Genomic DNA, 137,418 nt, shown 5'->3' on the forward strand with positions numbered 1-137,418 from the left:
TAAGGAGGGATGATGCACAGAAGGTGGGAACAGGGCAAAGGTCACCGTTTTAAATAAGACAACAGGGAAGGTCTCACTGAGAAGGTGACATCTGGGCAAAAGCACAGAAAGTTGGGAGTGTGCCCCACTGAGCTCTGGAAGAAGAGGGTTTTGGTTTTTTTAATAAGAGCTTCTTTATGTGGACATTTTTTAAAAGTCTTTATTGAATTTGCTACAGTTTTGCTTCTGTTTTTTTCGTTTTTTGGCCCCAAGGAAATGTGGGATCTTAGCTCCCTGACCAGGGAACAAACCCACTTCCTCTGGGTTGGAAGGGGGAGTCTTAACCCCTGGAGCGCCAGGGAGGTCCCTGGAGGAAGACTTTAGAGGTGGACAGAAGGGTACAAAGGCCCTGGGGCAGAACCAGGCCTGGTGTGTTGGAGGAACAGAAGGGAGGCCATAGTGGCTGGAACAGAGTGAAGCAGAGTGGACAAGACTGCTGATGGATGGATGTCGGGGTGTCAGGGAAAGAGAAAACGCAAGGACAACCCCACATTTTGACCTGGAGCCCTGAAAGCCTGGAGCTTCCATTTAGGGAGACAGGAAGGGCAGCGAGAGGAGCAGGTTGGGAGGAAGGGAAAGTGATGTCAGCAAGGTTGGATTTTGGAGGCTTGTGAGATCCCCACTTGGAGATGTCAAAAGGCAGTCAGGTATACAAACCATTTTCCAACCCTCAGCAGCAGACCCCCAAAACAAGCTCAGACTTACTAGAAATGACAGGCATAGCAGAAACACTTGCTGCATTTGCAGTAGGGATTAAGCTAGTCTAATATCTCACATCTGATATCTTGGAAAGGTAAAGTACTGGACTTCATAAATAATCACTGCTTTTTTTTTGTGGTCAGGAGAAATATCAAAGCATTATTTTATTATTTTTTTTAGTTTAAATATTTGCTTGCAGTTTATTTTGGTTTTTCTAAATAGACATTCACATCTGTAAACAATAGGATTTTGGTTTCAGCCCCAACCCCCAGTTCCTTACAAGTTTTTGTTCTCATACATTGGCTAGAACTGCCATTTGTTGTTGTTCAGTCGCTAAGCCACGTCCAGCCCTGTTGTACTCCATGGACCGTTGCACACTAGACTCCCCATGGGATTTCCCAAGCAAGGATACGGGAGTAGGTTGCCATTTCCTTCTCCATCAAAGCATTATTTTAATATTTGAGAAAGAATGGGTAAAGTCTTACCACGCTGAAAACAGTGAAAGTGAGTGTTAGTCGCTCAGTTGTGGCTGACTCCTTTTGACCCCATGGACTGTAGCCTGCCAGGCTCCCCTGTCCATGGGATTCTCCAGGCAAGAATACTGGGGTGGTTTGCTATGTCCTCCTTCAGGAGATCTTCTTGGCCCAGGGATCAAACTTGGGTCTCCTGCATTGCCGGCAGATTCTTTACTATCTGAGCTACCAGGGAAGCCCTCTTATTACTTTAGGTAATATTTGATAAATATTTGGGACTTCCCTGGTGGTTCAGCGACTGACTCCCCCGCTCCCAATGCAGGGGCCCTGGGTTCCATCCCTGGTCAAGGAACTAGATCCCACATGCTGCAACTAAGACCAGGTGTAGCCAAATAAATAAACATGTTAAACTTTTTTATAAATATTTGATGAGTGAAATGAATGAATGAATGAGTGATGAAGAAAGGAAGGCTCTGAAGAAGAGTGATTTATCAACAGTCCCTGGCACAACTGATATGGATGGTCCTCCCAGGAGGATCATCTTCCTGCCTGGCTCCCGTGCTGGTGCTGCTTGGCTCACATCATAAAATGCAGCGGCTAGCCCTTCCCTTACCTGATCCACACAGAAAATCTGTAATTTGTAGCACCTGCCAATTCCTGTGGTGTAAATACCCCAACCATGGCCAGTTTCAAGCTACCCTTGTGATGTCATTGAATCTGACCAGCCAGAGGAAGCCAGCCCCAGCTCACCACTGTACCTGGGTCTCTTCTCGCCTTGGTGCCAACATCCTCTGTCAGTCTGAGCATATATATCACCTCCTCCGACCTTCTATGTTTTCACAGTGAAACACCAGCCAGTCCCTGCAGATGTTGGATGAAATGATGCAGGTCAAAACACTTCCGGGGAGGGACTTCCCTGGTGGTCCAGTGGCTAAGACTCCGAGCTCTCAATGCAGAGGGCCCTGAGTTTGATCCCTGGTCAGAGAACTAGATCCCACATACTGCAACTAAGACCCTGCACAACCAAATAAATAAATGAATATTAAAATGAAAACAGCAACAGGAGGAAAAAGTGCCATTCTACACAGATGCAAGGCATACATACAGGTAAAAAGCACAAGTTAAGAGATGGTGTGTTCATGCACCAGGAAGCTTTGCAAAGTAACAACACAACGCTATTCAAATTTGTCAACATCTCTGACACTGGCAGAGTGTCACAGAGTGGGATTTAATTCATTCAGAGTCCTTCCTAGTGTGTAAAGCATGTGGGAGAGTGGAAGCATGGTCCCAGGTGGGGTAGCCCTGGAGACGTTGGCCCGGGACAGGGAGCTGAATCAGGGCCAGAAGGGCGCACAAAATAAACCTGCCACTTGCGAAGAGACCTGGCAGGTCGGCGGCGAGGTGTCGGCTGCCAGTGAAGGAGGTTGAAGAGGCAATTGCTCATGGCGTCCACTAGAGGGCGCCATGGATTGATATGCTGACCCATCTCCCCCATCCTCAGGCTTGGCCTGGGTAAGGCGAGGGGTCCACTGGGGATCCAGGGAGCTGGAAGAAGAGGCGAGGGTGTGTACCTCGAGGGCTATTTCTGTGCTTTCAGAGTTGGAAGTTTCGAGGACAGGAGTTGAAAAATTAGAGCAGGAGTCTGGCGACTTTTTCTTAGAGGGCCATGCAGCAAATAGTTTAAACAGTCTGTCACAGTCAGTCAACTCTGCCCTTTTAGCTTCCAAAACAGCCGCAAGCCATACAGTCCGCAAAAGGGCGTGGCTCTGCGCCAATGAAATGTGATTTTTGGAGGCTGAAATTTGAATTTCATGGTAGTTTTCTTGTGCTGTGAAATAATGTTTCTCCTAAATAATTACTCCATATTTTGTTTAATTAATTTGACTGGATTGCTTTACTCTATATTTTAAAATTATTTAAAAATGCAAAAGCTGCTCTTTGCTCTCAGTCTTTTTAAAGACAGGCAGTGGAGGTATAGTTTGTCAGTGAAGTATGTGTGTGTATGTGTGTATGTGTGTGCGCACACGCTCAGTTGCCCAGTCATATCTGACTCTTTGCAAACCCATGGGCTCCTCCATCCATGGGATTTTCCAGGCAAGAATTCTGGAGTGGGTTGCCATTTCCTTCTCCAGGGAATCTTCCCGACCCAGAGACCGAACCCAGGTCTCCTGTGTCTCCTGCATTGCAGGCAGATTCTTTACCTCTGAGCCACCAGGGAAACCCTCAGTGAAGTATGGATGTTAATAAATATTTGTCTGACACTGGGAACCAGGTATTAAGTGCCTAATGCTGAGGCTTACATAGCACATTTAAAAGCTGGAAAAAATCTTGTTTTACCATTTACTCCTCTTTAAGCCAAAAGGTTTATCAGTAAAGATTATGAAAAACAACCAATAATTGTAACAGCCAATAAATAAATATTGAGTGAATTTTTTTCTTTTATTGGACACCAGCTATATAATCACACTGTTAACATACATAAAAAAATATCCAGTCCAGTAAAGGAAAAGTGGTAATGAATGAATACCTTTTAATTTCATTAATGAAATTTTTTAAAGGAAAAACTTCTCTTTACATGTGTTCACATGTTGTGCATGTCTTTATTGGTCTATCACAATAATGAATGATAACATTAGAGTTGTGCTCAATCATGTCTGACTCTGTGACCCCATGGACTGTAGCCTACCAGACTCTTCTGTCCTTGGAATTTTCCAGGCAAGAATACTGGAGTGGGTTGCCAGTTCCCTCTCCAGGGGATCCTCCTGACCCAGCGATCGAACTCTCCTGCATTGGCCACCTGGGAAGTCCAACATTACAGTTTAATAAGATGTAAATCATTAGATAAGAATAATAATTTAAAGGAAGAAAATATTTCTATTTTCTATGACCTGGGTTTGAATTAAAAATTGAGCTTACCAAACAAGAATGTTATCTTTTCCAATTGGTGCACTGTCTATGCTTCCCTGGTGGCCCAGTGGTTAAGAATCTGCCTGCCAATGGAGGAGACTCAAGAGACACGTGTTCAACCCCTGGGTCGAGAAGATCCCCTGGAGAAATGGCAACCCACTCCAGTATTCTTGCCTGAGAAATCCAATGGACAGATAAGCCTGGAGTGCTATACAGTCCATGAGGTCACAAGAATCAGACACAACTTAGCAATTAAACAACATCAGCAAACAACAACTAAACTTTTAAACAGAAATAGAAAGTCCAAGTGGTCAGATTAAAAAAAAAAAAAGTGAAGCAGTTCAAACTCTTTTTCTTGGCATTAAAAGTCACTGGTCTATCATTGTTTGTTTCAAATCTATTGTTTAAACACAAGCTCATGTATCACCACAAGGGTTGGAAATATGAACTGTGTCCAAAGGGAATTCAAAAGAATTAGAATCAATAAGAACTAACTCTCCAAATGAATGTGTGTCACTGAGTCTGTGTGAGTCTGGGGCCAAATGCATTGCCCGAAACTCTCCCAGTTCACTTCCGTGTACAAGACAATGTTTGTTAAAGGATACATAATAAAACGTGATAATTGAAAACTTCCAGTGGCCAAAACCACAGCAATTGTTCAGACCAGGACTGGACAGTCCATGGCTTGCCAAATCCAGTCTATTTTTATAGGAGCTAAGGAGGTTTTTGGTTTTTTTTTAACTGCTTGGGAAAAGAATCAAAAGGAGACTGATATTTCACACCTGCAAAGCACAGAGGATTCAAATTTCAGCGCCGATAAAAAACATTTTTGGCACTGGGCCATGTTCATTGACAGTTTTCTCACTGGGATCACAAGCTGAGAAGCTGTCAACTTTGTAGACCCTCTTACTGGTTTAGATCAATAAGAGATGTCTTAAGGGAGGTTATTCTGACATTGCTCAGAATTGTCTCTACATGGTGATATGAAAAAAGCAAATAGTAAAATCAGGTTGATTATCATTTTTTGAATTCTATACAATGCCCTCCTTTTTTTCCAGATTTTTTTTAAAATTGAAGGATAGTTGATTTACGGGGTTGTGTTAGTTTCTGGTATATGGCAGAGTGATTCAGTTACACATATATTTATTTTCTTTTTCAGATTCTTTCCCATCATGATTTAAGATATTGAATATAGTTTCCTGTGCTACACAGTAGGACCTCTGTTTATTATATATATAGTAGTGTGTATCTGTTAATCCCGGAGTCCTAATTTATCCCTCCCACCCCTAATTTTCCCTTTGGGTAACCAAAAGTCTGTTCTCTATGTCTGTGAGTCTGTTTCTGCTTTGTAAATAAGTTCATTTGTATCATATTATATTTTAGATGCCGCGTATGGTTGAGATCATATGGTATTTTCCTTTCGGTCTGACTTCACTTGTATGATAGTCCCTAGGTCCATTCATGAAGCTGCAGATGACACTGTTTCACTCTTTTCAGCTGCTGAGTAGCATTCCATAGTGTGTGTGTGGCACGTCTCTTTTTTTCATCCATTCATCCGCTGATGGACAGTTGGGCTGTTTCCACGCCTTAACTGTTGTAAGTAGTGCTGCCGTGAACATTGGGGTGCATGTATATTTTCAAATTAGAGTTTCCTCCATATACATGCCCAGGAATGGAATTGCTGGATCATATGGTAGCTCTATTTTTAATTTTTAAAGAACCTCCATGCTGTTCTCCATAGTGGCTACATCAATTTACATTCCCACCAACGGTGTAGGAGGGTTCCCTTTTCCATACCTCCTCTCCAGCATTTATTATTTGTAGACACTTTATTCTGACTGGCGGGAGATGATAACCTCACTGAGGTTTTGCTTTGCATTTCTCTAATAATTAGTGATATTGAGCATCCTTTCATGTGCCTATTGGCCATCTGTATGTCTTCTTTGGAGAAAGATCTATTTAGGTCTTTTGCTCACTTTTTAATTGGGTTGCCTTTTTCTTTTTTTTTCATTATTGACCTATATGAGATGTTTGTATATTTTGGAAATGAATCGGCCTCTTTTTTGATAGCACCTGGGTGGGCTGCTCCTCTTGCCCCAGCCATGGTATGCTACTGCTTACATATGAGAACTCACTACATCTTTACTATTTAGAGAGAGGAAGTAGTGGCACAGAGAAGCCAAGTGACTTGCCCAAGGTCACACAGCTTGCAAGAGGAGGGACTGGAATTGAATCCGGAGAGGGGTAAGCTTGACACCCCCTCTGTGCCAAAAGGCATGACAAGCCAGCATCCTGCCTGGTACTGCCACAGGCGTTGCCACCTGGTGTCAGTCCTGGCTCACCCTGGGGGCAGCTCCAGCTTAGCATCACTGCTTACAAGCTGCACAACCTTGGGTGACAGCATCCTTCCTTGAGCCTCAGTTTATTCATCTGCAGAATGGATGTAACAAAGTCCCTTGCTCATTCGGGGTTTTTGGAAGATCAAGTTTATTTGTGTACTTCACACAGGCCCTGGCAAGATGAGTGACCAATACATTTTAGCTGTGGTTTTGATGAGACTGGGTGCTTAGACCCAGGAGCTGGGTCTAGGAGGAATGGCATTATTTTTCTTGGAGAAGGGAAGTCTGTGTGTGTTTAGGGGGGTGCTGAGGGGGAGTGGTTTGAGAGAATTCCATGCACAGAGTTCTCCACGCATGTTTGTTATTTGTTTTTGAAACCCTACTGGGGTTCTCCATGCATGTTTGGATGCAAACAGCATATAGAAAATAAACCTAATGAAAGGTAAGAAATGACTTCCTTTTCAGTCTTCTTTTAAACTGATTCTACCAAGAAGCACTCAAATCGGGTGCTGCTGAGTCATGAACACCTGTTTGCTGACTTCTTTAACAGTTACCTAATCCAGAAACTTCCACAGGCAAAAGCAGCTGCCCAGAATTTAATAACACTTTCCTTTGCATCTGTTGTAGGCACCTGATACTTATACAAAAAATTACCCCAGTGTTATATTTCCTTTCAAGATATATTCGTTGAGACTTCCCTGATGATCCAGCAGTTAAGATTTCAACTTTCAGTGCAGGGGATTTGGGTTTGATCCCTTGTTGGGGAACTAAAAGATCCCACATGCCTAGAGGCCCAAAAATCAAAGCATAAAACAGAAGCAATATTGTAACAAATTCAATAAAGACTTAAAAAATGCTTCACATAAAAAAATAATAATAATAAAGACTGACCTTAAAAAAAAAAGAAGGAAAATTTAGTGCAATCTTCAGCATTATTACTTGGCTTTTTTTCTTCAATACTTCATTTTAGAAAGATACGTAGGTCTTCCTAGTGGTCCAGTGCTTAAGAATCCACCTGCTAATGCAGGGGACATGGGTTCAGTCCCTGGTCCAGGAAGATTCCACATGCCGCAGGGTAACTAAGCCCTTTTGCCACAACTACTGAGCCTGTGCTCTAGAGTGCGTGCTCTGGAACAAGAGGAACCACTGCAAGGAGAAGCCTGTGCTTCACAACTAGAGAAGGCCCACATGGAGCAACGAGGACCCAGGGCAGCCAAAAATAAACGATAAGTAAATTAAAAAAAAATTTTTTTTTAACTTAAAAAAAAGTAAGACACTTGGTACATGATGGTAAATAGACCAGTATCAGATGCCCCAATTAGAAAGTAATCGTAAAAAAAAAAAAGTTAACAAAAATAAATGTCACTAAATTCTGTGGAGGGTTGTCGATGATCTTTCATTTTTTAAATTTTTATGTATTTAACTCTGGCTGCCCTGGGTCTTCACTGCTGCACGTGGGCTTTCTCTGTTTGCAGTGAGTGGGGGCTACTCTCTAGTTGTGGTGCTTGGACGTCTTGCCGTGGCTTCTCTTATGGAGGAGCACAGGCTCAGTAGTTGGCGGTTCTTTGACTTAGTTGCTGCAAGGCATGCAGAATCTTCCTGGATCAGGGGTCAAACCCACGTCTCCTGCATTGGCAAGCAGATTCTTTACCACTGAGCCACCAGGGCAGACCTGTCAATGATCTTTTAAGAATATTCTAACCTGGAGATGCTACTGGTGATTTGAGAGTTCTATGGTGTTCTGCCTGAGCAGGAAGGAAATTTGGGGGTTAACCACGCTCCCACTGAGAAGGATCAGGGTGCAGTGCCTCCTTCACCCTTTCTCAGCATGACCAGCCTCACTCATGCATGGACAGATTGTCCCCGACCTGGTGGGCTTCTCCCGTGAGTATGTACACAACGTGCGTGGCCCATGACTCGTATTAAACTTCACTCCTGGTCAGCCTTCCCCTGAGATTAAACATTAACCCTGATGTTTAATCTGGCAGGGGCTTCATTTTATATAACCTTTAGATCAATCCTCACATTCTGCAGATGGACTAGCAGAGTCCTGGAGGGGAGAAGTGACTTGAGATGTCACAGCCAAGTCGTGTGCTGAGCTGGGGACCAACTTCAAACTCTTGGTCCAGAAAGCCATTGTGCACAAAATGGGAAAGTTATGAATTGATCACAGATGAGGCGGACACCCCAACTTGGCCTCGAGCAGGTGTCTCTGTCTTGAGGTCTGTGGAGCACGCTGTGGTGGAGTTTACTCCACAAATGTGTTTGGAGCCACCTCAGTGGTGTGAGGGGGACTGTTTTGGAGGCTGGGGGTATATCGGTGGGGCTTCCCAGGTGACTTAGTGGTAAAGAATCTGCCTGCAATGCAGGCGACACGGGAGTTACTGGTTCCATCCTTGGGTCGGGGAGATCCCCTGGAGGAGGGCATGGCAACCCACTCCAGTATTCTTGCCTGGAGAATCTCATGGACAGAGGAGCCTGGTGGGCTTCAGTCCACAGGGTCACAGAGATTCGGACAGAATGGAAGTGACTCAGCGCACATGCTCCGTGATCAAAATACACAGGTCTTTGCTCCCTGGTGTCAACAGACAACACAGATGGATAAAGAGAATTCTCTCCCATCAGTGGTGCTATACTGGGTATGACTGGGGTGCAAGGTGGCTTTGGCAGGGGTAATCAAGGCAGCTTCTTAGAGGAGGTGACCACCAGGCTTGGATTTCATCACAACTTGGAGGAGTGTTAGGGGCTGAATTGTATCCTCAGCCCGAAATTCATATATTGGAGTCCTCACCCCCAGGACTTCAGAATGTGACTGTATTTGGAGATGACTCTATTTGATCACCACTTCACAGAGGTGATCAGAGTAAAACGATGTCACTAGGGTGGGCTCTAATCCATAAGACTGGGGTCTTTGTAAATGGGGGACATGTGGATACAGAGACACAGGGAGAAGCCAGCATCTAAAAGGCAATGAGAGAGGCCTCATAAGAAGCCAGCCCTCCAGCATTCCCAGTGTCCCAGTGGTTAGGACTCCTTTCTTCCGCTGCATGGGTTTGATCCTTGGTTGGGAAACTAAGATTCTGCCTCATGCCAGTCGGCATGACCAAAGGAATAAAAATAAAAATACATAAAATAAACCTTAAAAAAACTGGGGTGTTTGAGTGATGTCCGACTCTTTATGACCCCACCAGGCTCCTCTCTCCATGAGATTCTCCACATAAGAATACTGTAGTGGGTTGCCATTTCTTTCTCCAAGGGATCTTCCTAATTCGGGGATCAAATTCAAGTCTCTTATGCACCACCTGGGAAGCCCATGAGGTGAGAAAAGTCAATTGAAAAAAAAAGGAACCAGCCTTGCAGATACCTTGGTCTTGGACTTCTAGCCTCTGAGACTGGGAAGAAAAGATATTTCTGTTGCTCCAGCCTCCCAGGTCTTGGGACTTTGTCTTGGCAGCTACAGCAAACAAATTCAGAAGGTGAGAGATGGAGGGCCTGGACCAATTCAGGATATAGATGCCCCCACATGCCTCTTCCTCCCCCACCCAAAGCACCATCCCAGAATCCCTCGGGGCTGAGCCAGAGGAGACTGACGCCTGGTCTCCTCCCCACCAAGGGGAAGGAAGCTGAGCTGACCACATCCGCAGCCAAGGGAGGCCTCCTTTTCCTGGTGAGAGGGTCAGCTGTGACCCTTGGACCCATCAGCCATAAAACAATCACGGAGATGGGATGAGATGGTGCTGAGACCTGGTAGGGGGCGGGGGTGGGGACCGGCCCTAGGGGTGTGGATCTTGAGATGGGTGAAGGACTGACCCTGTTTGCTGATCCAGATTCAGGACCCTCACTCAGGGAACACTGCCCCAAAGACCACCTGGTCTTGGGAAGCTGGAGGACCCCCTTCCTATGATTGGCTAAGCCCTAAACCCAGGCACCAAGCTTGGAGAACAGAACCCCTGACCCAAGGGACCTCCCAGCCCTGTCCATAAACACAGCCCACCCAGCCCCACGCAGAAACTTCTGGAACCATCACAGGACTGATCACTGGACTTTTCACCCTGGAGTAAGGCACCACCCTTCCCTCAGGGTCTTTGTGGTGAGGCCCCCTCCCTGACCACCTAATATAAAATTACAAATCGCCTCCCCCTCCACATACTCACCATGTCTCTTTTTTGCTTTATTCCTCTGTATCTGGTTTCTTCAATTTGTTTATTTTTTAATTTTTAAATTCAAGTATAATTTCTTTACAATTTTGTGTTTCTCTTCAATGTATTTATTTACTTGCTTATACACAACTGATTTTACTTAGTATCTGTCTCCCCCACCTAGGAACATCAGCTCCATGGGGGTGGGGCATGGGCAATAACAGTTTATGTTCTCTGCTGGGTCCCCAAGGTCTGACACACAGCAGGCACTCAAGAAGCAGTGGTCACAAGAATGAATGAATGAGGACTTCCCTCGTTGTCCAGTGGCTAAGACTCCAAGCTCCCAATGCAAGTGGCCCAGGTTCTATTCCTTGTCAGGGAACAAGATTCCACGGGCTAAAACTAAAGATCCTGTGTGCTGCAACTAAGACCTCGCACAGGACTTCCCTGATGGTCCTGTGGTTAAGAATCTGTCTTGCAATGCAGGGGTTACAGGTTAGATCCGTGATCCAGGAAGATCCCACATGCCATGAAGCAACTAAACCTATGTGCCACAACTACTGAGCCCTGGTGCCTAGATCCTGTGCTCTGCAACAAGAGAAGCCGCTGCAATGAGTAGCCTGCTCAAAGCAGCAAAGAGTAAGTCCTCACTGCAATGAAGAGTAGCCTCTTGTGCAACTAGAGAAAGCCTGGGCACAGCAATGAAGACTCAGTACAGCCAAAAATAGATAAATAAATTTTTTAAACAGACCTCACATAGCCAAATAAATAAATAATAAAATTAAAAAAATAAAAGAATGAATGAATGCCTGAACATAGGGAGCCTCACCCCCACTCCCTGAAAAAGTCTCCTCCCTGGTGGCATTGGGAGGCCCTGGTTCAAACTTCCTGTCTTCACCCCTCCCCCTCCAGAGCTGCTAGCCCCCTGGACTAGGCAGCCCAGAGAATTAGGTGCTAATGAGTTGGCATTGCCCAAGAGGCTGATCAGAGTCCCCTGGTCCCCAGCCCCTGCCTGCCCCTGCCACACCCATGTCACAAGGGTTTTACTCACTGCCTGGCCTGGCTGTACCCCAAGGGAGGGTCCCAGAGAAGAAGGAGGAGAAAGAAGAAGGGGAGGGGCTGATGATCTTGGACCTCCTTACCTGTCCCTCCAAAACTGATCTAAAGGGAAGTGTAGAAGACTTTCTGGCAAACAGTCCAAGGAATGGGGAGGCTACATGGTGACAAGAGGCAAGTCCCCATCTGGAGTGGGGGACCTGGGCGTTGTCTCAATGCTGGCTGACTCATGGAGTGGTCACAGTGAGTCATAACCCCTTATTAGCGCCTCTGTCCTGTGCAGAACGGGGACTGTCGTCACGACCAGACTTGTGAGGCCAAAGGGCTGAAGCAGTCGGAAAGTAACAGGCGGATGTCTGCCTGAGGAGTGCCTCGGGACTGGAGCCTGGCATGTTTCTCACAGATGCATATAGTAGTAATAATAGCAACAACACTAAAAATGGGCAGAATTGGAGCTCTAACTGGGTGTGGCATCTCTTCTGAGCACTCCATTTTTTTTTTTAGGGTTTCCCAGGTGGCTCAGCGGTAAAGAATCTGCCTGCCAATACAGGAGACACAGGTTCAATTCCTGGGCCAGAAAGATCCACTGAAGGAGGAAATGGCAACCCACTCCAGCATTCTTGCCTGGAGAATGTCACGGACAGAGGAGTCTGGTGGACTACACAGTCCGTGGGGTCACAGAGTCAGACACTACTGCTCACACAGCACAAACAAACCCATGTTGCTTTTTAAAAATCTTTATAGTCTTTCATTCGTTTATTTGGCTGTGCCAGGTCTTAGTTGCAGCATGCAAACTCTCAGCTGTGGCATGTGAGATCTGGGTCCCTGATCAGAGATCACACTCTCACCCTCTGCGTTGGAAGGTGAAGTCTTAGCCACTGGACCACCAGGGAAGTCTCTCCATATGTTTTAATGGATGGAACACCCAAGAATCTGTGTTTTATACATTAGAGAAGAGTTTCTATATCTGTGTTTTATACATTAAAAGAGTAAGATTTTTTTTTCACCCAGATAAACATATGGTACACAAGCGTATATATAGTATACTTGCAGATATACAATTTCATGGTGGATCAGTTATGAAAATGTCTTCAAATGCTCCTTGTGAGCGACCAGAATAAAAAAAATATTGAGAAACACTGATTTCTCAAATATAAATAACCATATGTTTTCAATATCGTACCATACCAGCACGTAAAGATAATCCTCATTCACTGTCACAGCTATGTAATATTCCAGTGTGTTAACGCATCAGACTCTATTAATTAATTACCTACGGATGAATATTTTGGTCGTTTCTAATGTTTTACATATGTGTAAATTTATGTATAAATGTATCATGTATGTGATTGTTCATTATATATTTAGTATGCTTTTTATTGAGGAAGAATTAATTTATAATAATGATACATAGATCTTAGGTGTGTTCAATTTGGTGAGTTCTGACAATTCTGGACAGCCAGGTAACCAAAACTAAAAATAAGATATGGAATATTTTCTCCACCCTAGAAAGTTTCTTCTTGCCTGTGTCCACTCAATTCCCCATTCTACTCCAGGTAACCACTTTTTTCAAGCCGGTTTTAGAAAAGGCAGAGGAACCAGAGATCAAATTGCCAACATCTGCTGGATCATCGAAAAAGCAAGAGAGTTCCAGAAAAACATCTATTTCTGCTTTATTGACTATGCCAAAGCCTTTGACTGTGTGGATCAGAATAAATTGTGGAAACTTCTGAAAGAGATGGAATACCAGACCACCTGACTTGCCTCTTGAGAAACCAGTATGCAAGTCAGGAAGCAACAGTTAGAACTGGGCATGGAACAACAGACTGGTTCCAAATAGGAAAAGGAATATGTCAAGGCTGTATATTGTCACCCTGCATATTTAATTTATATGCAGAGTACATCATGAGAAACGCTGGGCTGGATGAAGCATAGGCTGGAATCAAGATTGCTGGGAGAAATATCAATAACCTCAGATATGCAGGTGACACCACCCTTATGGCAGAAAGTGAAGAAGAACTAAAGAGCCTCTTGATGAAAGTGAAAGAGGAGAGTGAAAAAGATGGCTTAAAGCTCAACATTCAGAAAACAAAGATCATGGCATCTGGTCCCATCACTTCATGGCAAATAGATGGGGAAACAGTGGAAACAGTGGCGGACTTTATTTTTCTGGGTTCCAAAATCACTGCAGATGGTGATTGCAGCCATGAAATTAAAAGACACTTACTCCTTGGAAGGAAAGTTATGACCAACCTGGACAGCATATTAAAAAGCAGAGACATTACTTTGTCAACAAAGGTCCGCCTAGTCAAGGCTATGGTTTTTCCTGTGGTCATGTGTGGATGTGAGTTGGACTGTGAAGAAGGCTGAACACCGAAGAATTGATGCTTTTGAGCTGTGGTGTTGGAGAAAACTCTTGAGAGTCCCTTGGACTGCAAGGAGATCCAACCAGTCCACCCTAAAGGAGATCAGTCCTGGGTGTTCATTGGAAGGACTGATGTTGAAGCTGAAACTCCAATACTTTGGCCACCTGATGCAAAGAGCTGAAAAGACCCTGATGCTGGGAAAGATTGAGGGCAGGAGGAGAAGGGGACAACAGAGGATGAGATGGTTGGATGGCATCATTGACTCAATGGACATGAGTCTGGGTAAACTCCGGGAGTTGGTGATGGACAGGGAGGCCTGGCGTGCTGCAGTTCATGGGGTTGCAGAGAGTCGGACATGACTGAGTGACTGAACTGAACTGAACCACTTTCTATCACCAAGAATTACTGTTTCTTTTTTGGTCGAGTCACAAGCCATGGGGGATCTTAGTTCCCTGACCAGGGATGAACATGTGCCCCCTGCATTGGTAATGCCGCATCCAACTGCTGGACTGCCAGGGAATTCCCACCAAGAATTACTTTTGCCTCTTCTCTGGGTATCATTTAAATGGAATCTTACAGTATACATGCTTTTGCATCTGGCTTCTTTTATCATTATGCATTTGAAATTCATATGTGTTGTTGAATGTATAGTTAATAGTAATTTATTCTTTTTTATTGATAAGTAGCATTGTGTTGTATGGATATACCAGTTTATCTACTCCCCTATTATTGGATATTTGAGTTGTTTACTGTTTGGGACAATTATGAATAAGATTGCTATGAACATTCATGTACAAGTCTTTCTGTGAACATATATTTACATTTCTCTTAGGTAGATACCCAGGAATACAATTGCTAAGTCATATGGTAAATGCATCTTTAACTGTAAGAGATTGCCCAGATTTCCAAAGTTTCCCCAAGAGGTTGGACCATTTTGATTCCCACCAACAACAGGGGAGAATTCTGGTTGCTCCATATTTTCCACCAACATCTGATGTTGTCTTTTTTTATTGTAGTCAGGCTAGTCTAGTGAAGTTGCTCAGTCGTGTCCGACTCTTTGCAACCCCACGGACCATAGCTTACCATCGTCCTCCATCCATGGGATTTTCCAGGCAAGAGTACAGGAATGGGTTGCCATTTCCTTCTCCAGGGGATCTTCCTGACCCAGGGATCAAACCCGGATCTCCCGCATTGCAGGCAGACACTTTACCGTCGAGCCACGAGGGAAGCCCCTAGTCAGGCTAGTGGGTATCTTTAAATGTTATCATGAGTCAGAAATGGTTCCGTATGAATCAAGTAACAATTAGAAGCGAAGCTCACACGTAACAAGGATGTTTGAGAAATGCTACAAATTCATACCTCCTGAGAGTGTTACGGAGTATTGTAAAGGCTCTGACAAGTTCCACAAAGCTGTTTATTAACACAGCGTCCCTCAGTCTTGTTTGACCACAGCATCCTCTTGTGTCTTGTGTTGTGTTTTATACTTAAACTCATTGGTGGAATCTATCGTGGGAATTTTACCTTAGATTCCAACTTAGCATTGCTCTGAAGCATGTGTTTGTGTCCGGTAAGTTAGATCATGCTATCAAGGGCATCAAAAAGTCCTCTTGTCCCTCAAGTGCTTATCCTCATTTTACCTTTTCAGGCATCTCTTCATTGTGCTCAGTCCTGTCCGGATCTCCGTGGTCCCAGGGACTCTAACCCTTCAGGTTTCTCTGTCCATGGAACTTTCCAGGCAAGAATACTGGAGTGAACTGCCATTTCCTATTCCAGGGGATCTTCTGGACCTGGGGATCGAACCCATGTCTCTTGCACGTCCTACATTGCAGGTGGATTCTTTATCAGTGTGCCACCTGGAAGCCCCATCTTTTCACTAGGGCATATGAAAGCCTTCTAAAGCCAATGGCTATAAAATTATAAAAGGGGACATCCCTGGTGGTCTGGTGGTTAAAAAGACTCTGTGCTTCCAATGCAAGGGGCATGAGTTCAATCCCTGGTTCGGGAACTAAGATCTCACATGCCATGTGGCATGGCCAAGAAAATATAGATGAATTAATTGATTAAAATAAAATTACAAAAAAGTAACCAATATCCTGCGGAAAAGACTGTGGGGGTCTAAATACCCATGTAGGTGTTAAGTGAGTAATGCTAGATCATTTATTGAGGCAGATTTGGATGAGAAGATGAGGACAAGTTCTATGTCAAGGGTACTGGGCTCCTGAGAGTCATAAATGGGAGTGAGGGGGAGGTAGAGACAAGTCCAGAAGTCAACCTTCACCTACTTTCTACACCTGCCAAGACAGTCCTGGAAAGGTGCCTCCACAAGCCAAGGCTGAATAAATATTACGACTGGGAACACTAAGCCAAACCAAACCAAACAAACCCCTTGAAAATCCAACGCAGAGTAGTGAAAAAAGGAAAGGAAAGATGCAGAGGCCAAGAGTGAGCTAATGTTACCAGTATCTGGTGTGTGGGGGCAGTCACCGTAACGCAAGGGTCCTCCTGCCCAGCACTGCTAACATCAAGGTCAGGCATTCCCTGTGGGGGGCTGTCCTGGGCACTGTGAGGTGTGGAGCAGTGTGGAGCACTCACTCCAGGAGCACCCCCAGTTGTGACAACCACAGGTGTTATTGTGAGAGAAGAGCAACACTCTGGCACAGCTCATAGTAGGTCTTAAATTTTTGTTGCCTGAATAAATAATTGCTGGCCCATGGAGAAACATATACCAAATGTGTATTTCTTGAGAGCAAGGAGAGTGTTTGAGTTACTGTGTAAACCTAGCATCTAGCATCTTGGCCAGCATACAGAAGGCTTTTCATCCATTCACTAAGCTCCCAAGAGCTTCCACTGTATTTAGTATAAACCAGTGGGTTTTCTTGGTGGCTCAGATGGTAAAGAGTCTGCCTGCAATGCGGGAGACCCAAGTTCAATCCCTGGGTTGCGAAGATCCCCTGGAGAAGGGAATGGCAACCACTTCAGTATTTTTGCCTGGGAAATCCCATGGATAGAGAAGCCTGGTGGGCTAAAGTCCACAGGATCACAAAAAGATGCGACTAACTTAAACTTCTTGCCACAGCCCACAAGACTCTGCATGACCTGCTCTGTTCCCTCCGTGTCCTCCTTTCCTTCCTCTTGCCCTTCACTCACTGTTCTCCAGACACGCAGGCCTCCTTGCTGTTCCTCCAACACACCAGGTCGAGTCCTGCCCCAGGGACTTTGCATGAGCTGTTCCTTGACCTGAAACAGTCTTTCACCAGATCTTCCAGTGGCTGAGCTCTTGCTCGTCATTTAGGACTGTACTTAAATGTCACCTTCCGAAAGAATCCTGGAACTTTCCTGGTGGTCCAGTGGTTAAGAATCCTTCTTCCAATGCAGGGCATGCAGGTTCGATCCTGGATCAGGAAACTAAGATCCCACATGAAATGTGGCCAAAAAAAAAAAAAAAAGAAAAGAAAAATTCATGGCAGGCAGTTCAAAGAAAGCACACTAATTTTTTTAAAGCATTAAAAAAATAAAAATAAAGTCTTTGCCAGCCCTGTGTTGCTGTGTACATGGTTACATTTCACTTCTTGGTAGCATTCACCCATTTGTCAGCTTATGTTTATGCTTTTATGATCTAGCTTGTTCACTGTCCTAGGAGTTGCCAGATGAGTAAGAGTTGATGGAGTGCCTGCTGTGTGCTGGGCATCTTTAAGACACTGGGGACCCAGCTGAGAGCAAAAGAGCCTCTATTCTCCCCCTGAAGGTGCTCACATGAAAGGGCAGAGGAGCAATGAGAGAAGAATATAGGTAAGTAAACAAGAAAATTTCCAGTAGTGAGTTCCATGAAAACAGTGATGTGATCGAGAGGTAAGGAGTGGGGGCCTCCTCCCTGGTTCTGTGTGTTGGGGGTGGATGGAATCCGAGAGGGCCTGCTCAGTCGTCTGGGCTGGGTTCCATAAATAGCAAATATTCAGAAATGTATGAACACAGTGAGAGAGCTGGGTTGAGCAGATATGCCTTCCAGGCAGAGGAAGCAGCCAGTGCAAAGGCCCTGAGGCAGGACTCAGTTTGGCTTGCAATAAATATCTGTTGCGAGTAAGTGAACGCTAGAAGGTTCTAGAAGGAATTGATTGCTCTGGTTTGGCCGGAGAGACCTTGCCTGGGGGAACGGGGCTTTGAGGGTTGCCCGCTGTGATGAAAGAAGGGAACTCCTGGCTGAAGGAAGGGAGCCCCCAAAAGTTTGGGCTATTATTTTGGGTTCTGTTTTGTTCTGGGAGTGGACGGGACTGGCCAAGGGCTCTGGGCTCTCTTGGAGCCGACATCCGGGGACTATGGAAAGAAACAGTCTCCGAAAGTAGGGGAAAGGTCATGCTGGAGCTGCGGCACCCCAGACTTTGGCCTTTGCCCACTGCGACTGGAAAAGCACAAAACATGCGAGATAACGGTCTTCCCGCCCCTCCCCCTAGTCTGCCCCGCTGTCATTGGCCCTTAACTCTGTCCGTCCTGCCTGTTGCCCAGTCAGCACCTTGGGGTGGGCTGGGAGCTTCTCGGGACTATTTCAGCATCTTTTGGGGAGTGGTAACAACCACAGAGAAGACGCAGCTGAGCCCGGGAGAGCGGATGGCCGACTGAGCCTCCGGCCTGAGGCAGACGCAGGAGGTCTGGAGAAGGAGCTAGCGGGGCTCATGGATGGGGATTTAACCGTTGGAAAGGTGAGACCTGCACGGGTCCCCAGGGGAGGGACGATTTATACCAGGAACTCTCCCCAAGCTCCCAGAATTGGCAGGCACCTCCCACCCCGTTGTACAGATGGGAAGACTGAGACCCAGAGGGAGAATACAATGACCAAGATTGTGTCTCTATTCCGGGCTGCTGCTGGACTTTATTCTGGGCCTCCCTGCCTTCCAGAAAAGGGTGGGTGTGGGGAGGGATTCTGACAGAATGGGAATGCAAGAGGGGGCTAGCTTCATCCGCTGTCCATCCCCACGGGGGCAGCTGTCTAGCGCTTTTTAAATAAATTGGCTCCTAGGAGCCTCTGGGTTGGCCCCATAACAGAGACTTGGAGATTGAGGCTCCGCAGGCAGGAGGGGCAGGCTGACCTGGAGGCTGCAGCTGGGACTGAAGCAGAGGGGAAGGTACCTCAGGTAGTGGCAGATGGGTGGTGGGCAGGAGAGGGGCTGCGTGACTCTCACAGGTGTCCCCTCCTCGCCCCAGATGGCTTCCTCCAGCACTCCCATGGGCCCTATCGACAGCCTGGAACTCCTGGATCTCCTGTTTGACCGGCAGGACGGCGTCCTGAGACACATAGAGCTGGGAGAGGACTGGGGCCGTGGGCAGGACCAGGTGATAACCCAATGCGTCATCCCCACCTTCCCCCCGACCCCCGGGTCAGAGCCGGGACTCCGCTCAGCTTTGTGCCTTTACCACGCACGTGTGTGATTCTAGCAAAGCACATTATTGTATAAAACCTTTCAGCGACCCTAAAGGCCAGATGACATCGCCTTCTTCTTAAAGGGGTGGAAAGCAGGGCCCAGAGAGGAGTGGTAACTTGTCCTGGGTCACACAGCAGTTTGAAGTTGGCTCCAGACTTAAACTTGGGGCTTGTTCCTCACTTGACACGGTTTGAAGTTGTTCCCGAGCTACACAATTGTGTTCAGGCTCCAGCAACGCCAGTGGGCAAGGAACATTAGTTCTTTCCATATTACAGAAAGGACGTGTGAGGCCCAAAGAGGGTCAGCGGCTTGCCCAGAGTCACATAGCAATGCAAAGCAAAGCATAGACCTCCTCATTCCCACCGGTGCTCTCTGTCCCAACAGGTCCTTCCAGGTGCGGACTCTGATGACTTCCTCAACTCCATCCTGGGTTCTGGAGATTCAGACTCCCCAACCTGGTCCCCCGCTGCCAGTGACAGTGGCATCTCAGAAGATCTGCCCTCTGACCCCCAGGACACGCCTCCACGCGGTGGGGTGCCTGCCACCCCTGCCGGCTGCCATAGTGTGGAGTCTTGCAAGGGGCCCTGCCCCTCCTACCATCCTGGCCCCACCTGCCCTGCCAGGCACCTTGGGCCAGTGGCCCCAAGGCTTGAGACTTCTGTTGCCATAGACGTGGGTGAGTCCTGTGTCAGCCGACTATCCTTGCCTTATCCCAGGCACTGAATGCACAAATCCACCCTTTGAGATGGGCACTGGTGTGCTGTCATGGACCCATTTTCCGGATGGTTAAGAGATGAGTCAGAGCTGCAGAGCTGGGATGCCATCTGCCTCAAGCATTGTGCTGGCAACCTCATTTTTTATACCTTCCACGCCTGGTTCATAGGAGACTCAATGAAAGTTCGTGAGACTGTGGGATCCCAGGCCTTGGAGTGCTCCCCAAGACCTGGGGAAAGGCCTGATGCAGAAGACTCCACCAAGAGAGCATCCTTTGTCTTTTGAGCCCCACAATGGGGTGGGAGTGCTTATTAGTCCCATTAGAGACTTGACAAAACTGAGGCTCAGAGAGGTTTACTCCCTTACCCAAGGTCACACAGCTCCGCCCAGTTGGGATTAGAAGCAAGGGCCATCTGACTCGGAAGACTGCTCTCCAGAGCAGCTCACCTATGGGGTGCCAGGTAGCTCGTGGGAGGGAACTGTGGGTGAATCAGAACTGGTCCCTGCCCCCAGGAGGAGATAAGGCCAGGCTGGCTGCAGATCCAGCCCCTAATGCAGAGTGATAACAGCCACTCCCTCTTGGGCTGGCCGTGGGTCCCTAACAACGTTCCGATGAACTGGGGTCCCCGTCTTATGGCAGAGGGGAGACTGAGGCACCTGGTCCTGGAGTCCCAAGCCAGGCAACAATGCCTAGCACATTAGGGTCGATGCTGTAGCTTTGCTGGAGGAGGCAGGTAGGACCTGGGAGCTCAAGGCCCCCTGCCTGACCCCCACCCCTATCTCCATCCACATGTGCCCTGTTAGAAATGTGGAGCCCAGGCATCTATGCCGAGGAGCAGACTGACCTGGCTGACTCGCCCTCACGCTACAACCTCACAGTCAAGGACCTCCTCCTCTCCGGCAGCAGCGGGGACCTGGTGAGCAGCCCCCACCTGCCCCCTGGAGCATCAGAGCTGGGAGGGGGACTGGGCTCATGGGGCCCCAATACACCCATTTTGAAAACTGGAAGACAGTCACAGACAGGGATTGGTATTTGGTCCCAGGTGTTTTAGTTCATAGCAACCCTGAAAATTGAGGCTATTATCTTAATTTCACATATGAGGAAATGGGCACAGAGAGCTTTAGTAATTTGCCTTAAATCACACAGCTGCAGCAGGCCCAATTCCTAAGCTGACCTATTGGGTCTATTGTGCCCTTTGTATGCTTACCTTGGGCTATCTTATCTTGCCCTGAGCTTCCGCTATGGGCAAACCAGGCCTGAGAACCCAATTAGTGCCCTGCTCCCTTTCACAGATGAGAAAACCAGTCCCCAGAGAGGTTAAGCCGCAGACCCAAAGTCACACAGCAAGCAAGTGGCCAAGTCAGGATTTGATCTCCTGATGCCTAAAGTTGTCCTGACAATCTCTAAAAAAGACCAGAACACCCCTCTTGACTTGAGAGACCTGCAGTGAGCATCAGCTGTGTGATCAGTCTGTGGGGACCTCATGGTCAAGAGGGGACAGTGACTGCTTAGGGAAGTGTATCCATAAGGGAGAGAGGCTAGAGGGGCATTGCAGGTCCAGGAAGGCTTCCTGGAGGAGACAGAACTTCAGCAAGTCTTGAAGGATAGGAAAGACAAATGACTGCTTTGGAAATGCTAACTGGATTTTGTAAAAATATCAAGTTTAATATCATTGTTCTGTGTGTGAACAACTTTTGGAAGTGGGAGGCCTTATTCCCATATTGCAGATGAATACACTGAGGCTTGAGCCCTGAAGAGAAAATGGTTGGACTGATCAATGGCCTGGAATTCCAGGGATTGGAATTTGATTAGATAGATAGCAGGCTGCTCCAGTCTCTACCTTTATTCCTCAGTCATGGTGCGACATTCCTAGGACTTGGCTGTCTGATCACACGGTTCTTTTGTTTTCAGTGTTTCTATTTCGTGATTTAAATTTAGTTTGAAAATTTTTTGAATAGTCAAATGCATGCACACAGTCCAAGTTCCAAAGGTACAAACAGGTACCTGGGGAGAACCACCCCTCACCCTCTTTTCCCGGAGGCTTACTTATCCTACATCCTGTTTGTTGGATTTTCCGTTTGCTGTTGCAGACAAGAGCTGCAAGGAATGTTCAGAGCCCGGAGCAGTGCGTAGCCTGTAGTAGGTGCTAAACACGTAACTGTCAAATGACTATTTGTGAAACAAACAAAGAAAAAACCACACTTGTATCTGTAAGATGAATTGCTGGAAACGGAATGGCTGTGGGCTGGTTCTTTGGAGCCCTAATGCCGGTGTGGACCTAACAGCGAATGGATCAATTGTTTCTCGATGCCTTTTATTTCCCAGAGGCAGTCGCTGTCTCTGCCCCCAAAGCAGTTCTCCTGGTTTCCCCACAGCAGCAACATCACCTGGCAGCCCCCCACCTGTTGCGACCTGGGACTGGGCACTGCCAGGAGCTGGTGCTGACGGAGGATGAGAAGAAGCTACTAGCCAAAGAAGGCATCACTCTGCCCACTCAGCTGCCCCTTACCAAAGTGAGTCAGTCAGTGGGACCCCTGGCTCTGGGCCTCACCCCATTTCCTGCAGCAGTATGCCCACGAGTCTCACCTTTGTGTGCGTGCGTGTGTGTGTGTGTGTGCACGCTCAGTCATGTCCAACTCTGCGACCCTATGGATGGTAGCCCACCAGGTTCCTTTGTCCATGGCAATCTTCAGGCAAGAATATTGGAGTGGGTTGCCACTCCATACTCCAGGGGATCTTCCCGATCCAGGGGTCAAACTCATGTCTCTTGCATTTCCTGCATTGGCAGGTGGATTCTTTACTTCTGCACCACCTGGGAAGCCTGAGTCTCACCTTTACATCTCCCTAACTGGTGGCTCAGACGGTAAAGAAACCGCCTGCAATGCTGGAGACCTAGGTTCGATCCCTGTGTTGGGAAGATCCCCTGCAGGAGGGCATGGCAACCCACTCCAGTATTCTTGCTTGGAGAATTCCCGTGGACGGGGGAATCTGGTGGGCTACAGTCGGTGGGGTCACAAAGAGTCGGACACGACTAGTGACTAAGCACAGCACACACAACTAGAATGTTAGGATGTGTCTGTCACCAGAACCAGAAAATTCATACTCAAAGCCAACACAGTGGGGGCTTTCTAGCTGGCCGCGGCCTCCACTCAGCCTGTTCAGCTCAGTTCAGTCGCTCAGTCATGTCCGACTCTTTGCGACCCCATGAATCGCAGCACGCCAGGCCTCCCTGTCCATCACCAACTCCCGGAGTTCACTCAGACTCACATTCATCGAGTCAGTGATGCCATCCAGCCTGTTCACTCAGTATCAATACCTGAGTTTGCCTTTTCCAATGGAAAGACTTCTCTTAGTGATAACTGGCCTCGGAAAAGGCGCCAATCCCACACGTGGCCAGACGGTGGCGCGATTGCACCAGTGCACAAAATCTAGTTGTTAATGGAACTGGGATTGGGAGCAGGGAAGACCATCAGGAAATCAGGACCATTCCCATCCCTCCCGCCCGCACAACCACAAGAGACTCTGAAGGAGTTTGAGGACAGAAAATCTGGCCTTCAAGCCATGAAGGGTCTGCCCTCAAGTCCCTGAGTCTGGCTCCCTTGGGAGAATACTGGGGGTGAAATTGTGGGGTCTGGACAAGAGAGTGGACCCTTCAGACTGACTCAGTCTCCCCACGTCACTCTGCAGTATGAGGAGCGAGTGCTGAAAAAGATCCGCCGGAAAATCCGAAACAAACAGTCAGCTCAGGAAAGCCGGAAAAAGAAGAAGGAATACATTGATGGCCTGGAGACTCGGTAAGGCTGGGGGCCCAGGACCCCACACTCAAGGTGGGAGGGTGGGGACTGAGGCCTGAGAGAGGCATGCAGTGTAGCAAAGGTCACAGTCTGCGTGTGTGTGTGTGTGTGCGTGTATGTGTGTGTATGTGCGTGTGTGTTCAGTTGCTCAGTGGTGTTCGACTGCATGGACTGTAACCTGCCAAGCGCCTCTGTCCATGGGATTCTCCAGGCAAGAGTACTGGACTGGGTAGCCATTTCCTTCTCCAGGGGGTCTTCCCAACCCAGGGATCGAACCCATGTCTTCTGAGTCTCCTGTGTTGGCAAGTGGATTCTTTACCACTGTGCCACATGGGAGCGACCGTTTTGTATGTGAATTGCAAGGATGGAAAAATGCCTAGAGGTGGTACAGGGCTCAATTTTGAGGCCCCTAATCCCCTAGAACAGGGGTCCCCAATTCCTGGGCCATGGATCGGTACCAATCTGTGGCCTGTTAGGAACCAGGCCGCACAGCAGGAGGTGAGCAGCAGGCAAGGGAGCAATGGTGTTTACAGCCGCTCCTCACCACTCATATTACCGCCTTAGCCCCTCCTCCTGTGAGATCAGCAGCGGCACTAGATTCTCCTGGAAGCACAGACCCTAACCCTAAAGTCAAGGTGGAATATCCTGAGATTTCCATAAAATAGAAATAAAGTGAAAATTAAATGTAAGGTGCTTGAATCATCCTAAGACTATCCCCTCCACACCCCAGATTCACGGAAGAACTGTCTTCCTTGAAACCAGTCCCAGGTGCCAAAAAGGCTGGGGACCACTGCCCTAGATGATGTTATGCCAAGAAGGGAGGTTACTTCCTGGCTCTTTGCCTGTAGGTGGGACGTTTACTTCCCTTGTCTGAGCCTCTCTGGTCCTCAGAGCTGTCATGGCTTCCTTCCGGGGAGTGGAGGGAAGGAGGAACTTCCTCAACTTAAGAACTGTGCGCTCTCAGTTTAGTTCAGTCGCTCAGTCATGTCCGACTCTTTGTGACCCCACGCACTGCAGCATGCCAGGCTTTCCTGTCCATCACCAACTCCCAGAGCTTGCTCAATCTCATGTCCATTGAATCGGTGATGCCATCCAAGCGTCTCATCCTCTGTCATCCGCTTCTCCTGCCGTCAATGTTTCCCAGCATCAGGGTCTTTTCCAGTGAGTCAGTTCTTCGCATCAGGTGGCCAAAGTATTGGAGTTTCAGCTTCAGGATCATCTTTCCAATGAATCTTCAGGACTGATTTCCTTTAGGATTGACTGGTTTGATCTCCTTGCAGTCCAGGGGATTCTCAAGAGTCTTCTCCAACACCAACAGTTCAAAAGCATCGGTTCTTTGGCGCTCAGCTTTCTTTATAGTCCAACTCTCTCACATACATGACTACTGGGAAAACCATAGCTTTGACTAGATGGAGCCTTTGTTGGCAAAATAATGTCTCTGATTTTTAATATGCTGTCTAAGTTAATCATAGCTTTTCTTCCAAGAAGCAAGCTTCTTTTAATTTCATGGCTGCAGTCACCATCTGTAGTGATTTTGGAGCCCCAGAAAATAAAGTCTCTCACTGTCTCCATTTATTCTAATCCCTCTGCACTCTGCTGCTGCTGCTGCTGCTAAGTCGCTTCAGTCGTGTCCGACTCTGTGCGACCCCAGAGATGGCAGACCACCAGGCTCCCCCATCCCTGGGATTCTCCAGGCAAGAACACTGGAGTGGATTGCCATTTCCTTCTCCAATGCGTGAAAGTGAAAAGTGAAAGTGAAGTCGGTCAGTCGTATCCGACTTTTAGTGACCCCATGGTCTGCAGCCTGCCAGGCTCCTCCATCCATGGGATTTTCCAGGCAAGAGTACTGGAGTGGGGTGCCATCGCCTCCTCCGCCTGTGCACTCTAATCCCATCCGATCACCTCTCTGAACTCATACAGGATACTGAGAGACAGGGTCCTCATTATTCTTTAATGTTGTGGTGTTCAGTCGCTCAGTCGTGTCTGACTCTTTGTGAACCCATGGTCTGTAGCATGCCAGGTTTCCCTGCCCTTCGCCTTCTCCCAGAGCTTGCTCAAACTCATGTCCATTTAGTCAGTGATGCCACCCGACCATCTCATCCCCTGTCATCCGCTTCTCCTCCTGCCCTCAGTCTTTCCCAGCATCAAGGTAGGAAACATAAAAGCTTAGTTCACTCACTTTTTAAAGCAAAAGTGATTTTAGTAAATGTTACAGGTCTATCTGCGTTTTCTGTTTCTTCCCTAGTCAATTTTGGGATGTGTTATTCTTCTGGGAAGTTGTCCATTTCAAATTTATTGACATAAGACAGTTCATAGTTCTCTCCCATTATTTTTTTAAGCTTTGGATCATTTATAGCTGGGACCTTTGTAATAATTCATGTTGTATATTTGCACCTTCGCTTGTTTTTTATCTTGAGCAATCTTGCCAGAACTTTATTTATTGTTTTCAAAGAATGAATTTGACTTTTCCTCCCACTCTTGTGTATTAGTTCCTTATTTCTACTCTTAGCTTTATTGTGTTTTTCTTTTTTTTTTTTTTTAGTGAGTTTACTCTGTTGTTCTTTTGCTGATTTTTAAACGTGTATGTTCAGCTGCAGGCTTCCCCGGTGGCTCAGACTGTAAAAAATCTACCTGCAATTCAGGAGACCTGGGTTTGATCCCTGAGTGGGGAAGATCTCCTGGAGCAGGGCATGGCAACCCACTCCAGGATTCTTGCCTGGAGCATCCCCATGGACAGAGGAGCCTGGCGGGCTACAGTCCATGGGGTCACAAAGAGTCAGACACGATTGAGCGACTAGGCACAGCACACACAGCACATGTTCAGCTGCTTCAACTGTAACAGGGTTATCCGTTTTCTCCTCAGCACGTCTTTAGCTGCATCTCACTCATCTTGATTTGGATGTTGTCATTACTTGGTTCCTAGATCTTCCCTACTTTACACTGTGGATTCTTCTTTATCCCATGAGTCATTTAGGAGGGCCTTTTAGTGGGAGAATTTATTCTCTTCCCTAGATACTAACATATCCTTATGCCACAATTTGAATATTTTATTTTTTTATAAGTTTATTTATTTATGTTGGCTGTGCTGAGTCTTCATTGCTGTGCGTAATCTTTCTCTAGTTGCAGGAAGTGGGGGCTACTCTCTAGTTGTGATGTGCGGGCTTCTCATTGCGGTGGTTTGTCTTTCTTCTTCTTTTTAAAAATATTTATTTGGCTGTGTGAGTTCCTAGCTGTAGCATGTGGGATCCAGTTCCTCAACCAGGGATCAACTTGGGCCCCTTGCATCGGGAGTGTGTGAAGTCCTAGCCACTGGACCACCAGGGAACTCCTGAGGTGGCTTCTCTGGTGGCAGAGCTTGGGCTCTAGGTTCTTGGGCTGAAGCAGTTGCAGCTCGCGGGATCTGTAGGGGTCACAGGCATATTCTGAATGTCACTGTGATGTTGCCTTTGCAGGATGTCAGCCTGCACCGCCCAGAATCAGGAGCTTCAGAGGAAGGTCTTGCATCTTGAAAAGCAGAACCTGTGAGTCTTGGTGTGACCGGGACTGAGGACAGGGGGAAGCTGACCCTGGAGTCTCTTGCAGGAGAGGTGAACAAGGGGGGTCAGGCTGTGTGATAGCAGGGCAGAGCAGAAGGTGAGGATTCCACCCAGAGAGGGGGGCAGGCTGCATAGAAGAGGATGTATAAGAGTTCCGTAGAGGGAAGGTGCTGCTAGTGGAGGAAATGGCATGTGAATGGCCAAAGGCTAGGAGTATGGTGTGCTGGAGAACTGCAGGTGATTCCGTCTTTGGGGTACATGTGCTAATTCAGTTTTTATTAGCATCTACTCAGTGCCAGGCATAGTTCTGGGTACTGATACCTCAATAGTGAGTAAAACTATTACTCACAGATATAGTCCCTCCACTTAAAAGACTCATATTCTAGTGAGAAACATACTCAAGACGAACAAAACTATGTAAAAGATCATTCAAACAGTGGGAAGGGGCTAGAGAGTGAGGGGGGGGGCTATTTTAGGCAGGGAAGCCAGATAAGGTGACATTTGAGATGAGATCCAACAGATAAGAAAGCAGCAATGAGGACTCAGGCTTTTACTCAAAGGGAGGTGGGAACCTGGAGGGCTGGGAGCTGAATCACATTTGAAAAGTGTGGAGTGTGAACCCTAGAGTGGGCACGAGAGGCTTGAGGGGACCAGAGATGGGGGCTGGTGTCCAGGTGAGCAATGATGGCAACCTGGATGGAGGAGGCTGGGTGTCAGAAAAGTGGGTGAGATGTTCAGTAGAGATTTATTGAGGGAGCTTCTGGGATTTTTAATAGCAATAGGGCCTTGAGGGGTGGATAGGATTCAGACCTCAGCCAGGCTGGGAGATACTAGAAATGGACAGGGAGCCAGGTGAAGGCCATACAGGGCTCAGCCAAGGCTTCCCATTTCCATTAAGGTCTCTCTTGGAACAGCTGAAGAAACTCCAGGCCATTGTGGTCCAGTCCACCAGCAAATCGGCACAGACGGGCACCTGCATAGCAGTGAGTGGGGGGGTGTCCTCAACCTTGGCAGAGGGGCCTGTGGGGGAGGAGGGCATGAGTAGGAGCAGAGCCCTGAGCGCCGGGTCAAGCATGATCTAGTCTTCTGGGACTCTTGTTTTCCTGTGTGCTCGGGCTGGGGAGGGATGGGGTGACCCCGCCCACATCTCCACCAGGTCCTGCTCTTCTCCTTCGCCCTCATCATCCTCCCCTCCATCAGCCCTTTCGCCTCCAACAGAGCCGAGAGCCCCGGAGACTTCGCACCTGTGCGAGGTAGGTGGACTCGAGTTTGCTCTTCTTTCAAAAGCCCTCCGGGGCACATTCCCCTTGGCTCCCCAGTCCCCACTGGGGGAAGGGAAGGGCCCTCCTTGCAAGGGCTCCCTGAGGCTGGGGGCTAAGGAAAGAAGGGAAGCGGCCCTCAGGCCATCCCTCATGACCCTCCCCAACCCCTTGCTCAGTTTTCTCCAGAACTCTACACAACGACGCTGCATCCCGGGTGGCTCCCGACACTGCACCAGGCTCCGAGGCCCCCGCCGGCCCCGGGCCCAACACTGGTGCACTTCAGGAAAGGTCTCCAAGCAGCCTTCCGGAGGAATGGGAATCCCAGGACACACGTGCTCTCGACAACTCGACAGAGGATCTGGACAACTCAACTCTGGTCCAGGGCAACTCCGTGAAGGCACTGGACCGGGCCACCCTACTGGACTGTGCCCCGCCTGAGCCAGCAGTCAGCCCGGGCCGTGTGGGGCTGGAGGCAGCAGGGGGCGAGCTGTGAGCACCATGGGTCCCTGCCCCCCTCTCCACCCTGGCCCCTCTGCTCAGGGGTGCTTCAATAGGTGCTGTAGTGGACAGGGACAGACATGGGGATCTGAGGTGAGAGAGAGACCCTGGAGAAGATATTAGGATGGAGATGCACAGATACACAGCTACAGACCCAGGGACCCAGGTACACACCGAAACTGATTCTCAGACACAGACCATAAGGCCACAAAGCCTGAGAAATCTACATGCAGATGCAGGTGCGGAAGGAAACAGGGACACACACACGGACTGATCCCTGACCTGGACAGATCGATACACACCAGGCCTCAATAACTACCCCACCCCCGGCCCTGGGGACTCCTCCCTGTCCCTTTGCACGCACGGAGGAGAAAGCAGCCAAGTCTGCAGGGACCCTGGCCCCAGAGCACGGGGTGAGCCCTAAACTTTGGCGCTGCCATGACCCACAACCTTTTCCTTTTTTTAGACTGCCTTGATCCTTAATAAAGTATCTTGGCAGAACACGGCTAGCGTGGAGGTGGAGTGGGGTGGGGGCTAATTAGAGTCTGAAGCTCCCCAACCCACAGAAGGAAGGACTGGGCCAGCCGAAGATAGAGGAGTGACGCGGGGGAGTCCCTGGACCCCAAGGCTGGAGCGGCTACGAGAGACGCCAAGGTTGTCTTCAGGACCTTGGAGAGCGGCGGCTGATGGAGGGCTGGGCGCGCCAGGCGCGCGAGGTTCTGACGGCTCTGGCCGCTCCCCGCCCCGCCCCAGACCCTTCAAGAGAGTCCGCGGAAGGCCTGGGGCAGCTGCTTTCCTGGGGGGCTAGGCTGCCAACCCGGCTTGTCTTATGGATGAGGAGACTGAACCGTCAGGAATGAAGGGACTCGCCCAAGGTCACAGCTGGGGAGCATGGACCCCAGCTGCACCAACGCTCTTCCTTTAAAGAGTCACACCCGGATCCCTGCCGGCTTTGCGCAGGTGTGGGGATGTGGGGTCTGGTGGGGGAATTTGCAATCGCGATTAGATGTGGCCTCTCTCCTCGAGGGGCTCACAGCCTAGTAGCAGAGGGCACGGATTAAAGAATCACAGAAACAATATTTACAAATGGAGGACTCAAGGAATGTCAACAGCTGGTAAAGCCTTCCTTCACCGCCGGGCCTGGACTGTATGAATGTCCCAGCACACACACACATACCAGGGGCCGTGAGCACCACACAGTTCTACCCCCAGGGATTGGACCCTGGGCAAGGTTGTGGATGGTAAATACAGACTCAAGATGCAAGAAATTCTTTTATTGCATTGAAGGCTTTTCTGGAAGCCTGGAGGAAGTCAGGTGGACCCACTTGCCTCGCTCCAGCCACAAAGGCAGTGTGAACCTCTGTTGTCTGTCCTGCCATGAAGTTTGGCTCCTAAATGGTGGCTGTGTGTCCCCTCCCTCCTAGAGGGGCTGTGAAGGCTGTGTGGGGATAGGCAGGGGCTAGGGAGTGTGAGAGTCCAGGGGGCAGACAGGCTTGATTCCTGTTTAGGTTGGAAATCAGGGAGGGCCTGGTCACGCCTCCCAAGAACACCCTGAGTCAGGGGCTGGAGACGGGGTGGAGCAGGTGTGGGGTTGTCAGCTCCAAGTTCAGAATCTGGGGCAGAGATGCTCCTTGCCAAGCCCCTTCCATAGGCCCCAAGTTAAAGGGAGGTCCAGTGGGCGGCAAGTCTGCCCCTGGGCCTGGAGCCCAGCTCTCAGCACCCTGAGGTCTCCCCCAAAGGACAGAAATGAATAACAAAGTGAGACTGGTAAGAAAAAAGAAAAAGAACCCACGGTTTCTATTAAAAAAAAAAAACCCGCCCTCCCCGGGGCCCCTGGTCAGCTAGGAACCACCTCGGTTTTCACTCTTTTGGGAGGCCTGTGAGGGGCAGGGCTGTCCGGCTGTTCCCTTTTGGGGCTGGTGGGTCCGGAACCATTGTGCTGGGTGCAGGGCTCAGCTGTGGGTTCCTGCTTGGGGCTGGCAGGCACTGGGCTGTCGAGCTGGGGGGAGTCCTCCTCCTTGGGCTCCAGCTTGGGGGCAGGTGGGCGTGGCAGGGGCGGCAGTGCCCTCTCCACCACGTGGGGGCCGTCCCAGGCCGGGATCTCCAGGCCCAGGTGTTTCATGAGCCGCGTCATGACCTCATCAACATAACCGTGGATTCGCAGGTCTGCGTGGCGGTCCTGTGGAGGCGGGGAACAGTCAGGTGGAGGGAGAAGGCTTGAGGGGGGTCCAGGGGTGATATCAGGGATAGGCTTCCACACGTACGTGCTTGGTGGGCTGAAGGTTGACGATAACCAGGCGACCTCCACGGCGCTTGGTGGCGAGGGGAAGGTTCCCGCTGGGCCGGATTTGCAGGGAGGTGCCCAGTGTGATGGACAGGTCTGCACTCCTGGGGCCAGGAGGCAGGATTAGTTTAAGCCCCTTAGCAAGGATCTCTGCAGCCCTCCTCCTGCCCCACGAGGCAAGGGCGTGTGGTGGCCAGCACATACACTCCCTGACCCTTGCTCAAACACCATGGCTTCACTGCTCTGCCAACACAACGGGGCCAGTCCCGGGAGACCTGCTCACACAGCACCCACCTCTGCTGGGGGCCCAGCCATGGCCTGCCTCTGACACTTCCCTTCTGCCGGGCCACCCCTCAACCTTGTCGGCAGAAGTGGAGCTGCTGGTGGGGAACTCCTGGGTTCTGATTCTGGCTCAGTCACTTCTGGGCTGGGCAGCCTGGATGGAGGAGTCCAGTTGCTCCAGCCTCAGTTTCCTCCTCTGTGAAATGGGCCTGAGCAGCACCCACCCTGGGATGTGGTGAGGATGGTATGTGAGGGCTCAGTACAAGAGCTATTATGAGTGAAGCAAGGCCCAGACAGGGTGCTGATCACTCCTTTCGGGGCTGGAGCTGGCTGTGTTTCTGCCCCTCCCCCACCCACCCACCCGGGACCCACTGGGGTCAGACCTGCTGGCCTCGTCGGCCAAGGTGAGGTCCCGGTCAGGCAGGGAATCCTCCCAATCCAGGATAGTGTCTCTCAGCTCCCCCCTGTAGGGAGGGCAGGGGAGTTAGCAGGAGACTCGTGGCCTCCCCTGGGGTCCAGGGCATGGGGAGGGGTCACTCACCTGCAGGCCCGCAGTCCCCTGGACTTGGCCACGGTGCAGAGCCGGCCTGTGGGTTTTAGGCCCATGCTGCCCACCACGGTGTCCCGGACATACTGCCTGTGCCAAGGAGGAAAGGGTCAGCTCACCGCTGGTTTCCAGGCAGCCCACCTGGGCAGCTCATGCAAAAAGCACACAGAGCTGTTTTTCCAGGAAAGTGCAGGAGCGTAAGACCAGAATCTAAACATGAGGTGACAGCTGGCAAACCCAGCAGGGGCTGGGGATGGGGAAGCAGAGGGGGCCTTCCATGAAAAAGCTGGCCTGGGGACTTCCCTGGTAGGTTAGTGGTTAAGACTCTGTAGAAGGAGAATGGTTCTGCCAACACCTTGATGTTGGACTTGTAGCTTCCAGACCCATAAGACTATGAATTTCTGTTGTTTTTAAGTTACTCAGGTTTGTGGTTGTCTTGGCAGCTGCAGGAAATAAACACACCTCCCAGGAGGAAGATACACGCCCAGATCCCACCGTGGAAGGGCCACACCCTTGACTCTAGAAGCGGCAGGCTTAGTCACCAGGACCTTTTGGGGAGCCCAACCTGGGTTATCCATGACTTGTGTCCCGCCCCTCCCGCAGTGGCACTCACGTCTTACACTTGACACATTCTTCTACAAACATGTTTCCGTGGAGCTCTGCCAGCTTGTCTCTGTGGAAGGAGAAGGAAGAGGCTCAGCGGAGGAGCAGGATCCCCAGATCCCCAGCCAGCCAAGATCCAGAGGGCTCAGGGCTGGAATCCTCCCAGGACCAGGAAGAGGGGATCCCGCCCCGCTCTCCAGAAGCGACTGAGAGACCTGACAGCTGAGCGCTAACCCTCCCTGGCTGCCTCGCTGTACTGCCCCAGGGGCCTGGAAAGGGAGGGGCTGCCATCCACGTCCATTTTCTAGATAAGGAAACTGAGGCTTAGGGAGAGGGGTGGCCCGCTCAAGGCAGGGCAGGGGGCTGGACACTGGGGGCACCTGGGGAAGCCGGAGCGCACGTGCAGTCCGTCCACGTTCTGGCTGACCAGGAAGCGCAGGAGGCCCACGCGCTCCAGCTGCACCAGCGCCATGTGGGTCTTTGTGGGCTGGGCATTCTCAAAGGTAGTGTCGAACTTGGGGGCCAGGCCCCGCTCCTCCATCGTCCAGACGCCATGGGGGCCCCTGCGGCAGCAGGTGGAAGAGACAGAGAGAGTTTAGAGATCAAGGAGAGAGAAAACAGACAAAGAGAAACAGAGGAAAAAGTCAAAGAGAGAGAGATTGATATAGACAAAGGAGGTGAGGTAGGAAAGAGGGAGAACGTGGTACATAACAGCAGAAATTATTCAACTCACCCAGCACTTACTGCTGCTGCACTTGGCATGGCCCTGCACTGGGTGATGCCGGGGCCCTAGTGCACCCAGGCCCTGCCCTCAGGGAGTCCATGGCCCTGCACTGGGGGATGCCGGGGCCCAAGTGCACCCAGACCCTGCCCTCAGGGAGTTCTCCATCTCGTTAGGAAGAGACATAGGTGGACACAGAGCCTCTGGCCCTCTGGGGGCCGGGGCAGAGGGAGCAACCCAGGGCTGGGCTGGCCCAGTGGAAGTGGTGAGGGCTCTTTGTGGGACTCTGGGAAGGCTTCCTGGAGGAGGCAGAGCTGTCTCTGAACAGAGAGGAAAGGGCAAGGCTGTTCAGACAGTCTGGGTGCTGCAGGGGCTGAGGCTGGAGAGCTGAACCAAGGCTAGGTCAGGAAAGGCTTTGATTTCCAGCCCGAAGTGCTTGGAACTCTGAAGTGTGGCAATGGGGAGCTATGGCAGGTTATGGAAGGGGGATGAGATTCACACCTTAGAGTTCTAACACTCCTCCAGATGAGGAATCTGCTCTTCTGCTGTGAGAGTCTATGGTGGGGGCCTGAGAAGCCTCAGATAGAGAATACAAGTGCAATAGGCCTGCCCATCTGGGTGGGGTTGCAAACTTCACACCTACAGGGGCCACTTGGAGGCCACAATTTTGAGACCCCTGCTTTTCAGCAATGAGACTCTTGTCTAACACAGACTGCCCGAAGTAGAGGAAAGTTAGACATTATCTGGTCTCACACCCTCACTTGCAGTTGAGGAAACTGAGGTCTGGATGGTTTCTATGGTAATAATAGAAGCCAATATTTAGCCATGCACAATGGGCCTAGACAAAAGACTTATGTTTCCCAGCACCACTTGCAACTAGGTACAGTCACATGACCCAGTTCTGACCAATGAAAGGCAATGTTGGGTGTGATATAAAGGGACCTGCTTTGAAGGAAGGGTCTTACACATTCCCAACACCCTAGGGGACTGATGGGTCACCCTAGACTCAGAGGGAGGGAGGGCAGCAGGATGGGCTTTGATGCCTGTTCATCTGGCGAGCTCACAGGGAAGGCTGTGGCAGCCTGGCAGGCCCTGCCTCAACTTCCCGCCCTGCCCACCGACCTGAAGTCGGGGATGCCTGAGGCAGTGCTGATGCCTGCGCCTGTGTGGAACACCACACTGGAGGACTGCCAGATGAGCTGTGCCAGCTCCCACACCTTCTGCTCCAACTCCTCGGGGGGGTCGAAGACCTGTTGGGTGAGGGAGAGCAGCAGGGAGTGAAACAGAAGGGAGTGGGGCAGGTGCTAAATCTCTTTAGTCATGTCCGACTCTGTGTGACCCCACGGACTGCAGCCTGCCAGGCTCCTCTGTCCATGAATTCTCCAGGCAAGAATACTGCAGTGGGTTGCCATTTCCTACAAGAATGACAGAGCCACAGTGAGGCAGGAGGTACATGCCCCCTGCCTCCCCCGCCACCTTAATGGTTAACCGATTGGAGACTCATTCCCAGTGCTCCAAAGAAACTCTGAGGTGAGAATAGCAAGACAATTAAGGCAGGACACTGGGCCCTGCCCAGATCACGTATTTCTCATTCTCGAAGTCAGGAGACCTCGCCGATCACACGTGGGCAGAAAAGCTCCTTGGAGGTCAAAGGTGAATGATGCCAAAGGATAATCTACCCATGGGCCTTCAGAGTAGAATCCATCTCAGCTAAGAGATGCATGTGCACACATGGGAGGATCCTGAGATATACCAAATATGGACTCTGAACCATGCAAATCAAAATGATTGGGCAAAGGAAATCCAGAAGAAATGCCCCACAGAAGTGATTTAAACTGCCACAAAAGCACAACTCAGGGACGCTCCCTGAGTCTGCCTGCGTGTCTATCCGTATGTATGGTACTCTTTTTCCTCCTAATAAATACTCTACTTGCTTCACTACTTTCTGTCTCTGTGGAAACTCTTTTCTGCAAAGCTGAAGGGCCAGGGGCCTTGTCACTGACCACTAGTCTAGTGGTTAGGATCTGGCGTTTTCACCACCTTGGCCCAGCTTCAATTTCTGGCTGAGAACCCAAGTCCCGCTTCAAGCGGTTTTAGGCCCAGGCCACTCGAGATCAATAAAATGTGACAAAAACTGATTAGAACCAACTAGGTTCAAGATGGCAAAAGGTGAGCCTTCCAGTAGACCTTGAGCCTCATTATATGCTCACTGTAATACACCAGCATGATAAACGACATGACAGTTCAGAAGGCTAAAACGTGGGAGGTGGCCCAATTCCCGGAAATCCCCACCCCTTCCCTAAAATAATTGGAATAATCCTCCCATTCACTAGCCCATGAAATTATCCAGCCCCTAAAAACTAACCACACCGTATTTCAGAACCTCTCACCTGCTGAGCTGGCTCACACCCTGTCTGTGGAGTGTTTCTCCCAAGGCTGTTCTCACCTTTTGAGACAGACTGCATTCTGTCTGCAGATAGTGTTTCTCTCTAAATAAATCCCCTTCTTACCTATCACTTTGGGCTTCTCAGGTGGTGCTAGTGGTAAAGAACCCATCTGCCTATGCAGGAGACCTAAGAGACACGGGCTCAATCCCTGGGTTGGGAAGATGCCCTGAAGAAGAAAATGGCAACCCACTCTAGTATTCTTGCCTGGAGAATCCCATAGACAGAGGAGCCTGGAAGGCTACAGCCCACAGGGTCACAAAGAGTCAGAAACAACTGAAGCGACTTAACATGGACACATGCACATATCTCTGTCTCACTGAATTCTTTCTGCAGTGAGAAATAAAGAAACCGAGCTTCACTAAGTCCTAAGACAAGGGTGTGATCTCAACTGAACCGTGGGTTCAAATCCCACTCCAAGTTGCATGGTTTCAGGAGAAGTTACAACATGTCCCACAGTGAGCAAGGCCACAAGCCACAGACGGCCTTGCCCAGGAGGAGGGGAATGGGTGGGAAAAGGCAGCTTGTTATCACATCCTTTCTCTGCCCACAGCCCTCCAGGGCTCCCACCTCTCTTGATGGAAAAATCCAAGTCCCCACCAAGGCCCATAAAGCCCTGCAGGACCTGCCCCATCCCTGCTCTCCCCTCCTCCCTCTCTCCCCTTCGCTCACTCCACACAGGCCTCCTTGATGTTCCTCCAACACACCAGGCACAGTTCAGCCTCACGGCTTTGCAGAGGCAAAGCCCTCCACCTGGAATGTCCTTTGCCCAGACACCTACATGACTCCCCTTGCACTTCCTCTCCATCTTGGCTCAAAAGCTATCTTATTTGCATACTCATGTTCATAGTAGCATTATTCACAGTCGCTAAATATGGGAGCAACCCCAGTGTCAATTAACAGATGAATGGATACTAACAAATGTGGTCTACACGTACAATCAAACCAGTCAATCCTAAAGGAAATCAACCCTTAATATTCATTGGAAGGACTGATACTGAAGCTGAAGCTCCAATACTTTGGCCACCTGATGCGAAGAGCCAACTCATTAGAAAAGACCCTGATGCTCGGAAAGATTGAAGGTAGGAGGAAAAGGGGATGACAAAGGACGAGATGATTAGATGGCATCACCAACTCAATGGCCACGAATTTGAGCAAACTCGAGAGATAGTGAAGGACAGGGAAGGCTGGCGTGCTGCAGTCCATGGGGTCCCAAAGAGTTGGACATGACTGAGTGACTGAAGAACAGCAACACATACAATGGAATATTATTCAGCTTTAAAAAGGAAGAAAATTTGGACACATTATTCAATACAGATGAAACCTGAGGACATCATGCTCAGTGAAATCAGACAGACACAAAAACACAAATACTGTATGACTTCACTTATGTGAGGTCCCAAGAGGAGTCAGATACAAAGAGAAAGTAGATGGTGGGCCTGAGGCTAGGAAAGGGGATAGAGAGTCACTGTTTAATGGGGACAGAGTTTTAGTTCTGGAAGAGGAGAAAGTTCTGTAAATGGATGGTGGTGATGGTTGCATAACATTAAATGTATTTCATACTGCTGAGTTATCTTAGTGATGGCTATCACCAGCCACCTAGTTTGCAATGCAGCCCCCAGTTCTCATCACCTGCTTTACCTTTCTGGCTAGCGCTGACCACTATCCAACTGACTCCTTACATTTATTTGCTGCTTATCTATCTCCCAGCTGGAACGAGGGGGCTTGGCCTGTTTGGTTCCCCATGTGGTCCCAGGATGAACGTAGGTGCTTAATAAATGTTTGTGGGTTAAAGTGAAAAAACTGGCAGGAGAGAAGAGTGGGGCTTCACACCATCTGAGAGCTCGTGAATGCCTGACTCAGAAGGAACGCACCAACCTTTGTGGGAGGGGGCAAGCTTCTCTCCAGTTTACAGGAGGGAAAGAGACCCAGAACGAAGGGATCCCGCCAAGGTCTCAGTGCATGGGGGGGATTTCTCTCAGCGAGGCTGGAGGGGTCTGATTTCCATCTTCCAGGTTCCTCCTCAGCTAAAAATCCTCATCAGCCTCAGGATAGTGCCAGATCCTCAACTTGGCACTTGAGGCCCACCCTGCCCCAGTTTTGGAAAACTCTCTGGCCAAATCCGCCCTCCAAGTTTGTCTATTGCCATCTCCCGCCTTTGCCCCGGTGCCTTCCTCCTGGAACTACATCCCTTGTTCCCCCATTAGAACTTCAGGACTTCTCGAAGTGGGTCCTATCCTCCGTCCCCTGCCGGACCGACCCGGAGCTGGGCGTGGTCGCATCCCCAGGCGCACTGGGTCGTCACTTCCCGCCCCCTCCTCACTGGGAAGTCCCTCCCATTGTCTAGCCTCAGTGTCTCCAGATATTCCCACAATGCCCCACTGCCAGCCGGTCCCGCCCAGCCCACGGCCTTCACGGCGGCCGTCGGAACCCCCAGCTGCGCTCACCTCGGGTAGACCGCACTTGCCCTTGTCCGCATACGGCGAAAGCCCCGCCGCGTAATTCACCGACATCCTCACTGCACCAACGGGAACAATAAAGTTTCCCTTGTTGCGGCCGCTTCCGCCGGAAATAGGGTGGGACGAGGAAGAAGGAGGAGCCGTATTCTCATCTTTCGTACCTGGCCGCCCCTCGCCAGGCGCATGCGCCATGCACTGTCGCCGCAGTCGCCATATTAACTGCTGGCAATGGCCCGCCGGGTTCCTTTACGCTGGTCATGTGGGGTGGGGGCCTGGGAAAGGGTTGTTCAATGACCCAGGCTGGATACTAGGGGACTGTCCACGTGAGAGTTCTCCAGTCACCTGTAAAATGAAGGGCGGAAGCGATCGGTTCCCTCTTTCCACTTTTGAAAACGAGTAAACTGACGCCCACTTCCCTCCCCGCGTCCCCCAGTCCCAGGACAGAGCCTGAGAGGAAACCCACACTCTTGCTTCCAATCCAAGGTTCTTCCCCCTGCATATTTCAGAAGTTTATAAATATACAAATTCAGGGATCCTGTGCATGTGTGCTGGGTTCAGGAGGCAATTCGGATCCTCACTAGGGAGGCTCACGGACGCTGTTCTAAGTTACCTGAACGTTATCCAGGTGTGTGATAATCACTCAGCAAGACAAGCCCTGACCGCACCAAGAGGCTGGAGAAACTGCTTATGTCCTTGTTGTGGAGGCTTGAAGACTCATTCAGGAAATGTATTGAGCATCTACTGTGTGCTGGCGAGACGCTGGAGACCACCGGCAGCCCCCTGTGACGGGGCAATGGTGACTTAGTCTGACTGGCATATAATGAGGGCCGTGGGCAATGAAGGCGCTCAAAGGAGGCGCCTGACCCAGCCTGGGGGCAACCAGGAAGGCTTCCTGGAGAAGGGGTGTTGTGGCAACTATCTGAACAGTGAGTACCAGTGAGAATCAGCCAGTTGGAGGTGACAGAAGGTACAGAAAGAAGGCTCCTGGCAGAGGAACCGCTAGTACAAAGGCTGAGAGGAGAGAAAGAAGGTGGCTCATTCCAGAAACTGAAATAAGTCCAGCGATGTTAGGGAAGAACCTCCGTGTCTTCCCGCCAGAGCCCCTTGGCCAACAGACAGCCCCGCTGCCACCCTGTCTCCTCCCTCTGCTCATCCTCGGGCCCCCTGGGGCAGCTGCCTGCTCAGAGCTGATCGGGTGTCAGGGCTGAGTGCTGGGAGCTGCGGGTGCGAGCTGGTGGCCCGGCTGGGAGCAGGTAACCAGAGCCGGCAGTGGACACGGTGGCCTAGTGCTGGCAGCACTGAAACTGCAGGAGGTAGGAGGGAAGGAGGTGAGGGAGGCCCAGGATGGAGGCTCCCCTAAGGGCCTCAGGCTCCTTGACCCCCAAGCCCTGGAAGGTGGGAGAAAGGAAAGGCCAGTGTGTGTCCCAGCCGTGCTGAGGCACCATCTCTCTCTCTCTCTCTCTCTCTCACACACACACACGCGCGCGAGTGCGTGCTAATTCATGCATGCACCCCTTACTTCTTTGTCTAGGATTCATACCCTCTCTTGCTGCTGCTGCAGCTCAATGTCCTGCCCGGCCAGCAGGCCCTGTGGATATATCATCACCTCTTCCAGGAAGCAGCTCCCTAGATAAGGGTACTTTCCCCTTCCCCAAGCCGGCAGATTCCCTCCTGCCCAGAAAACCTGTGGACTCCTCCCTTGGGTGTCAGTTACACCCTGCTGTAGGTGTGATTGAGTCTGTTAGACAAGAGTAAAGAAAAATGGTGGTGGGTGAATGTGTACATTGATGAACAGGGTAAATTGAAGGGGTGAATGAATGGATGGGTAGTAGATGGATAGGAGGGTGGATGGATGGGTGGATAGTTGAGGTGGATAGATGAGTAGTTGGGTGGGTGGATAGGCAGCTGGACGGTGGGTGTGTGGTGTATGAAGCATGGTTGAAGGGTTCATGGAGAACCATAAAAAGATGAGTTTGGTGGCTAGGTGGTGGCCAGTGGGTGGTTGGATGGATGAATGCATGGGTGACTGGATGGTGGGTGGATGGATCAACGGATGGTGGGTGGATGAACAAGTTGATGTGTGCATGTTGGATGGGTGGGTGTGTCAATGGTAGATGGATGGATGGATAGGTGAGTGAGTGAGTGGATAGGCAGGTGGGTGGATGGTGGATGGAGCATGGTTGAAGAATGCATGAAGAACCATGAAAAGATGAATTGGGTGGATGGATGGATGGGTAGTGGCCAGTGAGTGGTTGCATAGATGAATGAATGAGTGAGTGGATGGATGGGTGGATGGATCAGTGGATGGTGGGTGGATGTTGGATGGATGGGTGGGTAGATGGTGGATGGATGGATGGATAGGTGAGTAGGTAGGTGGGTGGGTAGGCAGGTGGATGATGGTGGGTGGTGGATAAAAAAGCACGTTTGAAGGGTGCACAGAGAACCATGAGAACATGAGTTGGCTGGGCGGTGGACAGTAGGTGGATGTAGAAATGCTTGGTGGGAGGATGGGTGCATAGGTGAGTTGAATGGGTGGAAGGAAGGTTTGGAGAATTCATGGGCAGGTGGGCAGGTGAAAGGAGAGGTGAAGGAAACACCTTTACAGCAATCCCACTCTGACATAGGAAGGAATTCCTATCCAGACACCCAGCAAAACACCCCCTTGAGATCGCTGCCTGACCTCTGTACCTGCAGATGCACAAAACACAGAACAGGCTAAGCTGGACAGACATGCGTGCACAGACATACCTTGTGTTGAGCTGTGCACACACATGCATGGAGCCATCAATCACTCTAGACCTCCACCCACCTCGGGTGACTTGCCTCTGTGCTCTTATTCACGCAGGAACCAGGCTGGTGTAAAGGGTTTAGTCTCAAGGATGTTCTCTCTGACTTCCCAAAGAACATGCTCTATACTAAGAGGCGTCAACTCTGTGCCTGGCCCCTGAGGACCCACTAAGTATTCAGGAAAACAGAACCAGTCCAGACACTTCTAGCCTCTGGAGCCAAGGATGGAGCAGAAGAAGAGCTGAGGGAACCCAACTTGGGAGTTAGAGTTCTGCCCATTAGTAAGAGGCAAAGCTGATCAGAACACCGCGGGATTTTGGAACTAGGCTGGGAAAGATGAATAGGAGTTCACCAGAGGAGGGGTGGGGACAAGGCAGACATAACTGCACAGATAAAAGCTTGAAGACCAGAAAAAGCTTGTATATACCTGGACAACAGGAAAAACTGGTGGGATGAATTTACTGAGCACCTACTGTTTGCCAGGCTCTAAGTTAGAGACCTCATGGGAAAGCAGAGGGAATTATCTCCTGCATTTTAAGGAAGAGGGATGTGAAACTCGGAGAGGGGAAGTGACCCGATGAAGGACACAGAGCAGTTAGAAGATGGGATAGGTCTGTGACCTGCTCTAAGGGCTGGGATGGCCTGGGGAGGAGGAAGTGGTACTTTTGAGGAGTGAGAGGCAGATGACCCACCTGCCCCCAGAACTGACGTCCCTCACCTCCTGGCTTTTCTCAGGAGGCCTGGGGAGAGGAGAAACGCCAGACGCTAGCTATGAAGACCCTCCGGGCACGATTTAAGAAGACAGAGGTGAGTCTGAGGCCACTGAGATGCCCGCTGTCTCTCAACTTCAGACTCCTGTCTCCCAGGACCTGGCTGAAGATCCACTGGGCCTTTGCACCATTGTCCTGTGTTGCTCATCACATCTTTTGGCAAATTCGTTATGACCAAGCCCCTCCCTGGTTCCCTATCAGCCACAGGTTCAAGTTTACCGTTTTATTCTCTGGCCACCTCTCCCATTTCTCTCTACTGCCCCCTGCTGCCGTCATCTCCACACTGCCTCCTGCTCAAGCTTTCCAGCCACCATCCTTTTGCCCAGGCTGTTCCCTCCATCTGGCCTTTCCCTGTACTGCTCCCCATCAAGTCCTCCCCACTCTTCACAATTTGGCTCCAAGAAGATTTCTTCTGGAAGATCTCTACTCCCAGCTACAGTGACCATTGGCTCTTCTGGGGTCTCACTTTCTCAGGGATCCTGATATCTTGCTGTTGCTGCTGATGCTGTTGAGTATTCAGCAAATACTTGCATCCAACGCTGTTCTAGACACAAAGGCGACAGCAGTAAACAGGGCAAACAGAAACCCCTGCCCTTGTGGAGCTGACAGCCGCGTGTGGGTGATGGATGCTGTTAATAAACAAGACAAATAAATGAAAAGGCATGCTTTGTACCAGGCAGACTAAGAAAGCAAAGAAAGGGAATTTGAAGCATCCAGGAGAGTGGAGATGGTTGCAGTTTTAAAGCAGATTGTCAGGGAACTTCCCTGGTGGTCGAGCGGCTAAGACTCCACGCTCCCAGTGCAGGGGGCCTGGGTTTGACTCCTGGTCAGGAAACTAGATCCCGCATGCTGCAGCTACAAGTTTGCATGCTGCAATGAAAATCGAGGATCCTGAGTCCCACAGCTAAGACCTGGCACAGCCAAAGAAAAAAAGATAATAAATAAATTGCCAAAATAAATAAATAATAAACATTTTAAAAATGAAGCAGGTTGTCAGGAAAGGCCCCAGCAAGAAGCTAATACAAGAGCAAAGATCAGAGGGGAAAGGAGGAGGAAATTGTGTGTGTGTTTGAAGGACTTGCATTGCAGGCAGAGGGACCAGCCAGTGCAAAGGCCCTGAGGCAGGATCCAGTTGGCATCCCTTGCCGCTCTGTCATGGACTATGAACTTCCTCAGTCATCCCTACTCCCTCCTAACCCTCCTCTCCCTAGTCCCTGCCAGGGTGGAGGGCAGTCCAGGGCAGAGTGACAGAAGCTGAGTGCGAATTCACACACAGTCAGGCAGCCAGCCTTCCTGAGCACTGGTCTTTGTGGCTGCCCTCCGTCAGGCTAAACTCTGCAATTACAGCACAAAGAAACTGAGTTCCAGAGAGGTTAACTTGGCTTTCTTGTCACAGAGCAAATCAGCAACAGGGAGATTCAAGCCCACACATGTCTGACTTCAGAGCCCTTAGTCTTTCTACCATGATGGGGCCTCCCCATCAGCCAGGTGTGGCCCCAGGCAATCTGGGAGGCTACCTGGAGGAGGTGGTGCTAGGGCAGAGCCTTGAAAGACAGGGAAGATTCAGACAAGTGAAGACACATGGTGGGTGAGGGGGAGGGGAGGGATATGGATATGGATATGTATGGATATAGATATGGATATGAGGATATGGACCAGTATGGGCAAAGGTTTGGAGGCTGGGCTGAGCCTGTTTGATACAGAGGCATTATGGGATGATGAAGAAGTTCTTTTGGCTGGAGCAGAGAATGTTGAAAACCAGCCAGAGGAACATGCTGGTTGTTCAGTCGCTCAGTTGTGTCCGACTCTTTGAGACCCCGTGGACTGCAGCATGCCAGGCCTCCCTATCCTTCACTTTCTCCCAGAGTTTGCTCAAACTCTTGTCCATTGAGTCGATGATGTCATCCAACCATCTCATCCTCTGTCGTCCCCTTCTCCTCCTGCCCTCAGCCTTTTCCAGCATCAGGGTCTTTTCCAGTGAGTCAGCTCTTCACATCAGGTGCCCAAAGTATTGGAACTTCAGCTTCAGCATCTGTCCTTTCAGTGAATATTCAGAGTTGATTTCCTTTAGGATTGACTGGTTCCATCTTGCTGCCCAAGGGACTCTCAAGAGTCTTCTCCAGCGCCACATTTCAAAACCATCAATTCTTCAGCACACAGCCTTCTTTATAGTCCAACACTCACATCTATACATGACTACTGGGAAAACCATAGCTTTGACTATATGGACCTTTGTCAGCAAAGTGACAAAAAATGGGGCAGAGGAAAAAGCCTGGTTTTATTCATTCATTCATTCATTCATTTACTTGGGCCGTGCTTCGAAATTTGCAGGATCTCAGTTCCCTGGCCAGGGACTGAACCTGTACCCCCTGTAGAGGAAACTCAGAGCAGGGAATTCTGCCCTCCCAACCGATTCTTAAATGTATTTGTATTATTTATCAATTTTAACATTCCTTCATTTTATTTATTTAAAATTTAAATTTCATGTTGTTGAATTTATTTTTATTTATTTCATGCTGTTTTTGTTTTTATTTTCAACCACTATAAGGAACTTTCCAGGTGCTTTGCAGACATCAGCCTATTTAATCCTTGTAACAATCATGTGCTGCTGCTGCTGCGAAGTCACATCAGTCGTGTCCGACTCTGGGGGACCCCATAGATGGCAGCCCACTAGGCTCTGCCCTCCCTGGGATTCTCCAGGCAAGAACATGTGGGATGAGAGCTTTTATTATCTCCACTATTTAAATGAGTAAAGGATGCCCAGAGAGGTTAAGGAACTTGACCAAGGTCACACAGCTAGCAAATGAGAGGCCCACCTTCTCCCTGGGCTCTGTTACTAGGAACAGGATAGGGCCTTGACTGTGAGGAAAGCGCACTGCTTGAGAAGAGAGAGAGGGATTGGGGTAGGAGAAAGTGAGAAAGAAAGAGACAGCGCGAGGAATAAATGGCTTGTTAATCCCTACAAAATCTGGCATGGGGTCAGCTTCATTTGGGGCTTCCCTGGTAGCTCAGATGGTAAAGAATCTGCCTGCAATGGGGGAGACCCAAGTTCAATTCCTGGGTTGGGGGGATCCCCTGGAGAAAGAAATGGCAACCCACTCCAGTGTTCTTATCTGGCAGAACCCCATGGACAGAGGAGCCTGGCAGGCTACAATCCATGGGGTCACAAAGAGTTGGAAACAACTGAGCGACTAACACTTTCACTTTCTTTTCAGCTTCATTTATTGCAGAGTGATCCTACAATTTTCATTCCATTTGGAATCAATTCCTAGTTAGTGTTCACATTTACCCCTAAGAATTCCTGAGAACTTGAAGTCAATGTTAGACCAAACCATATCATTGGTTTTTAATTTTGTTGTAAATTGAGAGAATGCTTTTAATCAGGAAGAGCATCTCAATTTTTTTTATCTACTTCTATTCAGAGAAACCAGGAATCCAGGTATCAATCACATGGGTCTTCTCAACCATAACAGAGATAATACCAGAGAGCCTGTAGCCATAGCATTGTTAATTTCAGAAGCAGAGTTCTGTTGAAATAAAATTCTTCAAAAAGTTTGGGGCGCAAAAAAAAAAGAAAAGAAAAAATGTACCTAATTTGGGACGTGACTGTGTTTTGATAGGTGCCTAGCACAGGGTCAGAAGGCAGGGGCGGGGGCAGAGGGGTGTTAAAAACTCCACCTGGGTGTGAGTGTCTCTGGGGTTGGGTGTTGCGGGGTGTGCCGAGCAGAGACACCAAAGGCTGGGCCAGGAGCGGCTGAGCAGAGGAGCAGGAGCAGAGGAGAAGCTGGGCCTCCATCCTTCCATTCCCCTGCAGCACGCCCCCACCCCCACACCCCCACACCCAGGGCTCCAGTTTCTCTGCTGGCAGCAGGAGTCAGGTTCAGCTTTTGTTCGGCTGCCCCGAGGGAAGAAAGCAAACACCCCTGACGGCAGTGGTCCTCCCCCGCCTCCCTCCGCCTCCATCTCCCCGGACATTCTGTTTCCCTTCCTCAGCACACAACCCAGACACCACACCTGGGCTCCAGACGTTCCCTGCTTCCACTGCTCTCAGGATCCAGCCTGCTTTGAGTCCTCTCCGGGCCTCAGTATTTCCATCCGTAAGATGGGAGTTAACTGGAACTAGAAGCCTCGTTTTTTGGATTCCCTCTGATCTCTTGCCCTTATTTCAGCTTTTAGAAAAATCCCACAAGAAAGAAGCTTGTGGATCTGTAAAAAAAAATTTTTTAGACGATTCATAGACTCCCGGTGCCTCAATGCTTTTTGGAAAGCCTGTCTGTCCCTGTTCCTCACTTTTACTCCCAGAGTCTCTATTTCTTTTTTTTTTTTTTTTCCGATGTGAACAAACTAGTCTTTTGATACTGGATCAAAAAAAGGCACCAGGGAATTGACTGAAATTTGTAGCTTGTAGTTTATTATTAGAATGCCCTGCAAAATACTCTTTTTTTTTGTTTTTTTGATTTTTAATTGAATTTGTTACAAATATTGCTTCTGTTTTGATTTTTTGGCTACGAGGCAGGTGGGGTCTTAGCTCCCTGACCAGGGATGGAACCTGCGCCCCCTGCATTGGAAGGCAAAGTCTTAACTACCAGACCGCCAGGGAAGTCCTGAAAAATACTCTTGAAATGAAGAAATGTACATGTGGATATTTACTAGATATATGACTCTATTTTAAGTGAATCATTATTTAATTCATTCAACAAACATTTAATGAATACCTACTGTAGGCTGGAGACCAAGGTTGGCTTCACAGATGCTCCCACTCAGAAGAGCCCCGTGTTTGGTTTCATTTCTGCCTGTCATGACATTCTTAGTCACTTTTCAGCTGAGGGCCCTGCGTTTTCACTTTGTATCGGGCACTCCTAAATCTGTACATGGGACCTGCTGGGGAGATGCGGCAGTGACTAAGGGACACAAAAATTCCTGCCTGTGCAGAGATGACATTCGGTGGAGAGATCAAGAGGAAGTGATATTTTCAGAAAGGTACATGGGATGACGTCAGGTGATAATAAAAACCATAAAGGAAAATTGGCCCCCACTGAGGGAATCAGAGTGACAGGGGGTGACCAGAGAAGGGCTGTCTGAAGAGGTGTCTTCCAGTGCAAAAGACAGTGAAGGAATCAGCCTTGTAGGCGGTGGAGGAGAGAGGGCATCCTGGGTGGAGGGCACAGGAAGGGCAAAAGCGCGGAGGTGGGCAGAGCTGTCAGAGGACCGGAAAGGACGCCACTGCAGCAGGAATCTGTGGACCAGGGGACAGGCTGGGGGAAGAGCTCAGAGAGTTGACATGGAGGCGTGATTAGAGCAAAAGTGGGCACATTTTTCATGGAAAAGGCTGGATGGTAAATTTCTTTTTCGGCCACACCTTGCAGCTTGTGGGATCTTGGTTCCCAGTGTGTGCATGCTAAGTCACTTCAGTCATGTGTGATGCTTTGCAAGTCCATGAACTATAGCCTACTAGACTCCTCTGTCCATGGGATAACTTGGGAGTCCTAACCATTGGGCCGTCAGGGAATTCCCAGAGGCTGTTTGAAAATTAATGAGCACATGCCAGTGTTGTTGTTCAGTTGCTCAGTGGTGTCCAGCTCTTTGGACTGCAGCACGCCAGGCTTCCCTGTCCTTCACTCTCTCCCATAGTTTGCTCAAACTCACGTCCATTGAGTCAGTGATGCCACCCAACCATCTCATCCTCTGCCATCCCCTTCTTCTGCCTTCAATATCTCCCAGCATCAGGGGCTTTTCCAGTGAGTCAGCTCTTTGCATCAGGTGGCCAAAATATTGGAGCTCCAGCTTCAGCATCACTCCTTCCAATGAATATTCAGGGTTGCTTTCCTTTAGGATGGACTTGTTCTCCTTGCTATCCAAACTTGTTCTATGGACTCTGAAATGTGATTTTCATATAATTTGGAGGGGGGGGTGGCGGCCATACCTTGAGGAGTGTGGGATCTTACTTCCCCGACCAGGGATCAAACCTGCACCCCCTGCATTGGGAGAACAGAGTCTTAACCACTGGACTGCCAGGAAGTCCCCTCATATAATTTTCATGTGTTACAAACTATAACTCTACTTTTGATTTTTTACCCCCTAACCACTTATATGGAGAAGGCAATGGCACCCCACTCCCGTACTCTTGCCTGAAAAATCCCATGGATGGAGGAGCCTGGTGGGCTGCAGTCCATGGGGTCACTAAGAGTCGGACACGACTGAGCGAATTCACTTTCACTTTTCACTTTCATGCATTGGAGAAGGAAATGGCAACCTACTCCAGTGTTCTTGCCTGGAGAATCCCAGGGACGGGGGAGCCTGGTGGGCTGCCATCCATGGGGTCGCACAGAGTTGGACACGACTGAAGCGACTTAGCAGAAGCAGCAGCAGTAACCACTTATAAGTGTAAAAACCATTCTCAGCTCTTGGCCTGGACAAAACCAGGTGGGAGTGGGGTAGGGTGGGAGACCTTAGTTGGTGGCCCCATGCCATGGAACCTCCTGGGCTCTGTGAGCAGTTAGCATCTGATGACAAGTGAGGTCACTGGAGGCTTATGTGCAGGAGAGAGATATGCTCTGATGCAGGTTTAGGCAGCTGGTGGGCCAGGGAGGGGAATAGAAGCAAGCAGGCCCAGGTGGAGGTGACCCCACAGTGGAGCTGTGATGGGACTGACCGTGGGTGAGAAGGGGTCCTTGGATGCAGTTTGGCTTCCGGGTTGGGTGTGGGGTGAGAGAGAGGAGTCAGGTGGGATGGTGGTACCCTTAGCACACTGCGAGGGGAGGGACTTCTGATTGTGTCTGGCATCCAGAAGGACAGACCAAGGGCAATTGGAAATCCGAGGCCTGAGCTGGGAGATCCATTTCAGTCTCCTCTCTGGACAACCTAAGAGTCACCCCCCTACCCAAGTGTAAGAGGAGAGAGGAGGCCTCAACACCCTCCCTCCAACTCCTCAACTGCTTATCAGCAAATTCTCCGTTTACCTGTCCCCACCTCTCCCTCCACCTGCCCAAAGGTGTCTGAGAATAATCACGGACAACAGCAGTGATCCTGCCCCCAGGGACACTGGGTGATGCCTCTGACATGGTTGTCACACAGTGGGCAGTGGGGAGGGGCGCTGCTCCTGGACCAAGGATGCTGTTCACACCCTCACAGAGTCCAGGACGGCCCCACCCCAGGGAATGACCAGACCCCAAATGTCAGCAGTGCCTCCAGTGGAGGAACCTGGCTTTATGCTATCCACGCCGTTATCTATTCCATTTAACAGTGAGAGAATTGAGGCCCAGAGAGGGAGAGTGGCTAGTCTCAGATCACACAGCAGGTATGCAATGGCAAAGCTGTCTTCGAAGCCCCAGTGCCTGTCAGCAGCCATTGCTCTTAAATTCAGGTTCCTGGGACTCCCCTGGTGGTCCAGAGGTTAAGACTCCGCACTCCCAAGGCAGGGGGCATAGGTTCGATCTCTGGCGGAGGAATTAAGACCCCATATGCCTCGTGGTGCAGTCAAAAATAAAAATTAAGGTTAAAGATTCAGGTTCCTGAAAGCCTGTCTCTCCACACATCCCTTCTCTCCCCTGTAATCCCAACCTCCCACCTTTTCCTGGCTGTTTCTCAAATTTTCATTCACAACACAGTGAACTGTTCTGCCTTTTGGAACTGTTTGTGGCTCTCCTGACATCCCACACGCCTTGTTTCCCCCTAACTCCGGCGGCTGCTATACAACATCTCTCCTCCTCCGCCCCACCCTTCAGTATGCCCCCCACCAACGCCCCAGGTCCTGGATTGGGGCAGAGTTACCACACTGGTCCAGGAGCGCAATTTATTTCATGATTTCTCCCTAACATGATCTTGTTCCTGCTCTTCCCCAATGCTGTCCATTCTTCAAGTTTCAACTCAGATGTCCTCTCTTGCAGGATCTCCCTGACTTCCCAGATAGTTTCAAGAGTCCTCTCTGAGCTTCCAGCTCATCTGAGCTTCCCCTTTAACAGCCCTGATCACTTTGGTTCATAAATCCATGGGTGTGTCTGTCTCCCCAGGGACCTCAGTGACAGCAAGGACAACTGTCTTTGCCACCACTGAGTCCCAAGGTGCAGGGTTGTGCCAGGCACCCTCTAGGACTCGTGGACTAAATGAATGCAACTGGCTTATGAGTCATGCCTTCACTGAGCAAACATTCACCAACTGCCTCACCCCACCCTGGGATCCAAGGCCCTTTGCCAGGGAGGCCTCAGTGGGACTCTGCTCTCAAGGGGCTCCCAATCTGAGAATGGAATGAGGGGAACACAGACCTTCCCATCTCCTTGGAGTTAGAGCTAAAGCTGGTGTCCTCACTGTCTTTCAGGGTTTAACTGAGCACCTACTATGTCCTGAGTCCCAGGATGCAGGGTTAGATATGCAGACAGTCCAACCACATCTCTCTGTGATGAATGAATCTGTGTTTGTAGCACACTTGCTTTGTGTCAGGCACTATGTGCTGCAGAGGTCCCCAACCTTTTTGGCACCAGGAGTCAGTTTTGGGGAAGACAATATTTCCATGAGCCCGGGCTGTGGGGGTGGGGATAGTTTCAGGATGATTTAAGTGCATTACATTTATTTTGCAGTTTATTTCTATTTTGTGGCAATCTCAGGATTTTCCACCTTAACTTTTAGGGTTAGGGTTCAAGTTCCTCAGAATCTGATGCCCCTGCAGATCTGACAAGAGGCGGGGTTCAGGCAGTTGAACATCAATGAAGCTTCTCGGTTGCCCACCACTTACCTCCTGCTATGCGGCCTGGTTCGTAACAGGCCACCAACGGATACTGGTCCATGGCTGGGGGGCTGGGGACCCCTGATATACAGCATCTCATTTAGTCCTCCCAGTAACCTTCTGCAGTAGGTACTGTTTAATAGGAAACCCATTTCCTGGATGAGGAAAGTGAAATCCAAAGCAGGTGAGTATCTTGGCCCATCCTGTAGGTGGGAAATGCGAGTGTGTGGAGGGTATCTTGGCCCATCCTGTAGGTGGGAAATGCGAGTGTGTGGAGGGTATCTTGGCCCATCCTGTAGGTGGGAAATGCGAGTGTGTGGACGGTATCTTGGCCCATCCTGTAGGTGGGAAATGCGAGTGTGTGGAGGGTATCTTGGCCCATCCTGTAGGTGGGAAATGCGAGTGTGTGGATGGTATCTTGGCCCATCCTGTAGGTGGGAAATGCGAGTTTGTGGAGGGTGGCACTGGGGTGCGGGTGGGGGATGGTGTCCTGGATTCAAATTCAGGTTTGTCAAGACTGCAGAAAAGACCCACTGGCCGATGAATGAATGAATGAATGTGTGAGCGAATGAGTGGCAGCCCGGATGGCCCAGCAGCAGTGGGGCCAGGCCGAGTCACCCGAGACCCCCGCCGCCCCCATTCCCCGGCCAGCTCAAAGGAGGCGGAGACGGATGCAGTCGGGTCCCTGGAGATGCTGGGAGCATGGCCCCCTTTGCCTCAGCCTCCTGGTGGCGAGAAGGTCAGGTCTGGCCTCGGCGGTGCCCCTCCCCCGGAGCCCATCCCGGCTCCCTGGCGCTCTCCCCAACCCGTAGGGGAGGGGCCGGGAGGGGGGCGGCAGGCGGGGCGCGGGGGAGGGGCGGCGTCTGGTTTGGCTAGACCGCGCGGGCCGGGCGGCCGAGCTCCGGCTTTGCGGGCCCCTACCTCCGGCCCCTCTGGCCCCTCCGATCGGGTCACCTCCCGGAGCCCGGCCGCCCGGCCGCCCGGCGCCCTGGACGCCATGAAGCAGCTGTGTCTGTGCGCCGCCTCCTCCTTCGCGGTAGGGCCGGGGGAGGGGGCGCGGGGGGGGTGCTGGCGCGGGCCCTTCCTCCCCTCCCCGCCCCGCCCCGCCCCCTGACCGCTCGGAGCCTAGACCCTCCACCAGCAGACCCGAGAGGGCGAAGCAGGGAGGACAGCGGAAGCGGGGGAAACAGAGATGGGAGGATGGATGGCACATATGGAGAGACAATTTTGAGGACAGATGGGGACACTTAGGGGAATTTAGAGGGCACTTGGGCGGACAGTTTTGGATGGAATCATCCAGGGGGACAATTTGGGTGATACTTTGACCTTTTATGGGGAAAAGATATTGACATTTGGAGAACAATTTTGGAGGACGTCTGAAAGATTTTGGGGGGAGGACATTTTGGGGACATTTGACGGGGTCATTTGAGGGATGAATTTGGGGAAAGAGATGCATTTAGGACATTTGCGGGACAATCTTGGCATCTCAGGGGCAGAAAAAGGGTAGCTGGCAGAGGACAGTGTGAGGGACATTTAAGGAACCTTTAGTGGTTCCTTTGGGAAGACTTTGGAGGGCAGTTCAGGAAGACGTGGTGAGGTGATATTAGAAAGGCGGGTTTCACCAAGAGATGCCTAGGGACCTAGGTTTGGGGGACAGCCTCTTGGAAAGATGCTGGGAGCTGAGCTGGGGATGGTTTAATGGTACGGTTGCTGGCAGTGGTAAAGGACAGCTGGGGAGGCAGGTGCTAAGGACCCAGGCTGGAGGTATGCTGTCTCAGGCCCCCACCCAGGACCACTTCCCCCGGCAGCTGCGGCTCAGCCCCACTGACCTCGGCTCCTGCCCGCCCTGTGGCCCCTGCCCCATCCCGAAGCCAGCGGCAGCCAGAGGCAGGCGCCAGGCAAGTGCCCAGGACCAGCGGCGAGAGCCCAGAGCCCCGGCAGGGGAGCGGGGAGGGACAGTGGCCACCAGTCCCACGTTCCTCTGGGTGTGCCCCGCAGAGCCAGGACTGGGGAAAAAGTGACGAGCGGCTGCTGCAGGCGGTGGAGAACAACGATCCCACGCGGGTGGCCTCCCTCATCGCCCGCAAGGGGCTGGTGCCCACCAAGCTGGACCCCGAGGGCAAGTCCGCGTGAGTGTCCATGTCCTGGGGGTGTGAGGGCTGAGGGGTGGCCACCCTGCAGTTGACCCCTGACCTCTGGCCTCCAGATTCCACCTGGCAGCCATGAGGGGTGCAGCCAGCTGTCTTGAGGTGATGCTGGCACACGGCGCCAACGCCATGAGCACGGACGGGGCAGGTACTACCCACCGGCCCTGGGGGTGGGAGGAGGAACTCTGACCAGGTGCCCAGCCTGAGGGTCCAGTCACGCCCTGCTTCATGGTCTCAGTGTCCTGCTGAAAAGGGGGGTTCCCTTCAGTGCCCCTGGGGACAGGAGCATGTCAGGCTGCAGTACCCAAGGATGGAGACTGGTTGGCAGTAGACCGACTGAGTCAACTTGTGAACTGGGGAGCTGGGACTCAGGTAGTGGCTGAGTCAGAGGAAGCAGCAGAAACAGAGGAGTGTCTGAGCTTGAGGAGCATCTGAGGGCATGAGTATAACTAGTATAGTTTTTTTGGGGGAGTATCTGAGGTTCATGGAGTAGCTGGGGTTTAGCGGTAGCAGGAGCTCAGGGAGTAATGAGGCATGGGGCATAGCCAGGTGTAAGAGCCAGAATGTATGGAGTACTGGGGATTTACAGAGTAATCAAAGATAGGGACATAGCTGGCACTTTGATATAGCTGAGCTTAATAGAATAGCTAGGGCTTCCCTGGTAGCTCAGCTGGTAATGAATCCACCTGCAATACAGAAGACCCAGATCAATTCCTGGGTCGGGAAGATCTCCTGGAGAAGGGATAGGCTACCCACTCCAGTATTCTTGGGTTTCCCTGGTGGCTCAGACAGTGAATAATCTGCCTGCAATGTGGAAGACCCAGATTTGATCCCTGGGTTGGGAAGATCTCCTGGAGGAGGGAATGGCAACCCATTCCAGTATTCTTGCCTGGAGAATCCCCATGGACAGAGGAGCCTGGCAGGCTACAGTCCCTGGGGTCTAAAAGAGTTGGACCCGACTGAGCAACTAAGCACAGCACATAAAGTAGCTGGGGGCCTGGGGAGCAGCTGGAGACACTGGGGAGTAGCTAGGGACCTAAGGAGTAGCTGGGCTCCTGGGAAGTTGCTGGGGACCAGCCGGGGACCTGGGGAGTAGCTGGGAACAGAGGGAGCAGCTGAGGATCGTAGTGCTTGAGGAATGGAAAGATGTGGAGTGTAGCTAGGATGAGATTGTCTGAGACGCAGACCATCTGGGACTTGGAGAGTCTCTGCTCCTGGGAGTAGCAGGGTTTTGAGAATACCTGGGTTTGGAGACTAGCTAGAGTCATCACAATTATTGGCACAGGTTTGGTGGGGGGGCAGCAGAAGCTCCCTGAGTATCTGAAGCTCTAGTACATTCTAGAATATTCATGTTCCCTTTTAGGTTACAACGCCCTCCACCTGGCCGCTAAGTACGGGCACCCACAATGCTTGAAGCAACTACTGCAGGTCATTTCTTTTCCTGTCTCCAACACTTTCCAACCCCCCGATACTCCCCTGCCCTGACTATTCCTGATGAGTTCCAGCAATTCATGGAAGCCCCAGATACACACCGAATCCTAGGTCTTCCTTGGCTCCTTTTACTTCTGAGTCCTAGCTACTCCCTGGACAGTGAGGCTCTCCAAGTGTCCAGCTATGTCCCATATCCAAGAAATACTCTGAATAGCGGATGTCTCCTGAGCCCCACCTTCTGTCTAAACTCTGGATACTCTCTTAGCCATAGCCACTTTCAGGGCTCCCACCTACTCCCCAAACCCCCAGCCGCCCCTGGGCTCCCAGCTAATCCCTCTTCCTCACCAGTTTTCATGAGTCAAGATGGGGGCCCATGAGGAGTGGGTTCCACAGAGCAGGTGGGTGAGTGGGAGAGGGGAAGGGCCAAGGAGCCTGAAATACAGCAGAGCCCAAGGAAGAGCCATTCCTAGAGAAATTAGGCAACAAATAAGGATGGCTCCACCTCCAATGACCCATCCCTCCCCCCAGGCATCCTGCGCAGTGGATACAGTGGACAGCAGTGGGTGGACCGCCCTGCATCATGCAGGTGGGTACAGCCCAGCCTCACCCTGGCCACCATGGCCCCCGGAGGCTGAGCTTGGGGATTGTTCTACCTGGGGCTCTGGGGACGTGCCTGGGACATATTCCACCTTCTTCCTCATGGAGCCCCTTGCTCTGCACTATCATTTCTCTTTTTTCTTTGGCTGTACTGCGTCTTCATTGCATCATTCTTCATTGTGGTGCACAGGCTTCTCTAGTTGTGATTCACAGGCTCAGCAGTTGCAGTGTTCAGGCTTCGTTGCTCCGCAGCATGAAGGGTCTTAGTTCCCCGACCAGGGATCGAACCCAAGTCCCTTGCATTGGAAGGCAAATTCTTAGCCACTGGAGCACCATTGGACGGACAAGGGAATTGAGTCCTGTAAACAAGGAAGTGGGGAGGATCCAGGCCGCCTGACCTCAAAGCACAGCCTACTGTATGCCAGGCCTGGGTGAGGATGATTGGAGGGTTATTGCTTCAAGGAACTCCTAGGGAACCTCAGGAAGGCTGAAGGTCTTCATGATCATCAAATCCAAACTTTTCCAAGGGAGGGGAAGAGACCTGAACCCCTTGAGGCAGAGCCCAGCCCAGTGTCTGTACACCAGGCCCATGACATTTGGGAATGTCTTCCACTTGATGACTCTCAAGGGAAAACATGAAATACATTTGCTTTGGAGTTTTATTTAGTTGAAACATTCCCTGCAGTTAAAGTACGCTGCCACCTAGTGGTAGCAAAGCCTTTGCTCCCTTTATGGAAGCTTCTTGGTTTTTTTCATTCAATAAATATTTGTCAAGTGTCTGCGGTGTGCCAGGCTGTGTTCTAAACAGTGAGATTACAACAGCAAACAAAATCCCATAAGCCCTTGGGCACACAGCAGATAATAACATAGAGTTTATTTATTTTTTTGTAGCTTTTTTTTTTTTCTTATTTTATCTTTATGGCCATGGTGAGGCATGTGGGAGCTTAGTTCCCTGACCAGGGATTGAACTCGGGCCCCCTGCAGTGCAAACATGGGATTTTAACCACTGAACCACCAGGGAGGTCCAAAAGTTTGATGATTTCCAGTAGCACTCCCTTGCACAAAGCCTTCTCTTCCCTCTCTGAGGCTCTGGACATACACACCCTGTCCTACTTCTTTGACGACCAAGTCCTCCCAAGCTCCTCCCTGCCTCAGGGTCCATGTCCATGCAGTGACCTCTGCCCTTCCCCTTTTACCATCAGAACTCAGGACTCAGATCAAATCCCAATAAGCCTGCTGAACCTCAGCAGAGGTCTGATCTCTCTAGTAAACAGTAACACTCTTTGGGGAATTCCCTGGCAGTCCAGTGGTTGGGGTTCCAAGCTTCCACTACACGGGTTGTGAGTTCGATCCCTGGTCAGGGAATTAAGGTCCCACATGCCACGTGGAGTGGCCAAAAAAAAAAAAATTAACATTCTTTGTATGATGGTTTGGTATATAGTCAATATACAGTTAATACCGGTTGAACAAAAAAGGGATAAATAGTTGAAAATCAGTGAAAAATTCCACCCTAAGAGGGAGCCACAGGCTTCCCTAGTGGCTCAGTGGTAAAGAATCCACTTGCACTGCAGGAGACAGGAAAGGCACAGGTTCAATCCCTGGGTCAGGAAGATCCCCTGGAGGAGGGCATGGCAACCCACTCCAGTATTCTTGCCTGGAGAATCCCATGGACAGAGGAGCCTGGTGGGCTGCAGTCCACAGGGTTGCAAAGAGTCGGATATGACTAAAGCAACTGAGCATGCGCGCATGCAAGAGAGAACCACAGTGGAAAGATGAGGAAAGAGCTTTGGGTTGGGAGTTAGAAGACCCGGGTCCTCATTCTGGCTGTCTCTAACCCCCTGAGTGACCGGGGAGCTGGTTGGGGCTCAGTTTCCTCATCTGTAAAATTTAAGTCATATCTTTGTTACTGATCTTCTTCTGGGGGAGGTGAGAGTTTCTCATGAAATAAAGGATAAGAATGACACCCAGGGACATACCTGGTGGTCCAGTGGTTAAGAATCTGCCTCCCAGTGCAGGGGACACAGGTTCAATCCCTGGTCCAGAAAGATTCCACATGCCGAGTGGCACCTAAGTCCATGCACCACAGCTGCTGCCTGTGTTCAGCAATGAAGACCCAGCACAGCCAAAAAATAATAATAATAATAATCACCCTCAAGCAGAAGGCCCCTAGAAAATATCAAAGCCTCGCCGTACCTACCCACCCTTCTCTCTTTCTCCAGCCGCTGGCGGCTGCATCTCCTGCTCAGAAATACTCTGCTCCTTCAAGGCCCATCTGAATCCCCGAGATCGGGTGAGTCCCTGGAGTCTTTTGTTGTTGTTCAGTTGCTCAGTCGTGTCTGACTCTGCGACCCCATAGACTGCAACCCACCAGGCTTCCCTGTCCTTTGCTATCTCCCGGAGCTTGCTCAAACTCATGTTCATTAAGTGACTGATGCCATCCAACCATCTCATCCTCTGTCACCCCCTATTCCTCCTGCCCTCAATCTTTCCCAGCATCGGGGTGTTTTCCAATGAATTGGCTCTTCGCGTCAGGTGGCCAAAGTACTGGAATCTTTGGGGAAAGTGCATTTGAGGTATCCCAGGCACCCTTTGAAAAGTGTGAAGATCCGGAGTGAACTTAGGGGGCCCATCACAGGCTTCCCAACCTCCCAGAGTCAGTCTCTCATGTCTTGTCCTGTCTCATGCTCTCCCCACCCCCTCCCTCAGCTGGGTACTACACCCCTCATCATTGCAGCTCAGATGTGCCACACGGATCTGTGCCGCCTCCTCCTGCAGCAAGGGGCTGCAGCGAATGACCAGGACCTTCAAGGCAGGTGAGCCTCTCCCCTCCCAGCCAGGTCACTGTGTGCTGTGTGACCTTGGGCAAGTCTCTTAACCTCTCTGGGTGTGAGATCTAGTGTGTCTTCCTCTCTCAACCCAGCCTGGGTGTTGAGGAGGGTGTGGAGGTTTGAACATATCCTCGCCCCCTCAGCAGCCTCCTCTTCTGGTAGGACGGCCCTGATGCTGGCCTGTGAGGGAGCCAGTCCCGAAACAGTGGAGGTGCTGCTGCAGGGCGGGGCCCAGCCGGGCATCACAGATGCGCTGGGCCAGGATGCTGCTCACTACGGCACCCTGGCAGGGGACAAGCTCATCTTGCACCTCCTACAGGAGGCAGCCCAGCGCCCCTCACCACCCAGCGGTATGCAAACCCCACCTCGTAACAGTTTCAAGCACCCCCTTCCCTCCACTAGGTAGTCTCTTGCCTCTCCTTTCTCTCGCTTCCTCCTGTGGATAGTTTCAAGGTATCCCTGTTCATATTACAGGAGGTTTTGTTGCTGCCCTCACACTGCTCGGGGTAGTTTCAAGGCGCCCCAGAGCTTTTAGAGTAGTCTAGGGGTCAACTCTGTGTTCCTGCGGCATCTTATTCTTGGATCTTTGCCTACCCTAAGAATTGGCCCTCCCAGTCGCCCCATTCTGGAGATGCTACTGTTCTCTCTTTTTGAGAGTTGCAAGGTCCCTCCTATGAGCATTCTGTCAAAATGGTTAGTTCCTCCCTTAAAAGTCCTGATTCTGGGGGGGATTGGGAGATCCCTCAAGTTCCCTGGGCTAACAAATGCCCTTCCTAGGGCTAGGAAGGGAGTCCCTAACACAGTGCCTGACCCTGCTTCCCTTTCTCCCCTGCTCTCGCAGAGGATGATTCGGGCGAGGCATCATCTCAGGTATGGATCCCTAAGCATTGAGTGAGTCCCCACCCCCACACCCCCACACCCCCCTGCACACACTGCCTTTCCCCTTGACCCAAGCTCCCTGAGAAGAGAAGGAAGAGATGGACCCTTGACTTGGGGTTAATACTTCGAAGGACCTCTTTGGAAGAGTGCTACCTTTAGGGTGGACTTTCCAGGTGTTGCTAGTGGTAAAGAACCCGTCTGCCTTTGCAGGAGATGTAAGAGGAGTGGGTTCGATCCCTGGGTTGGGAAGATTCCCCTGGAGGGATGGCAACCCACTCCAGTATTCTTGCCTGGAGAAATTCCATGGACAGAGGAGCCTGGCAGGCTGCAGTCCATAGGGTTGCAAAGAATCGGACACAACTGAAGTGACTTAGCACACACCTTTAGGATACGCTGCCACCAAGTGGCAGTAACATCCATAACATAACCACCAGGACTCTCAGAATACTGGGGGCATGGGGCCAAATCAGGGGGCTGGGGCGGGATGGTAGAGGGAATGAGATTGATAAGGGCTGGTGTGGTCAGGGAAGGAGGCAAGTCTGGCCTCTTTCTCTCAATCCTACAGGTTTTCAGCTCCACAGGGAAAGGATTTTAAACAGTAGGGTCTCGCTGGGGAAAGTACCAGGGTGCAAAAAGGGACAGAGGGTAAAGCATAAGATCTGGAACTCTCAGGGGACGTGGTCTTATCCCTTTCTATGCTGGGATAAGTGAGGGCCAGAGAGGCACGGATTCACTCAAGATCACCCAGGAAGCGAGGGCAGAGTTGGGGCTAGTGCCAGACAGTGGGCTGTGTTGGTTTATTTGGGTGGGAGGCTGGCATGTCGCCCATATCCCCCATCTACCCCTATCCCCAGAATTCTGTGTCCAGCCATGACAAGCAAGGGGCCCCCAAGAAGCGGAAGGCACCTCAACCCCCTACCAATATCCCAGTGCCGGTGAGAGATGCCCTGGCCGTGGGGAAGAGTTGTGGGGGGGGGGGGTGTTGCCTCTAGGTAGCACGGGGAGAAAGTTCTGGCTCAGGTATGGGAGGACGCAGTCCTTGGGCCTCATTAAAGGTGGTGGGGTGGGGAGCACAGGATGACCAGGATGCCTACGAGGAGATCGTGCGGCTGCGACAGGAGAGGGGCCGCCTGCTACAGAAGATCCGGGGCCTAGAGCAGCACCAGGAGCGAAGAAAGCAGGAGGTGGGGGGTAGCAGAGACACGGGCCTGGGGCTAAGCCTGGGGTGGGTGCCATTCTAGGGGGATACTCCCCTCCCTGCCTTCCCCCTCCTCCCTCTCTCCCCACCCACTCACTCTGCTGCAGCCACACAGGCCTGCTGGCTCTTCCTCCAACATACCAGGCCTGGTCCTCTGTACAGACTGTGCCCTCTGCCGGGAATACCTTCTCCCAGCTGTCTGTATGATTCCTTCTCGCCCCTCCTATAGGCCTTTGCTCAAATGCACCTCCCCTACCCAACTTATTTAAAATTGTAACACCCCCATTCACTTTTCAGTCCCCTTTGTTTTCATTCAAAGCACTGCTATTAGATATACTATACATTGTATTCATATTCACTCATTGGCCTGTGAACCCACATGGGCAGGCTTGGTTGATGGTGCCTCACTCACCATAACTGCCTAGTAAGTATTTATTGGATGATGAATATTTGAGTGAGTGAGTGAATGAATAAATGAAAGAGACAGGAGTTCCCTGGTGGTCCAGTGGCTAAGGCTCTGTGCTGCCACTGCAGGGAGCATGGATTTGATCCCTGGTTGGGGAACTAAGATCCCAAATGCCACACTACACAACCAAAAATAATGATAATAAGTGAATGCATGCGTGCATGAATGAGTTAGTGGCTCCAAAGGGGGTCTGGCACAAAATAGGCCAGAGGACATCTGTGGTGGGGATGGAAGCTCACTGAGCAGGAGGTGGGCTGGGTAGGCCCCCCAGCCCAGATCTAAGCCCAGTCCCCACTTCTGTCAGCTGCCAGAGGCAGAGGCCAGCTCCCTCCACAGCCTGGAGAGACAGGTAGGGTGGAAGGTGGGAGGAAGTGGACCCCCAGCTGCCTGGTGTTTTCTCCTGGAGGGCCACTGAGACCACCACTCCCTCCCTGCAGGTCCAAGAGCTACAGCAGCTGCTGGCTGAGAAGCAGGAGGAGAAGGAGAGCTTGGGCCGGGAGGTGGAGAGTTTGCAGAGCAGGCTGTCCCTTCTGGAGGTGGGCCCAATGGGGAGGAAGGCAGGGGTGGGGCCACCAGGAGGTGGGGTATTTCTTCTGCGGCAGCTGCATGATAACCACACTAATACAGATAGTCTCACACACGTGCAAACACAGAACAGACAAACGTACAAACATAAGGACGTATAGATAACAAACACACGTACACATAATGAACACTTTCAGAAACCTGCAGTCACCCATACTCATGTACATGCAGAGATGGACAACATTTATGTATATGAGGTCTTACACATGCGACAGGCAAACACAACAACAAACACATCTGTGAATATGCTATCTCACCCACACAACAAATACTTGGGCACACACAACAGATACTTCTCATTCAATCACATACCTAGGCAACACATTCACAAATTCATGTATTCACACAAATATATCTCAAAGCAAACAGATACAGGTACACAATCATACATACACATACACAAATACAAAACAGTCACACACCACAGACTACAAGTGCAAAATCACACACACTCACAGGAACTCACACAGGAGAGGCTGGGGCCATTGTGCACGCCCCACAGGGGCACACACGTGTGCACATACATGCTCACTGCAGACCTACAAACCCTGAGCCACTGTTGCAGGGACTTGCACCCAGGCAGACACATGTGGCCCCACACAGAATCCCAGACACACCCTTTCAAGGATGCACTGCCATCCCTCCCTTGGCCCCACATACCAGACAGCATATACAACCCTCCCTATTGGGGTTATGATCACACACTCACGGGGGAGACATGGAGGCTGGAGGGAGGGCAGGACCTCAAGTTGAATCCTGTTTTCCCCCACCCCTAGAATGAGCGGGAGAACACCAGCTATGATGTGGCCACCCTGCAGGATGAGGAGGGTGAGCTACCTGAATTCCCAGGTGAGACCCCACCTGCCTTCCCCCTGCCCACCTCCACCCCCCACCATGTCTGGGGCCCCAGTTGTCACAGCTTTAACCCACAGGCATGGAGAGAGGTTGAAGTTGGGAGGGAGCCTAGCGGACACTCACAGTTTATGCCATTCCTAGAAGCGTGCCTGCCCCGGGGCCCCTGACCCACAGCTCCAGACCCCCAACTCCCATTCCTTGTGACTGGAACTCTGGGGCCTGAGTCTGTGTCCCCTGCCAGGGGCTGAGGTGCTGCTCTCCAAGCAGCTAAGCCTGTCGGCCCAGGAGCTCTTGGCTTCGCTGCAGGAGCAGGTGGCCATGCTCACCAGACGGAACCAGGAGCTGATGGAGAAAGTCCAGGTGGGGAAACCAGGAGCTGATGGAGAAGGTTTCCAGGAGGGAGGGGTGGGGGCAAGTCTGAGGACCCAAGGGGCTGTTTCCCCGGGGGTTTGGGTGGGCACGTGGCTAGCTCTGTGGACAGGGAAAGTGGTGTGGCTGCCCTGCGACCCCCCACACCCACCACGGCCACTTCCACTCTTGCTCGGTTCCCCTGTCCCCACCAGATCCTGGAGCACTTCGAGAAGGACGAGATGGAGGCAGACGGTCCGGCTGAGGTCATTCCTCTGGAGCTCTATGACGCTCTCCAGGCTGAGTTTGACCAGCTCCGCAGGCAGCACGCCAAAGCCCTGCAGGCACTGGAGCAGCAGGAAGCCCGGGAGGCCCTCACAGAAGAGGAGGCAGCCTCTAGGGAGGGCAAAGTTCTGGGAACCAAGACCTTCAGAAATGGGCCATTGGAAATAGAGCTTAACGGCACTGCAGCTCCGGAAATCAGAGTGAATGGAGTCGAGACCACAGACGAGGAGGCTGCAGGAGTAGAAACCACGGAAGCCTTGTTACAGAGCTTGGAAGTGGTGTCCACCATGGCCGAGGCCACAGAAACAAAGCCCACAGACACGGAGGCCTCGGAAACAGAGGGCGTGGGAGCCCAGCCCTTGGAAACAAAGGCCACAGGAGCTGAGGTTACAGAAATGAAAAGTCTAGAAGGAGGAGGAAACCCAGAACCCAAGGCCGCAAGAGCAGAGACCACCAGTATGAAAACAGAAGAGCCAGAAACGAAGCCCAATGGGGTAGGTGCAGTGGAAGAAGAGCTCACAGGCACAGAAGCCACGGGAGTGGGGCGCGGGATCCCGAGGGCCCTCACAGGCCCCATCCTGCACCCGGGTGCTGCAGAGGCCTCAGAAAAGCTGCAGACAGAGCTAGAGACCAGGATCCGCTGCTTGGAGCAGGCGCTTAGGCAGCGCGAGCGGGAGGCGGCCGCGGAGCTGGAGGCGGCCCACGGCAAGTGCGAGGCTGCCGAAGCCGAGGCGGGCCGCCTGCGGGAGCGGGTGCGGGAGGCTGAGGGCGGCGGGGCTAGCCGGGTCAGAGATGGGGACACAGGCCAGCTGCGGGCCGCCCTGGAACAGGCCCGCGAGGACCTCCGGGACCGGGACTGCCGTCTCCGGGAGCTGGAGGCGGCCTCGGCCCGGCTGGACGAGGCCAGGGCTGGCCGGCTGCTGGCCGAGGAGGAGGCCCGGGGCCTGCGGGCAGAACTGGCCCGGCGGGAGGAGGCGCGGCTAGAGCTGAGCCGGGAGCTGGAGGCGCTGCGGGAGCAGCTGGTCGCGGCCACGGCCACAGGGGAGCAGCAGCGGGCCGCGGCCGCCGAGCTGGGCCAGGCGCGGGACGCGGCCGAGGCCCGGGCCGCGGAACTGTCCGCGGCCTGCGAGGAGGCCCGGCGGGGCCTGGCAGAGCTGCGGGAGGCCTCCGAGGCGCTCCGCCAGTCGGCCGTGCCGGCCTCCGAGCACCACCGGCTGCAGGAAGAGGCCCTGGAGCTGCGTGGCCGGGCGGCCTGCCTGGAGCAGGAGGTGGTGGCCGCGGGCAAGGAGGCCGCCCGGCTGCGCGCAGAGCTGGAGCGTGAGCGGGTGGGCAGCATGGCCCGCCTGGAGCACGAGCGCATCGTGGGCGCCCTGCAGGCCGACGTGGCCCGGTTGCAAGGGCAGCTGGAGGAGCTGGGGCGACGCCACGAGAAGACCAGCGCCGAGGTCTTCCAGGTGAGCCTGGGGGAATCCCCACTGGGCACACTGGGCAGCTGCTTGGTGGTCTGTTTGGATCCCACAGCCAGGCGAGGTTTCGACCCCATTGGTTTCAGTCCAGCAGAAACTTGACCATGCTGGTGGACCATTAACCCTGCAGCCATTCTGACCTCCCCGGTGTTTCAACTGGTGTTTTCTGTTTTTAAAACATTTTGTCTTATTTTGACCCCTCGTTTGTTTTCTGATGGTTAGCAGGTTTTGAGGTCTGTTTGTTAAACCTCTGCATATCCCACGATAGGGAAGATATTTTTAAAAATTCATCTTTTGAAGTGTAGTTGATTTACAATGCTGTGTTAATTTCTGCTGTGCAGCAGAGTGGCTCAGTTGTGCGTGTGTGTACTCTTTTTCATATTCTTTTCTATTATGGTTTCTCACAGGCTATTGAATATATAGTTCCCTGTGCTATAGATAGGACCTTGTTGTTTATGGTGAAGTTTCATTTTGTTTGTTTTGGTTTTTATTTGTTTGTTTTTCTGCACCCTGGGGCATGTGGGATCTTGGTTCTCTGGCCAGGGATTGAACCCAGGTCCCCCTGCGGTGGAAGCTTGGACTCTTAAACCACTGGACCGCCAGGGAAGTCCCAGTGAAAATGTTTTTATGTGCCTTCTTCCAGCATCTTTTTATTTTAATTTCCCAACCACATTTATGCTGTTTCTAACTGTGGGTGTGGTGTGAGGTAGGAATTAATATTCACCATCTTTTGGTAAGCAGTGAATTGGGCTTTTTACTCCGATATTTTTTCCTTTATTCATTTTCTCTGTTGGTCAAACTGACCCTGTTTTGTTTTTTGTTTAGCCAGCTGTTTTGAGATTGTCGTTTTATCTTAAATCATTTTTGATGCTTCAACCCCCAAATAGGAGGATGTTTTGTATAAGGAGTTTTGATCCAATTATTTTGAACCCAGTAGCTTTTTATGCTGATTTTCTTTCAAACCAAGAGACTATCTTTCAGGCCCTGAAGGTGTATCTTTTGACTCCGTCTCTTCCCTTTAACATACACACAGGCAAACCAAACCAAATTAAAAAAAAACAGCAATTTTTTTTCAAACGGAATAAAAAGCCACAATTATTAATCGTCATCAGGAAGGCATTTTTCTCTCCATATGTCTGCTTACTCATCTGTGTAATGGAGCTGATAATAATTCTTAATCCTCACATGAAAATTAAATGATTTAATTTCTGTTAAATACTTAGGACAGTGATGGTACAAGTGATAAATAATTGCAGCCAGGATTATTTTTTTCCAATAATATACTCTTTGGGGTTTTGTTTTGTTTTGTTTTGTTTTTTGGCTGTGCCACTTGCAGGGATCTTAGTTCCCCAATGAGGGATCAAACCCAGGCCCCCTGCTTTGGAAGCACAGAGTCCTAACCACTGGACTGCCAGGGAATTTCCAAGATCATGTTGTTTTAAACCAGTAAAGCTTGATCTCTTTTTTAGAATTCATGATCCAACTTTAAGTATGCCCATCTTCATACTTATTTTCCAAATTTTACCTTCTCTCTTGACTACTTATTTTGGGGGTAAATTGATTTGAACTTAGTTTTTCTGTTTTGTTTTTTAATTGTTAATGTGTAGCCAGTCTATACTAAGTGAAACATCTAATTATTATCCATTTTTCCTGGAGCTTTATTTCTATAAAGCCCAACGATCCACCCAGGCTCAATTTTTGCAAATCTAACACTGTTCCAACCTTGATATTTTTGTAAAAATACAGTCACAATTTTTGGACATTTGTTGACTTTTCATCCAGATTCTTCTGTTTTTCCTTCATTTTTGTAAGAAATCTACACACTTTCACACTGGCAGAGAATAAAATGTTAGTTATGATACAATAAAGATAATAACAATAACATTCATTATATAATTTTAATAATAATAGTGACAACAACATCACAAACTCAAACACAACACTTATTGTGTACCAACCACCGTTCTAAGTGTCTTCCAAGTATTTGCTCATTTTATCCTCACAACCACCCTGTGACATGGGGATTTTTATTATCCTCCTTTTATGTATGAGCAGACTGAGGAACAGAAAGCTCATGTCACTTGTCTAAGGACCCACAGCTTGGCAGAGTCAGAATGTTTCTAGTGCCTACAGGAATCCAGGACCCCTGAACCAAATTCCTTGACATCAAATGGCCTTGAATGTCCCAAGATCTCAGTGGAAGGGTAGGATCATTTTGGTCCAGGCTTCTTTGGGGTCCAAATGTCCTCACAGTCACATGTGGGCTTGGGCTGCAGGTGCAGCGGGAGGCACTGTTCATGAAGAGTGAGCGACATGCGGCTGAAGCCCAGCTGGCCCTGGCTGAGCAGCAGCTGCGGGGGCTACGAGCTGAGGCCGAGCGGGCACGCCAGGCCCAGAGCCATGCCCAGGAGGCCCTGGAGAGGGCCAAGGAGAAGGACAAGAAGGTGGGTTCCCTTTCCTTGTGCTCTGCCGGGAGGTCTCCCACTCAACAGACATTGGAAGGAATCTAAGGATGTCCCAGCTGAATGGGTCTTGGGAAATCATCCAATTTTCCAGATGAGCAAACAGGCTCCCAGAGGTGAACTGAGTGGCTCAGAGTCACACAGCACACCTCGAGACAGTGGACGAGAGCCCCAGGTGCCTTTGCACACAGTCACCCGGCTACAACCTGCTGTGTGTCCCTGGGCAAGTCACTTAACCTCTCTGAGACCCAGTTTCTACCTTTGTAAACTGAAGATACAGTTGTGATAAGGATTATGGTTTATTTACAGCAGGGTCCTTCCCTCTCAGCACTAGTGACATTTAGGGATAGGCCATTCTTCTTTTCGAAAAATATTTATTTGGCTGCACCAGGCCTTAGTTGCTGCACACAAGATCTTCGATTTTCATTACTGCACGTGGGATTTGGTTGCAGAATGTGGGATCTAATTCCCTGACCTGGGATCGAAACCAGGCCCCCAGCACTGGGAGCTCAGAGACTTACCCGCTGGACCACCAAGGAAGTCCCAGGGGCTAGGTCATTCTCTGTGGGGACCATTCTGGGTATTGCAGGGTGTGGAGCAGCATCCCTGGTCCCTGCCCACTTGATACAAGGAGACCCCCCAGTCCTGACAAACAGATGCCTCCAGATATCGCCTGGCATCCCCTGGAGATAGGATCACCCCTGATTGAGAACCTCTGATCCACGGAAGTAACAACAAAGCCCAGCATGCATTGAGTGCCTGCTGTTTGCCAGCACAGCTTAAAATTAATCTCTGTTCAGAGTCACAGCAACCTATAAAGGTGAGAACGATGATTCTCCTTACCTTACAGATGAGGAAACAGATTTCAAGTGGTTAGGTCATATTCCCAAGATCTCCCACTAGGCAAGGGGAGAGAAAGACCCAAACCCTGGCCCAAGTAACCCAGCCCCACCAGGATAGGCTGCTTTTGTCCCCCTTGTTCTGTCTCCACTTTCACCTGGAGACTCCCAAGATCTGTGCACTATTTCTGCAGAGGGCCAGATGGTCACTGATTTTGGCCCTGCCTTGCCACGATACTCAGCTCTGCCACTGAAGAGGGGCCATAGACTTGGCATCGAATGGGCATGGCCACATATAAATAAAAATTTACATATGACCATGGAGTTGTGAATTTGGTATAATTTTCATGTGTCAGAAAATATAATTCTTCTTTTGATTTCCTCCCCCTGCCCTGATGATTTTTTAAAAATATTTATTTATTGGGCTTCCCTGATGGCTCAGACAGTAAAGAATCTGCCTACAATGTAGGAGACCTGGGCTTGATCCCTGGGTCAGGAAGATCATCTGGAGGAGGCGATGGCAACCCACTCCAGTTTTCTTGCCTGGAGAATTCCATGGACAGAAGAGCCTGTTAGGTTACAGTCCATGGGGTCACAAAGAGTTGGACATGACTGAGCGACTGATCACGTTTATTTATTTGGCTGTGCCTGGTCTTAGTTGTGTTCCCAGGGATCATTGATCTTGCAGCCTGCAGCTAAGCAGCGTGAAGCTTCGGTTGCGGCATGTCGCAGCATGTCAGATCTAGTTCCCCAACCAGGGATGGAACCCCGGCCCCCTGCACTGGGAGCACAGATTCTTAGCCCCTAGACCACCTTCTCGGAGAAGGCAATGGCACCCCACTCCAGTACTCTTGCCTGGAAAATCCCGTGGATGGAGGAGCTTGGTAGGCTGCGGTCCATGGGGTCACTAAGAGAGCGACTTCATTTTCACTTTTCACTTTCATGCATTGAAGAAGGAAATGGCAACCCACTCCAGTGTTCTTGCCTGGAGAATCTCAGAGGCGGGGGAGTCTGGTGAGCTGATGTCTATGGGGTCGCACAGAGTCGGACATGACTGAAGTGACTTAGCAGCAGCAGCAGCAGACCACCTTCTGACGATTTAACATGTGGAAACCATTCTTAGCTAATGGGCTGGACTTACCCTGCAGGGAGGGTTCTGTAAAGTCCGAGACTCTTCCTGCTGCCCGGGAGAGGTCCCCAGGTCCCCACCCCGGGCTCAGGTGCTGGCTGACTCTCCCGCCCTCACCCCAGATCACAGAGCTCTCCAAGGAGGTCTTCAGTCTTAAGGAGGCGCTGAAGGACCAGCTGGGGGGCCCAGACTCTTTGGAGGTGGAAGCCCTCCGTGACCAAGTGAAGGCTCTGCGGGAGCAGCTAGAGGTGAGCCTTGCCTGCTCATTGGGCACAAGGTCCCTGGATGGTGACGGGCAGGCAGGCAGTGCACATGGAGGAAAGTAGTTCAGTATTTTAGCAAGCAGCACTGCCATGCTGTTGCGTGCCATCAAAACAGGGGCTCGGTGCAAAGGGGGCTTTTTGGCATAACTTGGAGGGGGTCCTGCTTTTCTGAGCTCCCCTCCCCTACACTCACAGGAGGCTGCCAGGGACCACAGTGCAGTGGTGGCCTTGTACAGGAGCCACCTCCTCTATGCCATTCAGGTGAGCTCACTGGCTTTGGGGGCACTACTGCTGCTCTCTGGGCCTTAGTTTCCCTATCTGTACAATGGGAGGCTGGTGGAGGGAAGAGGAGCAAGGGGCAGGGAGGGAGGGGATAAAGAAACTGGGTGGGGCGGTGGGAGAGAATGCCCAGGCTCCCTCTGCTCCCACCCTCCCCCCTCCTCAGGGTCAGATGGATGAAGACGTGCAGCGAATTCTGAGTCAGATTCTGCAGATGCAGAGGCTCCAGGCCCAGGGCCGCTGAGAGCAGCGTACTGCCCTCTGCCCCCCTAGGCCTCTCACGGGGGCTTCGGGACTCATGCCTTGACCCGCACTTGGAGACCAGCCTGGGCCCCTTCCACACTGCTTCACTGCCTCCACCAGCCCCTGCGTGCACTGGGCAGTCTAGACCCCCGCACTGACCACGACGACTCCTGCCACCAGGGAATCTGAGTTCTCTCCCCCACATCCGGTCCCAAATGCTACCCCAGGAATAAAAAGCTCATGGAGCAGAGCAGAGGATGAAAGTGTTGTGTAGCCTGATTGCTGGGCCCCACTGCAAGGAAGGGAGGGAGTGGCCCAGAGCAGGGATTAGGGATTAGGGTGAGGAGAGTGAGGCAGGACTCAGTCCCCAAGAGGGACACTGTGCTGTGCTGTGCTAAGTAGCTGCAGTTGTGTCCGGCGTTGGAAGCTCGGAACCCTAACCCCTGGACAACCAGAGAAGTCTAGTTACTGCAGTATTTTGAAAAGTCAGAATGGGTGCCCCAGAGTTCATGGTGAACAATATATCCAAGCTTTAAGTGAAGACAGAATCTGAGATCGTACATCTTACTTCAATGTTCTCACATGAAGCCTGTTCCTGATGGGAGGGTCCCCAGAGGGTCCCACCCTTGTCTCCCTGCTCCTGGGCTAACCTTCTGAAATCCCCTGGGGGTTCTTGGCTCTTTCCAGCTCAAGCAGGGAGGTGGCCCTGTGTCCAGCCTGTCCCACAGGGTTCCACGGCATCCAGCAGTCATTTTGCTTCTCCCTGGGCATCCCAGGTCCTCGGAGAATGTCCTCAGTGGGGGATGTCCGCCCAAAAACCTGGGTGTCTGCCTCTTCGTGGCCTGGAGCTTGGAGTGCGGCTGGCGGGGGGCGGGGTCCCCATCTCGGTAGTTGATGAGTGATCCAGTGTCGCCCGGGTCTGTCAGTCTGTCTTGCTTAGTGCCCCCCCCCATTCCGCCTCTCTGTTGTCTCTCTCGCTGTCATCACCGCCCTCCCCGGGGGCTCCCCCTCCTCGCTGAAGCCGGAAGGAAGGCTTTGCTGGGAAAGGCCATGGGGTCACCACTTCTCCCTTCTGTGGCCTCCTCTCTCTGCCCCCACTTAAGGGGCCTTCCGCACTCGAAACTGGGGGTGGCTGGAGAAGGGACTGGGGGCTCCTCCTCCAGGGCCCCAGGAACTGGGCGGTGAGTCAGACAGGGAAGGGGAAGTAGGGGGCCTCCAAAGGGGGCTGGGCTTTCCCCTGGGTGGGACCCGAGTCCCCTGCCTCCCTGAGGGTGCTCCGGGCCCCAGCCCCTGAGCGCAGAGCCTGCCGGAGCCATGGCCCTGAGACTCGTCCTGGCCTTTGCCGTCAGCCTCTGGGTGGGCTGCTCACTCTGTCGCGAGAGAGAAGGTATGTGTGGACCCCAGGGGTTGGAGGGAGTCCTGGCAGAGGGACACTGTGAGGACTGGATTGGTATGCCGTGGAATATTCCGGGTTGGCTGGGAGCCCACAGGCCTTCTGTATGCCCACTGGTGGGAGAGAATTACTATCCCATTGCATAGATGGGGGAAACTGAGGCAAAAAGAGATAAGTCCTACCGCAAGGGGACCAGGAAGCGGCAGCCATAGCCTGGAGGGAGGGAGGCTGGGAGAGAGAGACATTTTAATTGTATTCATTCATTTCATGTGATTCAAAACAAAACTATCACAAAGAGGGGTTTAGTAAAGCATCTCTCTCCCACCAGAAGTCCCTACCACCCCCAGGTCCCCTCTGTGGCTCCTTCAACCTCAGTTTTCCCATCTGGAAAATGGGCTAATAGTAATAGTTCCTGCCTTGGCAGGTTGTATCAAGGGATGGGATATGATGTGAATGCCTTTCATTCATGTACTCATTCACTCTACAAACCTTTATTGGGCGCCTGCTGTGTGCCCAGCACTGGCTGGCAGCAAGATGGGGGCTGGTGAGCCACAGTAAGGCTTTGACAGTTTCAGTGAATGAGAAGCTCACACTCTCCCTCTCTCTCCAGGCCACCCATTAGCTTCCTCCCAGCCCAGGGTGCGGTGCCAGGCCTCCAGGTACCCGGTCGCTGTGGACTGCTCCTGGACTCTGCCACCCACTCCTCCGAACTCCACCAGGCCCACATCATTCATTGCCACGTACAGGTCAGAGAGCCTGGAGGGCTTCATGGGGACTAAAACTGGGTTGACCCCCTAGGATCAAGGTAGCTGAACACTTAGCGAGAACCTGAACACTCGAAATTCTAGAGCAGCACCAACCCTTAGAAATATACACCCTAGAATACATATTGTCAGCCATGTGTGGAGGGTAAAATTTCCTAGAAGCCCTATTTGAAAAATTTAAAAACAAAATGGTGATACTGGTTTTAATATTTTATTTGAATAATATTCAAATATTCCAAATATGTACCATTTAATATGATTGAATGTAATGTGCTTTAACATGCTTATATAGAGTTCATACATTTAAATTTATACTAACATGCACATTCAGTCACTCAGTCATATCTGAGTTTTTGCAACCCCATAGACTGTAGCCTGCCAGGCTCCTGTGTCCATGGGATTTTCCAGCCAAGAATAATGGAGTGGGTTGCCATTTCCTTCTCCATTTATACTAGAAATTGATTTATCATGAATAGGATTACCCAAAGTATTGTTTCAACATGTCATCAAAACCTTAAAAATTAATGAGATATTGTACATTCAGTCCTGTTATACCAAGTCATGGAAATTTCACTGATGCTTTATGTATATATATCACATTTCAATTCAGATGCTAAATGTTCACTGGAAAGTATTGATCTCTAATTAGATTTCATAACATTTGTGTTTGGGAAAGTAGATTCATACACCTGAGTTGTTCTGAGAAACTTTCTCAAGCTTTCTGATAACTAGAAACTTCATGTAGATTAGAAAGAGAGCAGAAAGTGTCTGTCACTCAGTTGTAGCTGACTCTTTGGACCCCAGGAACTGCAGCCCTCCAAGTTCCTCTATCCATGGCATTTCCCAGGCAAGAATACTGGAGTGAGTTATCATTTCCTTCTCCAGGAGGTCCTCCCTACCCAGCAATAGAACACAGGTCTCCTGCATAGTAGACAGATTCTTTTTCATCTGAGCCACCAAGGAAACACGCAGATTAGATAAAAGTCCCACTCAGTTGCCTTGGCTGCACTTCACATCCACACTGCAGAAGCAGAACATTTTGGATGCTGTGGAAGGTTCTGTGGGTGGTGTTGAACTCCAATCTCTAGAGTCTGAAATCTAAGGGTGCCAGAACTCAACAGAATTGGAATCATTATTCCAGAGTCCAGAATCTGTGAATCATAGACCTGGGAATGTTGGCATTCTAAGGCTGGAGTGTTGACATTCTAGAAAGCTTTACAGCCTAGACCCTAGCACCTTCCAGTGGGGTATTCCCTCCGACCCTGGGTCACCCAAGTTCTGTGATGTTGGGTTGAGGGACCCCCTAGGGTCACACAGCCAAGACCGGGACCTGCTGTCCTCACGTGGGGTTAGGGCACAGATGGGCCAGTGGGAAGTGCTAGGATCCTCACAGCACCCCTTCCATGTACAGGCTCGGTGTGGCAGCCCACGGGGAAAGCTGGCCCTGCCTCCAGCCGACACCAGAAGCCACCAGCTGTGTCATCCCTGACGTCCAGATGTTCTCCATGGTGCCCTATGTGCTCAACATCACAGCTGTCCACCCCAGCGGTGTCAGCAGCAGCTTCATGCCCTTTGTCCCAGAGCACATCAGTGAGTAGGGGTCGAGGTGGGGGTATGGAGGGCCCCCTACCTTCCTCCTACTCCTCCCCGACAACAGGCTCACCTCCCACCTGTCAGGATGAGATCCTGTCTATCCATACAGATTCGGTGGGATCCACTTTCACAGTTGACCAAGAATCAGCCCACCTCTCCCTCCTCTCTGGAGCCCCTACTTGGTCCAGCCTTCATCATCGCCCACCTGGACCCCTGTGGGCGATCTGGGGCCTTCCCCGACTCCCGCCCTTACATCCATCTGTGCTTCCTGAGGCAGCCACGAGAGGGCACCTGTGAGCACTACAGTCAGGTCCCATCCTTGCACTGCTCACAGCCCTCCAGGGCTCCCACCTCCCTGTGGGTGAAAGCCCCAGTCCTTCTCATGGCCCACAGTGCCTTGCACGACCTTCCCCATCCCCTCCCTGTCCTTCCCTCCTCCCCCCTCCCCTTTGCTCACTCTGCTCCAGCCACATGGGCCTCCTCACTGTTCCTCCGGCATGTCAGGTACAGTCCTGCCCCAGGGCTCTTGCACATGCTGTGCCCTCTGCGTAGACGGCTCTTCCTCCCCAGATCTGCATTTACTCCCTCACTTCCTATAGGCCTCAACTCAGATGTCATCTCCTCAGTGAATCCTCCCCTGGGCATTTTTTTTTTAATTGCAAACCATCACACATTGTTAGTAGTTGCTAGATAACAGTCTGGCAGACTCTCAAAGAGTTAAACATAAGTTACCAAGTAATCCAGAAATTCCTGTCCTAGGTATATATCTAAAAGATAGGAAAGCACAAAAACTTGTACATGAATGTTCATAGCAGCATTATCCATAGAGCAGAAGCAACGCGAATGCTCATTAGCTGATGAATGGATTCTCAAAATGTGTCCATCCACACCCAGGAATATTATTCATCCATAAAAAGCAGAAAAGCCCAGACACTCACTACCATGTGGACGGACCCTGAGAACACGATGCTCAGTAAGAGAAGCAGACACAGAAGGACACACAGGGTGTGATTCCACTGATGGGAAACATCCAGAACAGGCCAATCCACAGACACAGACAGTGGGTTCCTGGTTGTCAGGGTCTAGGGAGTGAGGAATGGAGGGTGACTGCTAATATAGTCAGAGTTTCTTTGGGAGGTGATGGAATGTTCTGGGTTAAAACAGTGGTGATGGTTACACAACACTCTGAATATATGAAAACGACAACTGTACACTTTAAAAGAGTGAGTTTTCTGGTGTGTAAATTATGTCTCAAAGAATATTGCAGCCCGCTCCCCTCCCTGCACTCCTGAACTCTCTTCCTTCCTCCTTATGACCTTCAGATTTGCCTCTTGTCTGTTGTCTTCTGCCTGAAGGGACTGGGCTCCAAGAGGACAGGGCTACTGTGTCCCAATGTCCAGAACATTGCCATGCACTCAATAATATTTATCGTTTGGTTGAATGAATGAATGAATGAATATCCCCTCTGCTAACCCTGCCTCCTGCTTGTCCATCAGTCAAACCGGACCCTCCAGAAGGTGTGCGCCTGAGCCCCCTCCCTGGGCAGCGGCTGTGGGTGCAATGGGAGCCCCCCCGGACCTGGCCCTTCCCGGAGATCTTCTCCCTCAAGTACCGGATCCGCTACAAGCGTCACGGGGCTGCCCGCTTCCGTCAGGTGAGGACGAGGGTGGTGGTTCCTGGATAGAGGGAAGAGCATGTGTATATGTGCACTGGGGTCTTGGTCACAGCTTAGGGTGCTGGTGTGTGACATAAAGGCAGCCCAGGGACTTCCCTGGTGATCCAGTCTCTAAGACTCTGAGCTCCCAGTGCAGGGGGCCCAGGGTTCAATCCCTGGTCAGGGAACTAGATCCCACATGCTGCAATTAAGAGTTTGCATGCTCTAACTAAGATCCAGCACAGCCAAAATAAATAAATATTTCTTTAAAAAGGCATCCCAGCAGTTCCACTCCTGAGCATCCACCTGAAAAAAATCAAAAACAGGATCTTGAACAAATACTTGTACATGAATGTTCACAGCAGCATTACTTACAATGGCCAAAAGGAGGAGACAATGTCAGGGCCCTCAACAGATGATGGATCCACAATGTGTGGTCCGTCCATTCATGGGAACATCACTCGGCCGTGAACAGGAGTGAGTGATGGAGAAAGAGATTGGTGGGGGTGTGAACTCAGGGTGGCTTGGTTTGTATATGAAAGGCATGCTCCTGGTTGACTAAGAACTGCCTGACCCTGGAGGGGTAGTCTTTCCCTGCTCAGCAAGATGTTGAAGGTGGCCAAAGGCGTGGAGGGGGCTGCAGAGGGCATGCTGTTTAGAATGGATATTGGTGCCTGAGTCCCAGAGCAACAGCCTGAGCAGGGGGACAGAAGGCTTGATCACAGAGTATCCTCATTCCCACTGACCCAGCCTTGCTTCTGCTCTCAGGTGGGGCCAATTGAAGCCACATCCTTCACCGTCAAGGCTGTGAGGCCTCAAGCCAAGTACTGCATCCAGGTGGCTGCTCAGGACCTCACTGACTACGGGGAATGGAGTGCCTGGAGTCTCCCTGCTGCTGCCTCCATGACCCTGGGCAAGTAGCAGGGGCTCCCCGCACCCCTGAAGAGGGGCCATGCCCTTGACATCCACCTAAGGGTGGATGGGACCTATCCAGCCTGGGTTCACCACAGTCGAGTTGCTGGGCTATCTTGGACAAGTGATTTTGCCTTTCTGGGCCTCAGTTTGTCAATCTGTGAAATGGGAATGTGTTCCCTCCTTCCTTTGACAGAGTGCAATGCTTTGAGAATGCTGTGAATATGAGATTTTTTAATTGTTTAATTAGAAAGGATCAGTGTCACTAGGATTGGGACTCTTCCTTCCTTCAACAGATCCACATGAGCCCCAGGGAGGAGAAAGAGATCAGGACACACACACATTGAGTTCCCACTCCCACGCGTGGGATCAGGGCTGGACCAGAGGAAGAGACAAGGCTGGGGGAGGCAGATTAGGGGTGATCTGGGTTCTGCCTGGGATGGAATGATGGGACCTGTTCAGCTCAGCAGTTTGCTTCACACACCTACTCAAAAGCTGCCCAGAGAGACTTCCCTGGTGGTCCAGTGGTTAAGAATCTGCCTTGCAATGCAGCGGGGACATAGGTTCCATCCCTGGTGGGAGAAGTAAGATCCCACATGCCTCAGAGCAACTAAACCCAAGTGCTGCCACTACTGAGCCCATGCACCACAATTAGAGAATTCCTTCACCACAAGGAAAGATCCCACATGACGCAGCAAATATCCCTCATGGCACACAATTAAGACCTGATGCAGCCAAATAAATACATTTTTTAAAAAAGCTGTCCAGATGTGAGCCCTGCTGGAGGTGGACATAAGTTTATTTGGGATGATTTATCTGAGGAGGGGGCTGCACATCCACGTTCTGAAGGCTTTTTCTCAGCCCAGGAACTTCTCTGTATATTTCACTCAAGGCTCTCAATTCAAAGGTCACCTCCTTCAAGAAGCCTTCCCTGACCACCTCAGCTATGGCAAAGACTAAAGACCCCTCCCCCAAAGATATCCATGTCCTTACTCGCAGAACCTTTGAATATGGTAGCTTACATGGCAAAAAGGGCTTTGCAGCTGTGATTAATTTAACAGAATTGAGGATCCTTAACGTTTGAGGATCTTTCATTGAGTTAATGAAAATGAAGTAGAGTTATATTGGATTATCCAGGTGGCTGCAAGATAATCACAAGTGTCCTTATTGATGGGAAGCAGGAAGGTCAGAGGGAGACAGAGAAGGTGATGTGACAGTGGTGGCAGGGATCAGTGATGCAGGACCACCAGCCATGGAATTCTGGCAGCATCTGGAAGCTGGAAAAGACAAGGAAATGGATTCTCTTCTGGAGCCTGCAGAAGGAACCAGCCCTGCCGCCCATTCCCATTCCAGACTTCTCATCTCCAAAACTCTAATAAATGTTTTAAAGTAATGAGCTTAAGGGACTTCCCTGGTGGTAAAGTGGATAGAAATCGCCTGCCGATACAGGGGACACAGTTTTGACACCCTGGTCTTGGAAGATCCCACATGCTGTAGGGCAACTAAACCCAAGCACCACAACTACTGAGCCTGTGCTCTAGAGCCTTGGAGCTGCAACTACTGAGCCTGAGTGCCACGTCTACTGAAGCCCATGGACCAGAGAGGCCCTGCTCCGCAACAAGAGGAGTCGTCGCAATAAGGCCTCGCACCACACCTAGAGAAAGCTGGCACAGCTATGAAGACCCAGCACAAACACTAAATAATTTAAAAAATTGAGCCTGTGGTACTTTGTTACAGCAGTTACAGGACACTCATACATCTCAAGCAGCCCCTTCTAACTTTCCATATGTCACCCTGTTTTACTGTCTTTGGATCACTGACCAGGACCCGAATGGGTTTTTTTGTGTGTTTATTGCCAGTCAGTCCCACCAGACAGTGATCTCCACGAGGACAGAAATCTTGTTCTGCGATGTGCCCCAAAGACAGTATATCTTTGACACAGAACAAACATTTGTAAAAGGAAAGGAGGAAGTGCGAGGAGGAAGTCCTCTTTAGAAGGACAACGCAGAGGCAAACCATGGAGGGGACATCTGGGAGCCAGTGCATGTAGCGGGAGGTAGACATGAAGCCTGGTCTTTGAGTCTCTACCGGTGACTCAAGATAAACGGGGAGGGGCCTGTGTAGTCCGTGAGAACTGTCCCAGTCCCCAGGTGAGCGCTAGGGACACAGGAACGACGTGTAGGGTCTACAGGGTAAGCACTCAACACTGGATTCTTTTATTTGTTGAATAAAATAACTATAGAGAATTTCGCTACCAGCAGCCACATCCGCTGACGATCTCTAGGGGGCGAAGCTCCTCCTCAGAACTTCAAATCCAGAACGACCCCGGAACCTTTGTGGCACATTGATGAGGTTGCCACTGGGGAGGGAAGACAGGTGGACTCGAATGCTGACAGGCGGGGATCAGAACCAATGAAAAACGCAAGGCATGTACACTGCAGCCAATGATTAGCGGCTGAAGGAGGTGACGGAAGCGGAAATACAAAGAGACGGGGAAGTTCGACAAGCACCAGGCATAGTCAGTACTCTTGTGCTCGTGAAAAGAGTAGGAGGCGAAGATGTCGGAGCGAAAAGTTTTAAACGTAAGTGTTCGGCGACTAGGGTTTTCGACCTGGGGCGAGACGTCTCGGAGCTCGGGTCCAGGGGGGCTACCTATACCTTTGTCTTCTCCAACGGCCTTCCGTTGGGCGGGGCTCTCTAGACTCCTCCCAATCACTTTCAGTGGAGGGTGGGCCTTCGCTAAGCCTCGAGGCTGGAGTGTACCCAGTCGCCTGTGTGGGCGGAGTTTAGGCTATTTACCCAATCACTTCTGATTGGATTTTTAAGGGGATTATACTCTAAATCTCTCGGGGGCGGAGGTTCCTTAGGACTTTGTTCTTCGCGCTTACACCTTAGTCTTCAGGAGGCTTACCTCTGTTAAGTCCCGCCCCGCTTGGGGTTCTAGCCCAGCGTGTTCCTTGGAGGGATTAGGCTTTGCTAACCTCTCTTGCTCTGCTGGAAGGGGATCCTTCCAATTGCATCGAGTTCTCCCAGTTCTGTTGGGGAAGACTGGGAGTCTTGGGGTGTGGAGCTGGTTTCGGGAAGGCAGGGTTCAGCTTCTGGAGAAGAGCGCTCCGGAATTCTGAGTCCCTGTTCCCCTCTCCAGGAAGGTGTGTGCTCCCGGGAAGGGGGTTGAGCTCCCCAGCCTGGGAGTGTGTAAGCCCAGGATGTTAGGACGAAGTAGAGAACAGACCTCCAGACTGATGGCTCGGAGCCCAGGTTTTCGAGGTCAGGTTGATGCCCCTTACTGTGATTCAGTGCTCTAATGTTTTAAACACCTATATTTGGACTCCAACCCCAGCCAGCCTCAGTGCAGTGTGTTGGACTTCGCGTCCAAGATGGTCCTTCCATCCTGAGGATCCAACTGAGAGCCCAGTTGTTTCCATAACTTACTGATAGATACTTCTGTCCCAGGCACTGCTTGAAGTGTCATATTCATCAAATCTTCTCAGGTGGATAGGTTATGCCATCTTTAGATGAGGAAACTGAGACCCAGAGAGGTTATGGGATAGCCAGAGAGTAGAGCAGTCAAACCCAAGACACTCCCTCCCCCAGCTCTGCAACTCTAATCACTATACCACAGTTTCCTGAGTCCTGTCCCTGGTTCTGAATCCTGGCTCTGCTCTTCACCTTGTGTGATCCTGAGTAGCTGAAACCACCAGAACTCATCTTCCTCCTCTGTGAAATGGGCACATTTCTTTCTCTATTTAATAGAGTCTTTGCAAAAATTCCATGAGTCAGGGGACATCAAACTCTCTTTGTAGTAGCTGGGGCTCCCCGGCTCGCTCAGCAGTAAAGAATTCCCAGCAGTGCAGGAGATGCAGATTTGATCCCTGAGTGGGGAAGATCCCCTGGAGAAGGAAATGGCAACCCACTCCAGTATTCTTGTCTGGGAAATCCTATGAACAGAGTAACCTGTTGGGCTACGGCCATGAGGTCACAAAGAATCGGACAAGACTGAGTGACTAAACAATAAAAGTGTACTACCTGGCATGTAGGATGTGTTCAGAATGCAAAGTACTTTATTTTTGGATTATCATATGTAGTTCTTTTTTCCGTAATCCAAGCTCTCCTTCCCTAAATCTCCCATCTCAGGTTCCTATGCAGAAAGAGTTAACACTGCAGGCCTGAGGCTGCTGCCCTAGATAGAAAGGCTGGCTTGCAATGCTGGACTTCGGCTGGCTTCTGGGAACTTGAATTTCAGGATGGTTCTCACCATTCACTGAAAAGAATGGCTCCCTGTACTTAAACTGTATAAACAGTGTGATTTGTGCTGAGCATCTGCTCCTCTCCTGGAGTCTGGAATCGTTGTATGCAGCACTGGGCAGATGTGCCTGTACGACGAGCCACTAGTGAAAACCCTGGGTGCTGTGTTCCCCTGAGCTCCCCTGGGAGACATTTCCCATGTGTTGTCACACTATATCACTGGGGGAATTGACTCCATCAGGAGAAAACCCAGGAGCTTGTACCTGGTCTCCCTGGGCCCTGCCTCATGCACCTTTTTGCCTTTGCTGGTTTTCCTCGTATCCTTTTGCTATTGATGAATAGTAGCCATGAGTACAAGTGTATGAGCCTCCTAGGAGTTCTCTCATCAATACACTGAACCTGGGGGTGGTATTAGGGACCCAGACACAGCTCCCCAGAGCCCCTTCCCTCTGCTTCTGGCCTCCCTTGCACCTGAAAGCAGCTCCCCTGACACTACCTTCCTCCCCACAGAAATACTACCCCCCTGACTTTGACCCATCGAAGATTCCCAAGCTCAAGCTGCCCAAAGATCGGCAATATGTAGTGCGGCTGATGGCCCCCTTCAACATGAGGTGAGTGACCCCTCAGGGCCCCTGCACTGGTCGTGGTGGACAGACCCCATGCCCGGCATCCACAGGGAGCAGCCTGTCCCCAGAGCTCAGACCAGGTCGGTCACCAGTCCTGGCTCAGAGATGAGCCCAGTAAGCAGGTGACCTGTCTTTCCTGCCGTTGAGGATCAATCTCCCTGACTGCTCAGAGCTCCCACCCGCTGCCTGAGAGCTCAGTCTTTGGTAGTAGAAGCGTGAGTGTGAGACGGAGTCCTGTACACACAGTCACTTCCTCCAGCAGCCCTGTCTGTTCCCGCCCCAGGACCTTTGCACAGGCTGTTCTCTCTGCCTGGCATACAATTCCCTCTGCTGTCACATGGCCAGCTCTTTTTCACCCTCCAGGGCTTGGCTTAAATTTCATCCCCTCAGGACAACCCTCCTGATCCCCCACCCAACCCCATCTATGCTTCCCTCCTCTGCCACTAGTCCCCAGACCTCGTCCTTTGTACTGTCTTGTAATTGCCATATCTCACCAATTCCCAGCCCCACATTTCTTCACATCTTTGTACATCTGAAATAAAGTGGTAACCAAAGCCACCTTTGTTAGTGAAGTTCGGCATGTGTTTACATATTACTGATCTACTTGACTTCTCTTTCTCCTTCATGCATTTGTTTTTATTCAGCAGTCATTTATTGGGTACTGCTGAGTGCCAGGGACACTGCGGGGATCAAGACTTGACCCCACAGAGTCCCAGTCTGGTGAGGAGTAGAGATGATAAACAAGTGCTCTGGCATATTCATGAAGAGCATTTGTGGGACACACAGATTGTCACAAGAGAGTGACTGGATGGTGGTGGGAAAGAGGGGAGGGGGCTTTGCTGGGTAATTAGGGAACTATCAGAAGAAATACCAGTGGAACTAGAATATAAGGGTTGGAGGATGTCACAGCCTATGGGAATTGCAGTGGTGGAGGCCCACAGGTGGGACCGAGCTGGGGTGTTTGTAGGAACAGCCAGGAGGCCAGCACACGGCCTGGGGAGCACAGGGGCTGAGCAGGAGGGGCTGAGGGAGGGCAGCGTGCCAGAGCTCTGCCTCGCTTCGTGTGCCATCCCCCCGAGGGAATCCTCCCTCTGGAGGTCAGATGCCCCATGAACACCAGGCTGGCTTCTCGGAGCGGGCGACAGGCAAGTCTCACCTAGCTTTGGTCATCTGGGTGCTTTCCAAGAAGACAGGCAGATACTAGTGAGAAGAATGTGCCAGCTAAGGGGAATCCTTATCTACAGTGGGACAGGCTTTTCGGTAGGGAGGGAGCTCCCCGTCCCTGGAGGTATGCAAGTGGTTATCTGCCAGAATGCTCAAGGGTCCCACCAGCAAGAACCAGGGTACCGAGGTGGCTTGAGTCCCTGTCCCTCCCCACAGATGTAAGACATGTGGAGAATACATCTACAAGGGCAAGAAGTTCAATGCTCGCAAGGAAACGGTACAGAATGAGTCCTACCTGGGCCTGCCCATCTTCCGCTTCTACATCAAGTGCACGCGCTGCCTGGCAGAGATCACCTTCAAGGTAAGCAGCCACCCAGGCCGGTCCCTCGTCCACTGGGGGGTCACCACTCCCGTCCCCTCCCTCCAGGGAGATCCCATTTCACCTTCTCCCCAGGAAACAGCAGAAGTTCAAGGAGAAGTTAACAGGAGTGTTAGGCAGAAAACCAAGAAGCAACCTAGATATATAGTAATGAGGTTTGATGGACAGGCTACTGTACATTGGAATTTTTCATGGCTAATAGCAGTCATATTTTTACTTTCATTGTCATCCTAAGGGTGGTATTAAGAACTTGAGGGACTTCCTTGGTGGTCCAGTGGCTAAAACTCCGAGCTTCCAATGCAGGGGGCCTGGATTCCATCCCTGGTCAGGGAACTAGATCCCATATGCTCCAACTAAGAGTTTGTATGCTACAACTAAAGGGTTAAAAAAAAAAAAGAATTTGGGAAAGAGATAAAGAAAACTTGGTTTTCTCTCCCCATACTTCTGTGATGTTTGAATATCTTTTTGCCAAAAGACTTTTTTCTTCCGTTAAAACATTTGATTTTATTAAAATAAGCAAAAAGTACATTATAAATTATGTTTTAATTATTTACTTTTTAAACACAGTTTTATGAGATATGACTTATATGCCATACAAATCATTGTTTTAAAATGTATAATTCAGTGGTTTTTAGTATATTCCTAATGTGCTAAATTGCATTCTCTAATTCTAGGACATTTCTCATCACCCCCAAATTAATAACCTCCATCCCCTGCCCCAGCTCCTGGCAATCACGAATACACTCTGTGTCTCTGGTTTGTCTGTCTGGACATTTCCTATCAAGGAATCACACACTGTGTGGCCCTTTGTGTCTGACTTCTCTCATTGAGCCATCATGTTTTCAAAGTTCAAGAATGTTGTAGCAAGTATCAGTGCTTCTCTCCTCTTTAAAGCTGAGTAATATTCCACTGTGTGGCTGGATCACATTTTGTCTACTCATTAGCTAATAGACAGGTTGTCTCCAGAAAAATGTTTTCTTTTCCTACGTTGTAAAGTATGTATGTATTTAGCTATTAATGAATACACATCAATTTTTTAAAGTTTTGAAAAGCTGTGGCAGAATGTTATAAATTGGCTTTCTAATGAAGAATTTCAGCTGATGAATTAACTAGGATTACATATTATGTTTGTGTGTCTATGAGCATGTGGTGAGAACAGAACTCCAGCAGTACTGTAAGATAAACACTGGAAAATTGGTTGACTACTCTTCTTTGCCCAGCCAGTCACCAGGAATAGAAACGCTTATAACAGTTTCCTGCATGGTTTTCAAAAAATGTGCTCTGGATACACGTGCACACAAGGATCACTCTCCTCCTTGCTCTTTCTTTTAAACAGTAAATATCTTATTTTGGAGTAGTTTCAGATTTATAGAGAAGTTGCAAAGATAGCAGAGAGTTCCCATCTGCCCCTCACCATCTTCCTCTCCTGTTAACATCTTCCATTTCTACATTGTATCTGCCACAATAAGAAACCAACACTGAATTGTTAGATTGTTACTTTTAACCAAATTCCAGACATGACACAGATTTCAATTTTTCCACTAATGTCACCTTTCTGTTCTAGAGTCTCATCCAGGATACTGTGTTATATATTGCTTCTCTGTTTTATAAACACAAATAGGACCATGCTTTATACATAGTCAGTGTGTAATTTATAATCAAAGGAAGGTCAAGTGCACATGTGTGCACATACACATACAGAAAGGATTTGTGCAGGGACTTCCCTGGTGGATCAGTGGGTAAGAGTCTGCACTTCTCACTGCACAGAGCATGGGTTCGTTCCTTGGGAACAAAGATCCCGCATGTGATGTCGTGTGGACAAAACATTAAAAAAAAAAAAAAGATTTATGCAGAGACCCAGAAACTTATTTGCAAACATATGGAGGGTGAAGGTCAGCAGAGGGACAGTGGGCAGGTGGAGGAGGATCTGAAAATCCATGCTAGGGAGTTCAGCAGTTCTGTGAAAGGGGACAGGAGCACTGGAAAGAAAGAACTGTGTTCACCAAAGCAATAAGACAGGAAAAAGAATCAGTGTTAAGAGGTATGAAACAGGGAAAGAAGGTGTTGCAGGCTGCTAGCCACTGTTCAGCAGAAGCTTTTAATGCTCAGAGACATAGGAGCTGACGTCTGCCCATCCTTCCTCCCAGACAGACCCTGAAAACACAGACTACACCATGGAGCATGGAGCCACGAGGAACTTCCAGGCTGAGAAGCTCCTGGAGGAGGAGGAGAAGAGGGTGCAGAAGGAGCGCGAGGACGAGGAGCTGAACAACCCCATGAAGGTAAGTCAGGCACCGCCTGTGTGCATGCATGCGTGTGTGAGTGTGTGTGTGTGAGTGTGTGTGAGTGAGTGAGTGTATGTGTGTGTGTATGTGTGTGTGAGTGTGTGTGAGTGTGTGTGTGTGTATGAGTGAGTATGTGTGTGTGCGCGCCTGTGTGTGGGTGCTGATGGAGTCGATTCCCATTCCTGCTTAACCCTCCAGGCAGGGTGTTGGGGTGGGGAGAATGGTCAGTAGAATTCTAAGATGTCCCTAAGACCCCTACCTCCTAGTCACACATGCTGTGTAGTCCCAGGACTGCATATACACGGCTCTTACTCCCATGATCAAGTTAAAATTAAACTATGGCCCAGATGACCCCACAAAAGGGGGATTGCCCAGAACGGGCCTGACCTATCACCTGAGTCCCTTAACCTGGGTCTAGAGTCCGACACAGAGGGAGTCTTTTTTTTTTTTTTAATTATATGATTTTTACTTAGTGACGGAGCCAGGCTGGAAGTCCAGGCCACCTGGTTCCAGTACTGACTAGCCACGTGTCTCGGGCAATCTCTTCCCCTTCTCCAAGCCTCAGTGTTCTGAGCCATGAAGTGGGTGCAGCCAAGGGACCAGGCGCTGTGGATCCAGGGCCTGGGGTTGAGGGTTCCTTCCCTTGCCCATGGTGACGCCCCAAGGTCAGGCAGGCCATGCAGGGTGGCAGAGGGGGTTGAGTTGCAGCGCCCTTAGCCGCACGTCCGTGCCCCGGTCCCCACCAGGTGCTGGAGAACAGAACTAAGGACTCCAAGCTGGAGATGGAGGTCCTGGAGAACCTGCAGGAGCTCAAAGACCTGAACCAGCGGCAGGCCCACGTGGACTTCGAGGCCATGCTGCGGCAGCACCGCCTGTCAGAGGAGGAGCGGCAGAGGCAGGAGCAGGAGGAGGATGAGCGGGAGACGGCGTGAGTGGGACACTGGGGCCAGAGGGGGCCGGGGTGCCCACCCCCCTCCCAGCCTTTGCAGTGCCCTTCCCTCTGAGTGGAATCCCGCTTCCCGATCTTTGCATGGCTCCCATCTTGGGGAGGCCTTCCCCATATCCCACTCCCCACCTTGTTTTCTCTCTTGTGGCATCTGTGTCAGGGTCCCCAGAGTCACCCCCAGGTTCAGTGCTTAATTAGAATGAAAAATTACAGGGAAAAATCAACAGCAGGAAAAGGCATGGGGCAGGGCTGGGGGATTGGGCACAAAATTTCAGAGTCTTCTGCCTGTCACGAGATGGGCTTAATTCCCCCAAAAAGGGACGTGATGGCGTGAATGAGGTGTAGTCCCTGGGGAGGCCTAGCCTGGGGTTCTCATTGGGGGCCAGTCACGCAGGTGCCTGCCCAACTTGGCCGAGCCCCCAGACTCCAGGAGGAGAGTGCACCCCTTGTTTGCCCAGATAGTGTTGGGGCAGGGAGCCTCCCATCAGTAACAGGAGCCCCAGAGTCCAGGGCCAGTTGCCCCTGAGGGCTGGCCTGGTAAGCCAGCCTTTCCAAGGCTTTGGCCTCAGGTCTGCTGTGTCTGTCCATGCTTCTGCAGGGCACCTCCCACTTTCTGGAACCTTCTTGCTGATTCACCCCTTGCCTGATATGTCTTCTGTCCTTCCTCACCTAAAATCTGAACAGGGACTCGGTTTGGCTTCTGCATGCAGGGCCTGGAAGGGAGTTGGGCACAGAGTAGGTGGACAGCCAGTGCTGTTGGGTTGGCAGGTCAGTGAGACTGGGATTAGCAGTGAGAGAAGTCTGCGTTCACTGCGCCCGTTTTGGATATGGGCACTGTTCTGAGTTTGAGTTTGGACCCACCATTATGGTGGTCGAGGGAACCGTACACACAGCCCTGCCTAAGGTCCCCCAGCTGGGGTTCAAATCAAGGCAGGCTGGTTCCAGCCTCCAAGTGCTTAACCACCCCACTGGGTTCAGTGGACAAAGAACTGTTTTTTTAAGATATTTGTTCACCCCCATCCCCTACTTAGTGAAGCTAGGAAAGGAAAGCCAGGTACCTCATTGTGTGGGGGGTCCTGGTCACTGTTCCCCCAAAAAAACATGTCCCCAAGTTCCATGTTCCTTCCTGCAGGGCGCTAGTGGAGGAATCAAGGAAGAGAAGACTCCTTGAAGACTCTGACTCAGAGGAGGACACGACCCCCACCCAGCCCCAGCCAGCCCTCCGGCCCAACCCCACTGCCATCCTGGACGAGGTGAGTGGGGCCACCTGGATTCCCACATGCTCTCAGGTGGAGCAGGGACAGGGTAAGCCAGGCTTGGCTTAACTTTATCTCGAAAGGCCACAGACAGCCCAGGCCAAAGTGCTCAACACCACTGTTGTAGCACTAAACAGCCGTGGATTGTGTACAAATAAGTAGGCATGGCCATGTGCCAGGAAAACTTTATTTACAAAGACGGGTTGCAGCCCTCCAGGACTGTGAGGTTTTCTTTTTATTTCTATGCTTTTTTTATTGGAGTATAATTACTTTACAGTGTTGTGTTAACTTCTGCTGCACAACAGCGTGGATGAGCTATATGTATACGTGTATCCCCTCACTCCCATCTCACCCCTCTAGGTCATCACACAGCACCAAGATGAGCTCCCTGTGTTGCACAGCAGCTTCCCACTAGCTATCCATTTTACACATGGTAGTGTATATACGTCAGTGCCTCTCTCCCAATTCGACCCACTCTCTCCTTTGCCCTACTCGTGCCCACTAGTCCGTTCTCTATGTCTGCCACTCTGTTCCTGCCCTGCAAATCCAGGGCTGTAGTTTTCCACCCCTTCTCCAGCTGCAGAAACAAGGAGACTCGCTGGATTTAGAGACCTCAGGCAGATGTTGATTTCTCAGGCACTTAACAGTCCTGCGCTGGACTCGGGGCAGCCCTGTTCCATGCAGTCATTTCAGGGATCCAGGGCTCCTCGCTTCTAGTTCTGCCCTGTCCTGGAGCATGGCTGCCAGCTCTGTGGTCGCAGCTGGCTCAGAGCACCCTGGGGTTCTGGCTGCGGGAAGGCGGAGGGGGTGTGGAGGAGTACCCGCCAGTGCCTGGAGGCCCAGGTTCAGATGCCACCCACACCCACTCCCCTGGAATGAGGAGTCCCAGTGGCTGGACATAGTCATGTGGCCGCCTTGAACTGCAAGGGAGGCTGGGAGCTGCCCGTCCTATTAGCAGAAGGGAAAAAGAGGGTTCTGGGGGTGGGGGGAGGAGATTGTCTGGCATTTTTCACCACAGCTGTCTTATCCAAGGTGATTGAGGCCACTCTGGTTAATCGAAGGAGGGGCTTAAAATGGGAAATGGTAAATAATGCAGAGACCCCAGGAACTTTATTATAACTCAAAACATGTTCCCGGTCTGTATTAGTTAAATACCAGTCCAGCCACTGGACAGGACCCAAAGTAACAGCAGTCTCAACTGCATAGAAGTTACTTTTCTATCAAATAACAGTTGTACATGGCCGTGCTGAACAGGGAATATGGACCCTGGTGTCCGGGGCATCCTCCACCTCATTGTCCTGCCATCCCCAGGATGGTGCCCTCAGTGCAGGGCAGCTCACACTGGCCAGTGGGAAGGGCTGGGGACAGGGGAGGACATTAAGCGTAACAATACCTTTGGTTGAGCAGATCCTTCTGCTCACACCCCATTGGTCAGAACTGAACCACCTGCCCACATCCTGATGCAAAGGGGTCTGGGAAATGTAGTCTTTCACAGGGGCAGCCATGTATGAATTCTGAAGAGGATGGGTTTGGGGGTCATGCACTTTCACTTGTCAACCTTTTGATGTAGAACCAAGATATTTTCTTTGAGCCTGCATCCCCTGATCAGAGTTCTCTCTCTGTCTTTCTTGCATAATCCACCCTCAGAATTCACCTAAAATTTCCTCTTTGTTTATTTCTTTCAAGTGGAATAAGAGATTGAAAGTCCTTTGAAAGCAGTATGGCCTTGTATGATTTTTTCCCCCAGTCTTTTCTTTTAAGTCTATTTTATTATTTTATTTTGGCAGCACTATACAGCATGTGGGATCTTAGTTCCCCCACCAGGGACTGAACCTGTGCCCCCTGCAGTGGAAACATGAAGTCCTAACCACTGGTCCACCAGGGCTTTCCTCCCCCAGTCTTTTGTTGTTGCTGCTGTTTATTTGTTTATTTTTGGCTGCCCTGGGTCTTCAGTGCCACAAGCGGGCTTTGTCTAGTTGTGGCTAGTGGGGTGTACTCTCTAGTTTCAGTGCGAGGTCTTCTCATTACTGTGGCTTCTCTTCTTTTGGAGCACAGGCTCGAGGACGCATGAGCTAAGTAGTTGTGGTGCACAGGCTCAGTTGTCCCTTGAGATGTGAGATATTCCCAGACCTGGGATCGATCTGTGTTCTCTGCATTGGCAGGCAGATTCTTGACCGCTGGACCATCAGGGAAGTCCTCCCCCGATGACCCAGTGGTTAAGTTAGGTTACTATAGTCTTGGATAACTATTAAGTCTTTTCTGGTTATCTTGCTTTGTAGCTAATTTGATAGTGGACTTTCTTGTTTTGTTATGCATTACACAGATTTCACCGTAACTTTACAGAAGAATCTGTCTTTTCACCCCTCTGTCCCCTGGGTTTAGTTTAATGGTAACCCATGATGGTGTCTGACAAAAAGTGAAGGACAGAAATTGATTCCACCAGTCAGTTCAGTGGTGCCAGATGAGCAAGCTTCGGCTGGGACCGCCAGTCTTTCTTACCCCAGTGGACAGCATCTGTCCTGGTCACCACACAGGGGGATTGCAGTGTGACCACTGTGTCCCCCTCCTCCCCCTGCCCCCACCCCAGCTGTGCCAGCCCCCTCAGATGGGTCAGGCTCAGTCCACATCACGTTCTCGCTTGCTGACTTCTCCGTGTCTGACTTCAGCACCAGGTTCCTCCCCTGACCACCTGATCGACAGCAGCTGTCCCCTTCCCCCACCGCCACGCTGTCACATCGCCCTGACTTCTTTCTTTCCCATCACTGATTAAGACGATGGTGTCCTGGGACTTCCTCGGAGGTCCAGTGGTTAAGACTCCATGCTCCCAGTGCAGGGGGCATGTTTTCCATCCCTGGTCAGGAAGCTAGATCCCACATACCGCACAGCCAAAAACACAAAGATGATGGTGGTTGTCTTGACCATCTACTTCCTTGTCCACCCTCTCTCCTCCCCAGATGGTGAGCTCTGTGAAGGCAACCCCCTGCTGTCGTGCTCCCCCTGCACCCCCAACCCCAGCAGGGCCTCTTGCTTCTAGTGGTTTCCAGTTCCTGTATTTAAACATCAAACATAAAAGGGGTCCCTTCTGATAAGATTGAAGAGCTGGATGTGGACTGAGCCCCCTTCTGCCTCCCCCTAACTAGTTCCCTCCCCCTCACTAGGCACCAGGGAGGTGCCTGCATCCCCCTTCATTCCCTCAAGCATGTTGATTGAATACCTGCTACAGACAAGATCGGGTATGTTCAGGGTGGTATGGCTGTAGACTGAGCTCCTGCTACAGACTCAGCAGTGAACAGGCAGGACCCCGCAGTGGCTGGGGAGGCTGCTAGTAAAGCAGTGGAGGCACTGTGGACACAGACGTGCGGCTTTCACTCGAGCTGGAAGTGAGAGGAGAGGCGTCTCGGGGTTGCTGATACTTGAGATGGTGACTGAAGGATGAGTAGGAGTTCACCAGGTGATCTCGAAACAAAGGGGGTGTTCCAGGTGGAGGGAACATTGTGGGTACAGATGTGGAGGTGAGCAACCTCAGTGTATGTGATTTAGGAAGTATAAGGGTAGGGTGTAAGGGATGGAAAATTGGCAGAGGCCTTGAGTACCAAGCTTAGGGCAGTGGGGAGCCACAGAGGAGTTTAGAGCAGTGGGGTGAGGGCTAGTCAGCACCACAGGGGGAGTGGGGCTGGTAAAGATCCTGGCTCAGCTGGGGACTGAGAGCAGGGAGGCCAGAGGAGGGACAGATCAGAGGCAGATCACCCAGTCACATCCCACATCCCCCACCCCCGCAGACCCCGAAAGCCAAGAGGAAGGCAGAGAGCTGGGAGCGCAGCGTGGGTGCCCTTGGCAGCAGGCCCCAGCTGTCGGGCCTGGTTGTGAAGAAAACAGGCCTGGACAGCATCATCCGTCGAGGAAGAGCCCCGCCCCTCCCAGGTAGGTCAGTCTCTTAGCTGCGTGCAGTGCCTCAGGCAGCCACCGGGTGGTGCTGTTGTGCTGAGAGGGGCGGCAGGGTGAGGCGTGTCCCCCAGCTAGGGTTGAGGCTAGTAGGGCTGTTTTAATTTTTTGTTTTAATTAAGAGGAGCAAGCTGTTGTTTAGTCGCTAAGTCGTGTCTGACTCTTTCACGACCCCATGGATGTAGCCCTACAGGCTCCTCTGTCCATGGATTTCTGAGGCAAGAATACTGAAGTGTGTTGCCATTTCCTTCTCCAGGGGATCTTCCTTACCCAGGTATCGAACCCACAGCTCCTGCTTGGCAGGCAGATTTTTTACCACTGAGGCACCAGGGAAGCCCAAAAGGAGCCAGTGCTTTTAAAACCCCATTCAGAGGCCTGTAGGATAAATTGTCTGATCTCATTGCTGCCCATACCCCATACATGGACAGTGGCCCCAGCCTCCCAGGTTGGGTCCTGGGCATCCACCTCGTGGCTGTTGTGTCACCGATGCTGTGTGTGGCCCCCGGGCCCTAGGGAGGAGGGGAATTAGGGTGAGGTGGGCCCTGTGAGGTGGAAAGAGCAGGAACCCCCATGCCTCCGTGTGCTTGTCCCATGTCTTGGTCCAGGGCCCTCACCCCTGCCCTGGGCCTGAGCTTCCTGTCCTGGAAGATGCTGGTGATAGTAGGATCAGCCTCATGGGTCCTCAGAAGGTTTGGGGCCGGTTCCCTGAGATGCTCCAAGTCCTGGCGCCCAGCGAGCCTTACAGATGCGTGACCATGTTTATCAAAACAGTTACTACTCCATTTGTCAGATGAGGAGACTGAGGCCCAGAGAGGTGGAGCCACTTGCCCAGAACCATACAGCTGGGGTGAGTGGTGGAACCAAGGTCCACCCCTCTTCATCACCATGGTACTCAGCTTCACTTGGGACCTGGAGCATTTTTATTTTATGCACCCCCAGCAGGGCGCCTGTGTCCACCTGGGTCCAATTTCAGAAGTGGAGCTGCTGGGTCAAGGGGTGTGCGGGTTTAAACTGTGATGGGTCCGCCAGATACTTTCCAGAAAGGCTGCACACAAGCAGTTATGGCCGGTCCTGTTCTCCTGGCCTCCCCTAGGCTCGGCCTGCCTGCAACTGTCCCAAGGTGACTGCTAGCTCTTGCCTCTCCTCCAGGTGCAATGAAGAACGGTCAGGCAGCTGGCCCAGCGCCCCAGATGCCCAGCACGTCCTCCCTGAGCCAGCTGGGTGTGTATTCTGACAGTGAGGACAGCAGCGGCAGCAACTGAGGCCCCCTGCCCTTCCCTGGTCAAGGTCACAGCCAGCTGCAGCCGTGGTCCGGGCCAGAGGCCTTGGAACCAAGCAGAATCATAGCTGGACAACCGGGTACGCCCACCGAAGCTGGCAGGGCGAGCGAGGACTTCAGCTGAGGGACTCAGTTTTCTTCCTGTCCTCCCGCCCTCTGGAGCTCAGGTCCCCAGGTCACACTGCAACATCCTGGAGCAGCTTCAAGGTCATCTCTGTGACAGTCCCTGAGAGGCCAGCCATGCTTTGGGCACGGGCCAGGCCCACCCATCACCCTGGCTGGGCTCCATCCCTTTCCACCACAGAACCATCTGGAACCAATGGAAAGAACCTGCTGATGGCCTGGGCGCCTTCCCTCTGTCAGTGTCTGAGAAGGGGATGTCAGAAGCACGCAGCCTAGCCAGTCCTGGATCCCTGCATCTCAGAAACCACCAGCTAATAAATGCTCATTATTTCATAGGCTCAGTTTGGGGCTCATTTGTAGAAAGGTGATAAAGTCAGGAGACCAGCGAGTCTGACTGCAAACCTCCTGTTCTTTCAAGGTTGCCAGATTCTTCCTCACGTAATCCCCTCTGACTGCAGTGTTTTCTAGTTGAAGGTCCTGTGCCCCCACCAGACACTTGCGCGGGCTGTGCGTGCAGTGTGTGCTCTGCCACTTCAGTCATGTCCCACTCTTTGTGACTATGGAGTGTAGCCCGCCAGGCTTCTCTGTCCATGGGATTCTCCAGGCAAGAATACTGGAGTAGGTTGCCATGCCCTCCTCCAGGGGGTCTTCCTGACGCAGGGATCGAACCTGAGTCTCCTGTGGCTCCTGATTTGCAGGCGGACTAGAACCACCTGGGAAGCCCACTCACAATCTAATGAACCTCCATCTCCTCTCTCCCGCCCTTCCTGGGGTCAGTGACATCAGCCCTTCTCTCACACACACACATACATACAGGCTTTCATTCAGCATTTGAATAAAGAGGCTTTGTGGTTTGCAATGTCAGAGTTTGTGGGGTGAGACCCCCCCCCCCCCCGCTGCCACATTGGGGATCTGCTTTCCTACAACAATTTTCCTGCTTAGGGATTGTACAGAGAGGTGAACCAGGGTCCTGCTAGGGCTTCCAATGGGGGCTCAGGGGCTTCACATCAAGGCTCTGAGGCTGCAGAGACGGCCAGGGAAGCCTGGTTCCCAAGCCTTGACAGTGGGGCTTGGGGCAGGCCCACCACACTGGCAGCTAGTAAGAACTGGTGCCTCGTGCACCTCTGATCTCAGTTCTGCACTCAACAGCGTTGTGTTTATGGCTTAATGCTGGACGCCTCAGGGGTGTTTGCACGATGAAAATCAGCAGAGCTGCAGGAGCTGGTTGCGAAGCCTGGCCCGACACCACTGCCCGTCTCCCCCAGCTCCGCATCCTGCTGTCAGTGCCTGAGATGTAGGCCTTCAGAGGCTCTGGGTAAAGACAGATCATCCAGGGACTTCTGCAGTGGTCCAGTGTTAGCACTCGGCACGTTCATTGCTGAGGGCCCGGGTTCAATCCCTGGTTGGGGAACTAAGATGCCATAAACTGTGCAGTGTGACCAAAATTTAAAAATAAATTAGAGAAAAATGAATAAGTCATCTAGCTTAAGTAGTTGTGAAAAGATACTGGGTTGGGAGCTCTCTGGCTCATTTTTAAAAATTATTTTATTTATTTGGGCGATCAGGTCTTAGTTGCGGTGCATGAGCTTAGTTGCCCTGAGGCATGTGGGATCTTGGCTCCCCAACCAGGGATCAAACCTTCATACCCTACATGGGAAGGCAGATTCTTAACCGCTGGACTACCAGGGAAATTCCTCATTTTGATTGATTCTTTCAGACTGTTTGGAATTCCCATTGCTCTCAATTCACTGCAGTTTTGCCATGTATATGCACCATCTGTTATTTACTTAGTATTATTTACTTAGTATTATTAAGTGTTAACCTAACTTCATCCTAAAACACAGGTCGCCAAGCTACAATCCACAGGCTAAATCTGGCCTGTGGCCTGTCTTTGTAAATAAAGTTTTATTGGCACACCAACACACCTATTTGTGTGTATGTCGCCCATGACTGCCTTTGCTCCCTGGTGGCAGAGGTGAGTGGTTAAGACTGATTCTGTGACCTGCAAAGCCAAAATAGGTGCTCTCAGGTACCATAATAGGATAAACAAATGATACTAGAGGTGGTGCTAACAATGATGCAGTTAAAGCAGGATAGGAACGTTCTGATGGGGCTGCCTTAGGAGTTACGTGTACTGCCTGTGGCTCCCTGTATTGGTTACCTAATGCTGTGTAACAAATGATCCCCAAATTTAGCAGCTTAAACAGGAATCTGGGTGTGGTTTCACTGGGTTCTTGGCTTCAGAGTCCATCACAGATGCAGCTGAGATGTTGGCCAGGGTTGGGGTTTCATCTTAAGGCCTGACTGGGGAAGGACCCACTTCCAAGCTCACCCATGTGGTTGTTGGCAGAATTCACTTTTCAGCAGAGGCCACCCTCAGTTCCCTGCCTGCATAGAGCTCTCCAATGGCTGGCCTCCTAAGGAGGAGAGTCTGCTAGAAGTGACGGCCCATCACCATTGCCATGTTCTGCTGGTTGGAAGCAGCCACACAGCGCCACTCCCCCATGTTCCAGGGGAGCTGCTGGGTGCGACCACCAGGAGGCTGGGGTAATGGGGGCCACCCATGGTGGCCGAGGCCAAAACACCCGAGGGTCTACCTGCAGACCCCTCAGGCTTTGCAAGGGTCTGTGTGTCCCTGGCACCTGAGACCATTCTTGTATTTTGTAGGTGTTCATTGAATGTGTGTGGCCTGAGTGGGTGTCTCCTCATTCACTGAGGAGGAAATTGAGGCCCAGGGAACCACATGTTTCTGCCCGCTCTCTGCTGCCCTCCCCTTTCCACCATGCTGGAATTGTTTCATTCTTATTTTTCCAGCAGGGCTTTACGCTTTGTTCTCCCACCCATGTCCTGAAAACAGTTTGGCTCTCAGCCCCCAATTGCCTTGCTGGGTTTTCCAGGGTAGAGTGGGCAGAGGGACTGCATAGCAACACATTGGGGTCTGTCCTATGTGCTGACCTTCCAGGGCCTCACCCTGCACCCACTGCCTGCCTTGAGCCTGCCTCCCCCAGACCATCTCCCCCCTTTTAGTCTCTGGAGCCTGCCCTTCCCCCGTCACTGCTGACAGTCCCATTCCCCACAAGCTCCATGTCTGTCATCTGGTCCTTGGGAGCTGTCAGGCCTCATCCGGAATCTCCTCCATCAATTCCCCGGGGGGCTGCCTGGCTGCCGGAGCACATCAGAGGGACCGGGGTTTAGGGGTGGCCTCTGCTCTGCTGGAGCCCCCGCCTGCCTGAGCCTGGGCTCCACTAAGAGACAAGGGCTGCTCCTGCTTCCTCTTGCTTCTCGAGCTCCCTACACACCCATGCCCTCAGGCACGTGAGCTCCCCATTTCACAGAGTGGGTGAGGGGCAGGACCTGGCTTTGAAACCGCAAGGCTCAGAGGCTACACCTTTGATCACCAGGACCTATAGACTGGGAGCTTCCAGGGGCTGGTCGGTGCCTCCCCCATCAGGTTGGAGGTGGGCCCTGCAGGGCCATGTCTCCATTAGACTGAGAGCCCTTGAAAACCAGTACGTATTTCCCCCATCAGACTGGGTGCTTCAAAGGGCAGGATCACGCCTCCTCCATCAGACTGAAAGCTCCTTAAGTCAGAGCCATGCCTCTCCCTTCAGACTGGGAGCTTAACACATGCATATATCTCCTCCATCAGACTGGGGGCTTCCCAGGGCAGGACCATGTCTCTCCCATCAAACTGTGAGCTAAGAAAGGCAGGGCTGTGTCCAGGAGATTCTGAGGGCAGAGGTCATCTCTCCTATCAGACTAGGAGCCCCTAAGTTGAGGCGACATCCCCTCCATCAGATCGGGAGGTTTCAAGCCCCATCATGGGTCACCCCCCACCCAGTTCCCTAGTGCCTTGGCTCCCATCCCCACCGCAGATACGGGGACCCCCAGCCAGGGTCTTCCTCTTGCTTCTTCCTGGTGTCCCAGCCACCGTAAGCATATATTGAGCACCTACTGTGTGCCATACAAGGAAATATCATTGGGTCATAAAAAGAAATGAAATGTGGGCACGCCATAATTTGGACGAACTTTGAAAACATGATGCTCAGTGAAAGAAGCCAAGACAAAAGGTCACACAGTGATTCCATTTGTATGAAATGTCCAGAACAGGCAAACCCCAGAGACAGAGAATGGGTTGATGGTTGCCAGGGATTGGTGGGGGGGGCATCTGGGAAGAACCGGAAGTGACTGCTAATTGCAGGTGGAGATTTCTTTGGGGGGTGATGAAAATATCCTGAAATTACTGATGGTCACACAGCCTTGTGAACATACTAAAAACCCATGGAAATATAGTTTGAGTGGGTAAATTGTGGGGTATGTGAATTATATCTCAAAATCTTTAAAGCACCCAAAACAGTATGAGGCAGTAAGCGCTCAACAGTGGCTGGCCATTGTCCCATTTCACAGACAGGAAAACAAAGCCAGGTTGCTTAACACGAGGTCACATGGGCTGGGATTCCAGAAACAGAGCGCCACCTGAGAGGAGACCCTGAGAAACCATCTCTCAGACCCTCAGTGCTGGGGGAAGGGAAGCTCCTTCAGCCCAGGACCCCAGACCACCCACCTCCTTGCATTCGTCCAGACAGTGCCTGCCTCCTGGCTTGACTCCCTTGCTCCCCATTCCCTTAATTGAAAGGCAAAACCCTAGAGGTTATGCGGCTATTCAAGGTCACACTACCACAGGGTTGTGGGACCCCTAGTCCGGCTCTCCCCTTCATCCACTGCCTCTCGCTCCTCCCCGAGCCTCTCCCTGCTCCTGCGGTGGGAGTTGGGGCAGCCCCAGGAGAAGCCGGCTCAAAAGCACTGGGAAGTCAAACGCCGTTTGATTCTGCCTCCAGGGCTCCTAATTGCTATTCCTGACACACACTGTAATTAGAAGGCCCCTTTCAAATATTTATACCTTAGACATCGTGTATTTATCTGACAGGGAGAGGACTTGGATTTGATGAGATCTGTCAACAGCTCATCCTGGAGCTGGGGAATTGCCTTGCGGCTGACAGAAAACAGGACAATTACCCGATGTGCTCCCTGGCAGTCCCAAGGGATGCTGCCTCGTCGCTGAATGCTGAGGGCGGGCTGGGGTGGGGGGTGTGAATGCTCTTTGGGGAGATTGGGGAGGACTAAATTCAACAGGTTTGTGTCCAACGACTCAGCCAAAGCAGGAAAGGGAAGGAGAGGGCATCCGGACACCCCTGCTGCTGTGAGGGACCTTGCCTTGCTGGCTCTGGACCTCAGTTTTCCCATCTGGAAAATGGGGCTAACAGTGCAAGGGAGATGGAGAATCTCTGACTTCGTGAAGAGACCTGATGGTTGTTGAATGCCAACCCACGCCAGGCCATATCATGGCACCTGGGCAGAACTAAGCTGTGAGGTGTCTCTCCCTTCTCTGTTCTTCCTCAGTTTCCCCACGGGGGGGGGGGGGCGAAAAATAAGTCATTCCCTCCTGGCAGTCCTTTTCCCGCTCTCTGAGGGTTTCCTATTGGAAGCCTCATTTTTCAAATCAGGAGAAATTGCCCAGGCCCCACTATTCTGAAGGGAGGGGGTGCAACTCTGTAGCAGTGTTAGTCTATTTCCCCTCCCTTCCAAGCTGCGGGCACCCGCCCACTCTAAGGGGCTCGGAGGAGGAAGCCTGAGGTCCTATCCTTCCTGACCACCCCTCTCTTATTCTTCTATTAGGGGTCCCTGAATAAGCCCCTCTATGGGGAAAGAAAAAAAAATGTGTTTCTTCTGGGACTGGTCAGCAGCTCCCTGGGCTCTCTCACTCCCCCCAGATCCCTCAGTGTCCTCGCCCCCAGACAGCTGCAGCTGCCAAGAGGCAGCCAAACCAGGCGAGACACCCCCCCCCCAATTCTGCTCCCTCCCTCCCTCCACCCCCAGAAGCCACAAAGGGACAGATGCTGAAGACACACGCCAGGCACTGATACCATCTCCCTTCCCCTGGCCAGCTGTCCCAACCCCCTTCCCCCATCCCACAATGGTTCCCCTGGGGAGAGGGGGACAGAGGAAAGCCCTCTTGGGGGAGGGGAAGCCAGAACCCCTTCCTTTCTGTTCCCCCCCCCCCACTTCCTCCGGCGTCGTCGTCAATATCCATTTTAGCCAATGACCTCTGAAACAATTTCCACACCCCCATTCTCCTGGTCAGTTTCGCTGCCAGACCCTGGTTCAATTTCAACTCTCAATAGTGGTCACTCTCACCCCCTCTGCTGGCCAATTTCACCCCTTCTCGCGGTCAAGTCCAGCCCACCCCTTTTCCTGGTCAATTTCCACCTCGCCTTCCTCTCGTCTTCCCCACCTCAGCACCTCTTGCTCTGCAGAGCAAGGTCAGCGCCTGTGGGTTCCCGCCTCCCGCGCTCCTCGCTCGCTCCTGCCAGCCTCGGTCCTCCGGGTCACTGTCTAGCCGCCGCGGCCTTGGCCCCAGCGACTCCCGCTCCGCATCCCCCCTCCCTCTGCGGGCAGCGGCTCTCCTCCCTCCCCAGAACAGCTGAAGGTCTCAGTCACCTCGGAGGGGAGCGCAGGGGGAGGGGAGGGGCGGGGGAACCCGCGTGGGGGGAGGCGGGGAAGCCTTGACGTCCCTGCCCTGGACCCGGCCCGGGGCTGGTAGGGACTGGGGCGCCCGCCCGCCCGAGCGCCCCCTCCCCAAAGTCCCACCTCCCGGTCGCGCGCCGGCGGCGGCGGTGAAAGTCTCTCCGAAAGCGTGAAGGGGGATTGGAGGAGATTTTATTTCCCTTTGTGCCCGTGACTCGGGCCGGATCGAGGCGGCGGGGCCGGGGACCCCGGGCTTGGGGCTCCCCCTGGAGCGGCGAGGAGCTCAACAAAGGATGCGCCCCACCGGGGTCACCGTCCCCGCGGCCCAACTTTGCGCGCGGCGCCCGCGCCCCCGGAGAGCCCTCTCGCTGCGTTGAGAACCCAGGCGTCCGGGCTGAGCCAAGGCTGGGGGCGTCCGCTGGCGGCGCTATCCCCGCCCTCGGCTCCCAGGAGGGGGATTCCAGAGCTTCCCGGAGGCGGCGGGTGTCCGCGCCGCGCACGATACCGCTCTGCCCGCGGAAACTCCGCGCGCTTCCGCGGATGCCCCTGGCTCCGGCCGGACTACCCAGCGCTCGGCGTTCAGGGCCCCGCGCGACGCCCGCTTCCCACGCCGTCCTTCCAGAGCTGGGCTAAGGTGCAATTTTGCTCCTCCTTTCCCCTCCCTCCTCTTGTCTCCTCCTTTTTCTCCCCTTTTCACCCTCCTCTGAGCCCAGCCAAAGGGCACACCTGATCTTTCTCCTCCTCCTTCCCCTCCTACCTTCTCCCTGGGGGCCCTGCCGAGGAAGAGGGCCCAGAAGAGGGCATGCGGGTCCCCCGCTGACAGTGGCCAGGTTTGGGGTGACACGCGCTCAGATGGCCAAGTGGCTCCGAGACTACCTGAGCTTTGGCGGTCGGCGGCCCCCTCCGCAGCCACCCACCCCCGACTACACCGAGAGCGACATCCTGCGGGCCTACCGCGAGCAGAAGGATCTGGACTTTGAAGACCCCTACGAGGATGCCGATAGCCGCCTAGAGCCCGATTCCTCCGCGGGGCCCGGGGACTCCAAGGGTCCTGGAGACGCGAAGTACGACTCTCCAAAGCACCGGCTCATCAAGGTGGAGGCAGTCGACATTGCCAGAGCCAAGGTCTTGCTGGGAAGCCCCGGGGAAGAGGTGCGTGGCTAAGTCCCCTAAGCTGGGTGGGCCCCGGAGACTGGGTGGGGAGGGCCAAGCTGGCACCCCCACCCTGGATTTTGGGGAGCTTGTTTAGGTGTTACCCCAGGGGCAGACCAGGGCACCAGCTCACTTCCCCCAATCCCCCCACCTGCTCGGCAGTTTGATGTCTGTCTCCTTTCAATGCACAGTGCTGGCTGCCCGCCTCCCTCTCTCATTGGCTTTGTACCCCTTTCCTCCAGCTTCCTAAGTCTTCCCTTCTGGATCCCTTCCCCCAGCTTCCCTTCCTCTTACAAGCTGAAGGGATCTTCCTCAAACAGATCTGAGGGAGTCGGTTTCCTATGGGGCACTTCAACATCCTCACCACCCCTCTGCACCCTTCCTCTGTTACACTCCCATTTTACGGAAGTGGAAACTGAGGCTCACAGAAGAAAAGTGACTGGCCCCAGGTCACAAGCTTGTTTAGAACTTGAACCAGACTTGCTTCCAATGCCCATACTTTTTTTTTTCTCCCTAAATGATCAGAAGGTCCACCATACACCATCAGCAGAGACAGAAAAGACTTCAGGGGGAATTATGGGAGGCTGTGTCTGGTAGCGGGGCTTCTCCGGCGGCTCGGATGGTAAAGAATCCACCTGCGATGCAGAAGATCCGGGTTCCATCCCTGGGTCGGGAAGATCCCCTGGAGAGGGAAATGGCAACCCACTCCAGTATTCTCACCTGGAAAATGCCATGGGCAGAGGAGCCTGCCTGGTAGTGGTTAGTGGCACAGAGAAAGGTAGGAGGAGGCAGGGACTCGGGGAAGCAGACAAACTAGGATCAAACCCTGCCTCTGACTTACCAGCTGTGTGACCCTGAGCAAGTCACTTGCCCAGTATGTGCCTTGGTTTCCTCATCTATAAAATGGGGATAAAGTACTTACTGAGTGTTGGTACTACCAGTAAATATATTTGAAGTCTTTTAGAACAGTATTGGCACCTGATAAACATTAAAATGATTGAAAGAGGGAGGTAGGGGTCAGAGGAAGAGAGGAAGGGATGATCTACTTGCAAACACTTGTGGGTGGAAAAAAAAACCACTTGCTTTGACAGGGTGTGTCAGATAGATCAGAGACAGCAGGCAAGAGGTGTACTGTACCCATGCTGGGCATGCTGGGCACAGCATGGGTACCCAGAGCTAGGCTTGGTCCCCCTGAGTCCTTGACCCCCTCTCTTGCCTTTCTCTGTCCAGTCAAAAGTCGACACCGAGTACTCGGACCCCTTTGATGCCCAGCCCCATCCACCACCCCCGGATGATGGCTACATGGAGCCCTACGATGCCCAGCGGGTCATGAGTGGTGAGTGGGCAGGGCTTGGAGGAAAGGTGTCAGGCTCCCAGGTGGGAGTGAGAGCTGACCAGTGTCCTTGGCCTCCCAGAACTGCCATGCAGGAGGGTGCAGCTGTATGACACCCCCTATGAGGAGCAGGACCCAGAACTGGGAGATGGGACCCCTTCAGGGCGGAAACCTCGACAGAGTCGGCTGCCCCAGGAGGATGAGCGGCCAGCAGACGAGTATGACCAGCCCTGGGAGTGGAAGAAAGACCATATCTCCAAGGCATTTGCAGGTGATTCTCTTACCCTGATTTCTGAAGATCTGTGTCCCTCTGTTTTTTGCTCTGGTCATATCCCCTGTTTCAACTAACAAAGTAAACCACCATCACTTGTCACTTTGGTAGTTTGTTAATTCTCACTAAAGTGTGAATGACTGATAGTCATATGTTTCTTTTTCCAGGAGAACCTGTATCTTCCTTGGAAACTGAAACTCCTTTAATTAATTAATTTATTTTTATTTTATCTTATTTTATTGACTGTGCCATAAGGCTTTCAGGACCTTAGTTCACTGACCAGGGATTGAACCCAGGCCTTTGGTAGTGAAAGCATGAAGTCTTAACCACTGGACTGCCAGGGAATTCCCTGTAACCTCTTTTCAAGTGCAGTGGAATCTACTCATCTGCTTACTATAGTGCAGGAATAGGCTTTGGTGTCAGGACTGGGTTTGTGTCTCTTACGACTTTATCTCCCTGAGTCTCAGTTCTCTAACTTGTGCCTATTGAGTAGAGCACTTGTAAACTGAGTGCTAAAGCACTCAATTACACGGGAGCTTTGGGGAAGAGAGAAGCATTTCTTAGAGTCAGTTTCTGAGTTGGGTGAGCTTGGACAAGTCTCTGAACCTCAGTTTCCTCTTCTGTAGAAAGAGGAATAATAAGGTCACTTAGGGCTTCCCTTGTGGATCAGCTGGTAATGAATCCACCTGCAATATGAGAGACCTGGGTTTGATTCCTGGGTTGGAAGATACCCTGGAGAAGGGAAAGGCTACCAACTCCAGTATTCTGTCCTGGAGAATTCCATGGACTGTATAAGTCCATGGGGTCAGAAAGAGTCGGACACGACTTCCGCTTTTCACTTTCAAGGTCACCTTTAAGAAATAAACTCCAGGAAGAGTTGTGCGAATGCAAATCTGCCCAAGAAGTTGTATAATTGTGAGGGAAATTGGAGCTAGTGCCTCAGTCTACCAGTCTGTATATCAGGGGCGGTTGTCTAACTCTGGGCTTTCCTGGTGGCTTAAATGGGAAAGAATCTGCCTGTAATGCAGGAGACCCAGGTTTGATCCCTGATCGGGAAGATCCTCTGGTGAAGGAAATGGCAACCCACTCCAGTATTCTTGCCTGAAGAATTCCAAGGACAGAGGAGCCTGGTGGTCTACAGTCCATGGGGTTGCAAAGAGTTGGACATGACTAAAACATCTATTTCTGCTTTATTGACTGTGCCAAAGCCTTTGACTGTGTGGATCACAATAAACTGTGGAAAATTCTTCAAGAGATGGGAATACCAGACCACCTGACCTACCTCTTGAGAAACCTATATGCAGGTCAGGAAGCAACAGTTAGAACTGGACATGGAACAACAGACTGGTTCCTAATAGGAAAAGGAGTACGTCAAGGCTGTATATTGTCACCCTGCTTATTTAACTTCTATGCAGAGTACATCATGAGAAACTCTGGGCTGGAAGAAGCACAAGGTGGAATCAAGATTGCCGGGAGAAATATCAATAACCTCAGATACGCAGATGACACCACCCTTACGGCAGAAAGTGAAGAGGAACTAAAAAGCCTCTTGATGAAAGTGAAAGAGGAGAGTGAAAAAGTTGGCTTAAAGCTCAACATTCAGAAAACAAAGATCATGGCAATCTGGTCCCATCACTTCATGAGAAATAGATGGGGAAACAGTGGAAACAGTGTCAGACTTTATTTTGGGGGGCTCCAAAATCACTGCAGATGGTGACTGCAGCCGTGAAATTAAAAGATGCTTACTCCTTGGAAGAAAAGTTGTGACCAACCTAGATAGCATATTCAAAAGCAGAGACATTACTTTGCCAACAAAGGTCCGTCTAGTCAAGGCTATGGTTTTTCCAGTGGTCATGTATGGATGTAAGAGTTGGACTGTGAAGAAAGCTGAGCGCTGAAGAATTGATGCTTTTGAACTGTGGTGTTGGAGAAGACTCTTGAGAGTCCCTTGGACTGCAAGGAGATCCAACCAGTCCATTCTAAAGGAGATCAGTCCTGGGTGTTCTTTGGAAAGAAGGATGCTAAAGCTGAAGCTCCAGTACTTTGGCCACCTCATGCGAAGAGTTGACTCATTGGAAAAGACTCTGATGCTGGGAGGGATTGGGGGCAGGAGGAGAAGGGGATGACAGAGGATGAGATGGCTGGATGGCATCACCGACTCGATGGACGTGAGTCTGAGTGAACTCCAGGAGTTGGTGATGGACAGGGAGGCCTGGCGTGCTGCGATTCATGGGGTCGCAAAGAGTTGGACACGACTGAGCGACTGAACTGAACTGAACTGAACTGAGCGACTAACACATTCTACATTCTCTATGACTTGGCCAAAATCTCGCAGAACTCCCCACTTGCCCCTCTAGCTACGTCCCCTGCTCTCTGATTTATCATTCAGGAAACTGGCCACCCTTCCATGCTACCAGATTCAGGAATGACCACACGCCTTTCTTCTGAAGGCTAATTGGTTGCTGGTGTACCAATCATTCCCCAGCCTTAAACCCAACCCCTCTTCTTCTGGATTCTGGTTGCCCTAGGCTGGCACCGCCTTCCTACTGAAATTCCATTGGCTTGCTCCTATCTCACCCTCTTGAGATAGGTGGGACTTAACCATTTTCTCTTTAAACCTTCTCCTCCAGTTCAGTTTGACAGTCCAGAGTGGGAAAGAACCTCGGGCTCAGCAAAGGAGCTCCGGAGACTGCCGCCCAGAAGCCCCCAGCCGGCAGAGCGCGTGGACCCGGCCCTGCCCCTGGAAAAACAGCCGTAAGTGAGGAAGCTGAAGAAGGAAGAGCCGGGTTGAATCCCTCCCTTCCCCATACTAGTAACAGATTCCTCGGACCAGGTGGGCTGGAGGAACTTGGATTCATTCATTCACTTCATTCTTCGACTAATCTTCACTGAGCGACAGAGCCTGCTGTGTGCTAGACACCCAGCTTGGTGCATAGCAAAGCAAGTGTCTCCCCTCCCTCTGGCCTCAGATTCTGGGTTCAAATCCCTTCTCTGTAATTTTTGGTTCCGTGACCTTGAGCAAGTCACTCAACCTCTCTGAAGCTCGGGCTCAACACTTCCAAGAGAGTGCCTGCCTCACACAGAATAGGGATTTCCTCCCTTTCCTTGGGTGGGATTTATAAGCCTGAGAGTGAAGAGACAAAAATCATTCTTACCCCCAAGAGATCTTGCGGTGAAAGTGGGAGGATCAAGATTTTGAAGGAGTTCCAACTTTAGGCTGGAATGAAGCTCACAAGCTGTGAAAGTCTGGGTGTTCTGTGTTCCTCTAGCCTAGATGTTCCTCAAAGAACTCCCTGAGCCCTGAAAGCCCAGCCCTGTGAGTACCAGGGTGTGTTTAGCACAGCCATTCCCAAACCTTTTAGGTGGCTGATACAGGACTACCTAATTAACACAAGCATGGGGTATTTTCTTCCAATACAAACAACTTCTTGGTACTCATTGGTCTTTGACACTTTGCTCCCTCTGTTTGCGCATGTTAAAGAAAAATATTATGTAAAGAATGTATAGGTAGATGGGGATATGTTGCTGTTGTTCAGATGCAAAGTCGTGTCTGACTCTTTGTGACCCCATGGACTGCAGCACTCCAGGCTTCCCTGTCCTGCACCATCTCCCAGAGTTTGCCCAAGTTCATGTCCATTGAATCGGTGATGCTGTCCAACCATCTCATCCTCTGTCCTCTTCTTCTTCTGCCTTCAGTCTTTCCCAGAATCAGGGTCTTTTCCAATGAGTCAGCTGTTCGCATCAGGTGGCCAAAGTATTGGAACTTCAGCTCAGCATCAGTCCTTCCAAAGAGTATTCAGGGTTGATTTCCTTTAGCATTGACTGGTTTGATCTCCTTGCTGTCCAAGGGGCTCTCAAGAGATGCAGGATGCAGCAAGCCTCCTGAAAGTGATGTGCAAGTGATGCAAGTTGGAGGGAGGGGTTGAGGACACCTGGGCACTCAGCTGAGAGAGGCTGCAAAGACCAAAGTCAAGGGTACATGTTGAATTGGAGCAGCTGCAGGTGGACCTGGGTTTACCTGCCTCCCAGAGAGACCCTTGTCTGCCTGAAAACCAAGTTCCTCTTGAGAAATCCAAGGGAATTTGTCTCCCTTGTTTGCCTGGATATCACAAGTCCTTGAATGAGCTGTGCCTGCATCCAGCCCCAGGATGTGTTGGAAGGGGGATCGCCTTCAGGAGACATCTGTCCCCACCCCCTAGGTGGTTCCACGGCCTGCTGAGCCGGGCAGATGCCGAGAACCTCCTGTCGCTCTGCAAGGAAGGCAGCTACCTTGTGCGGCTCAGTGAGACCAGCCCCCAAGACTGCTCCCTGTCCCTCAGGTGAGGCCCCAATTCTCTGGAGGGACAGAGGGTCACAGGACTGCATGCCTTCGACTGTCAAGCTTTTGACTGAATTCAGCTGGAGAAGCAGAGTGTGGCTTCAGGAGCCAATGGGCGGGATTTCCAGGGCAGATGGACAGAGCTTTCAGGCCAGGGGGTGGGGCTTATGGGAGCTGTTGGCTGAGCTTCTAGGTCAGAAGGCAGGGCTTTCAGAGAGGGTACCTGCATGGTTCCGACTGAAAATGAGCTCCCTGTCACTGGAGGTATGCAAGAAAATGGAGAGGAAGTCATATAGTAAATCTAGAACTTCAGTGAGATGAGGAACTAGGTGTCCAAGTTTCCTCTGGACTCCTCCCAGGTTTAAAAGTGTATCCATTTGTGTCAAACCAGGGCCAAAATCTCAGTGGCCCTGTAGACGTTTGAATTTGATACCCTGGTTCTATGTGCTTCTCTGCCTAAGATTCTAAGTGTGTCTGATTACAAAACACTCCTAAGATTCTACCAGATTTCTGAGTGTGAGATTCCTAAAAGGTCAAGATTGAAGAGGGTTTGGAAGTAAGTTCATATCCTGCCTCTGCCACTTCCTAGCTGTGTGACCTCAGCTAAATCATTCAACCTCTCTTGGCCTCAGTTTCCTCATCTGTGAAACAAAGACAATAACAGCATTCAGTTTGTTGTAATACTATGATTAAAAGAGGGGGGAAAGTGAAAAAGTGTTGAGAAGAATGCCCAGGAAACAGGAAGTGTTTAATTCATACTAATGATGGTGATAGGACCATTTCCAGGTTCTATGTCATTCACCTACCAGAGTTGTAAAGGAAAGGGACCCTAGGGAATTCCCTGGCTGTCCAGTGGTTAGGACTCCATGGGTGAGGGTACAACCAGGGAACTAAGATCCTGCAAGCCTCATGGAAAAGCCAAAAGCAAAAAAAAAGGCGGGGGTGGGGGGAGTTGGAGGTCCCTTGATTGAGGGTAACCAGGATGGGTAGCACAAGGGGTAAGGAGGTTTGGAGAGAAAGTGCCTTCTGTGTTCTTGGGGAGGGACCTCCGACTGGGAGGAACTCCAGCCTGTCTTCACAAGGGACAAGCGCAGAAGGCATCCCACGGTGTGGAACGAGTCAACGGCTGATGCCAAGTGGCTGTTAACCAGAAATATTTGGGGATGCCAGGCTCGGGTTCCTAGGGTCATCCAGGGAGTGGCTTTAGGTTTGGAGGGTGTGGGCGGGCTTGAAGTGCTGGGTACCCTTTCTGACCTGACCCCTGTCCTCAGGAGCAGCCAGGGCTTCCTGCACCTGAAGTTCGCGCGCACCCGAGAGAACCAGTTCGTGCTGGGTCAGCACAGCGGCCTTTTCCCCAGTGTGCCAGAGCTGGTGCTGCATTATAGCTCCCGCCCGCTGCCCGTGCAGGGTGCCGAGCATCTGGCCCTCCTGTACCCGGTGGTCTCACAGACCCCCTGACTGGAGCCTCAGCCCTGTATGCTGGGCCGTGGGACCCCCGATCACTGGCTGCAAATGCTGGAGGTCTTTCCAGCCCCGGGGGAGGCTGGATGGAGAGGCCTCTGCTCCTCCAGGCCCTGCGCGGCCCCCTTCTGGGTTCTAGGGCCCAGCACTGTGTCTGGAACCCCTCCTCTGGCCTGGCAAATAAATAAGTTATTGTGTGTTTCAAGTGTTCTTTCTGAGAAGAGGGAGCTCAGCCCCTGAAGGAAGAGGGGAGGCAGCCCCGTGGAGGGGAAGGGTATCCCCCGGCTCTGTGTTTTGGGGGTGGAGCCAAGGTTGGAGCCTGAATGGCTCACAGGGAGGGACCAACATTCAGAGAGCTGTTGACAGGCAGGGAGAGAACGGTATGGAGGCAGATAAAACCTGGAGACAGCAAAGATCGGCTGATTAAAAAGACAGCAAAACCGAGGGGGCAAGGCTCTCAGGCCAACCCTGCCCCCAACTCCGCCCCTCCTTCCTATCCTGGGCCTGTGGCCACGGGCTGCCGAAAAGGACATCTGTCCCCATGGAAACAGCAGACGTGGGGGAAGGGAGCCAGGCTCAGCTGGTGTCACTTCAAGGTGATAGTCGGGCAGGAGACCCCGGGTGTGGGGGGGTAGCTGACAAATGCCAGGAAGCCCCAATCTCCCCCCTCACCCCCCTAACTCCAAGCCTGCCTAGGGAGGGGGTAGACACCAGTTGGGGAGGGGGCATGCTTCCAGCTCCAGGCACTGTTTGGAAGTGAGGGACATCACTTCTCTGCTAATTGGACATGACCCTCCAAGGATAAGAGGGGGAAAGCTTTCAAGCCCCCTCACCAGAGTCGTCCTCCAGGACCACACCCCCAGATGACTCCCTGATGGCTCAAATCTCTAGCACTGCCAAATTGCCACGGATACTGGCTTTGCTTTCTTCATGAACCTTTATTGGATGTTCTTGGGACAAGGGAGAGGTCTATCATAAAAACAAGTACGGGGTCTCTAGGATAAACTGCTGGACTCTGTGATCCCCTAGGAATAAGTCACATCTTTATATAGTCGCTGGGGGGAGGTCTTCTCTGGCTCTCCTGGGGTTCTGATTTCTCTTCCCACTTCAAGGAACCCTCTTGACCTTGGCTGCCTAGAGGAGCCTGGGCCAGGAGAGATTCTGACTGCAGAGATGGGGTGAATGGGTCTGGGACTGGGGCAAGATTTGGGAGCCAGATGCGACTTGGGGGTGGGGCGCTGGGGGAAAGAGATCGAGTAGAAGCTTTGGCCCTTCTGATCCTCACTGTCCAGCACCTTCCTTTCCACAGGCCATGCTTCACTCTTCCTTGGGGCGCTCCGGGGCCGGTATAGGACGTTGCTGTAGATTGGACTGCCTGCATTGGGGGATGGGTGAGAGATAACACCAAGAGGGGACAGTCATTTAAGAGAGCCTGGTCCTCTCCAGCCCACTTTCTGGGGGCTTTGTCTATGCCCCTGAAAACACACGGGTGTAGGGGCCAGCCTTCCTCATCCATTCCCCTTCTCTGCCCCCCAGCCTCGCCCTCCCTCCTTCCGAAAGGAGCAGGTATCAAAGTCAGAAGGGGATGCGTTCCCGCCTAGTCAAGCAGCTGCAGTTCCAGCTTTCGCAACGAGGGGGCGCGATCGCCAGGGGTTGGCGGTGCTCTTGGGAACCTTCCGCCCTCTGCGCAGCTACCTGCGCGGTTCCTTACCTGCATCCCCGTTCCGGCAGCGGCGGCGGCCCCAGATCCCCGCGCCCAGAGCGAAAGCGGCCACTGCCACGGCCACGGCCCCCGTCACCAGCGGCGCGAAGTAGAGGCCTGGAATGGGAGAGGGGATGGTTGGCGGGCTGCCAGAGGGCGGGGCCGAGGGGCGGGGCGGAGCTGAAGGAGGGTCAGGCAGACGGAGCTCACCTGAGAAGCTCTGGTCCTGTAGCCAGCTACCTGCAGCGAAGAAACCTGTGTCTCAGGCGAGCTCACCTTTGAGTTCAGCATCCTGCACCCCTTTAGGATAACAGCCCCTCTACCCCGTGTGGAACCTCAGGGTTCTTGCACCTCCCATGCTGTGAGTTCAGGCAAGTATTTGCTCTAAACCTCTTTCCTCTTCTGAAAAATGAGACTAAGCATGCCTATCTTGCTGGGTTATTGTGAATACATTCCAGACCCGGTAATAAACTCTAGTTATAATCACTTTAAAGTCATATAATCTGGGGACTTCGCTGGTGGTCCAGTGGTTAAGGCTCTGAACTCCAAATGCAGGGGCCCCAGTTTCGATCCCTGGTCAGGGAACTAGATCCCACATGCCAGAACTAAGAGTTCACATGCTGAAACAAAGATTCTGCATGCTGCAACTAAGACCTGGCACAGGAAAATAAATATATATATCAAATAAATAAATTCACCTAGTCTGATGAGAAAGCACTATTATCTGAATTTTGATAACTAAAGAAACAGGCACAAAAGAGTCAAGTCACTAGCATAAGGTCACAGAGCAAGTGAATAGCCCAGTGGGGATGTGCTTTCAGGTCTGTGTAATTGACAGGAACCCCAGCCAAGGCACTTTCTCCTGTGACCAAGACAAGACCCAGAGTTCCTAGCCCCTTCATCTTCCACGTTCTGAAGTTGGCAGTGATCCCGGGGTTTGGGGGGGGTGGCTTCCGATGGGGAAGCCAGCTGTGCCGAGCTGAATCCCAGCCGACCCAGCCTCGCTCCCTCACAGCTGCCAACAACTCTCAGCCTGGTGCCTCCGCTACTCCCGCCTCTGCTAATTGGTAATTGGCCCCCTTGTCCCTGGAAGCCAAGGGTTGGGGGGGGCGGTGGTGGGGTGGCCATAACACACCGCCCTGGAGGCAGGCAGTGGGCAGATCCTGCCAGCTGGAAAGAAATGGGCATCTCTTGAAGCTAGGAATCTGAGTGGTGCTTCATTTTGCCTGATAGGAGCCAGGCAGGTGCCCAAAGCCCTGAGGAACAGTGGAGAGCGCAAGACCGCAACAGGTCAACTTGCAAACTCTGCAGGGTTTGACCCTTATGTGGGTGTCAGGCAGAGTTGGGGAAATGTGTGAGTCGGGCTCTAGAGAAAGCTGCCTGCATCCCGGCATGTGTGGGTGGCTGGACGTGTCTTGGCCCTGGCTGGGCCTTAGCTTTATTCTCTGTGAAAGGAGGCTGCTGGCTAAGCTAATATGGAAAGTTCCTTCCAGCCTTGGGAGTCAATAGTTTTCTTTCTTGTCTGTTTGTTTTGTGTATGTGTTTTATTTTTGGCCCTGTGGAATTGAAGCCGTGCCCGCTGCAGTGGAAGCATGGAGTCCTGACCACTGGACCACCATAGGGAAGTCCCGACAGTCAATGGCTTTCAATTCTAGGTCCTGGAATTCTAGAGTTTTCTGCTCTTACATACTCTGTGATTGCAAAAGGCTAAGAGTTATCTATTCAAAGTATTTCAGACCCTACAATTCTAAGATTCTAGAATCTTCCATGTCTTTGTTTCAGTGTTTCTCAACCTTTTTTTCATTATCAGTCCCCTAAGAAGGCTTTCTAAGAACCTTCATTTGTTCCCTCATGAAATGTTAATACCACAGATATGCTATAAATCTGTGGGCTATCTGCATATCTCTGCTTTATACATAAAAGGATAAGATTTTCTTTGCTCCCAAGAACCAATGTTTACCTTCTTAGGGGTGACAGTCCCCATGGATGACATATGCTGCAATTCTCGGAGCTTAGAATTTATACCCCTAGGATTCTCAAACTGCAAGATTCTGCTTTATGGTTTGAGATTCTAGAATTGTATTCGGTACAATACAACTGTGTCCATATGTTGACCAAAAGACAAGTTCTAGGGACTTCCCTGATGGTCCAGTGGTTAACACTCCAATGTTTCCAATGCAGGAGGTGTGGGTTTGATCCCTGATCGGGGAACTAAGATCCCACATGCTCCCACAGTGCAGCCAAAAAAAATTTTTAAAAATAAGTTCTAGATTGTTCATAGAGGTCTTATTTATAATAGCCCAAACCCAGAAGCTGCCAAAATAGCCATCAGTAGGAAACTGGACTGACCAGTGGTGATGGAGGGCACTGCACAGTAAAGGAAAAGGACGAGCCATTGCTCCACATACTGACGCAGAGGAGCCTCACAGAGTGTCGAGTGAAAGATGTCGGACACAGAATGCACTCTATGATTTCACTAAGTAAAACAGGAAGCCAGTTAAAATAGATTTATGCTGCTATAAGTCAGAATAGTGGGGGGGGGGGATGGCATTTATAAGGAGGCAGATACGTGTGTTGAGCAGGGTGGTGAGCACCCAAGTGTGTGCAGGTTGTGAGAATCCATTGCTGTGATTCGCGTTGTTGTTGTTTAGTCAATCAGTCATGTCCTATTCTTTTGCAACCCCATGGACTATAGCCCATCAGTCTCCCCTCTCCATGGATTTCCCAGGCAAGAATACTGGAGTGGGTTGCCATTTCCTTCTCCAGGGGGATCTCCCCAAGCCAGAGATCTCCTGCATCACAGGCAGATTCTTTACCACTGAGCCACCAGTGAAGCCCATTATTTGTATACATCCCTCCAAAATTCATATGTTGAATCCTAACCTCTAATATGAGGGTAATGAGAGGTCAGGACCTTTGGAGGGGTGGTTAGGTAGAGGGTAGAGCCTTCATGAATGGGATCAGTGCTCTTATGGTGGTCCGTCCAGTGGTTAAGACTCTGCCCTTCCAGGGAAGGTGGTGCAGTTCAGTCCCTGGTTGCTGAACTAAAATCCCACACGCAGTGTGGCACAGCATCCCTCAGTAAAAGGGACCCTAAAGAGCTCCCCAGCCCCCTGCTACTACATGAGGACACGGCTAGAAGGTGCAGGCTATGAACCAGGAAGAGGCTGCTCACCAGAGCACGACCTTGCTGGCGCTTTGATCTTGGATTTCCAATCTCTAGAATTCTAAGAAATAAATATGAGGTTTATAAGCCACCCAGTCTGCAGTGTTTTATCAGTGATCTAACAGACTAAGATATCCACGAGCCAGCCACTTGCGGTATGGGCATTTCTCTGTACGGAGGTTATATTTGAATAACACAGTTATGGAACCGTTCAAGAGTGTTTATGATTGTGACATACTGGAGCAGGGCGGAGTAACTACAGCCTGTGAGTCAAATTCAGCCCTCTGTGTTTTTTTTTTTTTAAATAAAATTTTATTGGCACTCAGGCCCTCCCATTCCCTTAAGCATGTCTATGGAGACTTTCACACTATAACAGCAGAGTGGAGTCATCACAACAGAAACTGTCTGCATCTGCAGACTGTTTCTAGGAATCTGATTTAGAGAATTAAGTTGCTAGGAGTTTAAGATTCTAGAAGCTTAAGATTTCTAGAAGTTCCAAGTCCTCCCTGGCTTACACCCCTGCCCCCCAACCCCATGCTCTCATACCTGTCTCCACCAGGAGCTGCGTCCCATTGCCCTGGGCCTCCTCCCAATCAGGGATCTCCACGGTTGCCCCACACACATAGAGTCCACTGTCATTGAGGCTCACGTGGTTCAGCTGCAGGGTGAGGTTGCTGGGCGGCTGCCAGGAGAGCCATCCCTGAGGCCCACAGACATCCTCGCTCAGACTGCCATTGATGATGTGTGTCTGGCAAAGGATGTCAACGTCCTTGATCCACTCGACACGGAGCTGCTCCCAGGCCGGGTCCTGCATCACCTGGCAGGCCAAAGTCACCTGGCTGTCCTGTCTCACCTGCAACAACTTCGGTGCCTGCTGCACAGTCAGGCCTGTGGCTCCTTGCAGGACAGGGGGAAAGAAGTGAGTGAGACCTTCTTAAGTGTGTGTGTGAGTGTGTATGTGTGTGTGCGTGACTTACTTCCCTAGCCAGCCCACAGGAATAAGGCAGTGAGAGCCTGAAAGCTTACTGTCTGTGTGATCTTTGCAAGGTCATTTCTTGCTGAACCTCCATGGCCCCATCTGTGAAATGGGTATAAGTCTCTCAGCACTTGTGAGATTTCAAGGTGAACTCTATGACATGTCTGGCTCTCAGCCACAGAAAGATTGCCTGGAGTGTGCCAGACCCTGATCTGGACCCTGTGGACACAGACACATAGGTAACTGAGACAGACAAAAGCCCCTACCCTTGTGGAGCCAACAGTCTCGGGGGAGAGACACAGGAAGTCATGAAATGAGAATCGATGGAGGAAAGGAATGGGGAGTGGCAAGAGATGATAAGGATGAAATGAGAGGGTGTCCTTATAGAGGGTGATCAGGGAGGGCCTCTCAGAGGAGGTGACATTTGAGCAGGGATGTGAATGGTAAGATGTATTCGGGGCTTGCCTGGTGGTACAGTTAAGAATCCAGCTGCCAATGCAGGAGACACGGGTTCAATCCCTGGTTGGGGAAGATCCCACGTGCTGTGGGACAACTAGGCCCGTGCTCTGCAACAAGAGAATCCACTGCAATGAGAAGCCCAAGCACCGCAACTAGAGAGTAGCCCCTGCTTGCCGCAGCTAGAGAAAGTCTGAGTGCAGCGATGAAGACCCAGCACAGGCATAAACAAATAAAATAAATCTTAAAAAAACGAAAGAAGTAGTCAGTCGTCCGTAAGGAATGGGTCATGCAAAGGTCCTGAGGCTAGACAGGGCCTGGTGAGTTGGTGGAACAGGGAGGAGGCCCCCAGGGTTGGAGCACAGCATGTGAGGGGGAGAGAGGGAGGAAGTGGGATCAGAGAAGTCAGCAGGGCATGGCTTTTAGAGACCTGTGGGCTGCGTGGGTGGAGTATGACGGAGGTGGGGAGGTGGGTGGGGGTGGGGAAAGTGGAGCAGTGCGCTTTTTTATCTAAGCGTGATGGGAAACCACGGGAGCAGGGAGGAAGTGTGGTCCAGTTAAAGTTAAAAAAAAATCACAACCATTGCCATGGTGAGAACGGACTGTGATCTTCACGGGGCAGGGGTGGGGTGGGGGGGCGGTCAGGATGGCCAAGAAACCAGGGTCCAGGAGACCAGTGATGGGACCCAGACCCTGGGAAAGAAGAGGTCAGAGTTTGAACAGATTTTGAAAGTTGCCTGCAGAAGAACTATAAGACCTGAGTTGGTCGCTGTTCCCCTGAAACTGTCGCAACACTGTTCATTGGCTATACTCTAACACAAAATAAAAAGTTTAAAAATAAATATTAAAAAAAAAGAAGAACTGAATTGGGAGGGAGGGAAAGAGAGATAGTGGCAGATTTCCAAGATTCTTAGGCTGAGGGACTTTGTGAATGGTGGCGACTTTAGGCCAAGATGGGGTACACTGAGGGCCTTCCTTGGCGGTCCAGTGTTTAAGACTCGAGCTTCCACTGCAGGGGGTGTGCGTTTGATCCCTGATTGGGGAATTAAGTTAATCTCACATGCCACACAGCCAAAAAAAAAAAAGATGAGGGACACCGAGTAGAAGCAGGGCTAGAGGGGAAAGAAAGAGTTTGCTTTTGGCCATGGGAAGTCTGGGGTACCTGTTAGATGCCCCCCTAGAAGGGGTGAGTTGCTGTCAAGTTCCTGGCATTTGGGGTGGAGTTGCAGCTGACCCTAAAGAGAGGAGATGCAGGGAAGAGTGTTCCAGGCAGAGGGGACAGAAGGTGCAAAGGTCCCAGATGTAGGATCAAGCTCGATGTGTTGGGATGAAAAAAGAAAAAAAAACAGGAGTCAGCAGACTGGCCATGGGGGAGAGAGAGGGAATGCAGAGAGCACAGAGAACAGAGCGGCCAGCAGGGCCAGCTCATGCAAGGCTCATAGGCAGGTCCCGGTGTGAATCTTATCCTAAGGCTCCCTCTGTGGATTTTAGCTAGAACCGCTCAACCCTTGTGGGCTTCCCTGGGAGCCCAGAGAGCAAAGAATCTGCCTGCAATGCAGGAGACCTGGGTTCAATCCCTGGGTGGGGAAGATCCCCTGGAGAAGGAAATGGCAACCCATTCCAGTATTCTTGCCTGGAGAATTCCATGGGCAGAGGAGCCTGGCGGGCTACAGCTCATGGGTTGCAAAGAGCTGGACTCTACTGAGCAACTAACACACACACAGAGTTCAACCCTTGTAAAGTTCTGAGTATCAGGGAGAGAGACAGGGTGTATTTGGCAGAGCGGAGAGACTAAGGTTTCAAGGGGGCTCTGAACAGGAGGGGCAGGCAGCTGGAGTGACGAGTCACAACAGGATCGGGGCCAAGGTGGGGAGATTCAGATACTCACCCCAGAACTGCACCAGGAGGACCAGCATTGTGCCTGGGGACCCCATTCCTGGCCCATCAGGCTCCTCTCTCCCAGCTGGCGCCCTGCCACCCCCTTTCCCCTCCCGTGCGACAGACTTCCTGCCACAGAAGCATAGGTGACACTCCGCCCCCACCACAGAGGCATAAGTGACACCCAGGCCAGCCAGCAGACATCCGGTGGCCACTACTGCTGGGGCTCCGCTTCCTGTCGCTTGTGCCTCAGTTTCCCTCTTTTATTTTTTTTTCCCAAGGCGAAAGGCAATACGTGTATGTGATGGAGATAAAGTGAGTGAAAATCTTCCTAAAAGACTACAGAGGGACTTCCCTGGCCATCCAGAGGTTACGACTTGGCCTTCCAATGCAGGCCGTGCGGGTTCAGTCCCTGGTTGGGGACCTAAGAGCCCACAAGCCGGGAAGCCGAGAAACCAAAACATAAAAGAGGAACAATATATTTTTGAAATATACATTTAAAAATTGTATTTGTTTATCCATCTTTGGCTGTACTGGGTCTTCATGGCTGCATGTGGGCTTCTCCTGTTGGGGAGCACGGGCTCTAGGTGCGTGGGCTCAGTAGTTGTGGACCATGGGCTCAGTAGTTGTGGACTGTGGGCTCAGTAGTTGTGAACCGTGGGCTTAGTTTGCATGTGGAATCTTCCCTGACCAGGGATCGAATCCATGTCCCTTGTATTGGCAGACACGTTCTCAACCACTGGACCACGAGAGAAGTCCAAAACAGAAACAATATTGTTAACACATTCAGTAAAGTCTTTAAAAATGGTCCACATTAAAAAAAAATTTAAAAAAAGACTCCATAAACATGCCAAGACTAGGGACACATGGCGGGGCAGGTGAGAGAAGGAGTGGGGAGGGGAGCAGATGGCACAGACCTGAGCAGGGGACCTAGTGGCAGCATCTCAGCATCAATTATTTTGCCCCTAAGATGTCTCCTTTTGGGGTTCAGGGGAATGGATTTCTGCTAATGGTTTTGAGTCCTGGGGCAGGTAAGGCGGGTTACCTGCCCCTACAGCTGGGAGAAGATTGCGGGGCAGGAGGTGGGTGGGTGGGTGGGGAATGCGCTTCATAGTCTCCAGACTTTCTCTCAGCCCTGCACCTGTTACCCCTTGGCTAGCTGTACCCACCCCTGGAGGAGGAGGCAGACTCCTAGACCTCAATGTCTCACTCCCAACCACAGTGTGACCTTTTTTCTTTTTTTTTCAACCAGAAAGAAGAAGGTCAGTGTTCTTGGCAAAATTGTTCCCATCAACTCACAGACAGGCCCCTGTGGTGGTGTTCTGCCCACATGTCATACACAGAGCTTACCAGCCTCCTCCTAGCCCTATGGATTCTGGGCAGGGCTTCTGGAGGAGATGTGAGAGCCTGGGGCTCTGTGGGATGCACAGGTGTTCAGCTGTGATGTGGGGAGAGAAAGGCAGCATTGGAAGCTGAACATCCGCTTAGGCAAAAGACTTTGGCTTTTCAGTAAATGCGAAGTTTGAGTAGTCGTGGAGCCAGGTCTACGGGCCACGCTGAAGGGCCGGAGCCGTGGCGATAAAATTCCATTTTGAGCGGTAGCTGAGAAGTTGCAGGGGTGAAAGAGCTGGGAGACTGAGGCACAGAAGAACCAGGGACAGGCTCAAGGTCACAAGGCAGTTGAACCCAAGCATCCTGCCTCCCAGTTCTGCGCTCTCTCCGGCTCAGGCATCATTAGCAATATCACCTGCGACGACCCAGGCTCTGAGGGTCTCGGCTTTCCGCGACCCCAGCGCAAGAAAGACTACATTTCCCAGCTTGCAGCGAGGGGCGCGCCTGCGCGCTGCGGGCAGTGATGGAGCGCTGACTGGGGGCACGGCGGCGGCGGCGGCGAGGGCTCGGCGGGCCATTGGCTACCGGCAGCGGCAAAGGCAGCTTGGGGACTGGAAGAGAGAGTGGGGCCCGCGGGCCTGGCCGGGCTGACCTGGGCTGCAGCCATGGAGGACCAGAGAGTAAGACCCGGGCGGGGCAGGGCGCGGTCCGAAGCGGGGGTGGACGAGAGGAGGGGGACCAGGTGATGCCGCAGCGTCCTCTCAGCTTCCCCCGACCCCAGCTGCTCTGCGGCCGAAGCCCCACCCTCGCCGCAACCACGCCCAGATCTAGCCCCCATTCTGGACGCCGCAGCCCCCCACCCTAGCCACGACCCACATCATCTTGGCCTGAGTTCAGGCGCATCCCCTTCATGGCCCCCAGGCCTCCCCCACCCCCGCAGTATCGGGGACCCAGCCTTGACTCCATCACCCACGCCTTCCATCGGGACTGCGGACCAGGTGTCCCGACCCTGGCCACGCCCCGCCTCGGAGGGCGCCCCGCCAGCTCAGCACAGGTGACCCCCACCAATCCCGTGCCCCCAGGAAAAGGACCTGTGGGAGGCCTGGGTTTGGGCTGCGGACCCTAGAAGCACCCACCCATGCCGGCCTCCTCTCCCGGCATCCCCTCCCCCAGATCTCCTTACCTTTCTCCACTTACCTGATTCCCTAGCGTCTCCCCTTTTCCAGATGAACCCATGTTCCGCGGGCATCCTTTTCCTCTGGTGTCTATTTTCCGGAGCTAGCTCCTTACCCCGATCATGCCCCCACCCCCCTCAGGATATAGTTACCTGGTTGAAGCCTTTGCACTCAGGCAGACCTGGCTGGGGCTCAGGGTCTGTGCTTCCTGAGTTCTCTCAGAGCCTCAGTTTCCTCTCCTGTGAAATGGGCGGGCTCAATGTGCCCGATGCCTGCTGCTCCTGAGGGCTGTAGGGCCAGAGCTCCACCCAGGGCCTGCTCTTGGCTAGTGCCCAAGCTTTTTGGCACAGTGGCTCCCACATCCCTTCTCTGGGTCCCTGGAGGACAGAAAGGGGGAGCTTCAAGTCAAGGAGCCGTGGCCAGGCTGAGGGGCTTAGTTTGTGCATGCTTCTCTGGGGGCAGGAGGCTCTGAGGAAGATCATCACAACGCTGGCTGTGAAAAATGAAGAGATCCAGAGTTTCATTTACTCCCTCAAGCAGATGCTGCTGAACGTGGAGGTGAGGAAGTCACCCCTACACCCAGGGCGGGGGGAAGGGCAGCTATAGAGGTAACCTGCCTTTGGGGACCCTGGGCCTTGCTGCCCATCTGAGCAGCAGCTTGGCCAGTGCTGGCCGCTCTGACCCCACCTCGTCTCTCCAAGGCAAACTCGGCCAAGGTGCAGGAGGACCTGGAAGCCGAGTTCCAGTCCCTCTTCTCCCTCCTGGAGGAGCTGAAGGAGGGCATGCTCATGAAGATAAAGCAGGACCGAGCCAGCCGCACTTATGAGCTGCAGGTATGTGTGATTTCGGCGGGGGGAGGGTGTTCTCCCAGACCCCCTCCCAGATGCCATCCCCTGCACACTCCCCAGAGCCCGACCGTCCTCAACATCTTCCTCCGAACCTGCCCCTCATCTCTTTCCCCTTCCCGGAGGGGCCTCCAGTGTCCCTGGTGTCCCAAGCCAGACCGTCCAGTGGTGTCAGCCACACCTCCTCTTTTCCCTGGGCTCTTCCCAGCCCCCTCCCTGGCCATGACCTATCCATCCCTCACGCACCTGCTCTCCCTCTTAATCCCTTCTCCTCTCCTTTGCTGCAGCCCCACCCCTACATCTGGCTGTTCTCCCCACCTGTCTTCATCTCGCACTTCCAATTTTTCAGCCCTTCCCACTGGTCCCTCAGATCTGAGGGCATCACTTCTTGCCAAACACCCACTATGGCTCCTCTGGGGTCTCAGATTCCAAGCTGGGGTTACTAGGGCGACACCAGCCCTTCCTGGGCCACCCCCTAGCACCCTGGATGCCCATCTGCAAGGAATGTGGAGCTCCAGGCTCACATGTGACCTAGGCATGTCTGTTTCTTTTTTAAAAATATTCACTTATTTTATTTATATGGTTATGCTGGGTCTTCGTTGCAGCATGTGGAATCTTTAGTTACAGCATGTGGAATGTAGGTCCCTGACCAGGGATTGATCCAGGCCCCTTGCATTGGGAGCATGGAATCTTAGCCACTGTACCACCAGGGAAGTCCCTGGACATGTCCTTTTCTAAGGAAGGGATCCCCAAATGGTTCTGATGTCCTACCCGCAGAGAGGCCCAAACCCCCTCTAGCCTCCCTTTCGCACCTGGAGTTTGAGAAGGACATGGTACCCTGGATCCCCAAGGCGATGAGGAGCCCTGGGAGGCTCTGATGCCGTGGAGTAAGATGTCTCTTCTCTTGGTGGCATGGCACCTGCAGAACCAGCTGGCTGCCTGCACACGAGCCTTGGAGAGCTCCGAAGAGCTTCTGGAGACAGCCAACCAGACCCTGCTGGCCACTGACAGCAAGGACTTTCCCCAGGTGGGCGTCTCGGGAGCCAGAGTGGCCACCCAGATACGTTTGCATTTCAGATCAACTACGAGTAATGTTTTACTCTGATTATGGCCCATGCAGGATTTAGCCTGAATACATCCTAAACATCATTGGTAGGATATATGCTAAAATCATAATTCTTTGTGGTAGATCTAAAACTCACAGGAAGCCCAGCTTGGTGCTCTGCGATGACCTAGATGGGTGGGATGGGAAGGAGGCAGGAGAGGAGACCAAGAGGGAGCATGTATATATGTATCCATATGGCTGATCCACTTTGTTGTACAGCAGAAACTAATATAACATTGTAAAGAAATTATACTCCAATTAAAAAAAAAGAGAATGAATGAAATTTTTAGTATATCTCATGCAAATGTTTAGTATAAGTATTTCCCGAATGTTGCCTGGGATATATTTATACTAAAATACTTATTCATTATTTGAAATTAAAATTTAACAAGGAATTAATTTTTTAGTAATATGTCACATCCAATATTTAGTGTAAGTATATCTGAAATATTGGATGGGACCTACTTCTGCTAAAACGTATATATTTATTAATTGTTCATCTGCAATGGAAATTTAACTCTGTTGCCTATATTTTCATTTGCTAAATCAGTCAACTGTATGTGCTGGGCACTAGGCAGGAGGTGGGGATAGGGGTGGGAACCTCCCATCCCATCAGGGTCTGGCTAAGGTTTTCTGCCCCCATGCTGGGGCACTTTGACACATGGACATCCGGCTGGGCCTCAGTCTTCTTGTCTGTGTAGTGGGTTTCTGATTCAGCCAATGTAATTCTTTGGCTTTTGTTCTGTCCCTCTTTCTAGGCTGCCAAACAAATCAAAGATGGGTAAGACGCTGGGACCTGGCTCCCACCCTATTGCCCCACCCCCATTGTGAAGGTGGGAACACCCAGGTGAGGGTCCCTTGGCCCAGAGCACTGGACCGCAACAAGGAGGAGGGGGCCCCCTACACACACCTCGGGGGACTAGGCCTGGGCGTCCACCTCCTTCCCTGCAGTGTGCAGGCTGCCTCCACCTCCTTCCCTGCAGTGTGACAATGGCCCCCGCCTTCCGGCTGTCACTGAAAGCCAAGGTCAGCGACAACATGAGTCATCTCATGGTGGACTTTGCACAGGAGCGGAGGATGTTGCAGGCAATCACGTTCCTGCCTGGTGAGACGGGAACTCACTGGATTATAGGGGGGAAAAATCCCAAAGTCTAGGAGAGAGCCCCAGGCAAGGCATGACAATCAGAATGAGGCTGTCAACCATTTGTGGAAACTGCAGAAGGTCCTGCCCTGACTTGGAGCCCTGAGGATTCCCACCCCTAGTGGGTGGAGCCACAGGGAAGCCCCACCCTGTGGTAGAGTCCTAAAGAATCCCCACCCACTAGGAGTGGACTCCCATGGAGACCACGCCCCAGTTGGTAGCATTCTGAAAACTTACTACCTCTAAATGGTGCGATTCAGAGAAGCCCAAGTATTCGTTGGTTGAACCCTTAGAAAGCTCTTCTCTGCCCCACACCCTTTGGTGAAACCCTGAGGAGACTCCACCCCCAGGCTACGGAACCCAGAGAAGCCCCGCCCCTAATCCTGGTATTGGGAGGACACCCAGACCCCAAGAAGGTCTAATGTGTGGGCAGGGTTACAGCCAGGCCCGCCCCTGCAGGCTTCCCTGCCCCCGCCCCCTGCCCCGCGCCCTGACACCCCTCTCTTCTCTGTCCTGAGCCAGTCCCTAGCGCCCCTGTGATCGACCTGGCCGAGTCCCTAGTGGCCGACAACTGTGTAACCTTGGTGTGGCGCATGCCAGACGAAGACAACAAGATTGACCACTTCGTGCTGGAATATCGGCGGACCAACTTTGAGGGCCCACCCCGCCTCAAGGAGGACCAGCCCTGGATGGTCATCGAGGGCATCCGGCAAACGGAATACACCCTGACCGGTAAGGGCAGCTCAGCTTTCCCCATCAGTCCGCCTGGGGCTCGTGGACCATCCTCATGCCTCTGCTGGGCTGATGGGGAGTAACATATAATAAGGAAAACGATGCCGGGGACAGCCCTGCACCATGTACTGAGGGCTTACTGTGTGCTAAGCATTTTACCCAGAAGCGACTTAGCAGCAGCAGCAACAGCAGTGAGTGTGTTATTGTCAGCTTTTTACAGATGAGGGAACTGAGTGAAGCACCTGGAAAGGGTGTGCTCCATCCCTGTCTTATCTCTGCTGCTAAGTCGCTTCAGTCGTGTCCGACTCTGTGCGACCCCATAGAGGCCAGCCCACCAGGCTCCCCTGTCCCTGGGATTCTCCAGGCAAGAACACTGGAGTGGGTTGCCATTTCCTTCATTCATTCATTTTGACTTAGTCCCTGCAGGATACCAAGCACTGTCCTCACAGTAGTAAGCAAAGTGCTTGAGAATCCCTCCTCTCATAGAGCTGGTGTTCAGGGAGCCATCCTCCCAGGCTCTGAGGATTTCCTTGGCAGTTATACGAAAGCAGAAAGACTGGGGGAATCCATCCAGCTGGTAGGGGAGGGTCTGAAGGAGGGTAAAATCAGGGGTCCCTAATGAGTTAAGAAACCATCCTGAGCCAGGGGAAGCCCTCAAGGGTGGGGAGAATCTCCCTGACAAGATAACTATCACCAGGGCTCTTGGGCTATAATCAGCCTGCTCCCTATCTGTAATTAGCATACAAGCTTAATAATAAGCATGCTAATTGCAGGAAAGAAAAGCCAGCAGCCGGAAGAGGGCCTGAGAAGCTCTCAGCTTATCCTTTGCATGGAAATCAAAATAAACATATCCCATTTTCCCCCGGGCTTTTTAAAAAATTATTGTGGCAAAATACACATAATGTAAAATCCACCACGGTCACCCTCAAGTGAACAGACGAGCTATTCAGTGCATTCGTAATGTTGTGCTACGATCATCCCCACCATCCATCTCCAGAACTTCTCAGCTTGCAAAACTGAAACTGTCCCCATTAGTTTTTGTTATTGTTGTTGTTTGTTTTGTTTTTAAATTTTGGCCTTACCACATGGCTTGCAGGATCCTAGTTCCCTGACCAGGGATCGAACCCGTGCCCTTGGCAGTGAAAGCACAGAGTCCTAAGCACTGGACCAGCAGGATATTCCTCTGTCCCCAGGAGACACTAACTTCCATTCCTCTCTGCCCAGTCCCTGGCACCCACCATTCTAATTCCCCTCCCTGGGAATGTTGCTATTCTAAGTTCCTCATATAGATGGAATCATACAGCACGCCTGGCTTATGTCACTGAGCATCGTGTCCTCAAGGTTCACCATGTTGTAGCAGGCGTTAGTTTCCTTTCCTTTTAAGGCTGAATCATATTTCGTTGTGTATACACACACACATGCACACACACACATGGGGCTTCCTAGGTGACACTAGTAGTAAAGAATCCACCTGCCAGTGCAGAAGACTTAAGAGATGTGGGTTCAATCCCTGGGTCAGGAAGATCCCCTGGAGAAGGAAATGGCAACCCACTCCCGTATTCTTGCTTGAGAAATCCCATGGACAGAGGAGCCTGGCGGGCTACAGTCAATGGGGTCACAAAGAGTTGGACAGACTGAGCACATACTATATATCATATATATACACAATGAAATATATACACATTGTATATATTCAGCTTTCTCCAGTAGTGGCAGCTTACATAAGTAGAGTTCAATACCAGAACCAGGAAGCTGACTAGTAGTCTGCAGGGTTTTTACTTTTCATCAGTTTTACCAGTTTAGCACTCACTGATTTGCATGTACACGTGTAATCCTGTATGCAATTTTATCCCCTATGTAAATGTGTGTAACTACACCACAATCAAAGTGTAGAGCTTCTCCATCACAGGCTTCCGGATGCATCCACTTTACCCCTCTGGCCTTTTCCAAAATCCATAGTGAGCGAATTCCTCAGGGCAGGAAGTTGAATCCCTCACAAGACATGTGATACTGAAGATGATGAATTCACTCACCTATGTAAATAACCCATGTGGTTATTTGCAATCCACCTACTATCTTGTTGACTGTTTGCAAGACAGGAGGGTTTTGATTAAGTTCTTATATTCCTTGGGCCATCTCATCCTTACATGAACCCTGCTCAGTGTGGGGAGAATGATTGTTAGGTTGCAGACTAGGAAACAGACACCCACTGTGAAAAGCCGGATAGGTTCATGATTCAGAATCCAAGCCTTCTGGATGGTAGTCTTAGCTTCCCTGGTGGCTTAGAGGGTAAAGAATCTGCCTGCGATTCAGGAGACCTGGGTTCGATCCCTGGGTCGGGAAGATCCCCTAGAGAAGGAAATAGCAACCTACTCCAGTATTTTCACCTGGGAAATCCCATGGACAGAGGAGCCTGGCAGGCTACACAGTTCATGGGGTCACAGAGTCAGACACGATGGAGCGTCTAACATGTTCTACTTAGCGCTGGGGCAGTAGGTGGCGCTGCTGAGCACACTACAGAACTCAGAGGGGGTTCAAGAAAGGGTGAGGTCGTCTGGGTGGGCACCTGAAGAAAGTAACAGCCAAACTGAGGCCCAAAAGAGAAGCCAGGGAGACCGAGTTCCAGGCCAAGGAACTGCCTGGTCAAGGGCTCAGAGGACAGAACACTGAGCCTTTGTGTCTGGAACTAGTTAACTTTGCCGAGGGAACAACATCTGTAGGGAAAGGGGAGAAGAGGAATAGGGACTTTATTCTGAGGGCAAGGGGACCTATGAGAGGTTTCAGAACATGAATTTCTGAGTGCTGTTTGGAATGCCCAGAGAAGGCATCCTGCAGGGAACACCCGGCGCACCTGGACACGTGGTCTGAGCTAGAGGTTGAGTTGTGTGTGCCCTGTGGGTAGGCACATAGTGTCTTAAGGGTGAGCAGGGTCTTAGACTGAGTCACCCAAACATTTGAGAGTACAGAGGAGCCTGCAAAGACGACCAAGAGGGAGCAGTCAGAGAGGGCAGTCAGTAGAGGGCAATGCCATGACTGCCAAGGAAAAATGTTCCATGAAGGAAGGAGCAGTCAGCCAGGAGAACCTACTAGATGAGGGCTGACAAGCCCAGAAGAGAGAGAGGGAGTGAAGCCACTGAGAGACGCCTGGACATATCTCCAAAGAGGTTTTGCATGAGGGGGAAGACAGTTCAATAGTTGCTTTCATTTTTTTAAGATTAGAAGAAATTAATAACTTTTAAAAAGGATACTATTAGGGAAAATCTTTAAGGCACTGGTCACGGCTAGATACAGGAGTTCCAGCATATGACTCACTCAGCTCAGTTCTAGACACTTGTTGGCTCTGAGAAAGCAGACATTCTCAAGTAGGGCTGCCAACATGGTGGCAAATTTTCCCAGGAGTGGCTTCCTCCTAGTTGGCTGCTGCTGCTGCTAAGTCGCTTCAGTCATGTCCGACTCTGTGCGACCCTACAGACGGCAGCCCACCAGGCTCCCCCGTCCCTGGGATTCTCCAGGTAAGAACACTGGAGTGGGTTGCCATTTCCTTCTTCAATGCATGAAACTGAAAAGTGAAAGTGAAGTCGCTCAGTTGTGGCCGACTCTTAGTGACCCCGTGGACTGTAGCCTACCAGGCTCCTCCATCCATGGGATTTTCCAGGTAAGAGTACTGGAGTGGGGTGCCATTGCCTTCTCTGCCTAGTTGGCTAGTTCAGAGGAAAGAGGGACTCCGCTCACTCTAATATCAGCGAGTCCCAGGTTAGATTCTGATTGGCCAGTTTGGGTCATGTGCCTATCCCTGGACCAATTGTGGTGACTGAACCTTAAAGCATCCTGATTAGCCAGTCTGGACTAGAGGTGGAGCCAAGTGATCCATAGCCCCACAGGGGCTATGGGGATGGAGGATGGGGATGGTTTCTCAGGGTTACCTTGTGGTCTACAAGATGCTCCTTAGAATGAGAGGTGGTGGGATGACTGTGGGACACAAGGGCCTCTAATCAATCACTCAAAGAGTACACAATATTAAGCCCTCTCTGTTGTCTTGCAGGTCTCAAGTTTGACATGAAATACATGAATTTCCGTGTGAAGGCCTGTAATAAGGCAGTTTCAGGCGAGTTCTCCGAGCCAGTGACCCTGGAGACACCAGGTGACTGACTCCCATACCTCCCCTCACTGTGACTCCATAACCACTCACTCCCAGGGCTCCAGGGACTGGTGTCTAATGAGAATCTTCTAATCAGGGTTCTGTGGCCCTTTTTGCCCTGGTTGCCAGGAAGCTCAGTGCTCAATCCATAGTAGATTCCTTAGCCTGAGTGTCTGGTATAAACTTGGTATTGTTCTTTGCATTTGCAGTTGATCGCATCATACCTGGATGGTTTTTACACACACACACTGCCCCCCTCTCTCTTTCTCTAACTCACTCTTCAAAAAAAAAAAAAAAAAGAATAGCTAAGTGCTCTATAGAATTGGAAATAGGGTATCAGTACTGAAGATAGATTTCTTAGCCCCCCACAGTGATACCTTTGCATGTTCGGGTAGGAAGTCCTTTCTGCACTCTGGCTTAGCTCTGTTATGCCTTAGCACAGCCCCCTTTCTGGGATTAACCCCCTGTGAAAGCGCAGGGCAGCACCGTGGTTTGAAAATGGCTTCAGACCTGGGAGACCTTTAGGCAACTAGCCCTCGGCCTTCACTCTTCTGGCTACATGTTCTGCCCTCCCCACCCTTCGCTGTCCCGTCTTTTGGTGCCTTTCTGCCTGTTGTCTCTCTCCCTCCATCTCTGAACCTTTGTCCACTTGTCTCTCTTTCTCTCTCTTGGTCTTAGTCTCTATTTCTTTATTTCTTTCTATTCTCTGTCCCTGTCATGGTCTGTCTTGGTCACTGTCTGTCTCTCTGTCTCTCTCTGTGTCTCTGGGTTTTCCCATCTCTGTGACTCCTGTGTCTGCCCGGCCCCAGCGTTCATGTTCCGCCTGGATGCGTCCACATCCCACCAGAACCTGCGGGTGGATGATCTCTCCGTGGAGTGGGACGCCATGGGCGGGAAGGTGCAGGATATCAAAGCTCGCGAGAAAGATGGCAAGGGGCGGACGGCGTCTCCCGTCAACTCCCCAGCCAGGTAGCCTGCCCCCTCCCCTCCCTGAGTCTCTGGTGGAGGAGATCAAGCTGGACATGGACATACAGAGTCCAGTGTGGTCAAGGCTGGGGTAGAGGGAGGGTCATGGAGTGGGGGGAGCCCAAAGAGGGAATGAAGGGAGAGGAATCTTTGAAGTGGGTTTTGATGGTCGAATAGGATTTTTCCAGATGAGGAAGGGCACAGGTATGTTCCAACACGAGAGACCCTGTGTATGAAAAGAACCACACACAGCCCAGGAAAGATGAAACGTTCATGGTGACTGCAGTGGACCAGGGAAGCCCTCCTATGGGAGAAGTGAGGTCTGAATTGAGACTTCCCCCATCCCTGTCACCCACAGAGGTACTCCATCTCCCAAGAGGATGCCCTCGGGTCGTGGGGGACGGGATCGCTTCACAGCTGAGTCCTACACGGTGCTGGGTAAGGAGGAGGGAAGACAGGAGTAGAGAGAAGTCTGGGCAGGGCCCTGATAGGGATTGGTGGGAGCGAATTCCTGTGGCTGGGGAAACTGAGGCATGTGTCAAAAAAAGCTTCTGTGGGAACAGTACCAGTGATGTGTTTTTGTGACCTTAGGGGAATGGGAAGATTTGGGGCTGAGGAATCATTGGGGGAAAGTGAGAACTTATGGATACTCTAGACTGGGGAGGGCTGGGCAGTAGCTTGAGGGGGAATTTCCTGAAGTCTGTGGAAGTAGATGAGACCCAGGAAGTAGCTGAGACTCGGGGAGTAGCTGGAAAGAATAGTTGCCTGTGGCTAGCCAGGTTTGTGGAGGAGCTGAAGCAAGACAGGGGCTGGGGGAAGTGGCTTAAGGTGAGTGGAGGAGCCAGAGAGTAGCTGAGTCTGAGAAGTGGAGAGAATGACTAGGGTGAGAGGTGTGGTTGGCACCACAGGACTGATTGGATCCTGTGAAGCAGAAGCTGGAGTCTGAGGAGGAACAGGAGTTCCTGGAAATCACCACTGTCCTGAAAAAAACCTTGAGAAAGGTCAGGATCTGTGTGGAAGCCAGTGTGGTCTGTAATACCTGGGAGGCGATGAGGGTGGGAGATGAAGTTAGGGAGTTGGTGGTTTCTTTTTTCATTATTTGGCTGTGCCGGGTCTCAGTTGCGGCACTCAGGATCTTTAGTTGTGGCGTGCAAATCCTTAGTTGTAGCATGTGGAATCTAGTTCCCTGACCAGGGGTGGAACCCAGGCCCCTGCCCTGGGAGAGCGGAGTCTTAACCACTGGCTCACCAGGGAAGCCCTGGGAGAGCGGAGTCTTAACCACTGGCCCACCAGGGAAGTCCTGGGAGTAGCTGGTTTCCTGGGCTGAATGAGGAGCTGAGCTACTGTCTGGTGGGGCAGAAGTGGGTGGAGAAGCTGCAGCGCAGGAACAGCTGGATGGGAAAATCGCTGAAATCACAGAATCTGGATCCAGGATCCTGGGAGGGTGTAGGTTAACTGATAAGCTGAGACTTGGAGACTTATCTGGGCTTAGTCAGATATCTAGTATCTTAGTATCTAGGGAGGCATGGGATAGCTGGGGACCGGGCAGTATCTGGAGGAAAGAGCTGGGGTCTGGCTGCCCATTTTGAAAGGGCACCCAGGAGCCAATTCTACCCAGTCCCCCTGCCCGCCCTATCCCCCAGGGGACACGCTGATTGACGGCGGGGAACATTATTGGGAGGTGCGCTACGAGCCAGACAGCAAGGCGTTTGGTGTGGGGGTGGCCTACCGTAGCCTGGGTCGCTTCGAGCAGCTGGGCAAGACGGCTGCATCCTGGTGCCTGCACGTCAACAACTGGCTGCAGGTCAGCTTCACTGCCAAACATGCCAACAAGGCCAAGATGCTGGACGCCCCCGTGCCCGACTGCCTGGGCGTGCACTGCGACTTCCATCAAGGTGATCCCCTCCGAGCCCTCGCTGGCCTCTCTGGCCACCCTTCTCCACTCTTCTCTCTCTGCCCAAACCTCTCTCACTGGTCCCTTTGTCGCTCTGGCCCTCCACTCCAGGCCTCCTGTCCTTCTACAATGGTCGTACCAAACAGCTGCTGCACACCTTCAAGGCCAAGTTCACACAGCCACTGCTCCCAGCGTTCACGGTGAGGCCTTGTCAGGGGCCCAGGGAAGTAAGAGTGGGGTGGCGCGAGGGTTGGCTTTCCTGCTGAGCCTGTCTGTCCCCTTCTCCCTGCCCTGACTGTCCCCCAGGTGTGGTGTGGCAGCTTCCACGTGACGACTGGCCTGCAGGTCCCCAGCTCCGTGCGTTGCCTGCAGAAGCGGGGCAGTGCCACTAGCAGCTCCAACACCAGCCTCACCTAGGCCCCTGGGCTGCCCATCAGCGGGCAGATTTCGGGGGCCGCCTCCAGGCCTCGACTGTTTCAGCTGGGCACCCTCCTCTTACTTGCTGCTTGGAGCCTTAACTCCTGATGGGGGGTCACTGACGGAGAGCAGGCACCCAGGTCGGGCCCTCCTCCTCACCTCACCTCCTAATAAAGGTCAAACACTGGCCAGGCAGTGCTGCTGGTTTTGTGGGGCTGGGTGGCACTGGCTGTGCCTGATCCTCTCCAGACCTCAGCTTTCTCAGCTGTAAAATGGGAAATTTCTTGGGAATTCCCTGGCAGTCCAATGGTTAGGACTCTGTGCTTTCACTGCAGAGGCCTGGATTCAATCCCTGGTCAGGGAATGAAGATCTCACAAGCTTGTTGTTTTGTCCCTAAGTTAGGTCTGACTCTTTGAGACCTGATGGACTGTAGCCCGCCAGGCTCCTCTGTCCATGGGATTTCCCAGGCAAGAATACTGAAGTGGGTTGCCATTTCCTACTCAGGGGATCATCCTGACACAGAGACTGAACCCATGTCTCCTGCGTTGCAGGCGTATTCTTTACCACTGAGCCACTAGGGAAGCCCCCCACAAGCCATGAGGCATAGCCATAAAAAAGGTGGGAGCTTTTCTTACAGGGTCAGGAGGCAGGGTTTGCTGAGCTGAGGACCACTGGGACCAGCTGTGGGCAGTCATCTAACAGACCCCGCACCGTCCCACTGAGCCAAGCGAAACACAGCTCCTGGGGCTGCTTGAGCTTTAATTCTGGGAGGAGGGATCCGCCTGACTGGCGTGTGGCGCTTGGAGATGGACCCACTGGTCTGCCACGCGCTCAGCTGCCTGCTCCAGTGCCCGCCTCCTCTGCAGTTTCTCTTCCAGTTCTGCTGTCACGTCTGCCAGCCCTGAGAATGAGGGTAGGGGTACCTGAGGCTCCAGTGGCACCAGAGACCCCCAGTCTAGGCTTTCCCTGCTTATATCCACCCAGGACCACTGCAGCGTAAGATGAAGATGTGTTCAGTGGCCATGAGGAACTTTAAGATGGTCACAGCAGAGCATTAAACAAAGCATAGAGTGCTCCAGAGCGTGACCACCTGGGTTCCCCACTTGAGAAGCCCTCTTACATTGACCTTACCTGCGGTGGGCGAGAAAGCCTGTGCTGAGCTGGCTGCCAGCTTCCTGGCTGGGCCACTGTTGAGGCCTTTGGGCTCTGCAGGAACAGACAGATGAAGGCTGAGGCCCACCCTCAGCTGGATAGGGGAGGGGCTGGGAGGAGGGACCCCTTCCATACCTGACTTGGACCCAATAGGTGGCTTTGGAAGCTTTGCCTGTAGCTTGGCCAACCGCCTGGGCTTCAGAACAACTGGTCGACTGGGGGAAGGCACTGCGCAGACAAAGATGTAGTATGTCACATCTAGTCACCAGCTTGCTACCTGTTGCCAGCTCTAGCCACCCCAGTCCCCCACCCACCATCCTCGTTGACATAGCTGGCAGATGGGGTATCTCCAATGGGGATGACATAGTTGTTATCCTGGTCTGGTAGTGGAGGCAGCTTGTCCTGACTGGGCGCAGGCATGATGGACGTGGGAGGCAGCTGCTTAGGGCCATCCTTGGGGGGTGCAGGACCTGGTGGGAAACTGTGGTCACTGTCGGGGTCCATGTGGAACAGAGACACCAGGGGATGTGTGTGTGCACACCTGGATACAGGCCTGTGTCTCCATGCATGTGTGTCTGGGCATGGGCCTGTTTATGTCTGTGGATGTGTGTCCCTAGGTAGCAATACATGGACACTGGGTGAATTTCATAAGTTGAATATAAGTAAAGGGTTTCCCTGGTAGCTCAGGCTGTAAAGAATCCACCTGCAATGTGGGAGACCTGGATTCAATCCCTGGGTTGGGAAGATCCCTGGAAGAAGGCATAGCAACCCACTCCAGTATTCTTGCCTGGAGAATCCCCATGGACAGAGGAGCCTGGTGGGCTACAGTCCATGGGGTCAGAGAGTCAAAGATGACTGAGCGACTAAGCACAGCTCAGCAAAGGGTTTATACTCTTGTGCATGCATGACAGCTCATGGATGCTAAAGTATGTGCTACAGCACTTGTCTGTATTACTGTGTACACACATGTATGTGTAAAGGTCTGAATTTGTGCTCATGAGTGGATATGTCTGCAATTTGTGTGTACACACGTGATTGTGTCTTGAAGTATATATATGTGTGCTATATGGGACTGGAACTGTATGACACCCATGTTTATGCATGGGTGGAACCACTGTCTACATAGGAACTTCTCATTATGCAGGTGGACACACAGGTTTATGTTCATGAGTGGCATGTGTGTATGTATGTACATTTGTGTACATTGTACATACATTTGTGTATGTGTCATGCATGCAGGGTCCTCAGCATCTGCCCAGTCCAGGGAAGACCATACAGCTTATCCCACAGACCTTTCCACTTTTCCAATCTCTTCCTTTTGCTCCATAATCTGGACCACCTCCCAGCCTGATTTCCCATCTCTTCCTAATGAAATCCTTTGAGAACTTTAGGAAACATCCTCTCTTCCAGGAAGACTCCCCCCCCACCCCCGACTCTGCCCATCCTCCTCCTCTCCCCAACTCTAGGTTGAGCCCCCACCCCCGCATTCCCCCCCACCCCTCGCCTCCAGCCCCAGGTTCAACCCCTCAGGATTGCGAGTGTGTGTGCCCAGCCCTGTCCATTCCCTGCATAACCTGGAAGCACGTAGAGGACAGGGTCTGGGTACTTTCTGGGTCCCTGCAACTCTAGGTACAAGACTGGGCACAGGTGGAGCCATGAGAGTCCTAGGTCCTTTCCCACTCTGCCCCAGCGGCGGCCGCGGGGCGGGGGCATCACCTGGGCCGGAGGTGGAGGGGGCCGAGGGCGCCACCCACACACTCTCGCCATTCTCTTTATCCGCCTCCACGAAGCCTGGAACAGAGAGGGCGGCCTGGAGGAGGCACGGCAGCTGGGGGCTGACCCAAGGGTGTCCGGGTTGGGGAGGGGGCGGGAGAGGCGTGGACTGAGCCCTCCCCCCAACCGAGTTCCCTGAGGTTCTACCAACCTATCACTTTCTCATAGTCTTCATCCAGCAGGAAGGGCACCAGCGCCTTATTACTGTGCGACACGAAATAGTTGACCACTGCTTCGAGCGAGGTGCAGGAGAACTAGGGTCAGAGAGGGGATGCTATCAGGGCCGGCGTGGAAGGGGTGCAGCCCACGCCGTTGCGCTTCCCCGGACCCGGCCCAATGCTCACCGGCTCCTCCACGTCGATTACGTACTTGGCGCCCTCGCGCTTCACCTTGTAGTGCCTGACCACGGGCGTCCTGACAGGGTAAGGAGCGAGTGCATGACCTGGCTGAGGACAAGGAAGGGCCCGTCCCTCGCCCGGGCCCAGCCCCCAGAAGGGCCTAGCCCTGACCACCCCACATCCTGGCGTGGCTCTCGGCGGAGGACTAGGCCCTCAAAAGACTCCACCTTCAAGAAAGACCCTGCTCCTGGCAATGTCCGCCGGGAGACCCAAGCCCTGAGGGATTCCACTTGGAGGCCCCGCCCAGGCCCCACCCACAACGTGACACCGCCCCGATACCCGACCACGCCCCTGTATCCGACGCCCCGCCGACCCACAGCCGCGCATGCGCACCCATTGAGCTTCTGAAGCGTTGTGACTGACACGCCGCCTGTGCCGTCCCCGCTGGGCCGCAGCAGTAGGTTCCCGCACTCAGGGTAGCGCTCCAGGAGCAGTTGCGCCTCCAGTCGGCTCACTTTCAGGAAGCACCTGGGGCGGGCAGCGTCACTCACTGGTGCAGGCCACGCCCCCAGGGACACAGCCACGCCCCCCCACGTAACCCAGCCAGGCTCACCTGTCCGTCACCTGGTCCCTGGAGACCCTGCCTCACTCCCCCCCTCCCCCGCCAGAGACCCAGACTCTGCCTCTGGAAGCCCATGTCTGCCCTCCGGGAACGGAGGCCAACACTCAGGACCCCAGACCCGCCACCCCGGCATCTAACGCCCCCCCCAACCCCGGAAGACCCAGACCGGTCAGGAACCCAGAACCGCCCCAAACACCCAGTCGGGCTCCCAGCTGTGGGGACCCAATCCCCACCCCTGCCCGGATGCACCGTGTACCCAAGACCCAACGCCAGGAGACCGTATTCACTGCCCTCTGCGGCCCCATGTTCCCCAGCCCGCCACCATCCTGGAGACCCTCGGGCGCTTACGACGGCATCTCGAGCGCACGACGGGCCTCCTCTTTGGCCAGGGCCTCGGACATCATGTATAGGTGTCCTGGCAGCAGCGTCAGGTTGGACGGGACGCGGAGCTGAACGGGGATTGGGGCGATCAGGAAATGGGCGCCTGTGACCGTGTCACAGGGGGCACACTGAGGCCAAGTTGCGGATGTAGCCAGGATCGAACCCAGGTCTGGAGGGGGCTCCCGAACCGCCTGACACCTCAGGGCCAGAGAGGGCTTAGAGAGGACTTCCGTGATGGGGGACGGACAGAGCAAACGCTAGCACGGAGGATCTCAGACTCAACAGCCTGTGGGGCCAGATGGGGAGCAATTGAGTAACATAGAAATCAGGGCTGTTTTCTAACAATCCTGGTTTTAAAACGACAGCAGCTGACTTTTAAATTTATAGCACTTTGTTGACAAAACAAAACGCAGATGGTTTATACCTGGTTCAGAGGCCGCCAGTTTGAGACTAGTGAGGAGGTTGAGAGGTTTGTTTGGGGAATGGAAATTTTAAAAAGGATTTCTGAGCAGGCCAAGGGGGGAAGGAGAGAGAGAAGGGCCGAGGTTGACCACTCTTACCTCCACTACTGTCAAGATGAAGCCTTTCCACATCTCCCGAGACTCCAGGCTCTCTACCTGGGGAGCAAAAGAAAAAGTATACCTGGCTGATGAGCCCTGCTCTATCCATCTGTGCAATGGGAGTAAGGAATAAGCATCCCTGTTTCTGAGGGTTGTTATGAAAATTAAATGTTAGAACAGGTTAATTTAGAATGATGTCTGAATATAAGTCCTTAGTAATATGAGGGTACTATTCTTTAATGTTCTTACATCAACTATTTTAAATATAATTAATTTATTTCTGGCTGTGCTGCATTTTCATTGCTGCACACAGGCTTTCTCTAGCTGCAGTTTGCAGGCTTCTTGTTGCAGTGGCTTCTCTTGTCATGGAGCGTGGGCTCTAGGACAAATGGGCTTCTGTAGTTGTGGCACAGAACCGTTGCTCCAGAGCAGGTGGAATCTTCCTGGACCATGTTGCCTGCATTGGCAGGTGGATTCTGAGCCACTGGACCACCAGGGCGGTTCACATCAACATTTCAAAGAAAAAAAAGTCTCCTATGTGTGAAACCCTCCCTTGATTTCTACCTCCCTCAGGGTTAAAACCCAGGCCTCCTTGCGGCCCACAGGCCTTACACAACCTGCTCCATCCCCTCCCTGCCCTCATGCCCTCCCTCTTTCCTCCTCTCTCATTCTGCTCCAGCCACAGGGGCTTTCTCACTGTTCCCCCAACATGCCAGGCACAGTTCAGCCCCAGGGTCTTTGGACATGCTGTTTCTACTGCTGAAGTGGTTTCTCAGATCTCTACACTGCTGGCTTCCTCACCTCCTTCAGGTCTTCAATAAGAAGACCTATTCACACTTCATAACATTGCAGCCCTGAGCCCTCATCCCCTTTCCCTTGCACTTGTCTCCCTAGCATCTGCCACCATCTAATACTCCATATATTTTACACATCTTTATTTTTTATTGTATGCTTCTGCCACAAGACTGTATTTCTTTTTTTTTTAATTGAAGTATAGTTGATTTACAATGTTGTGTTACTTTCAGGTGTATAGAAAAGTGATATATATATATATGTATTTTATATATGAGATTCTTTTTAAAATTTTTTTGGCTGTACCAACTAGCATGTGGGATCTTATTTCCCCAATGAGGGATGGAACCTGCACCTCCTGCCTTAGAAGGTGGAGTCTTAACCTCTGGACCACAGGGAAGACCTATGAGATTCTTTTTGAGATTCTTTTCCCTTACATATTATTTTAAAATACTGAATATAGTTCTCCCTATGCTATACAGTAGGTCCTTCTTGCTTATCTATATTATATATAGTAATGTGTATATGTTAATCTCAAACTCCTAATTTATTCCTCCCCTCCTTTTTCCCTTTGGTAACCATAAATTTGTTGTCTATGACTGTGGAACTATTTCTGTTTGTATGTAAGTTCATTTTATCGTTTTTTTCTTTGTTTCCACAGATAAGCAATGTCATGTGGTATTTGTCTTTCTCCTTCTGACTTGCTTCACTCAGTATATAATCTCTAGGTCCATCCATGTTGCTGCAAATGGCATTATTTTGTTCTTTTTAATGGCTAAGTAATATTCCATTGTCTATAGGTACCACATCTTCTGTTTAGTTTCTTCCATTGAAGAACATTTAGGTTGCTTCTGTGTCTTGGCTTTTGTAAATGCTGCTGCTATGAACACAGGGAAGCTTCCCTTGTGGCTCAGCTGGTAAAGAATCCACCTGCAATGTGGGAGACCTGGGTTCGATCCCTGGGTTGGGAAGATCCCCTGGAGAAGGGAAAGGCTACCCACTCCAGTACTCTGGCCTAGAGAATTCCATGGACTGTATAGTCCATGGGGTCACAAAGAGTCAGACATGACTGAGTGACCTTCACTTCGATTCACTTCATGAACATAAGGGTGCATGTATCTTTTTGAATTATTGTTTTCTCCTGATATATGCCCTTGAGTGGGATTTCAGGATCATATGGTAGTTCTATATTTAGTTTTTTAAGGAACCTGCATACTGTTCCCCATAGTGGCTGCATCAATTTACATTCTCAAAAACAGGGCAGAAGGGTTCCCATTTCTTCATACTGTCTCTGCTGCTGCTGCTAAGTCGCTTCAGTCGTGTCCAACCCTGTGCAACCCCAGAGATGGCAGCCCACCAGGCTTCCCCCATCCCTGGGATTCTCCAGGCAAGAACACTGGAGTGGGTTGCCATTTCCTTCTCCAATACATGAAAGTGAAAAGTGAAAGTGAAGTCGCTCAGTCGTGTCCGACTCCTAGCGACCCCATGGACTGCAGCCTACCAGGCTCCTCCACCTGTGGGATTTTCCAGGCAAGAGCACTGGAGTGGGGTGCCATCGCTTTCTCCCCATCCTCTCTCTAGCATTTATTATTTATAGCCTTTCTGATGATGGCCATTCTGACCAGTGTCATTGTGGTTTTGATTTGTATTTCTCTACATCATGAGAAAAGCTGGGCTGGAAGAAGCACAAGCTGGAATCAAGATTGCCGGGAGAAATATCAATAACCTCAGATACGCAGATGACACCACCCTTATGGCAGAAAGTGAAGAGGAACTAAGAAGCCTCTTGATGAAAGTGAAAGAGGAGAGTGAAAAAGCTGGCTTAAAGCTCAACATTCAGAAAACTAAGACCATGGCATCTGGTCCCATCACTCCATGGGAAATAGATGGGGAAACAGTGTCAGACTTTATTTTGGGGGGCTCCAAAATCACTGCAGATGGTGATTGCAGCCATGAAATTAAAAGACACTTACTCCTTGGAAGGAAAGTTATGACCAACCTAGATAGCATATTAAAAAGCAGAGACAAAAAAAAAAAAAAAAAAAAAGGCAGAGACATTACTTTGCCAACAAATGTCAGTCTAGTCAAGGCTATGGTTTTTCCAATGGTCATGTATGGATGTGAGAGTTGGACTGTGAAGAAAGCTGAGCACCAAAGAATTGATGCTTTTGAACTGTGTTGGAGAAGACGCTTGAGAGTCCCTTGGCCTGCAAGAAGATCCAACCAGGCCATCCTAAAGGGGATCAGTCCTGGGTGTTCATTGGAAGGACTGATGCTGAAGCTGAAACTCCAATACTTTGGCCACCTCATGCGAAGAACTGAGTCATTGGAAAAGACCCTGATGCTGGGAGGGATTGAGGGCAGGAGGAGAAGGGGACGACAGAGGATGAGATGGCTGGATGGCTTCACCGACTCAATGGACGTGAGTTTGGGTAAACTCCCAGACTTGGTGATGGACAGGGAGGCCTGGCGTGCTGCGATTCATGGGGTCTCAAAGAATTGGACACGACTGACAGACTGAACTGAACTGAATAGTTAGCGATGTTGAGCATCTTTTCACGTGTCTCGGCCATCTGTATGTCTTTGGAGAGATGTCTATTTAGATATCCCATTTTTTGTTTGAGTTGATTTTTTTTTTTGATATTGAGCTGTATGTATATTTGGGAGATCAATCCTTTGTTGGTCATATTGTTTGCAAATATTTTCTCCCATTCTATAGGTGTATTTTTGTTTGTTTTTTATGGCTTATTTTGCTGTGCAAAACCTTTTAAGTTTAATTAGGTCCCATTTGTTTATTTTTGTTTTTATTTCCTTCACTCTAGGAGCTGGATCCAAGAAGATACTGCTGCAATTTATGTCAGAGTGTTCTATGTTTTCCTCTAGGAGTTTTATAGTCTTACATTTAGGTGTTAATCCATTTTTAGTTTATTTTTGTGTATGGTGTTAGCATATTAAAAAGCAGAGACATCACTATGCTGACAAAAGTCCATATAATCAAAGCTATGATTTTTCCGGTAATCATGTACAGATGTGAGAGTTGGACCATAAAGAAGGCTGAGAGCTGAAAAATTGATGCTTTTGAATTATGGTGCTGGAGAAGAC

At 51.5% G+C, this 137,418-nt stretch overlaps 9 protein-coding genes across 16 annotated transcripts in view; 6 read left to right on the forward strand and 3 right to left on the reverse strand.

Annotated features, from left to right (window-relative positions):
* CREB3L3 (cAMP responsive element binding protein 3 like 3) lies at positions 18,487-30,316 on the forward strand. 3 transcript variants are annotated; one of them, XM_018050857.1, is made up of 10 exons: positions 18,487-18,712; positions 19,215-19,343; positions 19,817-20,108; positions 20,951-21,063; positions 22,523-22,660; positions 23,835-23,941; positions 27,394-27,462; positions 28,376-28,460; positions 28,678-28,730; positions 28,916-30,316. In XM_018050857.1, the coding sequence occupies exons 1-10, from the start codon at positions 18,686-18,688 to the stop codon at positions 29,175-29,177; spliced, it is 1,275 nt and encodes a 424-aa protein (XP_017906346.1). In that variant the 5' UTR covers positions 18,487-18,685; the 3' UTR covers positions 29,178-30,316. The 3 variants fall into 3 exon arrangements, with proteins under 3 accessions (XP_017906346.1, XP_005682625.2, XP_005682624.2); XM_005682568.3 differs by having other exon boundaries at positions 18,493-18,712; positions 22,526-22,660; positions 28,634-28,730; XM_005682567.2 differs by having other exon boundaries at positions 18,496-18,712; positions 28,634-28,730.
* Positions 30,497-39,334, reverse strand: SIRT6 (sirtuin 6). Of its 4 annotated transcripts, XM_018050858.1 has the most exons (10): positions 39,188-39,334; positions 38,566-38,919; positions 34,797-34,924; positions 33,334-33,516; positions 32,964-33,023; positions 32,345-32,440; positions 32,187-32,267; positions 31,816-31,957; positions 31,502-31,625; positions 30,497-31,416 (listed from the first exon to the last, which is right to left on the reverse strand). In XM_018050858.1, the coding sequence occupies exons 2-10, from the start codon at positions 38,767-38,769 to the stop codon at positions 31,379-31,381; spliced, it is 1,056 nt and encodes a 351-aa protein (XP_017906347.1). In that variant the 5' UTR covers positions 38,770-38,919; positions 39,188-39,334; the 3' UTR covers positions 30,497-31,378. The 4 variants fall into 4 exon arrangements, with proteins under 4 accessions (XP_017906347.1, XP_005682622.2, XP_017906348.1 ...); XM_005682565.3 differs by lacking the exon at positions 31,816-31,957 and having other exon boundaries at positions 39,188-39,303; XM_018050859.1 differs by lacking the exons at positions 31,816-31,957; positions 34,797-34,924; positions 39,188-39,334 and having other exon boundaries at positions 38,566-38,695.
* ANKRD24 (ankyrin repeat domain 24) lies at positions 51,925-69,409 on the forward strand. Of its 2 annotated transcripts, XM_018050862.1 has the most exons (20): positions 51,925-52,751; positions 52,852-52,982; positions 53,060-53,148; positions 54,364-54,428; positions 54,960-55,017; positions 57,248-57,318; positions 57,735-57,841; positions 58,019-58,206; positions 58,698-58,726; positions 59,590-59,670; positions 59,812-59,919; positions 60,704-60,748; positions 60,837-60,935; positions 61,761-61,833; positions 62,081-62,199; positions 62,403-63,926; positions 66,215-66,382; positions 68,491-68,616; positions 68,827-68,892; positions 69,077-69,409. In XM_018050862.1, the coding sequence occupies exons 1-20, from the start codon at positions 52,482-52,484 to the stop codon at positions 69,152-69,154; spliced, it is 3,495 nt and encodes a 1,164-aa protein (XP_017906351.1). In that variant the 5' UTR covers positions 51,925-52,481; the 3' UTR covers positions 69,155-69,409. The 2 variants fall into 2 exon arrangements, with proteins under 2 accessions (XP_017906351.1, XP_017906350.1); XM_018050861.1 differs by lacking the exons at positions 51,925-52,751; positions 52,852-52,982; positions 53,060-53,148; positions 54,364-54,428; positions 57,248-57,318.
* EBI3 (Epstein-Barr virus induced 3) lies at positions 69,517-75,740 on the forward strand. Its single transcript, XM_005682564.3, has 5 exons — positions 69,517-70,540; positions 71,157-71,292; positions 72,722-72,900; positions 74,400-74,557; positions 75,326-75,740. Exons 1-5 carry the CDS (start codon positions 70,468-70,470, stop codon positions 75,476-75,478), a joined length of 699 nt encoding a protein of 232 aa, XP_005682621.1. The 5' UTR covers positions 69,517-70,467; the 3' UTR covers positions 75,479-75,740.
* On the forward strand, positions 77,918-92,049 carry CCDC94 (coiled-coil domain containing 94). Its single transcript, XM_005682563.3, has 8 exons — positions 77,918-78,051; positions 80,225-80,325; positions 81,721-81,865; positions 84,031-84,165; positions 84,915-85,096; positions 86,247-86,367; positions 90,150-90,291; positions 91,462-92,049. The coding sequence occupies exons 1-8, from the start codon at positions 78,028-78,030 to the stop codon at positions 91,572-91,574; spliced, it is 963 nt and encodes a 320-aa protein (XP_005682620.2). The 5' UTR covers positions 77,918-78,027; the 3' UTR covers positions 91,575-92,049.
* On the forward strand, positions 98,621-106,973 carry SHD (Src homology 2 domain containing transforming protein D). The gene is made up of 6 exons (XM_005682562.3): positions 98,621-99,391; positions 100,622-100,727; positions 100,807-100,995; positions 103,626-103,749; positions 105,195-105,314; positions 106,585-106,973. Exons 1-6 carry the CDS (start codon positions 99,092-99,094, stop codon positions 106,769-106,771), a joined length of 1,026 nt encoding a protein of 341 aa, XP_005682619.2. The 5' UTR covers positions 98,621-99,091; the 3' UTR covers positions 106,772-106,973.
* Positions 107,693-115,036, reverse strand: TMIGD2 (transmembrane and immunoglobulin domain containing 2). Its single transcript, XM_018050864.1, has 5 exons — positions 114,963-115,036; positions 112,189-112,539; positions 108,687-108,716; positions 108,486-108,593; positions 107,693-108,149 (listed from the first exon to the last, which is right to left on the reverse strand). The coding sequence occupies exons 1-5, from the start codon at positions 115,006-115,008 to the stop codon at positions 107,800-107,802; spliced, it is 885 nt and encodes a 294-aa protein (XP_017906353.1). The 5' UTR covers positions 115,009-115,036; the 3' UTR covers positions 107,693-107,799.
* FSD1 (fibronectin type III and SPRY domain containing 1) lies at positions 116,809-128,891 on the forward strand. Its single transcript, XM_018050863.1, has 13 exons — positions 116,809-116,964; positions 117,922-118,017; positions 118,161-118,292; positions 119,230-119,331; positions 120,168-120,190; positions 120,393-120,514; positions 121,073-121,282; positions 125,325-125,423; positions 126,230-126,389; positions 126,745-126,824; positions 128,030-128,281; positions 128,392-128,480; positions 128,587-128,891. Exons 1-13 carry the CDS (start codon positions 116,950-116,952, stop codon positions 128,695-128,697), a joined length of 1,491 nt encoding a protein of 496 aa, XP_017906352.1. The 5' UTR covers positions 116,809-116,949; the 3' UTR covers positions 128,698-128,891.
* The window catches only part of STAP2 (signal transducing adaptor family member 2), an 11,613-nt gene continuing 3,632 nt past the window's right edge, over positions 129,438-137,418 (reverse strand). Inside the window, exons 4-13 of one of the 2 annotated variants that reach the window (XM_018050865.1) lie at positions 133,525-133,581; positions 132,932-133,032; positions 132,355-132,489; positions 131,968-132,037; positions 131,775-131,877; positions 131,567-131,641; positions 130,165-130,320; positions 129,986-130,078; positions 129,830-129,904; positions 129,438-129,599 (exon numbers count right to left, since the gene is read on the reverse strand). In XM_018050865.1, the coding sequence (XP_017906354.1) occupies positions 129,457-129,599; positions 129,830-129,904; positions 129,986-130,078; positions 130,165-130,320; positions 131,567-131,641; positions 131,775-131,877; positions 131,968-132,037; positions 132,355-132,489; positions 132,932-133,032; positions 133,525-133,581 (1,008 nt within the window). In that variant the 3' untranslated portion in view covers positions 129,438-129,456. The remainder of the gene's footprint in view (positions 129,600-129,829; positions 129,905-129,985; positions 130,079-130,164; positions 130,321-131,566; positions 131,642-131,774; positions 131,878-131,967; positions 132,038-132,354; positions 132,490-132,931; positions 133,033-133,524; positions 133,582-137,418) is intronic. The other variant, XM_018050866.1, reaches the window with a different exon arrangement.

This window comes from Capra hircus, chromosome 7 (assembly GCF_001704415.2).
Source record: "Capra hircus breed San Clemente chromosome 7, ASM170441v1, whole genome shotgun sequence".
Classification (NCBI taxonomy): Eukaryota; Metazoa; Chordata; class Mammalia; order Artiodactyla; family Bovidae; genus Capra; species Capra hircus.

Bases quoted from the DNA above. Each gene is read 5' to 3' on its own strand.
- CREB3L3 (XM_005682567.2), top strand. From the start codon at position 18,686: ATGGATGGGGATTTAACCGTTGGAAAG. The intron at 20,109-20,950 runs GTGAGTCCTGTG...GTGCCCTGTTAG, and splicing joins TTCTGTTGCCATAGACGTGG to AAATGTGGAGCCCAGGCATC. The intron at 27,463-28,375 runs GTGAGTCTTGGT...ATTTCCATTAAG, and splicing joins CATCTTGAAAAGCAGAACCT to GTCTCTCTTGGAACAGCTGA.
- SIRT6 (XM_005682565.3), bottom strand. From the start codon at position 38,769: ATGGCGCATGCGCCTGGCGAGGGGCGGCCAGGTACGAAAGATGAGAAT. The intron at 32,441-32,963 runs GTGAGTGCCACT...TCCTTGGCACAG, and splicing joins GAATGTGTCAAGTGTAAGAC to GCAGTATGTCCGGGACACCG. The intron at 31,417-31,501 runs GTACGTGTGGAA...CCGCCTCCACAG, and splicing joins ACCTTCAGCCCACCAAGCAC to GACCGCCACGCAGACCTGCG.
- ANKRD24 (XM_018050862.1), top strand. From the start codon at position 52,482: ATGCCTAGGGACCTAGGTTTGGGGGACAGCCTCTTGGAAAGATGCTGG. The intron at 54,429-54,959 runs GTCATTTCTTTT...CCCTCCCCCCAG, and splicing joins GCTTGAAGCAACTACTGCAG to GCATCCTGCGCAGTGGATAC. The intron at 58,207-58,697 runs GTATGCAAACCC...CTGCTCTCGCAG, and splicing joins GCGCCCCTCACCACCCAGCG to AGGATGATTCGGGCGAGGCA.
- EBI3 (XM_005682564.3), top strand. From the start codon at position 70,468: ATGGCCCTGAGACTCGTCCTGGCCTTTGCCGTCAGCCTCTGGGTGGGC. The intron at 72,901-74,399 runs GTGAGTAGGGGT...CTTGTCCATCAG, and splicing joins CTTTGTCCCAGAGCACATCA to TCAAACCGGACCCTCCAGAA. The intron at 74,558-75,325 runs GTGAGGACGAGG...TTCTGCTCTCAG, and splicing joins GGGCTGCCCGCTTCCGTCAG to GTGGGGCCAATTGAAGCCAC.
- CCDC94 (XM_005682563.3), top strand. From the start codon at position 78,028: ATGTCGGAGCGAAAAGTTTTAAAC. The intron at 84,166-84,914 runs GTAAGTCAGGCA...GGTCCCCACCAG, and splicing joins AGCTGAACAACCCCATGAAG to GTGCTGGAGAACAGAACTAA. The intron at 86,368-90,149 runs GTGAGTGGGGCC...CCACCCCCGCAG, and splicing joins CCACTGCCATCCTGGACGAG to ACCCCGAAAGCCAAGAGGAA.
- SHD (XM_005682562.3), top strand. From the start codon at position 99,092: ATGGCCAAGTGGCTCCGAGACTACCTGAGCTTTGGCGGTCGGCGGCCC. The intron at 103,750-105,194 runs GTAAGTGAGGAA...CCCACCCCCTAG, and splicing joins CTGCCCCTGGAAAAACAGCC to GTGGTTCCACGGCCTGCTGA. The intron at 105,315-106,584 runs GTGAGGCCCCAA...CCCTGTCCTCAG, and splicing joins GACTGCTCCCTGTCCCTCAG to GAGCAGCCAGGGCTTCCTGC.
- TMIGD2 (XM_018050864.1), bottom strand. From the start codon at position 115,008: ATGGGGTCCCCAGGCACAATGCTGGTCCTCCTGGTGCAGTTCTGGG. The intron at 112,540-114,962 runs GTGAGTATCTGA...CTGTCCTGCAAG, and splicing joins CCTCCTGGTGCAGTTCTGGG to GAGCCACAGGCCTGACTGTG. The intron at 108,594-108,686 runs GTGAGCTCCGTC...CTCCCATTCCAG, and splicing joins ACAGGACCAGAGCTTCTCAG to GCCTCTACTTCGCGCCGCTG.
- FSD1 (XM_018050863.1), top strand. The intron at 119,332-120,167 runs GTGGGCGTCTCG...CCCTCTTTCTAG, and splicing joins ACAGCAAGGACTTTCCCCAG to GCTGCCAAACAAATCAAAGA. The intron at 126,390-126,744 runs GTAGCCTGCCCC...TGTCACCCACAG, and splicing joins CCCGTCAACTCCCCAGCCAG to AGGTACTCCATCTCCCAAGA.